At 39.6% G+C, this 144179-nt stretch overlaps 8 protein-coding genes across 16 annotated transcripts in view; 1 reads left to right on the forward strand and 7 right to left on the reverse strand.

Moving 5' to 3' along the window:
- Positions 1–23271: 23271 nt before the first annotated feature.
- On the reverse strand, positions 23272–66802 carry LOC121956816 (myocardin-related transcription factor A-like). Of its 5 annotated transcripts, none has more exons than XM_042505210.1 (22): positions 66626–66802; positions 66400–66430; positions 64950–65011; positions 63492–63663; positions 48378–48443; positions 40351–40406; positions 38992–39067; positions 38707–38868; positions 35126–35292; positions 33970–34086; positions 33471–33539; positions 33147–33331; positions 32809–32995; positions 31551–31803; positions 31235–31389; positions 29332–30309; positions 28940–29137; positions 28328–28441; positions 26812–26937; positions 26590–26673; positions 25496–25544; positions 23272–25395 (listed from the first exon to the last, which is right to left on the reverse strand). In XM_042505210.1, the coding sequence occupies exons 4-22, from the start codon at positions 63628–63630 to the stop codon at positions 24842–24844; spliced, it is 3735 nt and encodes a 1244-aa protein (XP_042361144.1). In that variant the 5' UTR covers positions 63631–63663; positions 64950–65011; positions 66400–66430; positions 66626–66802; the 3' UTR covers positions 23272–24841. The 5 variants fall into 5 exon arrangements, with proteins under 5 accessions (XP_042361144.1, XP_042361143.1, XP_042361142.1 ...); XM_042505209.1 differs by having other exon boundaries at positions 66400–66440; XM_042505208.1 differs by having other exon boundaries at positions 66400–66493.
- A 1268-nt stretch (positions 66803–68070) lies between these two features.
- ccdc97 (coiled-coil domain containing 97) lies at positions 68071–71589 on the forward strand. 2 transcript variants are annotated; one of them, XM_042505681.1, is made up of 7 exons: positions 68071–68469; positions 68560–68736; positions 69608–69767; positions 70103–70191; positions 70299–70491; positions 70612–70735; positions 71312–71589. In XM_042505681.1, exons 1-7 carry the CDS (start codon positions 68338–68340, stop codon positions 71448–71450), a joined length of 1014 nt encoding a protein of 337 aa, XP_042361615.1. In that variant the 5' UTR covers positions 68071–68337; the 3' UTR covers positions 71451–71589. The 2 variants fall into 2 exon arrangements, with proteins under 2 accessions (XP_042361615.1, XP_042361614.1); XM_042505680.1 differs by having other exon boundaries at positions 68071–68736.
- LOC121957156 (DNA ligase 1-like) lies at positions 70619–77862 on the reverse strand. The gene is made up of 12 exons (XM_042505679.1): positions 77190–77862; positions 76309–76371; positions 76046–76179; positions 75896–75949; positions 75758–75806; positions 75381–75596; positions 74927–75018; positions 73273–73324; positions 72658–73008; positions 72475–72559; positions 72198–72394; positions 70619–70703 (listed from the first exon to the last, which is right to left on the reverse strand). The coding sequence occupies exons 1-12, from the start codon at positions 77437–77439 to the stop codon at positions 70681–70683; spliced, it is 1566 nt and encodes a 521-aa protein (XP_042361613.1). The 5' UTR covers positions 77440–77862; the 3' UTR covers positions 70619–70680.
- Positions 77863–78553: 691 nt separating this feature from the next.
- LOC121956789 (GTPase IMAP family member 7-like) lies at positions 78554–82678 on the reverse strand. Of its 3 annotated transcripts, none has more exons than XM_042505173.1 (3): positions 82613–82678; positions 81983–82276; positions 78554–79993 (listed from the first exon to the last, which is right to left on the reverse strand). In XM_042505173.1, exons 2-3 carry the CDS (start codon positions 82053–82055, stop codon positions 78999–79001), a joined length of 1068 nt encoding a protein of 355 aa, XP_042361107.1. In that variant the 5' UTR covers positions 82056–82276; positions 82613–82678; the 3' UTR covers positions 78554–78998. The 3 variants fall into 3 exon arrangements, with proteins under 3 accessions (XP_042361107.1, XP_042361108.1, XP_042361109.1); XM_042505174.1 differs by having other exon boundaries at positions 81983–82171; positions 82613–82671; XM_042505175.1 differs by having other exon boundaries at positions 81983–82168; positions 82613–82669.
- Positions 82679–83520: 842 nt separating this feature from the next.
- Positions 83521–87407, reverse strand: LOC121957105. Its single transcript, XM_042505620.1, has 4 exons — positions 86948–87407; positions 86735–86803; positions 85638–85930; positions 83521–84605 (listed from the first exon to the last, which is right to left on the reverse strand). The coding sequence occupies exons 1-4, from the start codon at positions 87159–87161 to the stop codon at positions 83730–83732; spliced, it is 1452 nt and encodes a 483-aa protein (XP_042361554.1). The 5' UTR covers positions 87162–87407; the 3' UTR covers positions 83521–83729.
- A 409-nt stretch (positions 87408–87816) lies between these two features.
- On the reverse strand, positions 87817–98369 carry sp100.1 (SP110 nuclear antigen, tandem duplicate 1). Its single transcript, XM_042504146.1, is given in 18 exon segments — positions 87817–89022; positions 89346–89441; positions 90510–90653; positions 90801–90875; positions 90969–91086; positions 92318–92451; positions 92571–92639; positions 93237–93376; positions 93486–93614; positions 93731–93826; positions 94089–94128; positions 94241–94285; positions 94446–94579; positions 94760–94857; positions 94859–94877; positions 94976–95215; positions 95874–96048; positions 97799–98369. Coding segments are annotated over 17 exon segments (1896 nt in total). The 5' UTR covers positions 97946–98369; the 3' UTR covers positions 87817–89022; positions 89346–89348.
- A 1075-nt stretch (positions 98370–99444) lies between these two features.
- LOC121956627 (extracellular serine/threonine protein kinase FAM20C-like) lies at positions 99445–128970 on the reverse strand. 2 transcript variants are annotated; one of them, XM_042504943.1, is made up of 14 exons: positions 128903–128970; positions 128585–128707; positions 123921–123990; positions 115383–115450; positions 109003–109518; positions 107036–107214; positions 102594–102672; positions 102333–102425; positions 101983–102098; positions 101677–101857; positions 100360–100469; positions 100079–100160; positions 99845–99904; positions 99445–99727 (listed from the first exon to the last, which is right to left on the reverse strand). In XM_042504943.1, exons 5-14 carry the CDS (start codon positions 109515–109517, stop codon positions 99481–99483), a joined length of 1662 nt encoding a protein of 553 aa, XP_042360877.1. In that variant the 5' UTR covers position 109518; positions 115383–115450; positions 123921–123990; positions 128585–128707; positions 128903–128970; the 3' UTR covers positions 99445–99480. The 2 variants fall into 2 exon arrangements, with proteins under 2 accessions (XP_042360877.1, XP_042360876.1); XM_042504942.1 differs by lacking the exons at positions 115383–115450; positions 123921–123990; positions 128585–128707; positions 128903–128970 and adding an exon at positions 111968–112149.
- A 1558-nt stretch (positions 128971–130528) lies between these two features.
- LOC121956308 (neuronal pentraxin-2-like) overlaps positions 130529–144179 on the reverse strand; it is a gene marked incomplete at its 5' end in the record, with an annotated part of 17461 nt that continues 3810 nt past the window's right edge. The window contains 4 exons of the mRNA XM_042504450.1: positions 130529–135851; positions 137505–137684; positions 140119–140360; positions 140820–141102. Of these exons, the coding sequence (XP_042360384.1) occupies positions 135621–135851; positions 137505–137684; positions 140119–140360; positions 140820–141102 (936 nt within the window). The remainder of the gene's footprint in view (positions 135852–137504; positions 137685–140118; positions 140361–140819; positions 141103–144179) is intronic.

Raw genomic sequence — 144179 nt, forward strand, 5'->3', positions numbered from 1 at the left:
CACACACACACACACACACACAGTGGAAACATTCTTATATATGTATGTATGGGGGGGGGAGGGGCCGCTATAATTTGATTTGCATGGCTGAGTAATTGTGCACTTTGGATAGCTTTACTGAGAAAGCTCAGTTTTGGCAAGCTGACCGCCTTCTCCATCTCCCCCCAGCCAGAAAACAATAGCTCCTCTGCTAAATATAGAACGTCTGCATTTTACCTCGCTCTTCTTTCTCACTCTGTCCCACCTCTCTGTAACACACTCTCTTATCTCTCTAACTTGTTACGCAATTCTCCCTTTTTTTTTCCCTCGCAATGTCTCATCTTTTTGGCCGCGACAGAAAGAGGCGGCTCATGGGACGCCGATGTCGGTTAGTGTGTGAATTCAACACTTTGATCTTTAGTCTTTGGATTGGCGGGAAGGATTGGCACGAAGCGGACACCAGAGGATAAACTCCAAAAGACTCGCCGACTTATCGTCTCACTTATCCATCCTTTTGGCTCATGACATGATATCTACAATACTACTGCGTAGTAGTGCTGGATATCAATCATGCACAACGATTTATAATCACAATTCACTGGTTCCCAATTCTCAAATGTGACATTTGAGTTTCAAATCAAGTTTTTAAAGGAATGTTTCACCCCCCAAATGATTCGAAATTCTTGACAAATTGAATTCACTGGGGGCCATTGCAAAACTAGAATCAGAAAATCACTTTGCAAACTCACACAACTTGTGCAGTATCATCCAAGTCTCATTTATCCGGTCGTATGCACAGTACTTTTTAAACAGGCGGACCTCTGTGATGCAGAACTGAGCAGAAAAACAAAACTCATCTATGCTCTCTTTTAACCCTTTGAAACCGGAGCAAATGGGCTTGATATCTTTCAAAAACATGGGAAGAGGTCAGCAAAAGAAGAAATGACCCAAAAATGAGCAGAAATTAGCTAGAAGCGCAAGCAAACTACTAGAAAATTAGTTCCATAGAAAAAAAAAGGTAAAATAAAGTTTAAAAGATAAACAAACATGGAAGTGACCTGAAAAGTGCTTAAAAATTACAAATATTTTGTGACATAATTTTAGATATGTAAAATTAAGGTAAACTACTTGTTGCCGGCATAAACCATTATTTTATAGTGTCGATACAGTAAATAGTCTAAATTGACAGTCTGTGGGTTTACAGTGTAATTTTGTCTACGAAATGATCCAACATGATTTAAGGTGTTTTACCGCATTTTGGAAAAGCTTTACATGTACTGTTTGGCAATAATTTGGCAATATTTTCACAGTAATTTCACTGTTGCAAATGTTTCTGTAAAATGACAGTAGAGGGAGAGGTTTACAGTGTAATACAGGCTCCAAAAAGCATAAAGATTTGCAGTGTTTTACTGTATTTTTCCAAAAACTGTTGATTGCTGTTAAAATTTTGCCAAATTTTTACAGCAATTTGTTACAGTGTGTGAATTTTCCCAGCTGTTGGGATTATTTGTCCACCATTTACACAAGGTGAGTAACTGATACACAAATGGTCATTTGTGGGGTGAAGCATTCCTTTAAAGATGTTTTTTTAACTAAATGGTTTAAAACAATTGATTGTTTCACCAAAAAATACTTATAAATGAACTACCATCACATATCTTTTTATGCTTAACTCAAAAATTAGCCTCAGCAAGAGCCTTACGGCACGTCGATAGTGTTAGCGTGTTAACATGCTCTGTCCTCTGGTTGTTGTCACACACTGCTGTATAGTCCTGCCGTGCTCCGTTTGCTGTTGCAGAGTCACAATCAGCGCGAGCTCAGCTTGTCGTCATAAGAGCCAATGAGGTCACGCCGATGCTAATAGCCCTGATGAGCTTTCTCGGCGCTCTACACTCGGCCCCACTGCCCCATTATCACACTTCCCCCCTACCACATGCTGCGTCAGCATTTTCTCAGCCTGTGTGCCGCATTGGCATACGCAGGAGAAATGTGTGTGCGTGTCTGTGCACGCATGTGTGTGCAGTTTGTCGATGCGCATCGATTCGGCCGCATGCCATTTGCATTTTGCTTTGTGTCTGTTGTGTGGAAGTGTTAGTCTCAGTGCTGCATGACATGAGACACATGCAGAAATGAAAGGCAGCCAATTAAAAATAGTCTAAGTAGGACAGTCTCTCTCATCACTGGCATGAGCACAAGAATATGCTGATGGGATTTTTTCTTGAATTCCTCTCTGTAACGATTTCGTCTTGTTCCAGTTTAAGGTTTGAAAATAAGATAACGTTAACGAACACCCAATTTAATGTCCCTTTTCTCCACAGACAAGACTACAATCTTTAATTAAAAACCGTATCACAGAAATAATAGTCGGAACATTTATGGGTCCGTTTTTTTTTTTTATGCATTCACTGAGCATCTTCTTTTACAGAGATGAAACGGTGAATTCTGGTCACATGACAGCAGGTCTGTGAAAACTGTAGTTTTATGGATCTAAATGAAGATATTTGTGCTATGACAACAATAATTTAAGTCAATTCTAAAGTTTCTGGTTTTGTTGTATGAAGCACTTTGTGTTACAGTTTTGCTTGTATGAAAATTGCCACAGAAATAAACTCTGATTGCTTGATTGAGTTGTGCACTCATACAGACATTAACCCTTTAAAACTTAAGCAGATTCGTTTGATTTCTTAAAAAAAAAAAAAAGAAACTAGAGGGAAGCCACAATCAACTTAATAATACATGACCCAAACGTTCGCAAGAAAGTTGATAAAAATGTTATAAATAAAAAAATTAAATTAAATTAAACAAGAGAATGACCCATGAAAAGTGTTGAAAATATGTATTCTTAATATATTTTATGTACTTTTTTCTGTGAAACACTTTTATATTTCAAATTATTATAATTCTAAATTAGTTTTCTGGACATTTTTGCCTATTTATGGATTATTTTCTAATAATCCTCTCCTCTTTTTTAAAACTATTTTTTAGAAAACATTTACTGTAATTTTATGCCTTTTTTATTCATGTTTTCAACACCAATTTGCTCAGTTTTGGAAAGGTCAAAGAGCTTGTGAAAGCACAAGAAAACTGATGCCAATCCAGGTTTCAAAGGGTTAAAGGGAGCGTGTGCGTTGTCATCAGACATCAAGGGGGCGTGAAAAAGCGTCTAATCGGAATGAGATCAGCTTGGTAGTAAAAATAGAATTTAATTTACACATTTTAACCAAAAAAACTGAACATCATAAACTCAGTAGAGACATAATTTGATTTGAACAGATTGCACGCGCGTGTGTGAGAAAGTGGAATCACTACTTTCACTTGCTGATGAAACAACTGCTGAAGACAGATGAACTTCTGACCATCTAGAGCCGTTTAAAGTTAAACCTCCGAATTATACGTCTGCATTAAAGAGTCACTCAGCGCAGCAACAACTGTTGAGCGGAAGAAGATTATGCGAGAGGCGGTCTGCGAGGCTGCGGGAGGGCGGGAGGAGGCATCACAGAGATGATGGAAAGGAGGAAAATAAGAAGCGCGGCAAAACACACCCGTCTGTGAATCTCACACACTGTGTGTTTTTGTGTTTTCAACATCATCATCGCATCACTGTTTTACTTCTAAAATAACAGCAACTCTGCCAAAAAGCCAATTAGCAACAGCAAAGAGCTTTAACAACACAGTGTCTTATTAACAGAACAAAAAGAAACACAGTGTGAGCCATGAAACGAGCAGAGACGGCCTCCTGTTTGACAGGCGCCATTAAAATGTGATTTTTGTTGGGAACAAGGGTAGAGAAGGGTGGTCATTTATTTTCCTGTCAGGAGATTTTAAATGCGATTCATGCCGTCGACAGAGCATAACGGAAACTGAGGATATTCAGCCATCTGTCAATAACAACTGCCTCCTGTAAACACCACCTAGCTCTACATTCAACAATGTCTAAATATCAAACAGAGGGAAAAAAGGCAGAAAGATTTTGTCATGGCAATCTGTCTCATGTATTTTCACATTAATCAGAAAGAGATACATTGTGTGTAATGCTTTGGTTTGCTGACGGATCCTGTTTATTCATCCACTTTCATCTCTTTCCCTTGTGGGCAAAAACCTCCCTAATTTATAGCATGACAGCAGCAGTTTTCAGGCCAGTATTTGCAATATTTTGATGCTGTGGCGGTAATCAGGATAACAAGCAGGAGGATAGAGGAGAGGAAAATGCATCTGAGGCGAAACTTCAAACAAGCGAGGCACCGTGGAAGCAGAAAATAGCGTCTTAGAAAATATTTGTTTTTACTGCGACAACGAGCGTCACATCAGCTGATGACAATCCAAGGAGGCGATCAGGAAACAAATAATCTCCTATTATCAGTCATAATGATTCCCGAAACCTCAGGAACGTACTGTATGCAGTCCTGTGGGACACTACGCTCCTCCACAGAAAACAAAACACTGTTGCGTGTTTATTTGCAGCATCACTGCCAGCTCTGCATCCGCTCGCTCCTCTGTAGGTATCTGGTGGGCCTGACACTGCGCTCGCTGGTTAAACAGCATGCTGCCTGGCGCACATCCCCCCTCTGCTGACGCATGTAACGGAAATCGATTGTGTTCAGGCAAACTATACAGACATCCCCACACCAGGGCTGTCCAGTGTCCCTATTGCAGGTAAAGACTGCTCCTATAGAGAAGAGTCTGTGGACACAATACGAGACATCTGTGAAACCATGTGCATCACCGTCCCTGAATTTGGCTCAAGATGACGTCAGAAAAGAGGAAAAGTTAAAAAAAAAGTTTTCGCTTTACTTTCTTGAGCCAAGATTTGGCCTGAAGCAAATGAACATCGCACACAGAGAAATTATATAGCAGTATGAGTTAGTTTTTCTGGTCAGCACATTTTGTCTGAAAGGATAGGGCAGCAGATATTCTATAGTTTTCTTATTTCCAACAAATCCCAAGAAAACACCAAAGCCAACAACGCATTAGTCCAACTCTCATTATTTTCGGACTCCCGCAGTCTGTCTGTGGCACTCAGCAAGTTCACGGTTTTCTACTGAAGACGAAAAGCTACATTGTCTTTTTAAAAGGCTAAATAATTCCCTAAAATGCTGCACAAATAGGAGTAAATAGTGTATTTGTTGGGGACTACTTTCACAGTGCACTAGTGAGTATTTACAGCAGCAGGACAGTATACGAGGGAATAATTGCAACAAACTAAATTAAAGTGTTCTTGTTCACTGTGTTAACCCTTTGAAAGTAGCAGTAGTGGTGGCAGTAATAGTAGCGGCAGTAGTAGTAGTAGTAGTAGTAATAGTAGTAGTGGCAGTAGTAGTAGTAGTGGTGGTAGTAGTGGCAGTAGTAGTAGTAGTGGTGGTAGTGGTGGCAGCAGATGAAGTAGTAGTAGTAGTAGTAGTGGTAGCAGTAGTAGTAGTAGTAGTAGTGGTAGCAGTAGTGGTGGCAGTAATAGTAGTGGCAGTAATAGTAGCGGCAGTAGTAGTAGTAGTAGTAATAGTAGTAGTGGCAGTAGTAGTAGTAGTGGTGGTAGTAGTGGCAGTGGTAGTAGTAGTGGTAGTAGTGGTGGCAGCAGATGGAGTAGTAGTAGTAGTGGTAGCAGTAGTAGTAGTAGTAGTAGTAGTGGTAGCAGTAGAAGTGGTGGCAGTAGAAGTAGTAGTAGTAGTAGAAGTAGTAGTGGTGGCAGTGTAGTAGTAGTAGCAGTAGTAGTAGTAGTAGTAGTGGTGGCTGTAGAAGTAGTAGCAGTAGTAGTAGTGGTAGTAGTAGTAGTATTGGTGGCACGAGTACTAGTAGTAGTAGTGGTAGCAAAAGAAGTAGTAGTGGTGGCAGTAGTAGTAGTAGTAGTAGTAGTAGTAGTAGTAGTGGTGGTGGTAGCAGAAGAAGTAGTAGTGGTGGCAGTAGAAGTAGTAGAAGTAGTAGCAGTAGAAGTAGTAGTAGTAGTAGTAGTTGTTGTAGCAGAAGAAGTAGTAGTAGTAGTTGTAGCAGAAGAAGTAGTAGTAGTAGTAGTAGCAGTAGCAGTAGTAATGTACATTAGTGTGTGTGTGTAGCACACAGATCTAGTTTACTTCTTCACAGGTTTACTTCAGTTTGACTTGATTTGTTGTAATTTCTGATTCTTTGTACTCACCCGTGCTGAAGTTGCTGCTGTTGCTGGTGGTTGCTGCTGGTGGTTGCTGCTTCTGGTTGCTGCTGGTTGCTGCTGCTGGTTGCTGCTGGTTGCTGCTGCTGGTTGCTGCTGCTGCTGGTTGCTGCTGCTGGTTGCTGCTGGTTGCTGCTGGTTGCTGCTGCTGCTGGTTGCTGCTGGTTGCTGCTGCCGCTGCTGCTGGTTGCTGCTGGTTGCTGCTGGTTGCTGCTGCTGGTTGCTGCTGCTGCTGGTTGCTGCTGGTTGCTGCTGGTTGAGGGCCATCTTGTCAGGCCTGAGCAAAAGTTGCACCCTGAGAGAGCAGAGATTTAAAAAACAGGAAGTGTCCTGTCAGAATGTACCAAATGCCATGACATCATGGGGGGATTGAGACTTCAAAGTTAGAGATTTTATTTCTTTAAAGTGTATAATTAAAATATCCATACATATAGAATAATTGTCATGTTTGTTTGTTATTTATCTGTAGTTTGGGAGTTGTGGTACTTTTGGTGTAACCCCCTTTGTTTCAGAAATGGTTTGATCCATCATAATATCCCATTTGTGTTCAGTTTTTTGGATAAGTTTAGTCTCAGTTTTATTCAGTTAATGTTAAGTTTGCACTGCTTAAATTTAGTCACCATTTTTTATGGGTCCAGAACTTTTTGCATATTTTATAAATTTCATTTTTGGGGGTAAATAGCTTAACTTTATTCAAAATTTCACAATAACCTACTTTTTTAAAAATCCACTCGTGGCTCTTCATGTCTGCCAGCTCGGTCCCTCACACACCACAGGTGGATGTTCAATTACTGGAAATTTGGTCCAAGATCAAATGAAATATTATATTATATATAGTTAGTGAACATTTTTTTCTGATACATTCAGTACAAACAGATTAATATTAAGACTCATCAGTAGTGTCAATTAACATTTCCTCATTAGAAAGAGTAATCTGCCTGCCATGACGGGCCCATCAAAACATATTTGCTGTTGCAAATTAGTTGTAAATGTAATTTCCAGGAGACAGTGTTGGAACAGAGGAGGCATTCTCTGCTCATGTTTAGCCACTGAAATTAAAACAAAAAAAAAAATGAAATTAAAGCTGGGGTGGGCAGAAAAAAAAGACAATTTGAAAATACACCCTCCTTCTGCAGATACCCTCACTATCCTAAGCTCCTCCACTCAGACGACCAAAGACATGCACCCCCTTCATACAATTTAGTCTTTCACTGATTTATTTAACCTTAAAAATAAACATGTGCAGCGTGTTGACATCACTGTGGTGGGCAGCATCCCTGAACACTGAAGTCCGCTGCAAAGATGCAATATGTGACGACATGGGATGAGAACGTGTTGCGCGTGCACGTGCATTTTTAGCACAACCTATAGGAATGTCCTCCCTCTGAAATGACCTGTGATTGGCCAAAGTCTCCTGAAACGGCCTAGATTTTCTAAAACCATGAAAAAGTAAAGAGGAGGTGCAGAAGTCTAATTTTCCTGCAGACCAACTGAATTATGATATGCCAAAAGAATATTATGTGATTTTTGAAGGCAAAAATAATTTTTTTAAAAAATCAATAAATCAAAACTCAGTTAAGCACAGGATATCTGTTGCGCACATTGAGCCTTCCCACAATCTTTGGGGCCGTTTAAATGGCAACGGTAAAATATAATAATAAAAATCACATGTACAGATCTGTGTACACTGGGATCCTTCTCACAATGTTATCACATGAACACCGATTTTTTTTTTAAAACACAAAGGAAAGGGCCGTTCTCATCTAAACATGGCCTTTGACTCTCCGTGTCCTTGAATTACATGACCGCATCACTCACTGACCTGATTACTCATTATTGGCATGTCAGCACAGACATGCAAAAACTGACAAAGCACGAAAAGGTCAATCTCTGTGTGTGTACAAGAGGTCTCTGTCCGCAAAGAACAACCTCAAATTTTCCCCCGTCTCTAATTAAATGATTCTCTCTCAACAAAAACTCAATTTCCTGATAAGTGATATCACCACGCTCCCTCTGACACGAACAAGCGCCACGACACGGACCCCGCTGACGCTCCCGCCCTCCTCAAATCAACTGTTCTTTCCCAGCACCGGCAGTACTCCGTCTTATCTCCAACAAAGGGATTTAAATAGGCTACACTGAGCGGGACTTTCTGTTAACATCAGATGCGATCGTCTCCAATTGTGCTAAAAAAAGGAGCGGTGGGAAAAGAAAAGAATCATTTGCGGGATGACAGTTTCACAACTGATGCAGACATTAAAGACGACTTGCAAAACTATCCGAACTGTCATCCGGATGCAGTGTAATGAGAACAAGTGCTTTGGAAATTTGTTGTAGTGTCAACAAAATATTAAGTATCAACTCATGCAAAACCACCCATGGTTTGTGCAGAGGGGAGCTTTGATCCGTGTGTGTGCTTGCGTCTTCAGTCTTTCTTGTAACGAGGGGAAAAGATGCTGCCTTAAGAAGAGTTATGTCATTTGTTTCTCATTTCTGCAACTTGTACCATCTTCTTTTTCCATATTCTTTCGCCTCTTTCTAAAATCCTCACCGTGTATTGTTTTGGAAGTGTTGGAAGGTGTTAGATGTGAACTTGTAAAAAAAAAAAATGTGTTTTTTTTAGAAATAGAAATAGATGCTGGGTGTTGAGAGAGTGAACAAAGGGAAATGAGGGCAGAGGTTGTGAGCTGGAAATATGAGGCAGACAGAGAGAACATGAGGTAAAGAGATGAATAATGACTGAGATATAAATGAAGGTGAATGCACCAGAAATGTTGAAATATGCCAGTGGTGTCTTGGTTCTGCAGGTGTATAATGTGCACTTTTACTCCACATCTGACAGCTACTGACGCATGCAGTGAAATCCAGCTACAAAGGAAGGAGGTTTCAAACACAGACAAACACAAAGAAAATAGGCAGGTAGAATAAAGGGAAAATATATGAAAATGAACAAAAAAAAGAGCGTCAGGTGACTCAGACAGGTATGACAGTCTGAGGACATTTAGTGAATGGAGGGAGATTTAGCTGGGGACAGGGACTCAGGGGCAAAAACAAAAATAAACTGGACCGGGGCACAGCAGGGTCTCTGGGTGCTCCAGCCCAGTCCTGAATCTATGCTAGTCCATAAAGAACAACTGAGTACAAATATTAATAATATATAATATACTATAATTTAGTAAATTTGCCTCCATTAACCCAGTGTGTCAAGGCCCCCCCTGGCTGTCACCTGCAAAATGTCACTGAAAATTAACATTTACCAACGAGGAAGAGTTGCAAAGTAACTTTTTTTAAAAATGGGAATAACGACCAGAGAGACAAACAAAATATATATAAAGCAACACAAACTGACCAAAAAAGACACAAAACAACCCCCAAGAGTGACAAAGGGACTACAAAGTGACACAAAACCACAAAAAGATGCTTTTGTCAAGAGTCCTGAATCTTTAGTAGTCCATAAAGAAATTTAATATAAGTGAATAAAATTTCCTTTGTTATTTCCTACATAATATAACTTTACTTCTTTTTAGGTGGCAGGAGTTAAAATGAGTCATCCTCAACATTTGTTGCGTTATTGTTTCAGAATGATGGAGACAGTTGGTGAACATTTAGAAACAAAAGACTGCAATGATGATTATTTTTCCCCCCTTGGCATCTATCATGTTTTCCCGAATCACATACAGACTTTCAGACATGTATTATCTCAAATGGCTTTAAAAAATGATGTGTATTGCTGCCGGAAACGGGGTAAAAGGTTTTGCTGACCACAGAATTTTTACAATGTCTGCCTCCACCTCTGGAGAAACATTTTCTGACAGCTGTGGTTACTACAACCCACACAGATGTGGATTTGACACAGGGCCTTCACTGAGTAAAAGTTGCATAAAGTCTTTGACGTCTCTGAAGAGAGCTGCATAAAACCGGACTCTCGCTTCAGTCAGCGCCGTTGCAGTTGAAAACTACAAGTTTAACAGAACAAAACAAAAAAAAGAAAATTTGAGTGTGTGGAGTTAAAAAGAAGTGAGCTTACCAGACGTCTGCGGCCAGCTCCTTCATCTCTGCTTGAGGCTGATGGCTCAGGGCTACTTTGACTGCTACTAGCATAACACACCAGAATCTGGTTGACTGGTTGCATTGTGGGTAATGTAGGCACCTTTTACAAGGGAAAAAAATTGAGTGGGATAATAAAAATGAAAAGATCTCTGGTTCTGCTACATCAATTCTGAGGCTTTTTCCTTAAAAACTGTCTTTCCAGTGTTGGAGGAGTGCAATGTCTAAACGCTGTTTTACTGTTTTAAAGGTAAAAGTCAAGAAACACAAGTCTCATTACAGATTTCTCGACAAATTTGAACATGCCTGCAGTCTCAACAAGGTGGACAATGACAGAGATCTCTGAACCTCTACAGCTCTGCAGTCATGCATTTCACTGTAACGCTGCTGTTGTGCATAACTTCATATATTAGTTTACAACATCTAACAGGCGATTACATCAGACACACAGTGTGATACTTTTCGCCTCAAGGTAAAGTCAGAGAGAGCAGAGTTTGTATGAAAGTTCAGAGATGAGAACAAGCAGTGGTGTGCATTGTGTGCCTCTGATTGTTTCAGTCACAGCCTCTAATCTTTGAAAAGCACTTCCTGTACCACAATCCTCTGTGACCCATGTGTGGAAACAGGTTTAGATGTGGAGTCAGGATGAGACGCAGTGAGACAGAAAGAGGAAATTAGGAGGAGGTCTGAAATGTGAATGGGACAAAGAGGAACTGAGAGGGATGAGTGTGTGATCAAGGACAGATACAAAGAAGGTTTGAAGGTAAAGGCTGAAGATAAAGAGCAGAAAGATGAAGACGTGTCTACGTATAGTGATCACAGAGTGTGTCCTCCTGAGATAGTAAAGCAACACACACACAGAAAAAGGAAACAAAAAATATTACAAAAAGACAATCACAGATGGATTGGTAAAAATCCAATTTTTGCATGCTTCTGTATCCATAGCAGCCTCCAGAAGAAAATGTTGGAATTGCAAGTTTCTGCAAACTACGGATACATTTGTAATATTCATACGTATCATATCAGTGTTTCTAAAGTGATGTAATATATGAGCTAAATCTATCATCATGAGGTGAAGGAAACTGTGGATGGTGTGGCGTCCAGGGGGCACACCTGTCAAGCTGTAGAACACCGTTTGAGACCTACAAATAACCATACTGGCTGTTTTTTTATTTAGTCATTGCTGTTTTTTTAGCAGCTTTTTAACCTTTAAATGTGGGTGTTTATGGCAACCTGTCACTGTTTTTTCCACAGGGGTAAGTGCTACGAAAAGCGGTTGTTTTAACATTTCTGCATTTCTAGTCAGGACTGTACCACAAAAGTTTTTTTTTAATTGAGACCTTGCTGCATTTCTATCCAAGAAAGCACCTGTTTTTTGTATTTATTCATCTTTATTTTTTATCAAAACATTGATAAGGATTGAGGACTGTGCCACAGAAAGCAGCTGTTTTTCATCGAGACTAATGCATTTTCTGCCACATGGTGCCACAGAAAGCGACTGCTTTTTACTAAGAAATCGCTGAATTTCCTTTCAGGATAGTGCCACGAAAACAGGTTTTGTACACCAAAACAGGATCTTTTTCCAAGTCATAACCAGTGTATTTTGTGCATTAACCTAACCACATTTCCCCAGCATTGTTGAAACATTGAGAAGGTTTTTGCATATCCACTTGAAAATAACATACAAATGCAATGGTTTGCAAATATCAACTTTTATTCTGATGAGTGGGTTGTATGTAGTGTACTTTCAGCATTTAATACCCACACAACACTACATTTTGTATCAGCTAACACAAACAGACTGGGAGACAAAGGCTAAACAGGCCCCTCAAACTATACTGTATGTGCTTATACAGTCTGCATGGAAAACACGGGAACAGAAACAGCTTTAATAGCAGCAACCACAGTAGTTAAACAACCAGCTGTACTACAGGCAGGACACAAAAGTTTGGCCTGTAGGAGAAAGAAGAGATCAGAGGGAGAATAATAAGATTTAAACTCTACCTTCCATCGGCTGTCACGGGAAATGTGCAGTTGCCGAACAGGAGGTGGATAAGCTCTTAGCCTTGATCTTCACTCCTTGGGAATATCACAAATGCCTCTTAATATGCTTGACTAAGAATACAGGGGGAAATGACTGAGTCATTGATTATGCCGGAGGGTTTTCAGAGAGTGTGGGCAGACTGAGGGTAAAACAGAAACTCTTATCATAATGTGGTTTGGCTTCAGAGAGTGTACTGTGAGGAAGCAGTGAAGATGTTTGCTGTGCAAGAGAGAAATGTGGACAGCAAGATATTAAGATAATAATAATCATAAAAAACAAGTAAGTAATTAAATAAATATAGCACCTTTTAAAACAGAGTTTTTTCAAAGTGCAATGCAGCGTCAGAACACCAAAGAGTCCCAATGAACAAACGCAAGACGAAACTAGAGTATAGTTAGAATAAAATAAAAACAAGAGGACAAATAATGATAAAGATGGAGGACACAAAATGTCAACGTAAAATAATGCAATCATATACACAAACAAAAGCAATAAAAGCAATACAAAAAATAAAAACAAGTCTATAAAAAAGATAGAACGTTAATGTGTTTACATCCACAACACATTGTAGTAATTTGCTGGTATTTTCCACTTTTTCCTCACCTGTCCTCCTCCGGCTTGTTGTAATTTTGGGGGCGCGTTCCACTTAAAAGAAGGCAGGTCAGGTAACACCTGCATGTGAGTCATGCATCTTACAACCTGTCGGCACATGACAAATTGGGTGGAGAGAACATAGTGGCTCTTACAAAGATAAAATGGAAAGAGGAAGCAGGAATAATGCATATCTGCATAATCTAATAAAGTTTGGGGTTACACCAATTTATGACAAACTTTAAATCTAAAACTGCTTCAGGCAAGATTTCTGTTTAAAAATACACTTTTCTTATCATCATGAATCACAAAGCGGAGATCCAATAAAAAGGAACATCCAAAAAATGGTTGCACTGTAGATCTGATGTGCCTGTTTATTAATAATTATCTAATCTTTAGTTTATTGTCAGGAATGCTCCATGGAACAAAATGGGTTCATTTAAATTTCAGAGTGCAAAACTGGCTCTTAAACCAGCCACTAACAGGTTCACTATGTGACAGTGGCTGAATGGTTGCTATATTCGGACTCTCTGTCAGGGCTTTCACAAGCGCAGGTTCAACATTGCACTGAACAAGACCATTATTTCCACTGCAGAGAACGGCTGTGCTCTCCCAGGCACATGACGAGTCATGTAACGTCGAGCACAACACTGATTTTCCCCTCGGCTTTGCGGCCAAAGTTCAACTAAAGTGAGGTGAAAAACAAAAAACAACAACAAAACCTGTATAATGACTGTCTAAAAAGGAAGGAGCATTTGCCAGTTTTACAGCATAGACCTTATCCCAAAGCTCCAAAAGAAGAGTGCATATCATTGCCAAAACATCAGCCACAGAATAGCCAGTCTATGCTGCATGACACTTCCTCTGAGCACACAGCAAGTGTGCAAACCCAGATGGAAGGAAAGAATTGTCCAAATATATTTCAAGAACATTTTTTTTTCAGCGGCGTTATGAATTCTTCCTCTGCAAGTGAGTAAATGTCATTAAGTTTTTCATTCAGAACTGACGTAATCTTCTTAAACTGTAATCATTTCATCAACCTTTTAACTGTCCTCGTGAGTCTTCATACATGTTGAAATTTATGAAAATTAAAAATGGAAATGTCATGACATCAGCATTGATTTTAACCATAAACTGTATATAAAGACAGTATGTAAATGGGCCGACACTTTTATAGTGCTTTTCTCGTCTTTGGACCACTCGAAACACTTTTACACTACTTGTCACATCACCCATTCACACACACTCCTTCAAACACCAGCAGCTGAGGATACCAATGACGGTGCCACCTGCTTCTCTTAGCTTAAACATTCACATGCACTCAAAATTTGAAGTAATTTGGGATTCAGTATCTCACCCAAGGAGACTGGAGGAGCTGGGGATCAAATCAACAAGATTTCAGTTCATGGATAACCTGCTCTACTTCATGAGCCACTGCCACCCCAATAAATGTATATCTTTATATACAGTCATTTCTACTAATAAATTCACCACATCTTCGCTTTACGGTGCAGTCTCTCTCTCCATCTGTGCCGCTGCCTGCATGACTGCATCTTTCTGTACCAAAGAGTAACGCGAAAGTCAAGAGCACTCACTCCGCAGCAAAATCTGGGGACAAAAATGTCCCTAGAAGTACATTGCACAGAAAAAAATGACTGCATGATTTGAAGTTCTTAGCCTGATGATTCAATCCTCCAACTTTCAACGGGCAGCTGTACTATTCACTCTTGCAGATTTGGTCTGAAATTGGACAGCATGAGGCAGTTTCTTCAGCATCCACTGTGCAGTATGAATCATCTACTGTGTCAGCCACAAGTGGAAAACTGAGAAGCCCAATTTTCACTTTGCCAAGCAGGGCCATTGATTATACAATTGCACCAGATGGGAAACAAGAATGTTTGAAATGAAAATTTGATTGGAAAAGACTGGAGAAACATTTGGCTGTGGTTTAGCTTGTTGGCCAAGTTTTCTCAGCTTTTTTGAGGGGACAATGAAAGAATGACCGTAACTTGTTGCACATAGTGTAAGCACACATTACATTAAGAACAAGACAAAGATGTCAGCTGATGAGATTTCTGGAAGTTGAAGTGTACAATGCAGCATTAAAGAGGATGCAAACAAGAAATGTAGTTGTACATCATAACTGCATAGGTAAGTATGAAGCCACTTACTCCACCACCAAAGGACAGAATGACATAAACAAAGGGAGACGGATGCACCGACTAATGAGATCAAACATATAAACCTGACAGAGACCCTGACAAGAAAAACTGCATCACCATAAACAGATGGGAAGGCTGGATGCAGAGCTGTCTGTGTGTGTCTCTGTCTGGCAAAGGTTCAGCAGTTTTGTTGAGCAGAGGGAGAAAGTATGGAAGCTGTCAGGGGCCATATGATGCTGCCTCTGCAGTTTACACATGGAAAGAGAGATTGATGGCAAGGACATAGAGACATCCCAGAGGACGAGAAAACTTATACATATAGGTTTGAAGGTAAATATTAACCTTTTAAAACCTGGATCAACATCAGTTTAAGTGCTGCATTCAAACACCTTTTAAAGGCCTTTCAGACTCTGAAACCTTTGAAAATTGGTTTGATTTCTTTTGAAAACATGGGGGAAGGATGCAATGAGCAACTTGGCAAAAAATTACAGTAGATTAGATTTCACTTTATTGTGAGAAATAATTTTATAGCAATATAGCAATAAATGCTACAAATAATAACAGACATTACAATAAGTGGATGTCATGCAAACTGAAAAAAAAAGTAGTAGAAGGTGACAAGAAAATGACCTGAAATTGGTGAGGGTGGGGGGTTTATTAGATATTAGATAGATTAGATATTATTAGAATAAAAAATGGGCAAAAAACTAAATAAACAACACATATAATTATTATCATTATTTTTTACTTATTTTATTTTCAGCACTTTCTGAGGCCATTTTTCTTTTTTCTTTTACTCCTTTACTTGTCTTTTTAATTGATTATTATCAGGTCATTTTCATGTAACTTTTTACTAATTTCTTGCAAATTTTTTTGGCCACTCCTTGTGAATTTGCTCATTGCCTTCTTCTCAGGCTTTTGAAAGCAATCAACCCAATTTGCTCAGGCTTCATTAAATATACAAGTGATGTATTTTTGTGTGCTTCTTCCTCATACCTGTAGTTTTTGTCAGGTAATGTGTGTCGTGTCGTGTGCAGTAAAGGTCAGTACTGTCTCCACCACTTGGCTGACCTACATTCAAAAGGCCCTTTGTGTGTTTGCATGATGGTGTGCACATTTGCGTGTGTTTTGTGTGTGTGTGATTGTGAGTGGGTGGGTGGCCTGCCACTGTCTCTGTATAATCCCCCTGGTAGCATTTGGTTTCAAGCATAAGTCAGAGAACAGTCAGGGACTCAGTTTGCAATACGCCTGACCTACATCGGCTGCTCGCAGCGTGCTTAAGACGACACATGAAGTCACACTTACTATATCCTCCTGCAGAATGTCTGCTTGCATTGGTGTGTTTGTATGTGTGTGTGTACATGGGATGCTTAAACACACACATACACACACACGCACACACCAAGGCTCAACAGTTTAGTAATGATGGTAGTTTCGCAGAAAATGCTGCTGTCACATTAAGGCAAGGATTAAATTCTCCTTAAGCTTCTCTCACCAGGCTGCCTCTCTCCAGGTGGTTAACAGGAGAGGTATAATCTTCACACACACCACACAGACACACTGAGACACACACACACACACACACACACACAGAGAGAGAATTACAGGAGCTGAAACATAGCAACTCAACATGCAGAAACTGTCTCGTAAAAGTGCAAAAATGGAGGAAAACATATTCTGTACATGAATATAGATACTGTACTCAAACACATCTCCAAGCACACACACACACACACACACACACACACACACACACACACACTTCCCTCATTGTGTGCTATTTGGAGCGATGTGGCAGCAGTAATTAGGGGTGCGACAGCCAGACAGGTAGAGGTGATGATAATGGGCCGCAGCTATTTCTGTTCCCCACTCTCTGCACCTCTCTGTCTTCTCTCTCTTAGTCTCTCCTGCTCACATATTTTCTCACCGTCAAATACTTAACTTCTGTTCCTGCACGCATGCGTACACGCACACATCACACACCTCCTCCCTCTATTCCCTCATTCCCCCTTCACCTCATCTATTCTCTCACTTCTCTCTCACAATTTTCTTTGTTCGCTTTTAATTGACGTGATGTCAGCGTGTCCTGAGGCTTCATTACGTTCTTCAGTCAGTTCCTCTGTGTAGCGGGGGGGTTAACATAGGTTCTGTCCATCAGTGTGTTTGGACATATCTTCCCTGAAGGTGACGTCACAGCCTGACAGGCAGAAAAAAAGCCATTCTCTGTCCTCCAAATAGATGCATTAATATGAAGGACAAAGTAGGTAGCACGAAAAAATCTAGGCCTAAGGCATATGATGTGTAACAAACACAAAATCACAAAAAAAAATGGATAACCAGTTGAAAGACCCATGATGAAGAAACAAGAAGTACCATTGTTTTGGCAAAACCAAAGTCCAAAGTCTGGTTTAAAATGATTTATTTGTAAATGTTGAGTTTCATATTTCATGGAGTTAAACCTGTGTCAGCTGACCTGTGTCAACCTGAGTTGCGTGCCGAAAAACCAAAAACAGGGTCTCAAAAGATGACTTTCTTGTGTATCACTGAAGTTATAGTAAAGCCTGCAGCTATATGTGCCATTCCAACTGATTATGAAACAACCAAGCCTAACTGTAAAATAGGCATCTGAACCTATATTGATACTGTATGGGCGACAGATGCAGAAACATCAGTAGCTACCTGCTGATTATAAAAATGGTTTAGTTTTTATTTCTTTTCCATTACCTCTGCAGTTTTTATTCAGTTTATTGCCTTAATGTAGGCGTCACATTCATGTAACTCCCGTATGTTATGATTGTTTCCATGTGGTTCCATAACTAAAGTGAGACAGGCGGCCAGTGGGTGGAAATCAGGCCCATTTAATAACTGATTCATTAAAAAACAATGAATCAGCTGTTCTTATTTATGACCACAGTGCATTGCTCCTTTTAATATGGCATGTAGCTCTAAATTGTGACGCAAATTATGCCCTGAATTTTCGTTTCATCAGCTTTACATTCACTATACAAGAACATCTTTTGTCTGTGCCTGTGTGTGTCTGAAAGCTTGCTGCCATGTTTTACGTATGTGCACGTGTATCTGACATCCTCTGTCAGCATTTTTATCTGTGCATGCAGCTCGAGCTTAAATCAGCCACTTCTGTGTGTGTTTGCGTGTGTGTGTGTGTGTGTCGGTATGAACATGTCATCACAGCAGGTTTCTACTGGAGCGCCTCAGATTATCCGTCATCTGGAGGGAGACTGCTTTGACCTTGAGGATCTTACCAAGAATACATGTTGGACAGTATGAAAGGAAAATGCTTCAGTAGGCAGATATTCTTCAGCCCTCATGCTAACCACGAATTAATTTCACTCTCATCCACCTTGAGATGTCGTGACATTTGGTCTGAGATAACCTGAGCTTTTAAGGACTGTCATGTATAATCAAGAAAAACAGCAGCATTTTCTGACTTCAGGGGCTTTTAGATCATTCGTTTGGTTGGCTTAGTCATCACCAAATGTGGAAAATATAATTTTCAGGTGGACTTAGTATCTTTGGTCATGGTTTAGAAACAATAGGAATTCTGACTCTTGTCCGTCAGGAGCAAAGAAGGAATTACTGTTGCCATGAGAGGTTGCCACCTGAAACTAAGCGTAAATATGGGTCGTAAAAAACTGCGCGCACAGACAAACTATATGGATGTTATTAAAAGTAGGCCAGTCTGTAGAGGTTGGAGGTCAGGGCTGGTTTCTTTAAACCATTAACTATAATCATTTTCTAACAGTAACCAAGTGCTAATTAGTGTAACCATGGCAATGAAGGTCCCCTAACTTTTATCAAATACACATTTTCACCCAAACTTTTCCCAAGCTATAGCAATCAGTAAATGGTTACATTTTTAAAATGGCAATGTTGCCCCTCAAATCGTTCTCAAGAGAATTGGCCAACAATGCATTTTGCCGTTCAGTGCAAAATTCAATTTATAGACTTTCTCAAGATTTTGATCATATCTCCTTTTTTACGGGATAAGCCAACAAAGATGAGAGGTCGATACAGGAAAAAGAGAAGACTGAACACCTAGTTTCCAATTCCAACAACTGATAAAGACCATGAAGGCCAATATGATCAAGAGCCCCAGAGCAGCTACAACAGACCTTGTGGTGAGATTAGATACAAGTTTAAATATTCATCATGACTACACAAACTCCAAATGTATAATCAGAAAACTAAAAACAATCAGCATTAGTGCATTTTAGAATTATTTTCCTTCCTTAAAAAGTATTTATTCCTTAACCACACGCACAGAGTATGTGCTCGATCCTGAAGATTGAACCGCTTTTCCCCTGCAGGAGTTATGTAAATGCACATGTATGTATTTATGCACACCTGTGTTTAAAAAATAAATACCTGTTTACGTTTTGTGTATATCTGCAGATGCATGTGTTTCTGTGTGTGTGTGTGAGTGTGTGTTAGCAAATACTAACACACTTCCACATCACAAGCAGACCCCCCACTGTGGTGCTCTCATGCATCAAAGTATCTGCAGAGTTACTTCAGGCTGCCCAACGGCTAGACTTCCTCTAAGCCCTGTCCAACATGAGGTGTGTGTGTTAATAAATGTGTGTGTGTGTGTATGTGTGTGTGGACCTCTGGGTAGCCAAAATCTTAGACTTCTGGCTAGCAAATACAAGAATGTTTGTGTTAACGTATTTGTGTATCTCTGCATAACCCAATCTTATAGAAAAGCTGTGACAATACTTGTTTTGAGATGCCCAAGTACAAGTACAAGTACATTAAAAATAAGTAGGTATTTTAAATAACAGTTTTCTCAATATTTTAAAGATGAAGTTATTTTTTTAAATTTCAGGGGTGTAATTCATATATTTCTACAATGTTTGAAAAGTATGGTCTGTAAAATGTATGCACTTTGTGAGGTCCTGAGAAGGTTGCAAATGCAAGAATATATGTGTGGTAATGAATTTGTGGACATCTGAGTGGCCCCAATCTTTGACTTCCACACATGACACGTTATTAATGCTGGAGAAAGTGTAACAAGACTAAGCAGAGCAGGTTCCAATTTCTTTGAATTCAAGTTTTTTTTTTATGCCTCTCATAAATGTCTGCAGAAAAGGAGCCAGCACTTCATTTTTCAGATTTTTGTGCTTCCACCATTTTTAGGAACAACTTGGAGTGCTGAACTCCTATCGTACTTCACTGCTGTGTAGCTTCTGTTGGTAAAACTTGAAGGTGGATGAGAGGAAGTGGGGGAAAAAGTGGGAGCACCAAGGGGTGATAAAGGAACAACAGAGGTGAAGAACAACCAGCATGATCCACATCTACAAATCTGCTTTCCAGGGAAATAAAGCTATTTGGGGCTTTCAAATTCACATAACAATATTCTCAACAGTTGTTGTGCATGATTGTGCAAAAATTTATATTTGGGGGCTTTTTATTTACACTCACGCACACTCTTTTGTTATGGGCTTCAGTGGGAGGCCTGGGATGCCCACTGTGGAATAGATATTAGCCTGGCCTCCTCTGCTCACCTCCATTAGTAGCTAGAAAGTTGTTATCGGCATCATCTGCCTCCCTCACATGCCCACCCATATCCTGGCCTGGCAAGTGTGGTTGTGCTTTTTGTTTTCATATGTGGAAACACAGTTATGGTTTTATTTGTGTGTCTATGTGTCTTCTCTGAGCTGTTTTCCGCCCTCTTTTGACTCCCTTTTCACAACACACAGTTCTGTCATCCTAAGCACATTTTAACCACCGAAGTGTGTGCGCGTCTTTGTGATGGAGGCTCGTGCATGTGCGTATTGTTCTGTAGTGACGGCACGTGCATGAAGACAGCGTTGCATCGCTTGCTCTCACATAAGCTTAGAGTGTTGTGAGCTTGCCTGTTTCTGTGTTTGTGATTTTTGGCGTCTTTAGAGATAAGCTGCGAGGCTTGTGGGTGTGAAGATAAAACATAACTGCACATATGAGCATGCAATTATGTTCAGCGATGTAGTTCAATGCCCTCTAATATCACAGCATGTCACGGAACAAACAAACAATGCCTCATGCACAAATTCATTTGTTCTGGTTCTCGTAAATCATCTCGTGTTGTTGTCTGACGGCTCCAAGATGTAAACGTAAGTGTTTATCAAAACATGTGAAAACTGCATCTGCCAGACAGCCAACCAGTAATGATCGAGAAACATGAGTTCCCTCTAACAGTAAACAACTGCTTCCAATATGAAAACTGTCTAATTTAAGGAAGTTCTGTAACTACAGAGACAAAAACCCAAAATAGCACTATTTAGGTGTGCTGTGGAGTAAAAATGACCAGAAACGATTTCTAAATACCTCTGCTGTTAACATCTGTGTCTGCTGGGTAAGTTTGTACAAAATGCCATTTGTTTCCAGCAGTTACCTTGCATCTGTTTCTTATGCATGCAGAGAAAACAACAGGCAATTTGTTTAGCAGTTGAGTGAGTCACATAGGAATGTGCAGTGAAATAAATTCCTCAACATTTTGGGAAATACTATAATTCCAACCAAGAATTAGATGAGAAGACTGGCACCACTCTTGAAATCAAAAAGCAAACAGCCTGTTTGCTTATCTTAGCATAAAGACTGGAAACAGGTGGAAACAGCTAGCCTAGTCAACAGCAACAAAATAACCCTCTCAGCACCCCTAAAGCTCACTTATTAACCCATTTAATCTCTTATGGCAAATTTGTGCAAAAGTAAAGGGTAAAAATGTCTATTTGCCATTTTGCAATGTGGTTATGTGCCAGTAACATTTTCATAAAGTAAAGTCTTTGCTGGTTTGCTTGTAACTGACTCCTGGATGAAGCTTCATATACCAACCATATATAACTTATTACTGAAATAGTCGGCACTTAATTATCCTTTCTTTTATTAACAAATATTTTGTTTTTAGAAAAAAAAAACCCAAAGCATAATTAAAGCTCAAACAATTTGCCCAAATCGTCCGATGAATATTTGCGAATGCTTTCACAATCATTTACACAAAGCGGCTCAACATGTACAGGAATAATAACAGCAGAAAACAGACTCTTATTATTCAAAGACAGAGTCATGCCAGGCAGTCAAAACCCTTCAATCACATAATGAGTGAGTGAATCAGGCACATGTGATTTTACATGAGTTTGTAGTATTTCACCAAGGTTTGGCTAACGATGCATGACTATTTACTGGATACTCCATTAAAAAATTATTTTTATTATTATTAAATAGTAGTATTACTGGGGCGGCCTCTGGCTCACGTGCCAGAGTGTGCGCCTCATATGCTGAGGCCTTTGCAGCGGCCCAGGTTCGATTGCAGCCTGTGGCCCTTTGCTGCAATTCCCCCTCTCTCTCCCACGTTTCCTGTCATTCTACAGCTGTAGTAGTATAACTAAAAAATGAATAAATCTGTTTTGGTTTGCATTTGTATTAATTAACTGATGAGTTTTGTTACTGTTCTCATTTTTCACATGACTTTCATTGAAAGGCACACTTCAATAAACAGTATCAACAAAGGGAGATTGAAACCTGTGAACCTTTAAGCAGCTAGATTATAAGAGCACAGATGGAAAATCGAGGAGATTCCACTGAACAAACAAAAAAACCTGACGTATGTTGAAGTATTTCTACAGAGACAAATGCATAAAATGAAAAATGATGTCAAAAAGATTGCATGAATGAAAAATGAACTTGTGTTGATGTGTCTGTGTTTGCAGTAAGATTCCAATTTTTTCTCAGGAGATATTTTGGATTTAAAATACCGACGTTTTGTCAGAAATAGTCACAGTACACACAAACCTGTTTTACCAGAGTGTTCCACAGCTAAAAAAACCCTGAAAAAAACCCTATACAAATAAATGCATCTTATTATACATTTCAGTTCCCAAACGGATATCAAATCTCAAAAAGGGAAAGGATAAAAATCCCCATTGGCAAAAGTACTGATGCAGTACAGGAGAGCCAAATATCACCATAAAGAGCGACAAACAAAATATTACAAAAATCCTAATGAAGGAGGCATTCGTAAAGAATCTATAAAGCTGCCGGAGTTTCTCTCTCCTTTCATATTGTGCATTAAAACGAGTTCAAATAGAAAGAGAGTGAAACCACAATAGGGCAGGTTTCAAGACTAAAGTGTTCAAAGCATTGTCGTTCACGTAAGACGCATCAACAAAATCTGTTTACATTCAGAAGATATCATACCAAAGATATTCACCAAAGCTATAAAGCTGCATTTTGTCAAAGAAACAAACATGAAGACACTCGGATTCACATGTTAAGTATTCACAGTGCAATTCTATTTAAAAAAAATGCAAAAATATCAAATATTTCTTTAATATCAAGCCTTTGTCCCAGATAAATTGGACCATTGTACTGCATGCTTCCCCCTGCGCAGTGATACCGTTGCTGGGTGTAGTTTGGTAGAAAGAAAATAGTTCCTACATGAAACTGCTCACAACAAGGTCAGTGGATTATCTTGAGTAATCGGATCATGATTTCTGAAAAAAGACATTGCTGTTGAGTTTTTTTTTAAATGTTGCCATCAAGTCTCATTATACTAGAGAGAAGGCAGGCATCTCTATGACATATCTCTAACACTCTTTTATCTTTTAAAATTATCTGCGATAAGTCATATTAATACACTCTCATACATTCTAACAAAGAAACATCGTGTGCTTTTCTGTCACCGCAGCATCCTGAGTACACAGTCATTAACACTGACTGCTGCGAAGTGCTCAGTATTTTTTTTTAACTGAGGAGAATTCATGATACTTCTTGCAAATCTCTTTCTCAAACATGATAAAACTACAAATTAAAGTGTTGTCAATATATTTGTCCTTACCCACTTATATCCACATTAAGATCTTACTATAGTATATCCAGATCATCTATCAAAAATCTCATGGTGTAAATAATGAGATTAATTGTGAGAGCACCGATAGTCAACCTTACATCATCGTTGAAATATCAATAGATATTTAGCCCACAACATTTTGGTATTAGATTTTCTCATATCAGATATTCAAAAATATTGAGATATATATTGCATATCGAGATATAGCCTAAAAATATCGCAAAATCATTTTCAGCCCATGTCACTCATTAATGGTATCGGTATCACCTTGTCAATGGCATTGGTATCATAACTTTTTAAATGATACAGTTGTACTGTAATGTCCCATAGGATACAAACTCTAGTAAAACTTCCAGTGCTGTAACCTGCACAAGAACCAAAATTATGTCTAAAACATGGACACTGTCACAATGTTTCGAAAAACAGAATCAGAAAAAAACACCTCAAATTACGTCTTTCAAAATATGGCCACGTCAGTGGGCAGCTTGTCTGCAAACATCTCTAGTTCATCCTATAACTATGATGTTACTAGAAAATCATTGTCTTTACCTTAACTTTTGTTATTGATTAGTTGTAGTGGTAAACTATTGATTATCGTTACAACAAAGGGCAACTAAGGAGTTGCAGTCCTAATTAGACAAAGGTCACAGAAAACAATCTACTCCTTCATTGTAACGTGGAGTCAAGAAAAAAATTAAATTAATGTATACGTATGTAAGCAACAAGTTCATGGCTCAGTTAAAATGTCACATCAGCTATCAGGTCCAAATCCACATCAGTCCCTCTAACATGTCATCAAACTGTTGCTGAAGAAGCCAGAACAGATTTAGGAACCTGCCTAATAAGTGTCTGCACAAAGAATCAATACACCAGAGTGTCAATTAAATAAATAAAGGTCAAAGTGCCTGAAGATTCAATACACCAGAGTGTGAGAAGACAGAGAAAGAGTGCTCTAATCAGATACTGAAGCCTCAGCAGTCAATGTTTTTGTACATGTGTGTAACTAGCGAAGTGCAACCGAGTCCTGTGTTCGACTACAAGCAGGAGTCCCAGTGTATCTGCAGGTCAGAACTGTCCAGGAAGTCAGTGGAAAAGACACTAGAGGGTGTTTGGGGGCAGAGTGGGGCCAGTGTGGGGGTTTCCTCTCCACTCGCTCCAACCAGTTCAATACCGTCCAACCAGTCCATACCGTCCAGCCCTTGCTCCCCCTCCGCTGCCATGTCGAAGGTATCCATGGGAGACAAGGGATGGTCCAGGATGCTGGGGGTGCACAGCATTTGACTGTGGAGGTCATCAATTAACGTCAACAGGCCTCCAGGCTCCACCCCCAGGAGAGGCTTACCGGTGGTGCTTTCGAGAAAGTCCTCTAGGCGTCCACTTCCGGCGCTGCTGATGTGTTGTTTCTCCTCTGTCGGGTCGGCCAGAGTCTGAGGCTCAGACTGCATCGACGGGGCCGACTTTGGGGTGTCACACCTGGGTGGGATGGCGGGTGATAGCAACAGCTGGAGTGGGGAGGGAGGAAGAGACGAGTGTGGATTTAGATGGTCCGGAGAAGGGTCTGGTGCTGGTTTGAAGGTGGTGGACATTTCTGAAAAAAAAAACAAAAAAAAACAACAACACAGGATTTAAAAACATTAAATATTACCTTGGGGGCAACAAAGAGAAGAGACAATGTTACTGCCTCTTACCTCCTGTCTGCAAAATGATGTCAATAAAATCATCTTCATGCTCTGTATCCTGAGGGGACACACACACACACACACACACACACACACACACACACAGAGGAAACATATTATCCTCAAAACTGGATGTAAAGTTCACAAAACTATGTGACACAAGCTCTGAAGGTGAAATGTGAAATTTTGTTAAATAACAATATCCAACTGGGATGCGGAGTAACATAGCTTGGCTTAAATGGAGAGTTTACCCAAAAAATAAATGCATATTTTTCTTCTTACCTGTAGTGCTATCTTTCAGTCTAGATTGTTTTGGTGTGAGTTGTCGAGTGTTGGAGATATCAGCCGTCTGTCTTCTCTTCAGTATAATAGAACTAGATGGCACTCGGCTTGTGGTGCTCAAAGCTCTAAAAAAATACATCGAAAACTCAACATTTCTTTACAAAAATCATGACCTGGTCGCTCAAGATAATCCAAAGACCGAGCAATTTCAGCTGTTTCCTTTTTCTGCCAAACGATACCTGCAGACCATATCACCGAGCGGAAGGGAGCTTCTACTGTTCACTTAGCATCACGGAGCTAGATAACGTTACAGCTCAGCCGAGGAGGAAGCAAATATTGTTTACATCTCGCGCTGTCAGCTGTCTCTTGTCCATGAGTAGATGCACACTTCCTTTTGCACATTGACACTGTTGGTAAGTGTAGTTTGATAGAGAGAAAATAGTTCTTCATAAAATTCATAAAAAGGTCTGCGGATTATCTTGGGTAACTGGGTCACTATTTCTGCGAAGCAACATTGTTGTTGAGTTTTACAAATGTATTTTTTAGGCGCTTTGAGCAACACAAGCTGAGTGCCGTCTGGTTCCATTATATTGGAGAAAAGACAGACATCTCTCCAGCTGATATCTCCAACACATGACAACTCACATCAAAATAATACAGATTGATAAACAGCACAGGTCAGAGGAAATATAAATATATATATATATATTTTTAATCTTAGGAGCAACGGCCCCTTTAACATAGGTTATAATATAATATAATTTGGATTAGGAAAATTTCAATCAATTTGCGCACTGACACAGATATGCAGTGTGTCATACTTTGTTATCAGGCGATGAAGCAGCTGTCTTAATGGAAGCTGGAGATAGAGGACTAAACAAGACATCAAGACTCGGACACAACTCCTGGAGGAGAAGAGAATGAAGTGAAAGAGCGAAAAATTATCACAAAAACCTTTAAAAATGATCATTGAAACCATTAAGGTGACTTGTATCATCCAGTCATATTGTAAAGATGATCCGTGTCATCAGGAGATTACTCACAGTTTGAGGTGATGGTGAGGGAGCAGTCTCCTGGTCCTTGAAGAAAGGCTGCAGGCTGGGAGGTGCTGACAAACACTGAGCAACGTCCTGCTGAGGTGTGTCTGTAGATACTTGAGGTCCCTCATTCTGCGGTTTTAAGTCATTAAAAAGAGTGAAAAGATGAGTTCTCCTTACAGAGGAGCTGTTCTCACAGGCAGCAGTGCCAGTTATTTCAGTAACCGTGAATTTCATTATGCGAAAAGAGGGGTGCAAAGATCAGGAAAGACTGCTGATGACAGCAATATGTGCAATCTGCACACAGCGCTCCACCAAATCTTGACACTTTGCAGCACACCTGCACGCCCTGAGAGATACTGCCCATCTCAATTAGAAATATGCGACGGCGTTTTTGTTCGCCCTCTGTTAAACAACATACATCATAGTAATGAAGATGTCGTTAGAGTAATTAGCCGAGCAATAATAATCAGCATCGGGCTGGTGTCAGACACTCTTATCAAAGACTGCTGTCACTGTTTCCAGCAGCATACATCATTAATTTCTGCTGCTATTGGACTCACTGGAGCACTTGTCTCTTACTCTCATGTCTCTCTCTCTTTATGGAGCATTAACAGACTGTTGTGTTATTGCTGCAGTGACTGCAGGGGCTCAGGGGCTTCGGGGCTTGTTTGAAAATGAAAAAGTGTGTATGTAGTATGATAAGGGTCCATGATATGTGTAAAAGAGATGTTTTAAGGCTTCGCATTTGCTGCTGAGTGGCAGAAATGCTCAATATAGAAACTTTCTGTTGAGCTAGATAGAAAAAACAAACTTTTTCTCACTTCTTCTCATGGTTAGATGAGCAGATAGTTTTGGGTTTCAGATACTGATTTATCAGTTACACTACCAACCAAATACAATGTTGGTGAATGTAACTTTGTTTATTGCACTAAAACCATAAAAAAAACCTTGAAACCTGAAAAATTGTCTTGATTTCCTTTAAAAACATTGACGGCAATGAGCAACTTAAGAAATGACCAAAAAATCTGCATGAAAAATTAAAAGAAAATTGCCTAAAAAGAAAATTTAAAAAGTAATATTATTATTATCATTATATAATTTTTATATATTTTATTTCCTTTATCAGGTTTTTAATTAAATTTAATTAATAAAAACAAGCAAGAAAATGACCTGTAAAAAGTCTTAAAAAGCAAACTTTCAGGTAATTTTCTTGTCATCTTTTACATATTTCTTGCACTTTGTAGGACATTTCATGCCAATTTGCTTATTGATTTTTCCATCATGTTTTCTAAAAAAAATCAAACCAATCTGTTCAGGTATTAAAGGTTTAAACGCATGAAGGCGTCTGAAAACAGCACAAGAAAAGTTATGTGGATCCAGGTTTCAAGGGCCAAGAAACAATGTCCTTACTACAGACAATCACTGTGGATGCTCTTCATGAAACTGCTACTATACTTTGCTACAGAAGAAGTTCTTCCAATGCAAACAGTTTTAGCATGGTTAAATGTTTAAAGCTCACCTTTGTCTCTCGTTTCATAAATCCCATGTGCGTGCTCTGTTTGGTTTGATTATCAGCTTTAGGCAGCTGAACAGGTTTGTGGCTCGGGAGCTTGGCCGGAGTCGACTGTAGTCGCTGATGAAAAATGTAAACATTGTTGTTAGTACTGTAAAGTGCTGAATATAATAATAAAAATGGTGCGTTAGCAGAAATTTGCTTTTTTATGAATCATTCTTTGTATTCACACACAACTGTACTTCTGATCCATAATACTGGAATTGGTGATTTGTAGACCATGTACCTCCTATTTGGTCATGGATTAACCTGTGATTATACTTAAACATTATCAGAGGTATGTTCAAAACACACATTCTTATATATGCTAAATTCTTCAAAAATATGGATTTTTTAAACTCTGGGGCAGGCATAAAAAGAAAAAAAAAAAGAGGCAGAATTTGAAAATTAAAACTGTAATGCAGCTCCATCTCTCTGTCTTTAGCCTCTCCAAGCTGACCATTTTTTGCACTTTAATTACAAAATGCTAATACATTTTTATGGTATTTTTGCCCAATAAGGCCAAAATAAAACTGCCTACCCCAGCTTTAAATGTACTGCTGAAAGTGAGTCAGGTACCTGGAGTGTGATTTGACTGGTTGCTTTGTTCCCAGGTGCATCAGTTCTTTGGTTCTCAGTGATGTGATTGGTCAGTGCAATCAAGAAGTGGTTGCCGTTGCAGTCGGAGACCAGAGTTGGTGTGGAGTCGCTCTTGAGATGATCCCGAGGGAAAGAGGGAGCTGAGGCTGACTGCTGGCTGAGGTGTGCTTGAGACACCTGGACAATAACCCATAGTAGGTTTTATAAAAAGAAATTTTGCTTCATATTGCATATCAGCATGTTCAACAATGCAGTTTATCTTGTGATTTAACTAATCCAATGCTGGTCTATCTCTCTCGTTATATTCTCTGTATTATAATAAGAACAAAAGACTGTGTTGTGTGAATGACATAATAAAACTCATTCCTGACCTGTGCTGTCTGCTGCTGCACCTGTTGTTGCTGCAGATGTATCTTGGTCTGAATCTGGATTTGCTGCAGTTGTTTATTCTGCTGTTGCTCCTGTGAAAACGATTTCTGTTGCTTCAGTAGAATCTGTTGCTTCAGCTGCATCTGCTGCTGATGTTGTTTTGACTGTTGGTGCTGCTGTTGTGACTGCAACAGTTGCTGCTGCTGCTGCTGGAGTTGTTTGAGCTGCTGTTTGTGAGATTTCTTCTTCCTCTGCTGAGAAAGGGTCCGCAGGTTCTCTGCCGTCTGACAGTTTTGAATCGTCTGCTGCTGGTTGTGAATGTTGTGCTGCTGTTGGAGCAAAAGTTTCTGTATGGCCTGATGCTGTCTCAGCTGCAGAGCAGTTTGTTGCAGACACACATGTTGTTGTTTTGTCTGTGTGTTCGTCTGCTCCGGTTTCATTTGGACGTGAATCTGCTGCTGTGTCTCCTGAGTTTGGGTCAAAGATTGCGGTAATCTATGATTGTCTAGTAATCGCACTGTTGCCTCACTCGCAACTTCCTCTGCCTCCATGGCTTCCTGTTTGACAGTTACCTTGATAACATCCATCTCACGCGAAATGGATGGTGGAGGAGTCGGGAATGAGACAGGGACGCTGGGCTTATCAGGGGGTTCTTGTTTAACTCTTAGAAGAACCAGCGGCTCTGGCGCTCCTCTGTTCCCGTGCTCCAGCTGCATCCTCAACACGTCCACCAGCCTCTGCTTCTGCCTCAGCATCCGGGTCAGCTCTTCTATCTGCTCGTCTTTCTCCTGCAGCATCCTGTCTTTGTCTACTGGAGCTGATGTTGTAGTGGTTAGTGATGAGACCGGGCAGTGTTTCTGCAGAGAGGCTGGCTGTGAAGAGAATTGACAAGGTGCTGGGGTCGAACACTTCGGCTCCTCTTTAATGTTGGCTGCAAGCTGAGCAGCTGTACGTGGCTGGAGGCTCAGAGGGGATCTCATCTGAACAACAAAATTATAATAGACAAACATACAGTAAGAAACTCTGACAGGAGAAACAATTGTGCAAGATTTTGTGACTATAAAAATCACATCCCTTAGTACATAAAAACAAGACTAATGGGCAAATTAACAAAGGATTGTGCGGCTTTTGCAGCCGCTAAGTGTGCAAAAATAAGACAAAAAGGAGCTGTGTAATTCTTAAAGCACCCATAAAGGGTCAAACGCACCCTTAACTGCACTGCCAACCAATTGGGTCTTGGTGCTCCTGTGCTAAGTAAATAAATTTTATAATGCGCTACATCTGAGACAAAATGAAAAAAAAAGTATACATGAACTTGATTTTAATATTCCTTTTTTTAAAGTGTGTAATTGATGCATAAATATATGTCAGAGGTATCACGGTAAGACTTTCAAGTGGGGCACTGACTGACATTTTTCTTTTGTCCTCATCTTTACCAATAATATGTTGGACTCATGTTAATGTGTATTTTCAGACATAATTCAATTTTGAAAAACAAAACATAACAAATTTAATTTGAATTTAAATTCCCTAGAATCGCAGACCCCCTGTTGAAGACCCAGGGTCTAATTAATTGGCAAAAAAGTCCTCCATTATTAGAAAAAAAATATTTAAATACACTTAATTACAACTTAATTGTGTCTCAGAATGCAATAATTATATTTTTGTAAATTAGTATGTCAAATATTCATTAGTGAAAATGGAGGTACATTTAGTACACACAAATAAGTTTAATTAGGTGGACGTTTGTGTACCTGGAAGTGTTGAATATTTTATGTCCCTACTTTAGCATGAAGATCATTCAACATGCAGAATCAGAAACACTGTTAATTATCCTACTTTAATGTGTTGGATGGGGTTATCTAAGTCAATGGATTACAACAATAACCCAACAAAAATTCTGACCAATTCTCCCAAGGGGTCGCTGTTAAAGCCGGTATCTTCTGGGCTCATGACGCCTGGTGAGCGGTCAGAGGGGGTGAGCGAGACAGCTGGGGTGGAGGCGGTGCCACCATGTGTCATGAGCTGCTGAGGAGTGGTCACGCTGCTACCTGCATCAGCTATACAGAAGTTAAAAAAAGAGTGTTACGAAATTGGTCAGAAAGTACAAGAAAATAAATTATTGACATTGTTTTCTAGCTCTATTTTATTTTTAAACACTTGAATAAACAGTCCTGTGAGGCGAGGTGATTGAGGAAGTGTTCTGTTCTGTTCGACTGACCGGTCAGTGATGACGTCTGACAGCACTGAAACTGTTGCTGTTGTTGTGATGTGTTGTTGGTGGTTGCACCAGATTTGGAGGATCTCCCTGCTCCTTCGGCCCCTGGCCCTGTGGTACCCCCTGCTGTCGGAGAGGAGGAAGTGTCGCTGCCTCCATTCAGCTCCTGGTAGGTCCTCAGCCTCTCAATTAGGTCGTTTTTGGTGCCGGAGACTGGCAAGCTGCGCAGCTTCAACTCGGACTTCAGTTCTACGACCTGACAGAAGACGGAGTAACAGAGAAATTGAGACTGACGGACAAGAGCGAGGAAAAGCAAAGAGATGAGGATAAATACCAGAAGAAAACTGAAATGGATCAAAGGGAAAAAGATGAGGGAAAACAAAAAGACAGAATAATCCATCAATGTCCCTCTCTTTGTCAGCTCGGAGCTGGCAGGCCGCTTTTCTGGGACAGAGTTTTGTTAACAGAGAATCTTTTACATATGCCAGCTTCCATCCACCAGTTACTCCATTGAGTCAGAGCATGTAGACAGCCGAGAGAGCTGTTGCTCTTCACTGCACTGAGAAAATAAGACATAAGATATGGATCATGACCTACTCATGCAGTTTTCTTTTGGATTCAGTGTTTACAAAAGCAACATAAAAAATAGAATATATGTGTGGCTGCAGCTGATGGCAATTTTGCGGATCTGTGAATGCAATGCAGGCAAAACACTTACTTTTTCTCCTCAGCAGCAGTTTGAGGAATTTGAATCGCGAGGTGGATGAATCTGTTGATCCAGGTCTACTCTAAATGGACTGCTAATGACTCTTGAACTAGGCTTGGAAAAATTAAAATATTTCCTACCCTTTGCACCTTCCTGAAATTTCACAGCAGTATATGGTATATGATAAGTGTTCTACTTACTTCATGCTTTTTAGACTAATAAAAACACAATAGAAGCCCACTTATTTTCCTTATTAAACAGAAAAACAATTGTACACCTTTTGAATCCAACTTTTTCTCAGTCACAGAGGACTGACGAGGTTTAATTGAATCGTTAACTCATCATAAAACACTTTATATTCAAACGTCCAGCAATCAGCAGCTCTGGTTTGGTCAAAATAAATCCATAATTCAGATTTAGATGTAAAAAAACATGTTATTCTCCATGGTCTCTCTCTGCCAGCTGGCCACTGGCTGTTTTTCCTTCACCACTAGGTTTCATGGTCTCTTTCAGCTCAGCTGATCTCTGGGATTTGTATTATGTTGTGCAGCTAACCTTCATTTCATCCAGGTTTGGAGGAAGAGACATTGGTTTTGTGCCACCTAAAGGAGCTGAACTCTGACGGTTGTGACCACCCTGGTTGGAGGGAGCTGTTGAAGGAGCAGCGACAAGTTGACCAGGGGAGGAGGTGCTTGTAGAATTGGAGGAGGAAGAAGAAGGTGGCTGCTGATCAGTCTGAGGTCTGTTGGAAAGAACGGGATCAGGATAGTGATCTCTAAAGTCTTGAGATTGTTAAATGTGTCAACACATGCACCCACTAAGTTTTGAATTCTGATTTTCCCAGGTGTTGCTAATCACTAAAAGCTTGACCAAAGACGAAAAAAAAAACATACTTGGGTGGTGCAGGCAGGATGGCGTGGTAGTTATAGTGCTGCTGCTGCTGACTGAGGATCTGGAGCTGCAGGAAGAGCTGCTGCTGCTGGAGGATTTTGGCATAAGATGAGTCCAGATGGGGAGGAGGCTCTTTATCTCCCTTCTGGTCGGGAGGGATGTACTGATGGTATTTTAACTTTTTAATCTAGAAGGCAACACATTAGCAACATAACACATTTTTATTGCTGCTTCTGTGACTCATGTGTTTTCTCTGAGGTTCATATGTGGGTTTAGTTTTAGCATCAGTGTTGTCCACATGTCTAAAAACAGAAGCAGAAATCTACCTTTGGCTTGTTGTCTTTTGGTTTCTTGTGTTTCTGCGCTGAGCGGTCAGAGTTTAGTTTCAGCTGGGGCTGAAAAAAAGACGAGAAATGTTGGTAAGTGCTTACTGCAAACTTTTCAACGACAATAGAAATCAATGCAAGACGAGTATTTAACCTCTTTACCAACTTCTGGGTTTTTTTTTTTTTGCTGCTAAATGCAAGTCGAATCTGCAAGCTCATGTTTTATTTGCTTTGGCTGATGGTTCTAATCCCTTTATCATTCAGACATATTTCCAACTGACCTAGCAGGGCGGGCCTATCACAGTCGTTTATCTAACATAGGGCGTGCTTCATATGATAACCAGCAACTTGACTCTTGGCTCAGGTACATGATTCTTTCTTAATATAAAATTATTGATATGAGCAAATTTAAATCAGAACATCAAGCACAGTTTGCACGTTTTCTTTCACAAATTATGAGACACGTAATGTTTGGCTGACCTTGACAAAGGTCACTTACTTTTATCTGTAAAGTCACCCCTGTCCTCTGGATCGATGAGGCTGCTGTCCCATTGGTCAGCTTGAATGAGGGGGAGGGGCCAGAGATTGGGGGGAAGGGAGGTGCAGGAGGGGAGACCTAGTGGATAAGATGGAAAACATAAGGAACGCTTTGCTGATTTTCAACCAGCTTTGTATCATAACGATGTGGGTAGTTTGTGTAAATGATCTGTGGTGAACTTCATCTTCCATCTAACCAGTGCCTAGATCTCCCTGTTTCCACCTCAGTAAAACTCCTTCCATAGATGCAAAACATGTCATCCAGAAAAGTTTCAGTGGCTCTTGGGCTGTTGCTCAGACTACAGGCTCTACTTCCCCACCTAATTACCCACCACCATCATCACCATCACACAGAGCATGAAAAATGTCTCAAGAGACAGACCCGCCCCTCTCTTTGAACTCTGATAAAACGATAAAACTAGGAAGTATTGATCAGTATTTATTTTAAGGTTCTGTTTGTATTGCGTAGTTATCTTCTAAAATAGTATAAGAAACATATATCAATGCCTTGTTTAGCTGTAATATCGGGAGTTTTGAACTAAGCAGCGCTGACCAAATACAAACAAAGATACTTTAACTACATTGCCTATTTCTCACCTAAAATGTTTACAGAAACATATTTTAGCTTACTGTTTAAATGCAATACAAACGGTTTGCATTACGTCAGCTACCAGCAGGAGCATGTATTGGTCCACTGTGGTGCAGTGCATTCTGGTAGTTGTAGGTTTTCTACCTCTTGAGCAAAAGCAAATGCCACAGTCCTTTTTATGTGTTTTCTCTGTGGCATCAATTTCAGAAGCATCTGCATCTGTCTACTGCAGCCTGGTTTTATGAAAAGGCCATATTTCCAGCAGTGAAATAATTCTTTAAGTGAGCAAAAATGACCACTGATGGTTACATCATTGACTTATTTAGAGCTAGACTAATAAATCAGCCAGGGCAATATATCCCCCCAAAGTAGTCTAGAGAAGATAAATCAAAATTCCTGTGTCAGAGTGTTGATGTGAAAAGAAAGATGCTATATAACAGTTATCTGTTGTAATGTTGTAACTTTGTACTCATCTTTTACAATCTTGCATGTCTGATGCACAACATGCTACTCTCACTGTGTATCGTACTTGTGTTGGTGATGGGATGCTGCTCCCAGCCTGCGTCTCTGGTGGAGAGGGCAGAGGTAACAGGCTCAGAGGAGACTCCTGGCTCATCGGCTGCTCTGGAGACAAACTGTAATTGCTGTCTTCATCACATGACGAGTTATCACCTGAAGGCTTTGGAAACCGTGTCTCTGAAAGGGAGAGGAGAGAGAACAATTTTTATATTTATAGGCACATGAAATGTATAAATGCAACTTGTGTTTTTTCCTATGTGACAAAAAAGCTTTACCACCACCTGCTTGTCTCGCTTGTGTACATTCCTACAATGACAGTGAGCTTTTATCACCCGAAGTCAGGCAAAATTATCAAAAGTGTGTCATCCACGAGTATCAGCAAACACACCATTGCCTGTGGGTGTCAAGGCCTGTAAAATGCTACAAAAAACAAGCTTCCTCTGCGATGTCTGCTGTAAAACCGCCAGTTTATGTGATGCATTGTAACCTAAATGTTTGTCCTCTCTTGTCCACAGCGTGGTAACGAGTCAAGCGTTCTCCCAGTGATAGTTTTCATTCATTAAAGTTCACTGTCAGAGCAGCCACATAAGGTCGGCCACCTCATCCACACTGGTTTTTAAGTGACAGATGGCGTCTCTCTGAGGGATAACGTTAGGCTGAGAATTCTGGCCGATCAGTTGCGCAATTCGTGCTACCAATGCATGAACTGTTTATGGGAGGGCTCCTCCTGTTTATGCCAGCCTTCTGTGCTGCTAATGATATTCTCATTACAAAATGTTTTCCAGGCTACAAATGGACTTAGTTTAATAATACAAAACATAAATCAGGCAAAGTTTGCAAACTAGAATTCACAGCGTACGGTGTACGCCTCCACAAACCAGCAAGGTTGCAGTTGAAGTTGACATGCATATCTGTGAAAATGTGGATGCTTCACACACATCTTTCCCCTGGCAGCACAGAAGATCTATACAAGTCCGTGTGGACGTGTGTACCAAATTTAAAGATATTCCCTCAAGGTGTTTTTGAGATATTACGTTCACGTGAATGAGCAAATCAGTTCATCCTATACTCAAAGGGGATGTTTGGGCCAAATTTGACAAAAATCCCTGAAGGTCTTTTGAGATATGATGATCAGCACGAAAAAGACAGACGAGGCCACAGTGATCTTGACCTCTGACAACCAAATTCTAATCCGTTCATTGCTAAGACTAAAGGGACGTTTGTGCAAAATTTGAGGGAGGAATAAAATAAACCTGCATAAAAACTTAAAGGACACAAAACACACAAAAGGATACATTTTTCCATATCAGTCAGCATCACCATCAGGTCGAAACGACCTTCAGCACAGGAATAGATCCAAGCTGTAGTCCTTTTTGCTCCCTCTGGGATATCAGACTTTTGAGTCATTACAAGGACTTAATGTATAAAGGTAGCTGGTAATATCTGGACCAGGATAGAGGCTTTTCTTTTGCTGGTGGATTTGTGCTATTTAATTACAGGGACTGCTTTGGGCTGCAAGTTATGTAAAATACTCTGCTGGTCATTAATCTAGCATCAGCAGGCAATGATGAAAAGACAACATGGGGTTGATTTAACACCCTCTGATCCAATAATGTGATGACTTCTCTACTGCTGTGCTGGGCCAGCGTGTGTCTGTGCATCGTGCTTTGCATGTTTGTATCTTTGCATGTCAACTCTGTGTAACTCCTGCGTTCCCAGTGCTCCCACAATAAGTGGCAGCAATGCAATTGTGTTTATTGTGTGGCGGGGACAGAGACGGATATTCCACTGACACTGTATGTTATTGAATCTCAGCGTTCTTTCCTCCGCACATCAATCAGGCAGCTGCTGGACCCACTGTCTCTGATCTCATCATCTAACGTCTGACAGCGCTGGACTAAAATAAAAATTAGACAGTACTGCTCTTTTGTTTCGTTTATTTTTGATGCCATAATGAAAAAGGGTGAAATTGGGGTCATTGTATCCGTCACTGTCCCCAAATTGCAACTGATTAAAATCGCATTTATTCATTTGAAGTTCTACTTCTTCACTCAGTATATAATTCAATTACTAAAAGATAATGGGCTTTAATAACAGACACTATGGCCATTTAAAGCTGACAGCAGAGACAGAAGAGTCCTCACTTCCTGTCTCTTTTAAGAAGGGATGCGAGGACATACCATGAATTACTGTATCCTAATTTAAACGGACAGTTCACACCAAAATCAAAAATACATTACGTTTTGTCTCTTACCTGTAGTGCTATTTATCAGTCTAGATTGTTTGGGTGTGAAATGCCGAGTGTTCGAGATTTCGGCCGTAGAAATGTCTGCCCTTTTACAAATATAATGGAAATATATGAGACTCGGCCTGTGGTGCTCTAAATGTCAAAAATGTGTTAGAAAAACTCAACAATAATGTCTCTTTCCAGAAATCATGACCCGGTCACTCAATATAACCCACAGACCTTGTTGTGAGAAGTTTAAAGTAAGAACTATTTTCTTTCTGCCAAACTACACCTGCCAACCGTATCACCACGCAGAAAGAAGTGTGCATCTACTCGTGCACAAGATGCTGGTAACAGCACGAGATGTAAACATTAATGGCGTCCTCCTCAGCTGAGCTGTAACGTAAACTAACAATGGTGCAAGGCGAGCTAGCAATAGATGCAGGGTGGGTGTAGTTTGGTAGAAAGAAAATAGTTCCACATGAAACTGTTCACAACAAGGTCTTACCCAGGTCATAATTTCTGAAGGAGACACCGATGTTGAGCTGTTGAGTTTTTTAAATATGTTTTTTTTATTGTGCTTTGAGCACCACAAGCTGAGTGCCATCTATTTCCATTATATTGGAGAGAAAAATATGTATTTTTGATTTTGGTGTGACTGTCTCTTTAACAATTGTGGCTTTTGAGGCATGAATACTCAGGTGGGAGAATTTGTGTATAACGCAGTTATTATGTACATATTGGATGTAAATGTGTGTTTGTCTCAAGTGTTACATCTGGCATCTGTGTGTGTTTGTTTGTATGTGTGTGCGTGTGTGTGTGTGTGTGGCAAGCACAGCTGAGGCATCTGAGAGGGAGCATCAGTGTGTTTGTGATATCCGGAGGAGGGGCCCAGGAGGGACATCCTGTCAGGAGCTTTAAACTGTGGGTGTGTTGTGATATATTACACTTTTACATTTATATTACACCTGCCTCCTCCACACATATGCTAGGCATATTGTATTTAAAGGTGTATTCAATATTTTGTGGCTCTAGGGGGTAAGGAAACAATAAATCAAGCAAAGAGACGTAGAGCCACGATGACATAAAGGCTTATAAAGTGTAGCTTGATCCTGCCACATTGTTGGTTTTGCTGGCGTTCAGGGTAAGGCTTAGTCAAACATAAATGATTTAACACTTAAATGATTCAACACTTAAATCAAAGATATAGATCCTCCACCAGTCAGAGGTAACTGTGAGGGGAGTCAATTAGTTCAGCTAAAGATGGCAAAAGTCCAAAAAACAGTTTATTTGGGGGAAAAAGAATTGTAGAGACACTGAATTGTCTTGGACGGACTCGATTTGTCATTTCTGGCCCGGCTTACCTATAATGGCCTGCTTAATGCTGGAGTGAACAGGCAGGATATTTTTGTGGATCAGCTCCATGGGCCCCGGCCGGTGGGAGATCTTATCGTTCAAATCATCGGCAAGGCGAGCTCTCTTCAGCTGCAGCTGCTTGGCCTGAAGTGACGGCTCCGCTGACGTCTCTGAAAGTACACAGAAAACAAATGATGGAAAAAAAATAAAATTGCCAGTGTGCCGGGGTCCTCAGACGTTATTTGTCTGACTTACAGAGTCCAGACAGGCCGGACACTTTATGTGGCACTCACCCTCAAGGATGTGCATCCTGATTAGTTCAGAGCGCTCCGGTCGACTCTTGATCTTCCTCTTGAGATAGTCCTCAGTCTGGAGGAGGAGAGAGGAAGAAAATGAGACAATCACTCACTCATGGATTTATACTTTAAACAGTTTTTGTTTATCCATTCATTTCAGCTGTTTTTTAATCATTTATTACATATATTTGAATTGTTCCTTATTTTCAGATCTTCATTTCTACATTACTTTAAGCAAAGAGTCACAACTTTCTGGCTGATCAGTTTATTTTGGCTAACTTTTACTTACGATTCATCTATGACGTTTAGCTAATGAACTATTTTTCTGGTACTTAAGTTTATGTTTATCTATTACATTTACTTCAAACATTTGCTTATTAATTTTACTGAAATATAAACATTTTTCTATTAGCCTACTTTTAGCTAACTATCTTAAACACTTATCCATTATTTTTAGCAACATTTATCTATACTTTTAGCATACGTGTATCCATTGTTTTTGCCAGCAATTTTAAACATGTATCCGTTACCTTCAGCTAATTATTTTTAACATTAATCCAATATTTTTAGCTAACTAGTTTACACAACTATCCATTACATTTAGCTATCTATTGCATTTAGCTTACTATTTAAACATTTATGTATTACTTTTAGCTTATTATGTTTTAACATTTATCCACTATTTTTAGCTTAGTATTTTTAACATGTATCCATTATTTTTAGTTAACTATTTATAATGATTGTCCATTATACTTTGGAGATTAATTTGATACTTTTAGCTTACTATTTCGACCAGGTATCAATTATTTTCCGTTAACTATTTTAAATGATTGTCCATTAATTTTAGCTATGTATTTTAAATATATATTTAATACTTTTAGCTATTTTTTTTAAAACATTTTTTAGTTACTTAACATTTTTTAGTTAAGTATCTAGACTTTTCTGCACTTGCTCATTAGTTTTCAAACACGCTCAATGCGTAGCTTTAAGCGGGTGTACAGCTGACTCAATATGTGGAAATATATTTTCATGCAAATTAGAATTTATATTTTGCTTTTAAATTGAGCTCCTCCACAGTCTTTCCACATACTCCCCTAGAAACTGCAGACAAACCCTGCGGGATACATGTACCCGGGGACTGGGAAATGCTGGCATTGCACCTTATTAAGAATATACATTATCTGTGCAGATGGCCTTATCTCAGCACTTATTTGTCATTTCCAGCCCTTCTGTGTTACATTATTATTTAAGAGTTGCTGTAATGATGTCAGATGTTGCAAAGCACAGAGAGATTAAATGTCGGTTGAAACAAGCCAGGTTTGACTCCAGTGACTGATTCAAGGGTGACATACTCACTCGCGCTCGCTCCAAGCTGCGTCTCTGTTCGTGGAAGGAAGCTGAACTTTTCAGGGCTTAAGGGAAAAGAGAGAGAAAGAGGGAGAGGGAGAGAGAGGGGGGGGTTGACATTAACATGGCAGTGTGTACATTCATGCCACTAAGGGGAAATGGGAAGCAAAATGGCTTTAAATGGCTCTGTGCTTCTACAGTTCAGTTCCAGTTCAGTCTGAATGGGTTTACTGATGATGAAGATTATTGCTCTTACATTGCCAAAGCTTTTCCTTTCGCACATCCTGAACGCCATGTCAGCATAATAAATGCCTGGTCTCACTGTGCAGACTCACATATTTATGCACCATGACAGAACAAAATGCATAATAGCCCGGGCAGCGGTCCCATTAACAGGTAAAGGGAGACATGTAATGGGATGGACTCTGAGGGTTCCAGTTCAACGAACCTCTTTACAGCAGAGGAATTTATGGAGTCTGCTCAGCATTTACAAATGAGTCAAGCAAGACTTGCTGTGGGCCTGTGATTATGCAAAAACCCGAGGATTAGTGGTGCTAGACACCTAAAAGCCTAAAGGGCTGTGATGACACCAAAATGCTGACTTAAATGTAGTGTATCAGTACAGGAATTATGATTTTGCTACTAAAACAAAAATCTAAACCTCACACTATTTAATTATTTCATATTCTGGGGAAGATTAAATACACAGGCAGCTTATTGTGTAGCGATGTACACAAATTGAGCATGATGGAAATTAATGTGAAGGTCACACAAGAAACATGCATTCTGATAAAAAAAGGGAATAATTCAATGCACAACTTAAAGGAGCTGCCAGGAACACATTTCACTGGAAATGTACCTTATATGATGTGTGACAAATAGATGATTGATTGATTGACATGTTAACCACGTTTTGTGGTTGGATTAAACAGCGAACCGCTTAGGTGACAGGCTGCAAGCACTGCTGTCTCTAAGGCATGAATCAAGCTTCCAAGTAACACTCAAACTTGACATCTCAAGGTGTTAGGAAATGCCTTTAGTTGCTACGCATTTGTTCTTTCTTTGAATGCCATCCATGCCTCTGACAGGTCTAATCATTCTTCATAGCAGAGGGGAAACACTGCGGCACAATATAATAGCACTTTTGAAGCCATTGAGCTAAAATTATAAAAGGTGGTGTACGTTGAAACCATTCTTTTGGGATAGGACGTACAATAATCCTTATCCTTACCCTATAATTTAAAAAAGTTAGAACATGTGCATTCAACTCATTTGTTTGTCATATTGCCTATTTATGCATGGCTGATAAAATGATAATCAGAGTTCCAGACGAACAAAGCCAGCTATCTCAGAGCGCCACACAAACACACATGCAGGATGTGCACACTGCTGTGTAGAGTGAAATGTTTTTCATTGTTCTGGCTCTCCGTCTGCATGCTGGAATTGAAATGGAACAGTGACCGAGAGGTTAATGAGGGTGTCTGCATCCATATTGGGTGGGCACTGCAGTGTATGATTTGTTACCTTCTGAATCATAGTTTCACAACTTTAGGACAATAGAGTTGTCTTGTTTGTCCCAAACATACAGACAATGAACCAAGAGGTTTTAAATGGCCAAACAGTCTGATATTTGTCACTGGCCAAGTCAGTCACCAATGGCTGCAGTGCACGCCTGTCCGAGGAAGATACCCAGGGTTTTTACACATTTTTTACAATAAATTGACTTTTCCATGACTTTGAGGCAAATTCTGCATTCTCTGAAACACCCATCAATACTTCTTATTGGTTCTTTTCCATAACTATCAAATAGTTTTATAACATATACTTTATTTAAAAGATTAAACTACATATTTAAATATAACTTAGGAACTGTTCATTATTTATGAGAGGGGGGAGGCTACAAAAAGGGGGTGGCATGTCAAAGAATTTTTTAAGCACTGGAGAGGGACTTATACATTTTATCTTTAAAGGGGCATACATCTTTAAATGGCTGTATTTTGCATTTATTTTACTGCCAATTTTAAAAGAAAACATGCCTTCGAAACCCACAGGCCTGCGAGTTTGGAAGTTTGGAATTTTTAGAGAAAGAATTTTGGCTTTTTTCTTGTTTTTCTTATACTTTTTTTTGTGATTTCAAAAGAAAAAACTTTTCCAAAACTTTCAGGACATATTTAGTTTTACAAAGCTTTTCCAGGCCTGGAAATTTCTATCTGCAAATTCCATGACTTTTCCATTTTTTTCACAACTGTATGAACCCTCGATACCACATGCATGGAAGTAAAAACCCTCAAATGAAAGCGAGAGTTATCACTTTTTCATTTTCTCATCATGGTTTCATTTGAAATCCAATGCGCTGGAGCTAACACAATGGAAAATTTGTCGCTGTCCTAATACTCTGTGACTTTACACACACGAGTGGTGTGACCAGATTAGCGTCCCTGGGGCAAGACTGCTGGTACCTGCTCAAGCCTGAGTTCACGTCGCTGAGCACTGTCACACTGCTGGTACACACTCGCTCTTGCACACCCCCGGGACATCAGCGCTCTCAGACCTCTCACCCATCCACAGGGGGGGTTTGAACCTGCCTGTCAATCAGCTACATGGGAAATGAGAGGTGGGATGGAGGGATGGATGGATGGATGAGCACAAAATGAGGGTTTGAATGCGGGGGCGAATGTGAAAGTGGTAGGAGTAGATTGAGAGAAGACGGCGTATCGGGAAAACTGAATGTAGGGAGACAGGGGAGAGGAGATAAATGGAGGGAGGCAGCTGGAAGAAAAATGGAACAACAGACCCAAGGGCAAATGAAGAGGAGGAAATAGAGAGTGGTGGGATGAGGTCAGAGAGAAAAGACCCTATTATGTGCATGAGTGGCTGCATCATGGTTTCTCGCCGCCCTGCTAAAGCTAACCAGCATTCCTGGTCTTTAAACTTTGAGAACATGGAGGAGCATCGGCTCCTCTGAGGGCGTTTCTGTTTTTATGTTTAGTCTGCTGCTGATCGCTGCTTTGTTTTTTCTTATGTGTTAACCACATGGCTTGTGGTTTAAAGAGGAATGAAACCCCCCAATTTTGGCTTGGGTGCCTCCTTTCTGGGATGTGAAAAAACATCTCAAAAATGGGCAAGGACACCCTAGTCACCCGAATGTACCGCTCCTGTATACTAAACCCCACCACGGAGAGCAGCGCTGGGATTTATGTTGTACTGCTGTGAAAACATTAACACATTTCTCCTTTAAAAAGCTGTATTTATTCAAGTTTCTCACCAAAAACTTATTTTTACAAGATTACATGGAACATATCATGAGAACTTTATCTTTGTTTTTCATGCAGTTGTCATTTTTACTGAATATACCTTGAACGCACCATAATGTAACAAGCAGCAGCACGAGGGCAAACACTGGCTAATGTTTGCTAAATTCCAGCTGCCTGTACCAGAGAGCAGAGCAGTGTGTAAGCAAGGAGCGCTCACTCTGCATTTTAATCTGGGGGCTGAAACGTCTCCAGAGGTACACTGAATGACAACAACGCTCCCGACCTCTGCTCTTCTTATTGCTCTCACCAACAAATATTTGGAAAAGGCCTCAACAGCGCATAAAGTTTTAGCTCAACTAACCCGATAAACACGTGTAGATGAGCACGAACTGAGAGACATTTTTATACATCTGAGAAGTGTATAAATAACGTACTGGGGAGGGTATCACACTTGGGGCTTATTATAGCACTGAGTCAAATGAACACACACTCCACAGCCCCACAGCTTACAGAGGAAAGTTTTCTCTACACAAAGAGGGCGTTTGAATAATTGTTTTTGGGTGTTTGAGGGGTGGATAGAGAGACAGTGATAAAGAGATAGACTACAGAAGGTGAGCACAATGAGAAGGAGAACCAGCACTACGAGAGGCCAAGTGGCTCTTGGTGAAGACTATTGACCCAGAACAAGAGAGGACGGCTTCCTCTGAGCTCCAATCTAATGTTTTATGAAACTGACTGAAGGATTGAGATAAGAGATGAGGGTATTTGGGGAAGAAGGGCAGATTGTAAGCATGTGGACTGTCAATGAGAAGAGAAGCAGAGCAACACAGACGTGATCTGCAGTGTATATTGTGGCTCTTCTAACGGTCCTCTGTCTCCACGTGAGACTCCAGGGACAATAATGATAAAGGTCAGGTGACAAAGGAAGGTAGCTGAAATGTCAGTGGTTAATTGTTCTGCCATGTGCTTACAGTGAAAAGCCATACCTGAACTTAACCATTTCTAAACATGGTCGAGTGGTATTCAAACCTTTGGTCAATGACAACACAACATAGGACAACATTGTCTCGTCCATTGTCGTACCATGTCTCCGCTGCCAGGGAAGCTAATTTGAAAGCAACACTAGCACTAAAACAAAGCTATCCCAGAAAGAAATCTAGTTTGGTTAACTAAAGCTACTTAGAAAAAGTAGATCAAACTACTTTGTAAAAAAAATAAAGAAAACCAGATATGTGGTTGTATGCCTCTGTGCACCAGTCAAGTTGCAAGTTTACAAAATAAAAGTTCCTCCCATGCTGACACTTACTTTGCATGTATTGCAGATTGCCTTCCCTGGTGTTGTTGGAATACGCACACTTTTTCATAAATTATTTTTAGCGGTGCTCATTAAAAACCGATACAAATAATTGAGAAAATGCCGAATATCGGCCCCAATAATCTGTCGACCCCTATTAAAAAGCGTGGGTTTATTAGCTGAGAATAATTGTACAAAACAGTTTGATCCTTGTCCCCACTGGGTTTTTTTTGGTTTTTTTTTACAAAGAAACGTGTGAAGACAGACGAGAGATGTGAAAAACCAACTTTTTTGGTCACACTCGGCCTGTTTACAGCCTGATTGTTTCTCTCTCTTACAGACACTTATATACGCTCACTCGACAGACAATAAGAAACTCAACAGCACAGTTTGTCCCCTCATTTGTAACAATGGTAAATTTAAATTCTTTCCATTTTAAAGCAGCTCTCCATCAGATGAGCCCTGAGCCGTGCTCATTATTATTGCTCTGTCCACAAAGATAACAACTGGTTATTGTATTTTAATGGCTTTCTATAGTAAAGGGGAAATTGTGTGTTTTTTGTGATGCAGAGCAGAATATACTCCTGCAACAGCAAGGTGAATACGTAAAATAGTTTACAAGCAGCTAATTCAAGCACTCACCAGATAAGAGGAAATACTAGCAGAATAGACTCACAGCACAATACACTTCCTGTGTGGCAATGTGTGAGATGGCGATCAAAGGAACCGAGAGACATTTGTACACAGTAGAAACTTGGGGCAGATTAAATGTCAAAGACAGAGGATGAACTTCAATATTTGTCAAAATAAGCTGTACTTGTGTACTTATAAGAGCTGCTGCAAGCTTAAAACGCAATATGATCATTTGCATTGATCTGCTGGACATTTAGGTAATTCTAATATAGAAATGTATGTTCCTGATGTTTTTTAATATCAGAACAAGATGTTCTTGTTCTTCTCAGCGTATTTACTGAAAACAGCTGTTTACTTCAGACAACAGAAACATGCACTGAAAGGATCTGAAAGAGGAGCCAGGAGTATATAAGCTAAAGTATCTAAACATTTTGAGCGTGATGGCGCAAGGGAAAATTTCTCAATCAGATAAAAGGCAGTGAACGGATGTTCATGACAGCAGTTGAAGTTGACATTGATTCACCTTTCAGTGAAGACTGAAACTGCTGTCTGCCAGGAGATGATGGCAAAGTCTTAACCACAACCTAAATCACTTCAGAGAACTGCTGCATAACAAAAAATGAAGCTAAAGCTACAAGACAGATTCTCACAGGCAGTGATTGAATGGAAAAACTTCAGCAATAAACTAAGTTACTTTTATAAAAAGGAACAGATAGTCAGTTGATTGTTTTGTTAGATACACTCAGCTAAAAACTAATGCAGTTTAATAAAAGAGCTCAGAAATAAATCCTACCTTTAGGAAGAATGTTCATTTTTTTGTTCAAACTGTAAATACAGGCGCTGATTAAACTTATTTGTCATATCAGATAATGTTAAATTGTGTTTCATTGTGATGATAGGTGCTTCTAGTATTTAGTCTACTTGCATTAGGCTGGAAATGATGAATTTATGTGTTTTTTCCCCATCTTGCCACATTTGTTCTGTATATTACTTGTGTTATAAGACAGGTACCATTTTTGGGACTTTTTTTTCTTGCTTTTGTTTTTATTCTGGAATAGCCTTTGTTTTTATTGACTGCGTGTTTTATTGTATTCTGTGATACACTTTGTGAATTTTATTGCTGTCAAAGGTCCTATATCAAAAAATGTGTTGTTGTTGTATTCCATGCTTTTCTGCTGCTTTTAATGTTTTGGTGAGACAAAGACAATTTTCCACTCTGGTGGAAAATAAAGTGATATTCTACGTTTATCTAACACCAAACACACACCTAGAAGTAGCTGCAAACTGCTGTCATGGAAGGTCTATGGAAATCTGCAATGGCTGCGTCGAGCTCAGTGAGATGCAGCCATTTGAGTCGGCGGCGAAGTTCAGCCGAACTTAATGTTCATTCATTCATTCATTCATTCATTCATTCATTCATTCATTCAATTTAAACCCTCAGAAAACACACTGACGAAGAACCCTTGTTTTCAGTTGTGCCAAGGTTCATACTGCAAACACAACTTAAAACAAATAGCAATACGAGAAGAATACATAGCCTTATCATTTTAGAAACAGATCAACAATCAACAGACAATTGCCATTAATAAGATTAACAGTTACACCTTGGAATTCTCTCAGCAGTTTGAATGAGGTTAAAGTTTTGTGGGAGTGTATTCAATGAATATAAGGTGCAGTAAGAAAAGGCTGATCAGGGGATAGTTGGAGATAGTTTAAATTGAAATTTAAGGGGCGAGTCCTCGACTCCAATCATATGTTGACCTATGAATAATTTCTTCCTGACAGAAACACATAAACACGCCTCCCGGCTGCAGAAAAATGCAATTATTGTGGTAAGCAGCACTTCCCTGCTGCTTGGTGTGTTTTCAGCGTAATCAACTAGTTTATCAAAGGGAAATGAATCTGTATAATTATTTTGTCACTTTATCATGAAAAATGTTGCTCATTTTTCTTAAACATGATGATTTGATAAGTTTGCTTTGTCATAGTTAACTGGATGCCCTTGGGAGATGGGACTGTTGATTGAATGAAACAAGCTATTTGAATACATCTTCTTGGGCTGTTGGAAATTACAGGCATTTTTAATAACAGATTAATAAGCAAGAAAAATTATCACTGCTGACAACTGAATCTCTAGTCAGTATGTGACAGGTTGGAAAAGCAAACTTTGCATATAATCATACCATCTTTTGACATTAATGTGCTAAACAATTAGGACTGCACATATAGTTTTTTTTAATTGTCATTGCCATAAACACATGGCAAAATACTGCAGTATTGCACTCAGGGATTTTTAAGTTAATAAGTCAATAAAAACTGCACTTTAAAATTAAACTAGAATTCCTTTTGCTTTTGTGTCACTTTATTTTTTTTAAACAAAAAGCAATTTGTTGTATTTTAGCAGAAAGCAGCAGGAAGTACCACTTAAGTATCTGCAATATTCAACTATGTTGTTGCAAACTGCATATTTTCTTCATATCCCTCCCTAAGAACAAACAATACAATAATATTTTTCCATATAGAGTTTAACCCTGTGGCTGCATGATGCAAAAAAATGATCTTAAAATGGAGTAAACTCCTTAAACCACATCCTAATCAGTCATAGTTAAGTTTATCGACAGGCTTGCTTGTACTACTATATTATCACACTGATTAGAAAACACTGAAAACCTTTACATAACCCATAAATAAACAGTTGGGGTTTTCTAGTAACGTACACTAAACGTGATTTTAAAAGTTGCATCAGCAGTTCAATAATCACTTAATAGTTTGAGATAGTGATTAACTAATAGTGCGAATGTAGTCTTTTTCAGCACACGGACCAAACTTTTTTTTAATAATTGTTATCTACTTACGCGGCATGATCCCTTGGTTGACTAACTCTGCTCTGGACCTTCTCTGTTGTAGCTTCAGCTGCAGAACTGAACACAAAGACAGAGACAGACAAACAGTCATTCACTACAGAGTGATCAGAGAGCATCGTCTAACCAACCATATATCATCTCTACTTCACTTCCCGGACACAGAAAACCACAACGGTAGTGACATTACTCACAACTTTGGTGCGAGTAAAGCAAACATGAAGCATTAAATAAGAATGCTTTCTGTGTAGGTTTTTATTAATCCTGTTTGCTGCTGATGATCAAAATTAATTATTTGTGGTCTTCTGCGAGAAGACGTGCAAAGGTTTTCACACACTACAGAGGCAGAGGAAACACAAACATGAACACACATACGCACCAAAACCACCACGCAGACACACCAACAGCTTCCTGTTTCAAGTATTTGATAAAATAGCAGCATACACACTTTGCTGCTGCATGTGTCACATCTCATCACCGCAGAGAAGCGGGGTGTGTAACACAGATAAAGAGGTTTACATACATGTGTTTAATGTACCTTAAAGGTCATAAATGCAATTTTTTACATGTATTAATCATGTTTAATTGTGGATGGGTGAATGGATTGCCTATAACAGCCTGTGCATAGCTTTCTATGTAAAGGACTCGGGACAAATTCTCCAGGAAAATCCGAAGGATATGAAGTTTTGCGTGTTCCTGCGTGTTTTAATTCTCTTCAGCTCCACAACAACTACTGATGTATTAAGAGACCTGGATACAGCATTGGAGGCAGTGCTCAGTGGTATATAAAAAAATGAAGAAACATTGCTTACATTGGCCTAATGTTATTCTAAATATGATTGTATTTATTTTCCAAAATTTTATCAACATGATGCCGATCAGTCTTTTGTACGTCACGTCACTTTTTTGGCTGATGACCAGGTGCTTGCTCACGCTTTGATGGGATTTTGACTGCAGTTCATCTAACGGCCTCAAAGAAAAGTGTCCTGAATAACAAGAATTTTCTAAAAGTTACATACAGAACCTTAAATTTATCCTGACTTTTGATATTTTGTATTATTTCACCTACGCGTGTGATTCATACACCTATTCAGGTGTATGAAGGCTTAGATACCATTAAATGTTAACATTGAACCATCATTAAAATTTGCATATTGGGGCCATGACTTCATGTTCAGACACTCAGATAAGCTATGAAACTTGTTCTGACTCATCACGTTCTGAGCAAACCGCGCAAAAATGATCAGCAAAAAGTTTGAGGGCCGAACTTCCAGAATGAAAATATAAATTGTCAGGAAATGATCTTCTGCAGATCGGCAGCTGCTGGATATCTGGGTCATGAAATCAGCATGAAAGTGTAACAAAATATGGCATCTGGAAACATTTTTGGTTGAGGGCTCTTTTCTCCCCCACACCCTGACTATCTGCAGTTATGATATCAGCTCACACCTCAGCACTGCAGATCTGTGGTTGAGGTATTGCAAAGTCATATGTTGTGGCAACTTACAGCAACAAGAACACATGACCTTGCGTACACTATAAACTATACGATGTTGATATTAAATTACATACCAGGTCCTGATTTCATTAACCTCTTCATAATTCTCTTCCTCCTCTGATGTGAGGAACATACTGTTTTTAAGTCTCGCGTATTGTGCCCACAAACCCTCACTGCTGCGTCATTCAGTTTGATCAGAGCTCATCTGAAAGGACGAATCCATAAAGTCGAAATTTACTGCTGCCCCTTCTGGACTGAAGCCAATCACCCCGATGACATTCAAAGTGTAGCTCAACTTTCCTCAGCACAGCGTTTCTACACCACAAGCTGAGATCCCACACGGGGTCATTTGATCAGCAGTCAGGTTAAAGTCAGAGTGCAGGACTTTTACATTTTACAATGAACGTTCGTTACATTCCAGTCCGAGCGAAACAAGTTCACACAATGCTGATTAATATCGCCAACATGTTTCCTCTTTGTATTTCTCAGTATGTGAGATTTTGATGTCTGTGGTGACTTTCAAGCGCAGGCACACTGAAGTTGATGTTTTATGTCAACCAGCCAAAGCACACAAGAGGGACACAAGATTAATTTATTTATTTTAGGTTAGATTTTTTTACTGTTGTACTGCTTTTTATTTTGCTTTTTTTTATTTTTACAATGTTTCATCTGCATGTGACTTCTTCTGACACTATGCATGTTGACAGTTTGAAATAAATACAGGAAAGGTGGCGAGACCAGCGACGTAATGATGATTAGAATTTAAATTTTCACAGATTAGAGTGGATTGTATTTTACATTTATGTTTACACACTTACATACTGAGCATATTTAATTACTTACTTTTTATAGATCCAAATGTTTTCATTCTGTGCCAATTGTTGCTCTTACTGTATTTCTTTTTATTATTCTTATATACTGGTGTTGATGCTTATTTCTACTTGCTATAATTCTCTCTGCTGGCATCAGAGCGACTAACGAACCGCAATTTCCCCTCTGGGATCAATAAAACATTTCTGATTCTGATGTTGCAGCAGATAGGAGTATGGTAGACACTACGACATCTATAGAAATCCTTAGAAGTGTCCAAAAAAGCAAAGAAACTTGTTGTTCAGAGGAGGGAGTTAAAAAAAAAATAACAAGACTTGAAGAGAGCTCTCATTCAGTGTGTATGTAATTACTCTCTTTGCCAGAGGTGAGAGAAAAAAAGTTTCTCCAGCTTTAAGTTCGTAAAACCAACAAATTAATATTCCATGTGATGTGTGCGGTAATTGCATTTAAAAGAAGGGCCGCAGGCCAGAAAAGGGCCTCATATAGCAAAAAAAAATTTAAAAACTGTTGTAATCATTTTATGAATGAGCACAGGAACTACTCATAGATGTAAATAAATGTAGGTAAAGCCACACCATAACATGTATGGGTAATAAATTGTTCTAAAGCTACACTCTTAAAAGACAACAGATGAAACAAATACAAAAAAACTATTAATAAATTCTTATCATTTTAGGCAGCGATTCCATAATGTGCTGTAAAACCCTTTTTAGCCACTTAGGAGCGCCATGAATATTCATTTGGAGTTGTGTTTCTGGCCACCTGCTGAATCTCCGTCCAATATTCACTCCCCTTTTGGCTCAGTTTCTGTCTCCACCAACTCCCAAGGGAAATATTTGGTTCTGAAGCTGCTAAATGCTACACTATGTTCAGCGGCTAAATTTGTCGACTGTTTGTTGCAGGACATGGTGTGTGGGTTTCAGAGCTTTTTTTTTTTTTTTGTCGTTGAAAGCAGCTGTCTGCTCGGTCAAAAACAATAATGAAAGCGGTCAGAGTGAACCAAAACAGTAAAGTTGCACACTGGAAAACCAAAATAATGAGCTCAATTTAAAGCTCTGCAGTGCTATGGGGAACTGCAGAGGAAGGTTATAATACAGTGGGCTCATCATTTGGGGTGGTGAAAGCAAACTGATTGCCCAGTGAGTCCAAGAATTGAGATTATATTAAACAAATCGCAATAAAAATGCACTGTGCACTGCGTGAAGGACTGACGCTATTATTTTGTACAGAACCTGCCTAAAAACTTAATCCCAAACGTATTCTTTTGAACTTTTTATCTACTTATTGCATCCTTTGGCTCACATCCCTGCTCTTCTCTCCATCACTATACAAAGAGACGTTATTCCTCATATACCAAACATGCTTTTCTTCTTTTCTGCTAGTGTCAGTCAGGTCAACTAACAAAGCTAGCCTCACTAATTTCCCCCTTCATGCACCTAAAATCTCAAACCACAGCTTATCTTTCTCATGCACTTCCTTTCTTTGCTCCTCTTTTTCAGTTATCTAAAGTCCACATAGCTGTTTATGCCCTAAACTCCGCATTGTTGTGTCTAAATGTATGTTTTTTTTACGCAGTAGAAAAGATGTGTGTTTTCTGGCATTCCAGCAGTGCTTGGTAATAATGAGAGCAGGCTCTGTCGCTGTGGCCTTTTGCAGGCAGACTCAGCAGACAGTCGCTCTGTGTGTCCTACAGCAGCCAAAGATAAAAGCATTCTTCTTCCTTTGATTTCTGTGATGAGGATGCGACTGACGCAGAATGGTGCAGTTTCTCCTGTCGGCAGCACGCAAGATTTAACTGGGTCCTACAGGCAAACATGGCCAGACCAACAAAACAAACACTAACACAAATACTCATTACAACAATGCAAAACATGTACACGAGCGCATAATAAACATGCAGAAATAAACATTCAATTTTTAATTCCTCAGTTTATCTGCGTAGTGTGAATATACAGACAATCATAAAACATACCCACGCACACTTTGCACCCAACATACACAACCACACACACACACAAAACACACACAAAACACTTGTTTTCGAGGCAGATGATTTGTGCCAGGAGATGACAGGCAAGTGATGCAATGTGCTGATACAGAATCTATTCTGGGAAAGTGTGCTCATTGCTCAAATGTCACCACATAACAGCAAGTGCACCTTCACTCAACAAGTTTAAAGGAATAGTTCAACCATAAAATGTTCATATATGTATCAAGTAGTCACGTTACGTTGAATTTGTGAAGAAAACTGTTGTTTTTCTAACATGCCTCCACGATGAACGAAAAATCCAAAAACTAAAAACTACAGAATAATTGAAGTCATAAGGGTCCACATTTAACAACAGCAAAACTATATCAAACAATCTGTTAACAAACTCACAAACAACTCATGCAATGTCATCCAAGTCTCATTTATCCAGTCGCATGCTCAGTGCTTTCCAGACAAATCCATTTTTTTTCTAAAACCTTGCTTTTTAAAACTGAACTGAAAATGCGCTACCTGAGACTTCAATACTAAGTCTTTTGAGGTAATTTTGGGGAAGTACTGAGCATAAAACGGGATAAATAGGACTTGGATTATACCTTAGGAGTTTTGTGAGAGCTTGAAACTGATGTGAGTTATAGTTTTGCTGTTGTTAAACATGATTTCCTATAAATCAATAAAACATGATGTCCTTTAATGCAGACAAGAGCAATTTTAATACTCCTACGTGACCATCAGTCTATACAAGCTACAATTAAGAGGAATCTTGGATTGCTTGTGCAAAGGGTAAATAAAATAACGTAAAAAAAAACTTACATACTTACGTACGTAAAAAAGTACGTTAACTCTGAATTTACAAATACAACCGCAAATTAGGCTGAATGCCAATGCTCTGTTGTGATTTGAGAGATTTAAAAGCAACTTCAAACAAGGATTCTCCAAATGATCTGCAGCCGAACTGCAAGCACTTTTCTCAGACTTATTTAGTTTGGCAACTGTCTAATCATGACAAAATATTGCAGACACAACGAACTGCATCTATCATTATTATTTCGCAAATCACTGCTTCGAAACGATTTTAGGCACATTTCTTTTGACAACTGAATTTGTTAAACTCTTCTGACCCGTGTAGATTATATTCATAATATCATTATAAAAAAATCATAATTAAATTCTATATAAGTTCAATTTACTTCCTTAGCGGCCTGTTTCTGTCATCAGCGGGGCACTTCCTGTACTTTGTGCCCTCTGTTTTTATCTCCAACCTGTGGTCCTCCTCTCCGCCCCTATCTCTGTCCTCTCACTCAGTTTTCTATTTGTGTCCATGTTGTAACCGCTTGGAACCCAATCCCTCTGGGCTGGCAGATAAATTAAAAGGAACATTACTGTAAATTGCCAACACACACACATACACACACACACGAGAAGAGATAGTTGAGAAGAGTGGGACAATTTGTAATAATAACTCTGAGCTTAAAATTCTGTCAGTTTTTCTAATTATTCCCAAAAGTGTAATGAAGCCTATGTGTGTCTGTGTGAAAATATGTCCAGCCACAATCCACAGAAAATCACACAGTGCAACATACATCTGTAACAATCAAAATCCTGTTCAGCAAGCACCTGTTTCATTACAAAAATCGAACCAAAACTCTACCAAAACTTCCACTGCTCTAATGGAGTTTCAAGTTTATTGTCAGTTTAAAAAACAATAACAATAAAAAGGAACCTTAAACTGCATTTTTAGGTGTTGACTCAATCCATGACATTACTCTTTAAACTTCTCCAAAAGTCTCGTGGCGTTTGTCCTTTACTAAATCTGTCCAAACTGCTCAACAGGTTGCTGAGTTCATGTGCTCAAGGCAAAGTGCTCCGCGCCAGGGCTGGCTCAGCCTCAACTGTAACCCTGCCACTTGTAGAGTATTTGATCCACTTAACACCTGGGCCCAGAAAATAAACCTGGAAGGCACTCTGAGGGAGGCCCGTACACTTAAAACGGCTAACACAGTTTATAATATGCTGCTTTTTAAATCGACTATAACCTGCAAAAATTGCCTGAGTTCCATTTTGGGTAATTATAGCATTTGTTCTCCAACACAAATCTGATGGCCAGAAAATATGTTGACATCGTATGTTTCTGTAAACCAAGAACATGTTACATTTGCATGTTGTTATGTAGCAGAAATAGTGAGACTGTTTCAACAATGCTGTGGTAAAGACACAAAAACGCGGTAATGGTTAGAACAAGATCATGTTTAACCTTAAAATACCCAGCTGCTGTTGCCACAAAACACCCACATTTAAAGCCTAAAGGTCACTTGAAAAAAAGATAGGTCACTACAAGACACTCACGTTGGGAGCCTAAAAAGCCACTAGAAAAATACAGACAGCTCACTCCACACCACTCACATCTGGACTCTTACAAGACATAAACAGGTCACTACAAAACACTCATATTTCCCCAAAGAACCAGTGTAAAAACACAGGCAGGGTGCTACAAAACAAACATATTTAGAGCCTAAAAGTATCTGAAAAAGCACAGGTGGATTGCTACACCGCATCCATGTTTTGAGCGTTGAAAGCTGATTGAAAAATACTAACGGGGCACTTCAAAACAGACAAATTTGGAGCATAAAAAGCCGCTGGAGAAACACAGCTGGCATACTACAAAACACCCACATTTGGAGCCTAAAAGCCACTTGAAAAGTACAGACTGGGTGCTACAAATGACCCATGTTTGGAGCCTAAAAAGCCGACGATAAAACACAGATGTGTCGCTTTAATAAACCCACGTTTGGAGCCTAAAAAGCACCTGAACAAACACAGACAGGGTGCAACAAAACACCCACGTTTGGTGCTTTAAAGCACCTGGAAAAACACAGACTGGGTGCAACAAATCACCCATGTTTGGAGGATACAATGCAAAACACAGTAAAGTAGAAAAAACAGCAATGACTCAATAAGATAGAGCTGGTTCTGTTGTTGGTCTTGTGCAGCAGTCTGCAGATTGGCAGGCATCTCGTCCAGGTGACACACCATCCACCATCTACTTCCACTTACTGATGATAAAGTCAGCTCATTTACAGCTCATACAGACATACATATGTCATTTTAGAAACGTTGACATGAAACGTATGAAATGTACAAATATAATGTATTTATGGTTTGCAGAAATGTATAATAGCGACATTTCTTCTGGAGACTGGGCTGCCAAAAGTGCAGTCAGAGCATAAACCCAACAAGCTCCATACAGTTGAAAAGCATTGCATGTGTTGCAAGTTAGACCATATAAATCTTGAATGTGCACTAGCAGCATGACCCACAACAGGTATCCCACCTTTTCTTAGGCTCTGACAGGCCCGGCGCTCTAACTCAACCCGTAGGGCTCTCTCAGTCATGTTCCCTCTGAGTGGCGAAGGCCTGAGCGGGGCAGGGTCAATGCGGACACAAGGCAGGTGCTCCAGCATGGCCATCAAACTTAGAAATTACTCAGAACGAGTTTCAGGCTAAAAGAAAAGAAGCAGGAAGTGGGCTACAGCTGAGTCCAGGTGATGGATTTGTCTGAAAGTCTGTACATCCGCAAAAAAAAGAACAACGTAATCCTCTTTGATGGTTGCCAAGTTGCTGGTTACAGTTGTTATGAGTGAAAAGAAAGAATATTCTTCAAAGCAAAGTATAAAAAAAAAAGGGTTGTGCAAAGTTTCTGAGATCAAAGACTATCAAAAGAGATTCCTCCTCCTCATCAGAAAGTCTTTTGCAAAAAAAAAGTCCTTGATTATATTCAGTGAAAACGCTGGCAGTGACCTGTAAAACCTGATGTATCACAGTGTTGAAATAAAAAAAAAGGTGTGTATAAATACAAAGCTACTGTACCACAGCTTTACAAGAGCTTCTGCTGTGTTTGCTGCAGCTACAGGACTGACTGAGATGCATGTTTGTGCTCTGTGTGTGTGCGTGTGTGCGTGTGTGTGTGTGTGTGTGTCAAATGTCGAGGAATCTGTGATCAAGCAGTCTGTCCCAGCTGTTGCTGTACTCAGTCACTCAGCCGCTGACAGACACAAACAGGCGCACACGAGCACGCACACTAATACACATACGTTCAGAGCGGAGCCCTGTTGATTCCTCTCACTTAGCACTTCTGATCTGAGCTCTGTGTGGTGTCGCTGATATGCACCTGTGTGAGTGCCTCTCTGCCGTTAGCCCTCAGGCCTTAAAATTCATTAAACACACAAAACACCATGACACCTGCTGCCAATCTGCATGGATCTTTTCTGTCTACTTGTTTGTTTGACTGTCTTTCTGCCCACTTAAGACTTGTGTGTTTGCCATTTTCTGCTTACTGTGTTCAAGGAAGTCTATTTGGGAACTTCTCTTTTACAGTTTAATACCGAAGAGGACACCGGCAACACCTGAGATTGTCATACCATCTGAAAGGCAGATTACCACAGCCTCAATCTGCAGTTCTACAACAGAAAAAACTGAAGCAAAACACTGAGCTTCATGCTTGCTGCTTTAAAGCCCACTCTTCTCGTAATCTTTATACAGTAAAACATACATATGTAAAGAAAGTCCCATATATGCATGCTCTTTACAGCAGGGTTGACATTACATGACTTTTTTAAAGAAAAAGAATGAATCTCAATGTCTAAAATCCCGGTTTTAAAATATCCCATCTCCATTAACAATAACTTTTGATCAGCCATGGCTTTCTAAAAAGACAATGTAATATTCTGCTAGACGCCGAGAGCCAGAAAGTCAGGAAATGTGAGTGCAAACAGCCCTTCAAGCAAACACCCCCAGTAAAAAAGTAACAGCAAAATGGTTTTCAAAGACAAACATAATGAGATTCAGCATTAAGAGCCTTATCTCTTGTAAATCTTTCTTTGAAGCCAACATTACAGGCCTGCAAATTACTTCTACACAGGATTTGGATTTTACATGGACAAAAAAGAAGAAAATATATAACTGCAAACTCTAACTCTGTAGTTCAGCAGGTCAATAAAGCGTATACCTACATGCCTTTATCTCTCTTTCAGCTTTTCCCCTCCCTGTCTGCCTGTCAGTATAAAACACCTGTTCCCTCCCATCGACAGTTTCATTCATCCCCATTATTAAGGCTCTGTCCCAGGTGACATCAGAGAATATGACATGACATTAAAAGGTGAGTGAGGGCCCTTTCAAGGTGAAAAACCGAAGCGCTCCCTTCTCATCTGTCGCTTAGCATCACAATGAACCAATGCCGCTTGTCATGTTCGCATTATGTAGATGAAACAAATTAGGCGTCGGCGGCGGTGCTTCAAAAACAAAGAAATGATTGCAGGCATAAAGGACTGTTAAGTGATCCGATGATGCGTATTTGTGTGCACATGTTAAATATGCAGGATGAAGTGTCTGCGGGTGCATTTTTGTATCAGAGCGTGTTAATATGCGAGATGTGGAGTCCCCAGGCGAAGAACTCCTCAGTCTGACAAGAGAGGGGAAAACGAATCAGGACTCTGATCCGCCATTACTTCAGATAAGGCCCCAACCAAAACGCCGGCAGGGATAATCCCGCTTTGCTGGGTGTGTTTGCGTGCATGTGTGTAAGTGTGTGTTCTCAGAAAGAGTGTATCTACATGTATGTGTTCAAATCTGACTAACATGTAATTTATGTAAAGGTAAAAAAGTGTCTAAAGATGTGTTCGCACACTTTTGTTTGTGTCTTACTCAGTTCAGTCTCCATAAATCGTGTGCTCCTATCAGTCATAAATGCTGAGATAAAAGCCAACAAATTGCTCAGGGCTCTGAGTGGACTGTAAATCTCTGTCTCTCTCTATCGTTCTCTCCCACACACAGAGCTCGATGCTGCTCTGTCAGTGGAGAAAGATTTTAATCGCTGTTTATTAATATACTGAAAACGATCTCAAAGCAGCGGTTTGGAGAGGTAGGGTTACTGAGGTCGTTTGAAGGTGAGGGGAGTAGTTCCTCTAAGTACTTGAATATCTCTGCTATATAGCAGAAGTTTTCAAGCTGTGGAGGAAGAAGGAGGAGACGTCTTAAGATGTGAGCTAAAGATGCTTTATGACAAAAAGGGGCCAGGCACTTCCTGAATGCTACACATTCAGAGAGACATGAACAGAATTGACTGTGCAGAAAGCAATAACATGCTTTCACATACAGTTGACAGGCGTTTGTATTAAATGCTCAAGAATACCACAACAACTACATCGCAGATTTATGAATTTCTGCAAACTTTGGTATGCAAACTTTAACCTCTTTAACCTCTTTAACCTCTCTGTAACTGGTTTCCGTTTTTATTTGTACAAAATTGCCTTTTAATTCTCAATTAATTACTGCATAAACAAAAAATAAGAAGCAGCGTTGTTTAATTAGACTGTACATCTCATTGTAAAGAAAGTAGTAGGCCTAAGTATTATAGTCTTTCGAAGGATTTTGTGATCACAAAAATGTAACAAAAATTCAGCCAATCCCTGTGAATTCTGCACGACCTTGCGATTTTGTCCAATCATAGCAACTTTACTGCTAATATAACTATTTAAAACGGGTAACGTGTGTAAAATATCATCATACCCGATGGTTATTTACTGGTTTAACAACATTTGAGACATTTTTCCATCAGTGTGAGATTAACGTCATGTCAGATGTTAACGGCTGCTGCAGGGCTTCTGCACAACGGCAAAATAAGAGTAGTGATTAGATTACTTTCGTTGTGTTAGCTTGTGGTAATCGTAAAGCACAAATTCTAGTCTGGACCAAAGAGGTGGCTGATTAACAAACCGACACTGGCTTTTCTAGAGGGCATGCTTGATAAAAAAAATCCTGTTTAAGATGTCTACAAAGCAATCGACCATGTTCCTTTTGATCAATGAACGGTGTAAAAAACAGATCCTTATGAACAAACATTTAAATTCAGACGTGTTTTCTGCTTGACCCTCGCTCTGACCTCTTCACCCTGCAGAAATCCTACCTATGTGTTCATCAGTGTCTCACTGACATCTCTGGGGAAGGTCGACCATGGATCTATTCAATCTATTCTGCCGTTATGTCACCGAGAGGAAATGATGAGACGAGGGGTCAGAGGTCATTGCCAAAAGTAGATGCTGCACACAAATGTGTCAGAGTGTGTATTCATTAAAAACCTGACTCAGTACTTCAGAGAGATCCCCAACAGCCCCCTGCTCTGTAAAACAGGAAATTAAAGCAGCGCTCTGAGGCTGCAGTGCGCTGAGGAATAGTTATACAGGCTTCAAGACATTACGCTAATGCTTAACGGAAGCTGGATCCAGTTTGTTATATATTTGTTATATTTAGAGCATGGACTTAATAACTGGTTATTTTGGAGAAGCAGTTTTAAAGATTAATTAATTCTTTTTTAGGTTTTCAAAAAAAAATGCTCACGAATAGCTGCATAAGTTTTTAATAAAAAAAAGAAAGAATTCAAATTATTCCTTGTACATTTTAATTTCTGATAACCAAACTATGGCTATAACTGTCATTTTAATATTTTCCGCTGTTATCTAAGGCTACATGTCAGCCTCATCTTCAGTTTCGTGGCCTTTGCTCCTCCTAAAACAAGACAAAGCTGTAAACAAGTGTCAAATTAACTCCGACTCAACGCCTCCTCACCCGGTGCTGTTGTCATGCATGTTACTGTCATACATTCTCCAATAATGAGACTTATGACTTCCACTGAAAGACTATTTTTCATCTAAGAAAGTTCTTTGTAAATCTTAAAAAGTACAAGTTTATAACTGTATAGAAAGTGTATTTTTTCTAATTAGCTGCTGACTCAATGATATCCATTTTCCAACCTGCTCTATTCCCAATGCTCTACTTTATATGAGTCTGTCTTTCTTTCAAACTGGCCATTAAGGAATAATTCCCTTTAAAATGAAAATGTAGTTGTTAACTATTGATCCACGTCAGTCAAACTGAAGTCTGTGTGAAAACTAAAAGCAGGATGAGTTAGGTTAATCTAACTTTTCCTGCAAACTATGAAAAATAACGGGACCCTACTTTGACAGCTCCAAAAGATTCATGAAATGTCCGTATGGGTGACAGCATAGGTCCATAGTTGTTTTCCATCTTTTCTTCCACACTGAATAGTCATTATAATATATTTTTTACACATTATAGTAATTGCATTGAGGTGTATTATTATGGTCCATTTCTTGAATTTATTTGGTCAGGCACAAAGAGACCTTGAGGTCAGAGGTCTAGGGATGGTCAGGCCTGGGAGTCCAGTGTGAAGAATACTGGAGCCAGGTTAAGAATAACATGGAATGAGGCTCCCTCCAAAAAAGGATATATTTGTGGGGTCTTGTGATTGATTACAGCAGGTGAAGAGTTGTTTTACTGAAGAATGTATTGATGTCTGAACCTATATAAGAGACTTGCATGAGCTGTAAGACAGAGAGATTCGTATTGGTCCTGAATCCTCTCACAGGCAGACCATGGTGCCTGGTGGATGCTGAACTTCGTTGTAATAAACTTATTCTTATGCAACCAAGTCGGTGTCAGCGGAGGTTTCTACATCATCTACACATCACTGCTATTTAATAAACAACAGTATATTTAAAAATATGTTACAAAAAAAATAAACATAAAATAAATACATTTTTCAGCACTTTTTAGGACTTTTTTTCTTATTTTCAGGTAATTTTCTTACCTGAAAATAAGAACTGTAACTCATTTCTGGGTCATTTCATGTTAAGTAGCTCATTTTCCTCTCCCCGTGTGTTTGAAAAAAATCAAAACAATTTGCTAAGGTTTCAGAGGGTTAAAATGACAGTATTTGTTAATGGAGTCTGTCTTTGAAGAGAGCATATCTTTTACCATGAGGACAGTTTCCCGTCAAAAAGTTTGTTTGGGAAATACTGAGCATTCGAATGGATAACAAAGACTTGGATTATATTGCACAAGTTGTGTTAGGAGATTGTAAACAGATGTTTTGATATAGTTTTAACGTGGACTCCTTTGACTTAAATTCATTAAGAACTTTCTCAGTTTTGGGATTTTTCATTCACTGTGGAGGCATTTGAGAAAAACAAAGCTTTCTTTAGAAATTTAACATAAGTATTTGATATACAAATGGTCATTTGGGGATTGAGGTATTCCTTAAAGTTTCACCTTCCCTCCTTCAGCTCACCTATAAACCCTTCTTTTGACCTTATACTCTATTTTGTTCCTCCTGAGTTCTCCTGACCCCACAGTTTCCCTGTTTCCTCAGCCAATAAAGTTTGTTCACTTCAAATCACCCCACACCACCGTGCAACCAACCCTCCTCTGATATTACATCTCTCTTTGCTCTTAACCTCTGTACTCACTCCAACTGGTTTAAATAGCAGGACCAGCTGGCCTCATCGCTATATCCAGAGCCTCTTTATCTGTGCACACTGGGTTTAGGGTTGCACACACCTTTCACACAAACACACTACCACATGCACAAGAGTTATTCAGGGTTGATTAACAGGATTTGTAAAGGACTAAAATCTTACTTGAGCCCATCATATTGTATTCTGTTCTCAATCTATGGAATCGCATTTATTCGGCTTTACAAAAATACTGGATGTAATACTTGTATTGGCCAGAAGGCGGGGACATGCACCACTTTAAAATAGAGGCAACCCTGTCTGACTGGTGCGCCCACATGTTTCCGATCACTGCATCAGCTGTTTACTTACTGCAGCATATATATTCACATCGCAGAACTGAAACACAAAAGCAAAATAACGATACACGTGCTGCGACTTTCTAAAGAAAAGAGAAGAAAAGACAGAGGAACATTTTCCTTGTGGATAAAACTTTGTCCATTCACTGGAAAATAATTTACACCTAACAGGATGATAGCAATTAATTGGTTAATGATCAATTAATGGGTGGTTAAAAAATGAATGTGAAATCTAATCAATAGCATATAGTTTGCGCCCCATCTGTTTCTACAAACCAGGACCAGGATGACCACCAGCTACTGTATGTAATATACTGACTATACATAAGTATCTCATACAGCCCCAGTTCAAAAATCCCAAATTATCCCTTTAAGCAAGTCAAGCAAAAGCTACAAGTCAGTGCAAAAAAAACAAGGATTTATACATATGTGAATAAATTCATGCATGTGCATCCTTGAGGACATAAGAAAAAAACAAAGTGGACCCACACTGAAACATTTATCCATCGAGTTACTCGAAAAACGGGTGTACTTTTTTACCAGCTACAAACAGGCTTTAGTCCTTACATCTAAATCCAGTTTTAAAATAAAGACTGTCCTCCGCAGCCTGCTTGAGAGGACAGAAAAAGTATCTTCCACTCTAATGAGTGCATATTTATACTTGCTCACCCACGTCTTATTGTTTAGCTCAAGTTTAAGGTCAACTTTAGTGTTTAGGCCTCTTTTTAAGAAGTGCACTTCACTGAGATACAAATGTAAACAATGTTTTTCTCTAGTTTGAGAGTCTGTGTCTGTGTGTGTGTGTTTAAGTAAGCCCACTCCTGTGTGTGTACATTTGGAAGACAGCACTTGCTGTTTATAATGAGGTAATGGGACGGGAGACCTAGTATGTCTGAAATGTAAACTCTAGCAGCAGCGAGCAGCTCCACACATACTGGAAAAACCCCCTGCACACAAACACCCTTTCTCTCTTTGATTCTTTGTATCTTTAAACAGTTAAACACACAAAACAGCCCCTAGTTGTGTTCAATAGACAAATGTAAAAAAAATGGGATCAATGAGTTTTGGAAACTTTTACCAACATGTCTTTGCATGAGCTTCAGTTTGAGTGTAAAAGCTGTCACTTACCTTCCTTCCTCTTTCTGACAGGCGGCAGGGTGGGGGCGGGCTGAAGGGACAACTCTTGCAGCTCATTGGCCACAGCTTCACTCTGAGGGCTGCGGATGAGGGCACCTGCATCTGGTCTCTCCCCAAACTTGGTCTCCATGGTTACCAGGGATCCAGAGTGAGGCAGACAGACCTAGGAAGTGAAGAAGCACATAGACACACACTTGGGATGGTGTAAACAAAGTCTCAGACCAAGTTTCAGAGCCGCATGTACCACAAACACCTAAAAATACTGTGCTGCCTCACAGCATAAAGCCTCTTTTAATTTATATATTCTGTCTGTATCTCTCCCTCCATGCTCCCCTGTTTTACACCCGTCACACACGCCACCGTCTCTCTTTCCCTCCAACTCTCTCTCTGTAAATGACTCATTTCTGGTTATATGAGCCTGTAGTTAACAGTGAAGACATAACAGAGGTAACAGACACCCAGCATTGACAATGGGTTGGCCACTCACGTTGTTATGGCAACTCACCATAAACTGGGAGAGCTGCTGAACAGCAGGGCCAATGAGCTGCTGTGTTAAAAAAAAAAAAAAAAAAACACTCTCTGTGGCAACACATTACATAATCAGCCTCTGGCCACTCAGCGAGGAAAGGTAACCCGGATGACCAAATACACGCACGCACACACACACACACACACACAGAAAATGTCTAAGAGGCCATGTATAACATTTTAACTATGGTTGTGCTGCAGCCGATATTTTAAGGTCAGATTCTTTTTACATTGAACGATACCTTTGCAGTTTTACGAAATATGGCCTTTTCGATTTGCCTGGAATACCGCCTCATTTTTTTTATATTCGCAGTTTCAATTTGCACAATTTGAAGGTTAATGGAAACCCGCCTTGTGCCATCAAAGCGGTGCAGCTGTTACTTTCAGCCCACCAAAAGCAGCTCTGCAAATCATTTGAAACCCTTACTCAAAGTAATATAAACAATGCCACAGCCTGACACATGGGTTTGATTTCATGGCAGATGACCTTGTTGACACAGACAGAGACTCATCACAAAGACTTGCCCGTCACGCTCCGAGATGCATCTACTGTAATGAGAGACTAAGCAGTAAGACAGAAGTGACAGCGGCTTAATTTTAGCTCCAGAATACACCCAGTGTGTTTGTGCTGGAATGTAAACAACGAATTGAGCGCAGGCTATTCAAACAGTTGCATTTATGTCAACTCAGACTTGACCTGGTTTTCCACAGTATCACGAATAGTAAAGCAGGTGCTCAAAAAGCAGAGGAACGGCCTCACAAGTTAACTGCATGTGTAAATTACTCTTGAGATGAGTATAGTGGAAATCCATCATGATTTAGGCGAGTTAAAATTCATAATTATTGTCTGAGCAGCCGCCTTTTGCGGATTATCAATGGAAAAATGAAGACTGACAAGTAGAAAGCAGCAGATAAACATACCTGCTCTTTGTTTCCTGTTAAAGCAGCACCTGCAGGTTTCCTTCTCACTGGATCCACTTATACTGAAAACAAAGTGAGAGGAAAAAAAACGGAATATATGACAAATGAAAAAGGAACTGTTGTTCAATTTATGTATAGCGTACAATGCAGGCACATAAAATGTAACATGTCAGTGGCGATGAAGATGATTAATCAACTGTATGTTCAAAGGTTTAACCTGATGTACTGCAACAATAATTCGGCTTACAGGGAGAGTCCATCCACCTGGACCACGACAAGGGGCCCGGAGGAAAGAAAACGTCACTCTAACCTCTTTAGTTTCTGAAAGCTCACCTCCGAAGTGCAGAGCAGCAGCCTATCAGGAGGAAAACGTTAAAGAAGCTCTACACCAGGACAGAGGCAGAGACAATCTGAGAACAAGTCGCTGTGGAAACAGGTGGAGTATTTAAAAACTAGAGTTACCACCTCATGGATGTATGCCGCTGCAAAGTTTACATCCGTGCCTATCCAGACTCATCAGTAGCCATGACAATGGACCTTTCCTCAGATATAAATGTTGCTGCAAAGAAGCTACATATACTGAAACATGGAAGCTTCAGACACATCTCCATCCAGGCAGCACAGAAGATCTGTACAATCAGATTCAGCCAACTTTATCAAACACAGTCAGCGGCAGCATTTAAACATCACCAAGTCAATGGCAACAGATTAACTGCTGGACAACCTGAGCAAGCACAGCAAGCATGTATGTCACTGCTTATGGGCCTAAAGTCATAAAGTGAAGTGCAGAAAAGTGGAATTCATCACTATAGTACAGCATATGTGTGTGTGTGTGTGTGTGTGTGTGTGTGTGTGTGTGTGTGTGTTTGAAAACCTCCTGAACTGTGAAAGGAATATTAAATGGTGGGTTTCAGCTGGTACAACACACAGACACTTTAATCACCACCAGTCAATAAGCTAATTTCTTTCTTTCTTCTTGCACTACCATATACATTTGCACTACTATAACTTTGCCTTGTCTATTTTTTAATGTGTCATTGTTTGTATTGTACAGTTTTTATTTATCTCTTTTTAAATATATATATATTTATGTCTACTCTCTGTCACAGAGAGTTGAGAGTAACACAATTTCAATCCTCTGTTTGTCTTGTACATACTGCAGAATTGACAATAAAGCTGACTTTGACTTTGACTTTGGTTGCAATTTGCAATCCTCATTGCTAGATACTGATAAATCCCCCTAAATCCTGCACATTGTATCTTTAAACTGCACTTTTGCTACTAAACGAAATAATAAATGTCCTCCATATGGGACACAGTGTTGTTAAATAGTGACCTTTTGAATGAATTAAGCCTGATGCAAGTATTTGGGAAACCCTGGGTATCAGTTAAATCAACGCAGCTGCAGCTGTCAACATGAGTTTGAGTCTGCTCTGTTGTAGAGACGTACCTTGGTATTATCTTTGTCCCCGGTGTCCATGCTGCTGTCAGCTCAAATGGAGACAAACAAAAGACGAGCAGAGTGTTTGGGTTGTCCGGACAGGCTGACAAGTTCGTGCGATACACATTGTGAAATCAACCAGGATGACAAAAACATAATTCCCTGCTCAAACTTTCAAAATACAAGTCTTACTGTTACCATATTAGGAAAGAAATGTTTCAAAAATATCGCTTACAAGAGTTTCGAGAGGAAAACCGTCCAACCTCCGGTGTTTTTGTGTCTCTGTGTGAAACGCAGCATCTTTGAGACTTCCTGGAGGACACTAAACCGAGCGCGAGCCGCGACAAAGTCCCCTAAACGAGGGTCCAGACCGACCACACAACCTGTCTTATTTGTTTGTCTCATTAAGACCTACTTGATGATATAAAAGAAGTGGACACACAAATATAAAGTGTCCATTTTATGTCTGTGGGAGTGGCACCTCTCTGCTGCCGCGCGCCTCTTGGCTCGAGAGTGAAAGGTTCACGTCACACGCACCTGTCCTGACAAACATTCACCTTTATGACATTTAGTTTGTAACTTAGCAAAGATATTTAGCACTGTTGCTTGCAGATTTTGGAAAGACCTATCCCGGTATATTCTCGAAAACACTGACTTTTTTTTTTTACAATAATATATTTTGTAATAAATTAATAATAATAAAGAGTTCTTGTGTAATTTTAAATTGTTTTAAGCCTGATTGTCCCCTCATATCGTGCATATCATGGTACACACACGTTGCTACTGAGAAATTCAATGGGATATGTCAAACCACGTTGTTTCCTCATATTCTAAATACTTCAGCAGTGGCAGTAAAGTGTGGGTTTATAAAGCCTGTTATTAATAATGTCTTGTAATACTTTATAATAGTAGGCCTGATAATTAATCTAAGGGACTGTACTTTATTTATTTGAATGAAAATGGGTTCTATGGTATCAGTGAGTCTCCCCTTGCCCATTTTATGCTAGTGCCATGCAATTTTTGATCAAATAAAATAAAAATGATATAGGACTGCTTGCAGTCTAATAATGAAATTAATAGTTTTTCCTTGTCAACATGAACTTCAAAACTGTATTAAAATGCAAAAAAAAAAAGAAAAAAGAAAATGTGTTCAAAAAATGTGATCAATTGTCACTTACTTGTTTTACTTGTTGTTTGACAGCACTATTTTGTGTATTTTGGTAATATTTCTCTCAAACCTACCTAGGTGACTGGATTAAAATGATGCATAACTGTCCCTCCTCCTTTAATAAAAGTATTTTAAAGTTTCTGGCTATGATAAATGCTGTAATAAAAAAACAGCACGTAATTTCCTCCCATTTAAATAAAAAAGATTTGAAGTGCCTCCCCTTTTGCAACATCCTTTCCTCTCATACAAATAAGGGGCAGCCCCTTATAAAATATGAATATATCATAAAATAGGCCTACTGGTGTGTATTTGGAACTTAAAATCTAGGTCCTAAAATCATGTATACTTAGAATCAAAATGGCATGTGTTAATTTAAAAAAATAAAATAAAATAAAATAATAGTTTAGTCCAATTCTTCTCGTGGTCACACACCTGCCACCAGAGGGCGACAAAATCAGCAGCACAGGCTGACCGTGGGGGAACCAATATTCCGGTAACAAGAGAGGGGACCAATAACTGTGACGGACCAACATGGTAGCATAACATAGCTAATGCTAAACAACTGAAAAGAATAGTAGTTATTAGCCTGTACTGAGTACTTTTTTTCATGTGGACATGTTAACACCAAATCAAGAAAACCTTTCGGTGTGTCTGACAACATATTCAATTACGTTGCATCAACGTTAATGTCATTTTTTTCTGACAACGGACTTAAACATAAGCTAGCTGACCTGTTAGCTTCCCTGGAAACACGTTGGTGATCCAGTTAAAGGTTAATAATGTGGGGTGAAATCGATCCTCCGGTTAAAAAACAACCCAGTTCGTGTGAGAGTGAACCCAGGAGTGAAACACCAGAAGAACCGGAGAAACAGTCCCAGAAATGTGGCTCTAACAGTCCCGCAGACACCCAGGTGAGACCACCTGCTGTTAGCTTTGTTTTCAAGCGTGTATTTCAAATGTCTGCTCACCGCTTCATGATCGTGTGTCTGTTTATCACGCAGCACGCGAGCCAGGCTGAGTCCACGTGTGTAAATGGCATGATAGATGTCATAGCTAAGAGTGGGAGCCTGGTGAAGAGCCAGCAGAAAGGGGAGGCTGAGCTGACCCTGGAGGAGCGCAGAGAGGAGCTGCTTCATCAGTACAGGAGCAGACCGCTGGTGTTCCTGGAGAGGTACCATGTACGTGTGCACAGCTCGGTGTGTGTGCGAGCTCTGGAAAAATGGGTGTTTTTATAAAGTCTGGCAGTGCATCAAAACAATCAAAGTACAATGATTAATTTTTTAAGAAATAAAAAATCCAGCTGTGGGTACTTTTGTACTCTGCAGCAGGCATGTAGCACCAAGTTTACCCATTTATTTATTGATTATTTATTCATTTTAGTCTGCTTTACTGTTTTATTAGATGTCTGTAAGTGCTATTTCGTTGGCAACAAGGCTTGTTTCAGTTCCTTGAAGACATTTCACCTCTCATCCAAGAAGCTTCTTCAGTTCTTGGATGAGACACAAAATTTCTTAAAGGGACTGAGACAAGTCCAGCTACCAGTGAAATAGCATCAGTGAAGACCATGACCTGGGTGACTGACTGCCCGTCCTCTTTTGATATGATGCCTATTTTACGCACCAATTATTATTATTATTGTTTTTTACAAATTCAGTTTGCTTTCTTTGTTTATTTTCACTAAAAATGTTTGCACCTTTAAGGGGTGACAAGGACCACAGAGAGATTCCACATTTTTTTATACAAAAGTTAGTCCTTTAAAACACCTTTCCAGCCAATTATCCACCCTGCGAGTCACAAACTGCTGCTGAGAAAAAAACCCAAACAACTCACGGAGAGCTCTGCCTGTGCTTAATTGAAATTTTAAAAAAAAATGTTGTCATCCTCCCTAATGTGCAGGTGGAAAGAGCTATAGTGGCCATTACTTGGTTACAGTATATTATCAATATTTTTATCAAACAGGCAAAGGTATTTAAAATACTGACCACACAGTTTACGTGCACACCTGTTCTCCTAATATCTTCTTGCTGTTTTTCTCTGTCCTGTTTCTAGCCCTGCTTAAAGCCCCACAACCTGCCAGCCTTTGACCACGTCAGCTCAGATCCACGAGCTGTTCACTACAGCAAAGTGATACAGAGGCGAGCAGCAGGATGCACCAACAGGACGAGGGTTCGAAACCAGCGATACGCTGCACTCAGGGCCTTACAGAGGGGTAGGGCTTTTTTTTCAACTAAAACAAAGAATATATCGATTCATACCATTTAACATGGACAAGAATGATTGTTGTCCTTCAGTAAGAACCTGTTAAACTCATTTACCGTAGCTGTGTTTAAATGGCTGTAAATCATTCTTAAATGGTGCAGCCAATCAAAACGACTCTAGATAACACGTATACTTTTTGTTTAAAGGGATAGTTCATACAAATATACATTATAATGTAACATGTTTACATCATGTGTAACATTAACTGTGCGTTAAAAAAAAAATTCTGTGCTCTTCTTTCCACATCGTCATTACTCTTCTTTGTCCCACCTCCTCCTCTCATAGAGGGTGAGTATTTCAGTGAGGAACAGATGCGGATGAGGGAGCCGCTGCTGTATGAACAATATATTGGCCAGTACCTGACTGATGAGGAGGTGAGAGCATGATGCCAGTGCTGTCGAAGTTTCATCTTAAAGTTTAGAGTTAAGTTTTGGCGGCATTTTTTAAAAAAAACCTCCGTTCTGAATGACTCATGTTTCAGGTGCTGGAGCGCTCACATGAGGCCATGCTGGACAATGCAGAGGGGGGACCAGGGGCACAAGCGGGAGGCACAGGAGGGCTCGCCCACCTCCTTCTCAACACCTACCAGGAGCGTCTCATCCAGAACCGCCTGCAGGAGCAGCAGGAGAGAGAGGAGGGAGCACGGGAGGAGGAGGAGGATGATGAAGATGACGGTGAGAGAAGCTAGTGAAGAGACAAAGAAACTGTCATTGTTCGTCTGTCTCTATTTTCCTCTGACTGCTTCCTTCTCTGTTCTGTCCGTCATCACGTCTCTCTCCTTGTTCCGACTGTAGATAACACTGTCCAGCAGAGGGAGTGGGAGCCCACCCCCGAGGAGAAGGCTCTGCTGAGGGAGGAGTTCATCAGTCAGATGCACCAGCACTTCCTAGATGGCAAAGACAAGGATTTCAATTATAGGTCAGCCAGCGCGAATATAATGACTGTTTAAGCAAATATGACAGAAGTTATTTTCACAACAGTTACCAACTGTAGCTTTCATTGGCATTTATACAACGTAAAGGCTGCATTTGTGTTACAGAGACACCGAACAGAGTTTTGCTGCAAATATTAATTCCTACTGGGTCCTCAACAGGATAATTGGGGCTTTAAAATATGACAGAAAATAGAATTTATTCCACATTTTATGAGAATAATTTCTGAGTGAGGAGGATATTTGAAAATTGCTGTTACAATAAACATGGTTTTATTGTTGAAGTAAACACATTTTAATGGCTTTTAAACACATGATGTCTGAAGTTGTGGACTCGCTTGCATTGGTCAATTTTTCTGCTTTGCAAACACAATCTGTAAGATTGAACAAATATTATACTAAAGTTAAATATTATATTTGTCCTGATAAACCAAACACTGAAGTGATAATATAGCAGCCAACCAATATTGAATCAGTGATATTGTTATCTCTAGAAAAAGTTACAGTGTTTTTGTGTTGCGTTCAAAGTGCGCAGCTTAAGTGTTTGTCTGTGTCCATTACAGCGAGGTGGACGAGAATCCAGACTACGACAACTTGGACATAGTCAGCAGAGATGCGGAGGAGAAGTACTTTGATGAAGATGATGAAGAGGAGGAGGAAGAGATGGAGAATAATGAAGAGGAGGAAAAGATGACAGAATAGTGGCAGTAGTAGTAAAGAGTGTTAAACAGTCACTGTTTTGACTGAACTGTAAATACTAATGTACAAAATGAGCTTCTGTGTTCCTAAGTGTAACACATGAATGCAGCAAAGCTGGAAATAAATATTGTTTTTGATTCTTTTTGCAAATCTATTAATCTTGTTTACACCCTGCACAAACCAAACTTCTTCAATCCACAAAAGTGAACATAAGCCGAAGAACAAAGACTATTATTACCTTATTACTGAGTCTGGTAAAACATCAATGAATGAATGAATACACATGAACACTTATTTAAAATAAGCCTACATATAACCTATATGTTAATCCTAATAAACAAATACACAAGTCACTTAAATATCACAAACTCAAAAAGAAGTACACCTTTATTACTATCCCTATGATACACATATATATGATTTTATGTAAACTTTTTTACATACAACCCGCTACAAAAGACACTTAACACCCAAAGAATAGACTTTAGATAACTTGCCAACCCTTCAAACAAGTTTATATAATTTTTAAACAGTACTTGGTCACAAAAATCATTTCAGTGTGGTAGTTTTTGCTTTATATTCAGAGATGAATGCAAATCTCAGCGGGCATGAACAACTCGGTACAACACTTACCGCCATATTGTTTCCATCTTTGTACTGCATGAACAGCCTTGTTTTATAAAAAGACCATCATTCCTGCAGTGAAATGCTTCTTTCATAATAATGCGATGTGCATGAATTTAGGCTTACCATGCAGGCTTGATCCGCTGGAACTATTTTTATTTTTTTTAAGTTTCTCTATTTTCAGACTGTAGTATTCATCTTGCAACTTCAAGACTTTCAGTTGCATTTTTATTTTCTCTCTCTTCAGCTGATCCAGGTCCATTGTATCCAGATTAGAGTAAGTGGAGACTGGACCCTGAGCGCTGTCGGAGTCCTGTGGGACCCTGTGGAAATAAAAAAAATATTCCACGTCCTTGTAAATAAATGAAGCATCTTTGCTTTTCCAAATAGCATTAGACCTTACCTTGTCTCTGGTGCCATCACTTGTAAATGTGCAGCATCGTGATCGGAGGTCATGGCATCTGTGTTGCCATACTCAGCCAGCTCACCTGTACGGTTAGTAGAAAATATCAAATATTCAAATTTGCATGTTTGGTCCTGCACAATAAAATGAAACTACTTCTTTTGTGGTTTCCCATCAACTTACTCATTCCCTCTATAGTTTCTTCTTTAAAAACTCCCTGAATGGACAATGTGTCTGTGACAGCAGAGGAGGTATTGAGGTCAGCAGTGTGAATGCTGTTTAATCTAAAGTTTTCAGTTTTATCCAGGATTTCAGGTTTGATGTCTGGGGTCGTGGCCACTGGTGAAGATGGAGGTGTTTCAGTTTTAATTTCTCTCTGTCCATATTCTTTTCTTTCATTATTTTGTGTAGACTCCTCTCCGTTTTCTTCCTTGACGCCTCTGAAAATGGATGGCTCTGACATCTGGTCATCATCCTTTGACGAATGGCTGTACTCACTTTGTGTGTCCTCATCCAATGGTTTACACCAACTGTCTGCTCACAAATAAAACTGAAGTTACATAACAGAATCAGATGAGTTCAATAACACTGTGGAATTAGGTTTTTTCTACTTTGGTCTATCAAAATATTAAAATGGAGCACATAGTGACACATTTCTAGATTAAAATGGCATCAATAAGCAGTGCATGATGAGAGAACAATATGTAGTAGCAGCATCAACCCACAACTGAATCCAACTGATTTAATCACTGTTATGTTTGCGTAAGTAGGACAATTATTACATTAATATTTACAAACCTTCTTGTGGATGCTCCATGCTGTCGGACTTACAATCTCTTGTGGCCTGAAACTAGAGCACGTACAGAATCATCACAGCACTATTCAGTGGTGCGAAATAATATCATCACCAGAGGAGCTCAGTATAAAGAGTGTGAGGTTCTTCAAAGCTGCTGACACTGTTTTATGAGTTAAAGGAATAGTTCACCCAAAAACACTATAAACTGTATAAAATACTCACCTTCCAAGGCAAAAAATCAATCAATTAATAGCCCCGGCTATTATTTGCTTAAACCACTAACCTCAACAGGCTTAAATCTGGGAGAGGCATCTTTATGAGACTGTTGCTCAGCAAAGATGGAAATACAATCAAATTGTTTCATTAAACCTCTTTTTTGTGTCTCTCTTGTTTACTCAGACGGTTTTCTTCTTTGGTGTTCTTGTGATCAGAAAAATGAACTGAATGACTGAATAGCAGAGAATCTTACCGAGCTAACCATGTGTGGTGCAGGTTTATACTGACAAAAGTGTAAACATTTGTTTGCATTATCCAAGCAGATAATTAACATTATCTCCAGCAGGCAGCCAACAACCAGGTTTTATACATCTAAAGAACCTCTATAAAAACGAACTGCATGATGACTGGCCCTCTAATTGAGACAGGACTTTTTTTTGTCAAAATGTGTAGCCACACAGGGCTAGTAAAAGGGTAAAAGGGAGTGGGCGTCTAACTGGGACTTGGTTTATATTTGAAGTTTCACAGCAGGTCACTGTGGTGCTTTAGGATTAATGTTAAAGGGACAGTTCCCCCAAAATCAAATTACATATCTTGTTTTGGTTTGAGTTGCTGAGTGTTGGAGATATCTAACATAGAGATGTCTGCTTTCTGTCCAACATAATGGAACTACAAAGCGCCAAAAAATATGTTTGAAAAACTCAACAGCAATGTCTCTGCAGAAATCATGGCCCAGTTACTCAAGATAATTTACTGAGACCTTGTTGTTAACTGTTTCATGTAGGAACTATTTTCTTTCTACTGAACTACACCTACCAACCGGATCACAACGCAGAAGATCTAGATTGATACATAGCAGAACAGTTTTTTTTTTTAATTTTGTGATGAACTGTCCCTTTAACATCAGCATGCTGCTAACATGCCCATAATGTTACGACATGCATGTTTAACAAGTATAATATTTCCAAAGTTTACCACTTAAGTGTAGCCTGGTAGCATGCTAACATTTGCTAAACGCTTGTGGGAATGTTATTGTTAATGTTAATGTTTTCATTCGTTTTGAAAGTATTTAGACTTAATTCCAAGTTTTGGACAAAGTGAAATTTTGACTTGATAATGGCGCAGCTGAAAAGTTAAGGCATTACCAAAGTTTTTCCTGGGAGGGGGAGTTAGTGTTAGTTTCATGGAAATCCATCCAAAAACACACATTTCACACATTTCAACCTCACAGTGGCGCTACAGGAAAAGTCGGGGATCACCAAAGTCACTATGAATCATCCACTGAGGACCATGAATGACCATCATCAGACCTACAGTGCCATCCCCAGAGCCATGCTGTTAGCGTTGCTAAAACCGTCTGAAGTGCTTTGAGACATATTACAGCGGATGATGCACACACAAAAAGAGGCAAAACAGCTCCACAGTTTCTCTCCATCTTACCTCTGGAAGCCTTTTGATGGCAACTCTAACTTTCTTCTTTGCTATCGCACTTACTATGTCAGATGCTGAAATGATCATTTTGGCCTCCCTCTCTGAAAGCAGAAGAGTGATATTCATACATCAACAGATCAATGCTTAGCAGCATAACACGCTGACATATAAGTCAGAGTCCAACATGTGACGCTACTGGGCCCCAAAAGTTTTTTTCCCCATAAACTTACGTTGTGAAAAAGATGTCTGTGTGTGGATAGTTAAAAGTGCTATAATGTTAGCAACGGGAATTGCTGAAGTTTCTTCAAAGCTTCTTCATTTCCTGAACTAAAGAAGCTCCCCTACCCCCCTTTAGCATAAAAATGTAACCCATCTTCTCTAATGTGTAAAATGTGTAAGAAAGAAAACTCTGATTTTACTCTACCAGGACTTTAAGTTCAATGATTCCTGTTGGAAACATCACCTTTAGAAGCAGGCATATCCTCATCTTCCTTTTCTCCCATTTCTTCTTCCTTTTCATTCCAGTTGTCATCCCCTGAGTCTTCAAAATCTCCATTTTCAGCCCCAACTCTTTCTTCTTCTCCCTCCTGTGTCTCTGGTGCCAATTTTCCACTGCTTGAGAGCCATTCTTCTTCAACATCATCTTCCTCAGTTTCATCTGCGGACTGTAATTCTAACTCTGTGACAGAGATATTACAATAAATAACTGTTAATTACTACCTGGTTGGTGTAAACATTGAATAAATATATATTGAATATTGAATAACCTGGCATTCCTTTGCTTATTGGTTTAATCCAAATTTCTTTTTTAAGTTAGAGTACAAGAAAATGGAGACAAACCTTCAGAGGTGCTCTCTGATTTGCAAATAGGTGATGAGCTTTTCCTTTTCTGGGTAGAAAAAAAAAAAATAAAACTCATCATTACTGTCAAAGTTGCATGTATTTGTATCACATTGTGGTGATGTAAAGTTCAGTTACCTTTATAGTCGCAGTTTCTCTCCTTTTATAATTGTTGATGGTTAGGGCTCCTTGCTGTGATAATAATGAGAAGTATGTTTGGTTTTAGTGTTTGTTCAGATTTTCTTGAATAAAGAAAAGTACACTGCATAAAGGAGGAACATTTCTTACCTCAATCCAAAACTGTAGAGGCTTTTTTTTATAGTAAATACTTGTTTTCCATTTTTTACTGGAGGCTTTCCCCCCGAAGATCTCAAAGGCGCGTAAACCAAACCAGCCGCTGTCAGACTTGATACATGCCTTATCTAAACATAGCGTACCATAAGGCAACACAAAATTAGAAACAAAAAGGGAAAAACACACAAGAAAAGCAAATAATAATAGTAGTAGATAAATAATAATAGTAAATTGAATAAATATTGGTTTCCACTTACCACTGGCCAGCTTTTCTACATGTAAGATGCCTTTTTTGCTTCCACAGGTTACAGGCCACAGTCCTAGATTTTGCATAAATTGACATTTAAGGGGGATTGTAGTATTTTTTAACCTGGGGCCTATGTTTACAAGTTTGGGATGTGTGAATGGTTCCTACTAACCACGGGTTTAGTAAACAGCTGAGGTGGGAGCTGCGACGATCTTCAACAGTTTTAACGTAATCCTGTGGCGCGAGTGCATGTGGCAAAGTTGCATTTATCAAAAGTGCTTGTTTTTCTCATTGACATGCTCATATTGTTATAATAAGATTTGGAGTTGATAGTGACTGAGAGTAACCTCGGTGTTGACCCAGAAACAGCCTCAGTCAAGTTGAAATCTCGCAGTGAGATCTCACAGTGAAATCTCGCATTGCTGCGTTGTATAAGGATGCCGACAGATGTCGCTATGCGAGAGTTGAAGAGCAGAGTTCAGTGTGTTTGATTACAGAAAGTGTATTTTAAATGGTTATCAGCAAGATTATCAGCGTCCACTTCTGCATGACTCAAAGCAAGTCAGCAAGGCTGGGACACACATCTTACCAGCATGCATTGCTCGTCGATCAAAGGTGATCAGCTCTGCACAGAACTGGCAAACGAGCCTACTCACACATCCAAACATGTAAACATATGGCCCGGGGTGAAAAATACCAGAATTTCACTTTAACGGCTTAAGACTCTTAAGGCGTTAAAGCACAGTTGACCTCCATTGTTAGCGGGGAAGATGTCATAGACAACACAGATTTTGGTAAAATGCTCTTATTTTTAAATCCTCATTGTGGAATTTTTGTCCAAAACACAGAAACATATTTTAAAGAAAGATAAATGGATGGCTCAAGACTCACCATTTTCTTGTGCTTTGTGGTTGTGGGTGGATGTGCCTGGCTGCTCATTGTCTTCCTGGTCTTCCTCCTCTTCGTCTTCCTTCTCCTCATATGCACCGTCCTCCTCCTCCTCCTCCTCCTCCTCATCATCATCATAAACATCTTGGATATAACTGACTCTCTGCTTTTTCCTTAGGCTACTTCTCCTATCCAAATCTTCTTCTTCTTCTTCTTCACAAGAGAGTCTTGAACGACACCTTTTCCACTTCATTCAGACTTCTTTCAAAATAAAAATCAAACAGCAGCAACAAAAAAAGTTGATTTTTGTTCTTCTTTTGAATCTTTTTCCCCATTTAAAAAAATCAGGTAATGTACTTGTCACCTGTTACTAATTTTGTGAGACATTTATCACCAAGTTGCTCATTGCCCCTCACATCCTACAAAAAGATAAAAGCTCATTTTGAAGAAACCACATTTTATTTATAGCCTACTGTTTATTTTATTTTTTTTTCGTTTAATTCAGTTTTCCTGTTGCGCGCGCTTCTCCAACTTCTCCAAATAGTTCACACGCCGCCCACGAATAACACGGGTTTTACGGCGGACACACCTAATGACTGCAGACACTCGGTTCTGATGACTCGTTTCCTGCACAAAAAAAAAAAAAAAAAAAAAAAAAAAACGCGAGGGGAGGCGGAAATGTGCTGCCGCGAATTTTCGACTTCACTATGACACAATCGTGACTCCGAGAGGTTCACCAGCTGCCTTTAAAGTGTGTTTCACTGAGCTGAAGTGACAAAGCTGAACAGGTCACATTTAAACCTGTGTGACGTTTTCCCGTCAAGCTGTAGGCTGCGTGACACGTGAGGAGATGGTGACGTTGCTTTCTGACCAAAGCACATTTTATTGTGTAGCAAACATTTTCACTTCAATGTTACATCTGGAAACATTGAAAGAGATCAACATTTGATATACTGAGTCATAATTCTATACATTTTTAGATGATACAGTATCTGATGCACAAACGTACTGAATTAACTGGCTCACAGCAAAACAGAGACAACAAACACACAACAATGTCCTTTTATTATATTAATGTGCCATTGTTTCACAAAACTGCAGTAAATGAAAGCAGAAAAAAACAACTTTACACTTGGTTAAAATCTCCAGAATTGCAAAACCTTGCGTCTTACCTCCACTGACCTTCAGTTGACGAAATTAAACTGAAACTATGAGCAGTAGTACTACACACTTCCTCAAAATCACTGCCTCACAGGGTGAAGTGCAGTTGACGCTGAAGGTCCACCCAGCAGTGAATGCTGTTAAACTTGCCACAGGAGGGCATCACATCCATTTACTGACACATTGCACAAAAAATAACATCAGAATAACTGTTTGAGTAATTCATTTAATTTTTAATTTCAAGACTTGCTGATGACAAAACACTGGATACAACTTGACACATTATTTATCTAACAAGATACGTTTTTATAATTGTGTTATGTGAGAGCAGATTCAATATTCTGTTACAAAGGAGTGAGAAAGCTATAAAATTTAGAAAATATTCTCTTCTGTTTCTTCTGCACCTGCTGACAGGTTAACTTGACCAGCAGACTTTGCTACAAGATGATTGGCTGTTGAAACAGGTGACATGCCTTTTGTTCCAAAAGCAGCTGCTGGTGAGTTTACAGGCTGGATCACAGCTGATACCGTCGGGTGACTTGAGTCGAGCAGAGTTGACACCGCCGCAACTTTTCTGTCTAATGTTCTGAATAAATTTTATCTTGTCAAAAATCTAACCCTTAACAAAAATTTCACTATCTCACATCACACTTATTGAATTTTCTTAGAAAGCCAGGGTGTTTTTCCTGACATGGACAGCCGAAGAATGGACTCCTTGAAAAAAATCAAAAGGGATATCAGAGCTCCAGCGAGAAGCATCACACTTGGCAAGTTAAGAGCCAAACCCACCACTACTACTCCTACCAGGAAGGAGATAAATTTCCAAATGTAGGAATTCATGCAGATGTAATTCTCTGCAGCTTGTCTTGCTTTGTCCTCCTCTTTCCTCCACAGCTCCTTCTTCTTAGTCTCCAACTCTTGCCCCTTGAAGACATTCGGCAGATTTGCCTCTCTGTCACAGATCTCTTTATTTCTCTCCGCCAGGATGCTCTCCTGTCTTTCCCTAATCTTCCTCTCCTCTCTGGGATACAGGGCCGTTTTGTAATGTTGCCCTCCATTCAGGGACACCAGGGTCTGGATCTTTGCCACGAAGCTCGTCACCTGGTCCTGGTCGTGCTGGTTCTTGTTGTTGAAGACATGGAAGCCGCCGGTGCACTTGCGGATGAAGTTGCGGAGGTTGACCTCACTCTTGGTGATCACATCGTTGATGGTTTTTCCCTCCAAACGATCCCCGTGGGTGAACAGTACGATGGTGTAGTCCCACACATTTGCGCCAAACATTGATTCGATCAGTGTGTTGGTATCTTGGTCTTCTTTGGTCATCCTTCCTATGGGGACGACTAACACAAAGACATGAGGTCCTTGTTCCTGGAGATGGACACGCTTCAGAATATCTCGCACAATTACCTCCTTGTTGCGGTCTGTCTCAAAAAAGCCGGGTGTGTCAATCACAGCGACAGGCACATCCTTCGTTTTCCCACTCACAGAGACAGGGACATCCTTAACTGTCCCACACTCCTTCTCACAGTGTTTAGTGACTCTTTCCAGCTTCATGTCTGATTTAAAAACCTGTTTCCCGAGGATGGTGTTCCCACTCGAGCTCTTGCCTACCCCACTCTTCCCAAGGAGCATGATCCTCACAGGCTCTGTGGATTCAACAAATAGGAAACATTTTACCACACAACTTAACACAATTTAATGCTGTTCGTACCTTGACCACTGTTGTTCTCATTTCTCGTATTTGCTTGGATTTTCTATTTTTGATTTTGAATGCTGTAGTCTGACCCATACTGGATTTCTGAGGATTATACGAGAGGTGTGGACTTGAGTCACGGGACTTGGACTCAAGTCACAAATTTGCTGATTTTAGACTCGATTTAGCCGTTCCAAAATGACTCATAACTTAACTTGATCTTCAACACCAATGACTCGTGATTTCACTTTAAGTTAAGCCTTCTGACTTGAAAATACTTGATAGCTTCCCCCAAGCCTACAGATTAAAAAGTATGTTATTCAGAAGTGCAAGAATCACTTAATTTCCTCCATCTGCTAACATTAACACTCGTCATTCCCTGTGAGGCGACTTAATTCCCCAGATAATCCACTAAGTTTGAACCCGTACCATCCTTATCAGTACTTCTGTCAGGCATTTCCAGCAGGATTCTTTCACATTAGCTCAAAGAGAGATAACTGGTTCAACTATTTAAGTTCCTGTAAAATTAAAACCAAATCAATGTCCTTGAGTATTAAGAAATAACAGTGTAATGAGGAGTAAGTATGAAAAGCAAAGGGTATAAATCAGTTAAGTCCAAAAAAATTTCCATGTGCAATTGGTGTATATAGTGTTTGTACATATTTTATTTTTTTCTAGACTGTGAGTTGTTGGCACCTTGTAACTTTATGTTACTATTTTGCATGTTTTCTTATTTAATTGGCACCTTGTTTTTTTGATATTCAGTATTATTATTTTTTTTTTTTAATATTTGTAACTATTTTTTACTAAACCAGCTACCAAACCAGCTACCAGCATAAGCTGTTTTTTTCCAGCAGACAGTTTTACATTTCACACATGTGAGTACTATCTGTATTTTGTTTAAAAATAAATCATTAACCTGTTTTACATAATATTACTTTCACAGTCATGTAAGCCTATTTAATGCCAACTACTGCTATAGCTTAGCTTCGTGGCTGCTTGGCTCACTGAGGAGCGAGTTAGATCACACGAGGAGTCAAGTTTCATCCAAACCTATCAACCCAGCTCAATGCAGCATACCACTGTGTATGTAGAATGATTCTGCTCTATTTTTAACTAGCTGCTCTACTTTTCACATGCTGATCTGTTTTTTAGACATAAATCTTATGCATTAAGTTATTGCTTGTTTTATTTGTTTTGTATTCTGTTACTCTTTTGTAGGCCTATGCTGAATCTGAATGACTAGTTTCGTACTTTTCATGTGAACACGTGTACTGAATCATAATAAACAAAACAAGAACTTAGTGTTAATCACAGCCAGAAAGATATATATTGTTTGTTGCTCCTTTCCTTTAAAACAAGCTAAAAAATAGACATATAAACATTTAAAAAATCTTTAATAAACTTTTTGTAGAATTCTAAATAAAATGATTTTAACATGGGTCAATGTTGACCCACTTACAAGGTGCCAATGTCCCTCGTGTGTATCTAAGGGTTTAAAGCAATAAATGCAAGCTCACTGTGACTGCAAAATAACAGTTTCCATTTTGATCATGTTTTTTAAAGAATGAACATTATTCTGTCAGATGTTATCATACACAAAGAAAAGCAGGATGGTGAGCACTAATAAAATGCCAAAACCTTCTTTGCTGCAAAGTGAAACTATAACAGACTAAACTAGGACACAATGTTACAGGAAATGTTGTGGCCCCCCCCCCCACCCACCTTGTATCAATATGCCTTTGTTTGCTTATCATACAGGAAGTAGTCAGCTGAAAAGTTGAACATGTGACGGAAAACTCTAGTAATAAGTCACAAACTGTTGGGCTATTCCATTAAAACTAAATAAAAATCTTTTTAAATCAAGTTCAGCTTATGTTGACACATTTGTCAAAACCAAAGAGAATATCTGAAAGAATTAAGAAATCATTTTCACACTTACCTTCTGCAACATTCCTCTGCTCTGCACCAGCATATATGTCCTGTTTGTTTTCCAGGATTTCTATTTCTTCCATGTCTGTTTAATGTCAGTTTACAGCACTTTCTGGACAGTGAGGCTGTTTCTGTGGAGTTTGGCTGCTCTTACAAAGTTTCTTTGTTCAGTTCTGTCAGCTCTCCAGTTTCCTCCCTGCTGATGCGGAGTGAAACAAAAAGTGAAAGCATGCAGAGCACGCCTGTGGGCAGGACACTGGCTGACACCGACTCCACCGTGTCAAGAGTTTATAGGTTTAAGGGTCTGAAAACAAATGTTCAAGGAAAGGACTGCCAAAATCAAAGTCTGGCATAATGAGCAGTAAAACTTTGATACAGTGATTACTTAAAGTAGAGATACAGTGCATTCATGATGAAAATGCATTAGTAAGTTGATGGAAACCAAATTAAATCCATATGCTGTATACTTCATATGCAAATCTGACCACAGAACAGCTTTGGTTAAGGGTCAGATAATAAAAGAGAACAACAGGAAACTATTTAAGTTTCATGTGTTTGCACAAGTTTGTGAGTAAACTTGCACTGACTGAGAAATTAGTTGATGAAAAGTGCCATCTAGTGGGCAAAGTATTTTACTTACCGGTGATTTGAAGAAGAGTTGCACGAAAAACCTCCGAGGGATCCAGAGTAAGTTCAGTATCTAAGAGTTGACAGAACCACAGCTTTTGCCTGAAATGACAACTTAACACTCTTTAAAGTGAATCCTCAAACAGTTTTCACATGGCTATATGTTCATTGGTTCAGCTACAGCTAATATGAGGCTTAAAAGTCAGTGTTACACAAATAAAGTTTTAAACTCTGTAACGTTTTGGTACAAACGTCCCTCTCTTTGTTTCCCCAACAGTGATTTCTTGCTGAGCTGCAGGGAAACAGCAATAAGAAGAGGGAATTTGCACTAAAATGACAAATGTAAGAAAATACCAGCTTGATTTTTCAAAAACAGGCTGCTTCAGACTCATACTATTTACCTTTGAAATCTGGATTGACATCAGTTTTCTTGTGCTGCATTTAAGCATTTAAACCTTTAAAGCCTTAGTGAATTGGTGTGATTTCTTTCGAAAACATGTAAAGAAGGCAAAAGCAACTTGGCAAGAAAATAGTAAAAGGTGACAAGTTAAAATAGACCCTTAATTCATCGAGTTAGATGTGAAAATATGCTGGCTTTATACACACTAAAATTACTGTTTATTTAAGGGTAGTGCAACTGCAATAAACTGCAATTTCAGGGGTGTTTCTGGGGTTTTTTTGGAAAAAAAAGGGTCCTACTCTTTAGCAAAAAGATATATCTCTGTATGGATAATCTGGGCCTGTCTGTGGCAAAAACATGCTCTTTCAGTAGATGCAAATTGACTGTGGTAACGTGCTCAGAGTGGTTACATTGCAGCCTGTTGCAGCTGCAGCCCTCTCACCCAATACTGAACCAATTTCAAAAATTGTTGTTCCCATTAGTCGCTTAAACACAAAAATTTGGCAAAATAGAGTCCAGGTTGAAAATGGCTTTCACTTTAATGTAGAATCGTGAGAAGCTCGTATGATTTTATAAAATTTTATTTACATTAAATTCGGGAGAGTGAAACCCTTTTCAGTAGCACTATGGAGCTCTGGCTGTGTCACTACATTGCAGAAGTGTTAATAGGTTTTCATACGCGTGATCTCAGGATTACGGAGCTCCCGTTTTTCCAGTCTTTCCCCATCCTTCACTTCCGATCAGCCAGTCTCTGCAGGAGGGCAATGACTGTGTCCTGTTTGGAGGAGAGCAGCTCCAGCGCTGTGGCTATCCTGCCGAGGGACTCTGCCATCCGCACCTCCCTCCTCTCGCGCCTCTTCTCTCTGGCCTCCACCCTGCGGCGAGCCACTCGATCCAGGTAGGCCTGCTCCTCCTGTCGCTTCACAATCTCCTGGAGCAACGTGGTGCTGCTTTGCTCCTCGTTTCCTTTCTGTCCCTCGGTTCCCGGCACGGTTGTTGCGGATAATGAGGTGGAGACAGAGGAAGTGAGACAGGAGGAAGTATGGGGGAAAGACGAGGAGAGGCTGATGAGATTCTGACTGTTGCTAAGAGGTGCATTGCTGAGGCGGAAGGGTATGACGCCTGACGGGAATGATGGAGCTTTACGGCCTACGTAGCGAGATGTGCTGAGGTCTGCGTTGCTAATCGAGCCAAGGGAAGGGGACGTAGAAGCTGTCTCTGTAAAACAAGGCGAGGTGATAAAAGATGGAGATGGCACAATGGTGGCTGGATGAATACTGGTCGGAACAATGTCACTGTTGAGGACGATCAGGGGTTTGAGCTCTGGAGCATTTGTTGGGCTGATGGTGGCTGCGGTCACTGAGGTAATGGCAGCAGCGCTAGTGATGATTTGAGTGCTGATGGCTCCCTGACTCACTGAGTCCACGCCGCCGGTCGAAGCAAAGTCCCCATTCGGTCGTATCATGGTGGTGGGCTGTGCAACATGCGGTTTTGCAGCAATCTTTGCCAAAGGACCGGGCAACGTGGAAGCGGTGTTGCCGCCTTTGGTTCTTTTGTTGTTGACGATCTGCGTGCCAACAGTGTCACAAAGTGTGGCGTCCATCAGCTAGAGAAAAGACAAATAGATGTAGTGTGAAAAAATGCAAAGATATTTGTGATCAGATCAGGTCATCGGGTTTTGACTTTGAAAAATAAACTCCACCCTCCACGCTCCTTAAATGTAGAGGCTATCGTTTTTACAATAGGAGCATGTGTACACCGCTAAGCTATGAATGCACAATTACTTTGTTTGGAGGGCGGGGTTTAGCAAACACTCAATAACAGGTCAACCCAATCGCCAGAATAAATGTTGGCATTGTACGTTTGTGCAGACCATAGAATGGTAGCATTTGTACACTATTGTGTTACTGAGATGTTGAAACTTTTATGTTTCAGCAAGGTGTGGTTATGTGTAAGTGTAACACCTCTTGCTTGAAGTTAGGAAAAAATCATGTTTTTACCTAAAATATCCGGTGTCTGTGGCACAATTGCTGTAAGAAATGTTGCCAATGTCTCGCTAAAAAACACCTGGTTTTAGTGGCAGATTCATGTCTGGGAAATTTGAATATGTCTTTTGATGATTTTGGTGGTAGAGTTGCAACTGGAAATGTCACCAATTTCTCAATAAAAACCACTTTTGGTGGCAAAATCATGGCTGGAAATGTTACAGGTGTCTCGCTAAAACACATCTGGTTTTGGTGGCAGAATCATGGCTGGAAAAGACGCATGTCTCACGAAAGAAAATCCCATCCACCAGAAATGTTGCCAGTGTCTTGCTTAAAAAATACCCTGTTTCGGTGTTTTGGTGGCACAATTGCACAATTGACAACTGTCTCTAAAACACAACCAGTTTGTCGGTCTCAAAACTGTAGTCTGCAGCTTTGCAGCCGTCTCAGCTAGGCCTCAAACCATCCACCATCCCCTAAAACTCAAAGTCAGCTCACACACGTCTCTTTAGATAAGTTGATAGTTGTAGTACTTCTGAAACATACAGATGTGACATAACCGAGGTTTGCAGAAACATAAAATGCGAACATTTTCCTCTGGCGACTGGGCTAATGAGGTAAAAGATGCCTGGCAAAGCACCCATCAGACTTACATCGAAGAACTCCCAGGATGTTTTAGCGTGTCCCGTCTCCCGGCTGCGGTCTTTAACCCTCTTATATGTGACAATGAGGTTGTTCCACTTGCGGCGGATCTTTTCGACAGGAAGAACGTGCCCCTTGGAGGCCATCTCCTCCTGGACGCTCTGAAAGAGCTGGGAGCGCTCCCGAGTCTCATAGAGGCCCCAGCGGCGCCCGACCGCTTCAATCAGACACAAAACGGCTTTGGAGGAGAAATCCGAGCCGGAGGGAAGCATCTTCTCAGAAGGAGCAGGTGGCATCGCCGAAGCTGAAAAAGGACAAAGGTGACTGTGATTTGTGGGGTCGCTTCATATGAAAATGGTGTGAAGTAGATATGATGAAATGTATTTGAGGGCTCTTTTCTTTACCAGCTGACTATAAATTATATTAAAGGTTGCTAAGTTTTCAACCTGAAATACAATTTTCCTCTATTTGTATCTAAATGAATTCTGGGAACAACACATTCTGAAACTGGTCCAGTATTGAGTGAGAGCGCTGCAGCCAGTGTTTGTTTCGTCTGACAACATCTCTTAAAATCATCCTTTCTCAAGCCTTTTTTGGCTTATGAGCATTTGCACCTCCAGAAATTTTGTGACATCTCGAAGATTTTCAGACATTTCTATACTTTTTTGGATGTTTCAGGGAGTTTCTGACATTTCTAGGATTTTTGGGCATTTTTCACATTTTAGGACATTTTCAGGATTTTAGGACATTAGGGGCTTAGCTGGGTCCTCTGTAGATGGGTACAGGGGATTCTCTACTGGCACTTTTTTGGATAAACAAGCTCTATTTTGATGTTGTTTTATGCACTTGGGCATCAAATGTATACTAAAAGTACAAAAAAAATTCCCAGCACACTTGATCTTTTTGTTAGAAAATGGTTGTGGGGGCATCTGGCACCCTGTCAGGGCCCACATTTGGCCTGAGGGCCGTAAGTTGAAAATCACTGCGTTAGGCTCTTGTTCAGGTGTGTGCATGCCCTACAGTGTGTGTGTTTTATGTGATGACACAACTTCACACTGACAACATTCATAATGGTAAAAGTATGATCCTCTCACACTGATGCACTCACCTGGAGCTATCTTCAGGTAAGTTTTTCCATCCCCTGATGTGGTGAAGAAGCGGTCAGTACTCACAGGATCTATTGGTGAGACAAATAAAAGGCACATTTTGGTCATCATTAGAAAATGGTACATACTAATCTGAATTTTTGATGGAAAACATGTCAAAATTATTTTGCACAATGAAGAATAAAGATTATAAATCAGAATATGTGTGCACTCACACAGCAGTACAGGAGTAGTTGTCGTGTCAGCCAGCTCCTCTGCAGTCTGATCCCCTCCTCCTCCTCCTCCTCTCCCTCTGCATGCGGTATCTCCGCAGGGCGCAGGCGACTCCTGACTGCCCAAAACCAGCGCAGATGTGCTCTCATCGACCGCTTCAGTTTTCACGTGCATTACCGCGACGTCGCTGCAGCCCTCTTGCAGATTTCCCTCCATGGCTGAAACAAAAACATGAGCCTAATGGAGGAGAGCGGGTCCGGTGTGTCTGCGCAGGCGTTGAATTGAGAGAAAGTTTGGAGCTCGCGAATCTCAGTCGGTGATGAGTTGAGCCTCGGTATGTGCTGCTAACGTCATGACTCCCGCGCGCCGGGTTAGTTATGCGCGTGATGGACACACGTCACCGACCCCTGTATGTTTTTTTTTAGCGTCAGAGAAATAAATGGCTGCGCTGTCCACCTCCGAGCCGACGGATGCGCAGAGCGACTGCGCAGCTATCGGCTCAGATTTGCTGCTGGCAACTGTGTCAGTGACGTCAGCTGACCGCACACGTTAACAATAAAGCTTCAGCACGAGATGATCAGGATTCAACTTTCATCATGTGAGTGCTTTTCTAAAAGCAGACCTAATCTTTACATTAAATAGGAAATATATTCCCATCACTGTGTTTCTTTCTTATCTCATAAACATGGGCAGATCATATATAACGGGCCCCTGGGCACAGATATGCAAAGGGCCCCACAGCCTCTCTTATCTTGGATCAAGACACACTGGTGTGTGGGTTTTGCCTTTTTTTCATCTCTTTGAAGCCCTTATCAGGGTTGTTAAACAATTAATTTTTAAAATCACGATTACAATTTCAATATTTAATCAGGATTAATTACATTCTTTTATTTTACAATTCCATTATTTTGTATTTCAAAACAGTGAAATCCATATTGACAAAGCAATTTTTACCAGATTGTCTAGATTAGGAATCAAATGACAGCAAATTTGCTTACTTAAAACTTGAAGGGAGATGTTTATCAATATAAGGTAAATCATTTAAGATGTATACAAATATTTTATTTTAAAAACAAACATCCACCAACAAATCAGAGAGAACGAGAGACAGAAAGAGTGCAACAAGTCCACAAAGTGCAAATGATTCGTACGTTAAATACTGTACCTGATGGATAATTTGCACGATGAACACTTTGGACAAATATGCAGTCAAATAATGACTTTTACATAATACATTTTAAAACCCTCCTCACATGTGGGGCAATATTAGAGAAAACATGTCAATAAAATATGTAAGGAGCAACATACATAAAATTATTTTTACTCAACTTTTTAAAATACAATTTTGAAATTCTTGCCTCCATTGTACAAACGTCTGTATTTAATAAAAACACTAAAACATTAAAAATGGTAGTCACATCATTAAAGAAAAAAGTTAACTAGTTTGTAAGGCACTGTACTGCATCTTTTATGGATTAACAAATTACATAATGGGAATACTATATCATTTTAATGAATTGCGGTAATATTATACTGTATTGTTATATGGTGAGAATCATCCCAAAATGATCTGAGGCGAAGGGGAAGTAACTGATTAAAACTTAAATATTAAATATTACGTGTAAAAAAAAAAAAAATAAATAAAAAATCAGAATGATTGAGGGAAGAGCTAAAAATTGTATTTTACAAATACAACTAACAGCAGTAGTAAAATTCATTACAATTAAGTGGTTAAAACCTGAGCCCCTAACATAAAACATATAGACTGAGAGGGTGTGGAGAAAAAAGGACATAACCAATAAAACAAAAGGAAAAAACTGCAGGAAAGATTCTTTACATGAGTGTATGAGCTGTTGAAACAGAAATAAAAACTATGTTTAAAAAAAGAATCATAAAATCTGAATGGATGCCTCCACAATGACAAAATTCCCCTTTTGGTTATTGTCACCGACGAGTTTTACAAACTCGTTATCGTTGGAGCTTGCCTCCGATAGTGGCTGAAGGCTGTGCGGTCTCCACCAGTGATGCTGGGACGTACGTCCCTGAGGGGAGCTTAAACGGAGAGAGGAGGGTCGTGCTGAATCGAGAGAAAATGAGCTTTAGATAAGTAGGATCCAACAGGTCCCTTCTAGTGTGTGACTGTTTCCAAGTGTATTGTACTTCATTATTAACATGTGTTTACATTCATTTTTGGGCTAGATCGCAACAACGGGGACAGCTCCCGCCAGCTCCCGCCAGCTCTGTACAACGAAAGCCAAAACGAATGAAAGTCCTTCGAAAATAGCAAAATAGCCATTTCCTATTCAAATTAAAAGTTTCAAATTTAAAGTCTTCTAGCGTTTTTATACACTAGCGTTTTTTATACTGTCTTTTCCCAGTAGAAAACTGAACACTGTTTACCAGTCAACAGTCATCAGTGATGTTGAACACGCTCTTAAATTTCCCATCAAATAACTCCTGCAGTTCGTTACCCTGGGCAAGGAATTCAGCATTATCCTGCAAGAGAAAACAACAGTCCTTGTCACGATAATAGGTACCAAAAAATGAGTATTGACTGCTGATGTAAACATCTTCATACTTAATGAATGAAAAATCTTAACCCTGCATGTCATCTTGAGGTTTTTAAAGGGATAGTTCAATTTTTTTGGTGTAGGGTTGTATGAGGTTCCCATCCATAGTCAGTGTATCACCTACTTTAGATATCAGTCTGCACGCGTCGAGTTTGGAGAAGCAGGCTGGAGTTCGACACAGAAGCCAAGTTATATACTGCTGTGGATGGGGGCCAGCAACAAAATGTATTTTAGCCACCTTAAAAAAGTCAATGTTATTTCAAGTGTACACTATATTTAGGACATTTTCACAGCTTTATTTTGCCTTCAGACAGCGATTTCCAACGGGAAACTGAAGCTGTTATATCGCTTTCTTCAAAGCCAGAGTTCATTGAGAAAAATAGTGATTTAACATCGCTGAACACGGGAGCTGCTGGTCTACCGCTGCCTTGAAAAGTTTTTTTTGTGTGTTATTGTGTTACTTTGGCTTTTAAAAGGGTGAGTTTTGATTCACCAAAGTCGCACAATACCACAAACTAACTAACTGATCCAGGCATTAATAGACCAGCAGCTCCTGCGTTCGGCAAGCTAAAAATTACTGGTTTTCTCAATCGAGTCTAGTGGCTTTAACAAAACGGGGAATTATAACTGTTAATGATTTCCCCTTTAGAAACGGCTGTCTGCGGCTACGTTAAGCGGTGAAAATACTCACCATATTGTGTACACTTACACTTTTTTTATTCATTCATTGATTGTCCGTAACCGCTTGTCCTCGCAAGGGACGCGGGGGGGCTGTAGCCAATATCAGCTGTCATCGGGCGGAAGGCGGGCTACACCCTGGACAGGTCGCCAGACTATCGTAGGGGGGACCTTTTTTCAGGTGGCTAAAATACATTTTAACTGCAGGCCCGCTGAATGACATGTACTGAAGGTAATACACTGACTATGGATAAGTACCTTGTACAACCCCACTTTAAAAAATCCAAACCATCCCTTTAATGACACTGTTGCTTACTCGGTTATATGATGCACAGTTGGTGAAAATGAGCTGGACGTCGGACACAAACTCTCCAACCGTCCTGTAGCGTTGCGACTGGAGTTTGTCTGCTATATTACCCAGCCACATGGGAGTCTTGATCACAGTGGAGTAGTCTGTCAACTGTGAATGCCAAGCAGAAACGAATGAAGATGAAGATCGTGTGATTCCTCCAGCTGCCAGATTACTGAGTGCACTTTATTTGTATTATCTTTCACAAATAGGACGACAGTAAGCAGATTCATGGGAATAGCAAAGACAGACACTCACATAGAGACATGGGTTTGTCGCAAACGTTTGTTCCTCATCAGCACCGCACAGATACAGGAGGAGGTACTGGCATTGCTGTTGGTGTAAGAAAAGAGGGATGAGAGACGGCGGTGTGGCAGAGAGACAGGCATTACGATGTGAAGCGAGAGACTCAGATGGCGTGCTCACCATCATGCACTGAGATATTTGGCGAGACATGGTGACTTCTCTTTTCTGCTGATCCAAGTAAAGCCACGCTTGAGTGGTTCTGTATACACAGAACGTACACATCCACGGTCTGTCGTCCCTGCTCCCACACACACACAAACAAAATATATATGCATATATACATACATTATATAACATCCAACATTCATCAGTCCTGAACAGAAACTAGCCTCTTCTTTCGTTTCACTTTGACCAAGTGAATCCAACTGACACCGGACTGGTGCAACATGATAAGTGAGTGGGTGATGTATCGTATACATACATGTGCTCAAATATCATTTTATGTGCGATGTGGCAGGTTACCAGATCGTCATATTGAGATATTCCTTGCTCATTTTAGTGATTTATTTATGCATTAAAAGCTGTGTTTACATGCAGAAGACTCACTCTCCCTCCGACAGACAAACACAGACAACCCAAACGGATCAGCCACGGCCACCAGTTCAACGTCAATCATTGAGTTCACGTCAAATCAAAATGGACGATGATCCAGGAGGCAGTCTATCAAATGAAGGTGGTTCAGTTTCAGGAGGACAGATGTGGAACAGACTCCTATCATCTGCAAATATGCCACAAAACAGCTGCGACTACATGTAGCAACACCACAAATCTGTTCAAGCACTTAAACTTCACCCAGTGCAGAACACTGCATTTAGGCTGCAGCCTCCACTTCAAAGAAACAAAACCCTCTTGTTGTTTTTTGGTAAATTTATATACTGGGGATTACAGTCAGAGCCTGTAAGAACTGACTGATTAAAAGGGACCTTGCAGTGAAAGTGGCAGGAAGTTTCACACTCATTTATTCACTCTGTCAAAAATAATTAAAAATAGATAAGCATATAAAGCAAAATGAATATATATTGAATAAGGTACAAGGTAGATTTATTCATCATTTTAAAAAATGAAATTAAAATTTGTCCTTAAATCCTGCTACATCTTAAGGAGTTAAATTAAAAATATAATAATAATAATGATAATAATAATAATAATAATAATAATAATAAACAAAAACAAGATAAATAAATAAACCCCAACCAACCCAACACAGAAAAATCTAAGAAAAAACACAACGAAGCGAATATTTAGTCAGGGGTGCGTTTTTAATTTAATTAAAGTAGAGTACGCGACATCCATTACAGTGTCACTACAAAGACAGATATTGGCTGATAAATCTCTTCCAGTCTCAAATAAATAGTTAAGGCAAACAAAACAAAAAAACATGACAAACAAAAAAACTGATACCACATAAAAGAAAAACAAAATTAATTTTTTTAAAGCCTTGGTTGTCTCCTATTTTGATCAAAACTCACTGCAAAATGTCGTCTCCCACATGAGGCAGGTGACATCTCTGGTGGAAGGAGCGAGGGCAGTGATCACACTCCACCAACTCTTCTTCTAGTGCAGTTTTACAGATGAAACACTCGTCATCATTTTTCTGATTTTCCTGCCGAGACAGACATGACAGCAACTCTGTTTACACACAGCAAAATTACATGTTGCATCTGCGAATAAAAGACTACTTGTTTGTCAAAAAAACTAGGTTCAAGCAACAAAAAAACTTACCAGGTCTTCACCATCTGGTTTGCACAGATCGCATTTACACAGCAGGGAGTGGATCTTCAAGGTCTTCGCCTGAAAAAGACAAATCAACAGCGTCTTCCTCGTTGTTTCATACTGTAGTTTAAGTCTTTTATGCTTGACAGATCCTGGGGTTCTCTCATTACGTCCCTCGCTACAGTTATATTCTTTAAAGCTGATATACAACTTTGTTGAACTGCATAACTTAAATCATGTGTTTCTAAATCAAATGCTAATATTTCTTTGCTCTGTTAGCCAAATAACCTTATTTATTGTAAATCTCTTCTGTCAACCAGTTCAGGCTAACTTGAGTCCAAGATGGCGAGATTTCCTTCTAGTTTACTGTCAAAAGCCAAGCTAAAGAAGTTTCCGTTCTACTTCACCTTCAACATGTTACTTCTAAGATTTAAATTATTTTTCCACATGCACGCTTGGCAACACTTGTGCACTGTAGTGCTAACAAAAATCGATTTGGGAGCACCAAAAACACAGCGTGTGAATGGCCCCTTAACCTCATTTGCTGTTATCACTGGGGTCAAATCGACCTGGACTGAAAACTCAAAGCATACAACTTTCTCTCTCTGATATTACATCACAGAAATGCACAAAGATGCACAGTTCATAATAGCACAGCACCCTGATGGTGGCTACCTCGATGAGGACGCTGAGGGGTTCCCCATCGCACGTGATGTCTTTCCTCCAGGAGGCGTCTGTCTGACATGACGCCTCCCTCAAGAACTCATCCGGGGTCATCCAGCTGGTCTCAGTACGAATACTCTTCCCACGAGTCCCTGGTGGTGGATGCAAGTTTAGAGGAGACTGGAGGGGCACGTCAACACAATAACCAGGTTTTAAGGACTTGCATATTTTTCTTTTTTGTGCATAGTGAGATAAAGTTACCTGATGCAAATCGTACTTGGTGTAAAGTCCCAGTTACAGCTCCACATGTAACTTTAAACACCCTCCCTCTGCGGTCATGCCTGGCGTCTGGCTGCTGCTCAGTCTGTTCCTCCGCCTCGTCTTCTTCATCTGTAATGGACAAATGAAAGTATGACTAACATGAGGACAGGATACATATCTCAAGTCATTCTATTACTGGCAGAAATGTGTTTTAACCCTAAATATCACTTTGAAGAGACCTGCACCTGTGTCATTTGTAGAACTGTCTTTGCTGCTTGATGAAACCTGGTCGTCCTCATCCGGATCGCACTCCTCATCTTCATCTTCTTCTCCCTCAGACACTAAAAAAGCCGGGAGGTGATTAGCCATTTTTCCGTTGCTTAAATATATATTTTCTTCTACATTAGCAATTAAGACTCTGCCTATTTTTGCCTAAATATGGAATTTTAAAGCCCCCAAATTCAAAGACACCAACTGAGCTAAAACAAGATTAGATGAATAAATCTTCTACTAGTTTGCAGGAATGAAGCACTGTCTGACTCCATATATACTCCTGTAGCTTTTTACAAGTGTTTTTCAGTGATTTGCACTTGAACAACAAACCTGTGTTTAAATGACCAGATGGGAACAGTGACTTCTTGGCCTATCATGAAGAAAAAAAAAAGTTCGGATCACGATCATTAAAAACAAGAAGAAGACTCGCCACAAAGTCAGAACTGATTGATTTATGCATTTCCACCACTTTTTGTTCTTACCTTTTTACACCCTCCTTTGTAATTCACTGCTGTCAAATGACCTTCCTGCAGTGAAATTCAAAACTTTGAATGACTTTAATTAATTTGTGGTCTGGAAAACGTGATTTTGAAATTCCATGACTTCTGCAAGTTCTGCATAATGCCTCTGGCCCGGTGAGGCATAGAAACAGGAAATAATAACCACCAATGTTGAAGAAAAACAAACCTGTATGAGTTTTCCCAGCGGGGTGTCCTTACATCGAATGCTAAACTTCCAGTTCTTGTAGCTCTCCTTCCCTGCAAACTTCTGAAATTCACCGGGAGTAAACCACTGTCTCTTCACTGCGATGCACTTCTCCCCTGAAACATACAGACAGTTGGGAATCTGTTAATATCAGCTGTTAATCATCTGCTGCAATGACCAATATATTTCACTGTCCTGTCAGACTTTCAAAAGCATCCTAATTCACTTTTTTTCAGTGTTTTGTTATCATTTTTAGAGAGGGAAAATTTAACTCACAATCATTCAGATTTACTCACCTTTAGCTAGTTTCTGTCTGTCCAGTGTCCCCTCCTGCTGTCCACAGGTCACAGGCAGATGGCGCTTATAGAGTGGCCAGTTCCAAATGTCGTTCTCTCCCCTTCTTCAGAGGAGAGGCTGCAAAATAAAATAAAAAAATATTTTGACTTTGTTCTTTTTGAGACATAGAGAAACATGATTTACTTTTCTAGCGTAAAGCGTAATTCAGGGCTTACAGAAGCAGATTTTCTTGGACTTTTTCCTCGGAGTCATCTGTGACGATGGACCAGCCTGCTCCTCCTCCTCCTCCTCCTCCTCCTCACACACGCTCCCATTTCTTAGTTTTCTCTTCTTTTTCACTGAGTTTGCTCGCTTCTTCCCTCCCCCCTCATCCTTTGAAAGCTTCTTCCTTTTCTCTTCATCTGTCTCTTCTGATTCATCCCTCTCGGGCTGTTGCACGTAAAACTGGAAAGACCCTGCAATTTAAATTAATGTCCAGAGATACAGTAAATATCAAGTACGCATTATGGACATATGATGAGAACAAATCTTGATTTCTAATCTAATTAATTTGCAACCTTCTTTATCATCGTCATGCCCCTCTGCCGGAGCTGCCAGTGTTAATGTTTAGGTTGATTTTTTTCAAATTTTTTGTCTGCCTTCATTCTAGGATAAAGCTAGCTGCGGTACTTTCAGCCATCTACCTTTATCTTTTTATTATCAGTGGTAATGCATTCAGTTTTTCCATTACTTTCAAATTAATCAATCAATAATTTTACAACTGTTTAAACATATTTGCTCACTGACTCTCAAAACAAATAAATCAACATCAGTTCTCTCTCAGTTCTCACTTCAGTTATTTATATTTTGGAAAAATGTGTCTTGTGGACTGAAAAAGCAACTGATTTTATTGTTCTAGTGGGCTAATAAAAGTTAAATTTGTATTTGCAATATTAATTATTTCTACAATTTAATCTTTAATAATAAAAAAAATCAAAACCTGGAGCCCATGTATTGATACAATACTGTCGCATATCGCGATACTCTGCTACATCCGTTATTTTTCCTCCCTCACCTCATGTGAGCTGAATCACAATCACTGACACGCTAACGACAATAAAAAGGCAGTCTGACCGTCCATGAGGGTGTTACGCAGCATTCGCAGAGTGGGGTACTCGCTCATGATGTGCTCCTTGAAGACGCAATCCCAGAAGTCTGTGATGCGATGCGACTGTTTGCTCTCCACCCAGTTCAGTATGTCATAAAGACCTTTCTTTGTGTTGTTTTTACTCTTCATGCGACTCACTTTCTGCACACACACAAAAGAGTATGGAGAAAACAAAGGCTTAATGATTCTGCAGTAGCCAAACACTTAAAAAAGTATTTTCATGCATCAGCACCAAGACCCAGGATGGCTGTAATGAAGAAATGACTGTAGCAGCACATTTTCTTCAAGAACAGAGGAAGTAAGAATAATTTGATCAGCTTCCTTTTTATGAGTCCCTTCTTGCTGCTGATGTGTTTGAAGAAGTCTTTTTGTCAAGGCACCCAGTGGCTCAGTTTGCAGGGCGGGCGCCCCATGTACGGAGGCTGCAGCGGCTGCAGGTTCGGTTCCAGCCTCGGCTCTTTGCTGCACGTCATCCCCACTCTCTCTCCCGCCTTTGAAGCTATTGCCACATAGACAGCACTTTTTTTTTAAAAAATTGTTGTTGTTTTAGTGAGTGGGCCAGGGTGTTGTTCTTAATTATGTTTTAATGTTTCATTGAGCTGTTTTAAAGATGAATTTCTGTTACTCAAGACAGACAATAACGGATCAATCAATCAATCAATCAATCAATCTCTATCTATCCTGTCTCAAATAAAGGCAAAAGCCAAAAAAAAAATAAAAAAACCCAAAACATATATATATGTATATATATATGTATATGTATAGATTCCGTGCTATTCATTCACTTTTTGATAATTTGGACCGTGTTCATGCATATGACATACATTTTGGTAAGATTTTGCATTTTGTTTAATCTTGAGTTTTCCAGCTCAGCTCCTACAATAAGTCTAAAATACACTGTGCAAACAAAGTTGTTACATTCATGCCGTTAAGTGCAAAAAATGTGCCATTCAAACTGCAATTTTTGATCCCGCAGCCACAAAAGCATAAAAAAATACATTGTATTATTTCTGAGTGTCATTCTGGGCTTTTGCCTTGGAAATTGTTATTCTTTACAATATTTCATACCTTACCATTCACCATATTTGGCACATGGAGAAAATACATGCTATTTGCTCTAGGTGCACTGTCACAATGTTGCTGCAAATCATTGAAATATCTTTTAAATATTGATACTTTTAAACATAAACTAAAAACCTATCTTTTAAAGTCTGGTTTTTATGTGGTGTCTTACTATCAAAATGTTATGTTTTTACTTATTCTACTTTTTTGGTCCATTTCATATGTTCTTGTTTTTGTTTCTTAAAATCAAACTGTAAAGCACTTTGAATTGCATTTGATTCGTTTGAAAGGTGCTATATAAATACAGTTTGATTGACTGATTGATATCCCCGGCTGTGATAATTAAAAAAAATCTAATCTGAATGTAGTACATTGAAAATAGTTCATTTTTATGTGTTGTTATTTCCATCTAAAAACATAGTGGCATCATAACAAAAACCTGGCATTTAAAGGGTTAACATTCTGAAAATGTATGAATATTTGATATTTATGATTAGGACTTAAAAATGAATTAAATAAAAGTGGTAAATAATCTGAATGTGTAATATTTTAAAGCTATTTCAAAGCTTGGTTTTGAAAAGTGCATTTTGTGTGTATAATATTAAAGCCCTACGCGTTAAAATAAAATAAAATAACAACCACAACAACAAACTAGGAAAAATACCGCGCTGAGTCAAAAAGTCCAGGGCCATTATTCATCCTCAGTGCGCCTTGAGTTTCATACACTGTATGAAACCTGCTGTCCCGCGCCAGGCAGCCGCGCCATTCAGTCACTCGACCCCGTATAATGACATGTGCAAGTGCGCAACGTTTCACTTCAGTAAGTTACCTGGTATCTGTCCTCTGGCACCAGGTCGTGATCCCTGAGCTGGCTGAGAAAGGTGTGCGGGTTCTCTATGCAGGACATTTGTGTTTTGTGTAGGCGGAAAAACCGAAGGAGATCCTTATTGTCCATCCAAAACGTCGGTTCCGCCATGGTCAGCGCACTCACTTCTCCTCACGGAGGCTGCCTCCGCTGCACTGATTCGCTCTGCACAAAATTTCAGTTCGAGATTTGTGCAATGAAGCAGAAAATGACCAAAAAGTCCCCTGCACCGTGGCAGACATCTAAATTAAAAGCGGGCGGAAGTTATTCCATGTCCGGTCGGGGTGGTTCGTGCAGCAACACAGCCCACAAACGCTTTCTCAGGTCCTCCTTTTGGTGACGTTTCGAAAGTGAAAGAGTTCACAGTTTTCTCCAGTCGGTGAGTTCTGCTCGGTGTCTGCAGGGGGCATCATCATCCAGCACACCGTGTGTGAACCGTCTTTCATCAGCGCGCGAATCAACATGTTTTTATTGATTTGTTGTGGCTGTTGTTGTCTCACACTATGTGCGACTGGACTTCATTAATTATTTATGAGGCCCCCACGGGTGGACTTAGAGACAGGGGGCCCCTCGGCACAGATATGTAAAGGGCCTCACCACCTCTCCCACACAGGAGCAAGATAAATAGACGTTGTTATGGTTTTCCATCTATTTGTAGGCTGCTTGTTATGCATCTTTTTGTGGTTTTGTGTCTCCTTTTGGTTATTTTGTGTCACATTGAAGTAATTTTGTGTCACTTTTTAGTTTTTTTTAATGCTATATTGTGTTTTTTTTGTGGTAAGTTTGTGTCTCCTTGTGATTGATTTGTTTCTTTTTGTAGTCATTGGGCTAATTTTATGTCTCTTTCTGGTCATTTTGTGTCATCTTGCAGTTTTGTTTCTCTTTGAGGTCATTTTGTGCCTTTTTGTGGACATTTGTGTCTCCTTTTGTTTGTTTTGTCTTCTTTTTGTAGAAGTTTGGGTTTCCTTAGGGTAATTTTGTGTCTCTTTTAGGTATTTTTTTTATCATACTCTGTGTCTTTGTATTCATTTCATGTCTCCTTGTGATTGCTTTGTGTCTTTAAGTGGTCATTTGGGCTCTTTTAATTTATTTTAAGTCCCTTGAGGTAATTTTATGTTTCTTAGTGGTGATTTTGAGTCCCCTTGTGGTTTTGTTTCTCTTTGGGGTAATGTCGTGCCTTTTTATTCATTTTGTGTGTCACCTTGGCTGTTTTTTTGAGTCTCTTTACTGGTTGGTGGGTGTTAATTTGACATTTTGCAAGTGTCTTGTGTAGCTTTAGATTTCGGGGGAAGGTGCAGGCGTGCATTCTGATGAGTTTGAGCTTGTTCATTTGTGTTCAGGCTGCTGTGTAGTGAGATTAGCCTCCTGCACCCAAAAATTCAATCTATCATTGCTAACACAGCTTCCATAATTTTTGACAAGGAGCATCACTGAGATGCTGATTGGCATTGGACCAATATTTTCTCAACCTTTGTGTCTGCCGAAATATGAAAAGTAAAATGTAGTGGAATTTTTGACATGGCAGATTTTCATGGGACTACGATTATAGACGACTCGCACAATTATTACATAATACCGGAGGTCCGACTGGAATGATTTCCTCAAAGATATGAAACAAATATATAATTTATTGTTTTTCTCTTCTGTCAGTCAGGTTGTTGATCGTGTCCATCCAAGTCGTTGTAAATGACATCTTTGTGCTGATCCTGACAGGTCTGCACCACCTGTAGGACGGTTGCAAGACGCCGGTCCAGAGCAGAAAGGTGTGGTTCAGAGAGGAGGGGGGCCACGGCTGCCAGAGGGTCCTGGGACAGCGACTCCCGCATGACATCACTCAGACGGAAACCAGGGAGGGACAAGAGACGCAAGCGGAGAAGAGTGGAGCGACGGATCCTACAAATGTGGGTGGAGAGGATCAAAAGCGATAGTGAGACATACAGAGGCCAGAATTTGGGTTTCCTCATCCATCCTTCATTTTGAAGTGAGCTAGTCTGTGTGCTAGTTTTTTACCTGCAACACTGTTTTAAAGGAACTAGAATAGACGGCTCATCCCGAGAGTGACGCCCAAACCTGGAAAACATTATCAGCAACCATTCAGTCTTGAAAAAGTATGAATAAAAAGTTACTTTACCTGATTGGTTGTCAGATATGAGTTGTTGCAATACAGTGTTGCTGCCACTGTAATAAAACATTATGAACTGCCTGAGCTGAAATGAGTCAGCAGCTGGCGTCCATGGTACTCACGCCCGTCCGTTGTCCAGATGAAGCAGAAAAGTCTCATTTCCGAATTTCTCAAACACCTCATAGTGATGTCTGTCCATGTTGCCTTTGAATTATAAACATTCATATTAATTGAGAATGTGAAAAACATTTTTGTGCACACAAAGTTAATAACAGTGGTGAAAATCAACAATAAAATCCTGAGTGAATTAAGATGGGAGACAATGCTCTCAAAGGGCTCCTGTAACCCACGTCATGTTAAAACTGACCAAATACTGTGGTGAGTTTAAAATTTAGAGACTGACTCATGAGGAAGTCCAGTATAGTCATGTCAATGAGATCCACCAGTCTGGTGCCGTGGTTGTAAGGAGGCGTCTGTTTCACTGTGTCACAGTAGGCTGGGTCCTTCTCCCACCTGGGAACAACAGTGTAGTTCATTGTTTATTTAACTGAAGTGAGTTTGGGGCTGTTTCTGGTTAAACAAAAACATATATCTTTGTAGGTATCCTTTCCATAACGTTGTCAGACTCTTAGTACAACAATCTGAGCCCGTCAGTGGCAAAAACAAACATTTTAATGGACATAAACTGACAGTGCAAACGGGTACATAGCAGACAGTTTTCCGACTGCAGCCCTCTCACTCAATCCTGGACAGATAGTTTACAGTTGATTAGGGGGAAGATACTGAGTATATATTGAGCAAATATACACTATGAGTCACTGTCTTTTGGATCAACTGTCAGTAAGGTGCAAATTCAAATAAGTTGGTAACAAAGCCACAGCCTGATATAAGCAGACAGATGATCAGATTATGAGAAAATGGCACCCAGATGTGACATAATAACAGTACCATCTGTCGCCAAATCAATCAAATCCTGCACATTAGTGTCATCACCATGGACAGCTCCTGTGACCCAACCTGGGGGTCCCAGGATCAGTACCTCGGACAGCGATTATGAAATGCTTGCGCTGAACCGGAAAGCAGGAGAACTGTGAAGACTGTGGGCTGATCTGTTGGCAGTCATTGGTATTCAGTCTTAATATGATGTTTTTTTTGTTTTGTTTTGTTTTTTGTTTTAGCTCATTAACACAGCTCGTTCTCTATTCTCTGTTATGGCCTCCAGACACATAGCATTAACCTGAGCTCAGGGGAAACACTTTTTACATCAGTGCATATGTTCCTCCAAAGTGTCTCACGGCACAGAAAAAAAGTTCTGACAAGCTTATTGTTTAGAATAATTACACTAACAATGAGTTTTATGAAATGACTTCTACATCGATTACAGTGACATTAACACATCTGTGTTTAGCCACATTTAATGTTGTGTTGCAGTTCTTCATTCACACCACCAGAGGGCAATAAAGACTCATGATTCTAGAGCCTCATTTCACCAGCAAGAGGTAAAAACATTACAATTAATTACATTTAAAACATATATAGGTGTCTCCAAATATTCTTCCCACCACCAAGTGTCTAAGTGTAGGTGATAAAAGGAAGATGGTGATTATTGGAGGGCTGCTTTCGGTTCAATTTTATCATCATTAATACTCTGTAAACTTGGGTAATGACACAACCTTTAATATTTATACCTTTAAACAAAAATATCAGTCAGTTTACTCACTGTGCTTGCTTAGTGCGGCTGTAAGAGCGTCTCCATGGTGACCTCCAGGACCTGCGGGGTGCTAGGGTGAGGTCAGGTAACATGGCAGCCAGGGAAACCTCCAGCGCATGTGGGCGACCACACAGTGGGTGCTCGGTTGAACAGTAGTACTCACACTGTCCATGGAAACACACGTTGCCCACTAAAGTGAGAGAGACGACAGCTTTGGTTCAGAGGTCTGGCAGTTTGTTGGTATTGATGCAACTAAGTAGTGCAGGTGAGTGCATGCATGCACACATACTGACCTAAATGCATGTGCACACATACCAGGGGAAGTGAAGAAGGTCCTGGACAGCCTGTGGTCAGTGGTGATCTCTCTGATCTCTGAGGTGACATTGATGAGTCGACCGACCACTGGAGGGATCCGGTTAAAGCCCAACAATCTGGAAGGAAACACACAAAAGATAAAGAGCATCAGCAAGAATAAAGAGCAATGTACGAAAGTAAAACAATTATTCTTTGAAATATACACTTCACTCCTATTCCAATACACAAGCTGCACAGTAGCTTCATAAATAAGTCATTCCAGTGTTGGACCAGTGTCCCGGTGGTTACAGAACGGTCTGTCCACCCAGCAGGACACCTGCTGCCTGCTGACAGTGTAGAACCCTTTGTACCTGTCAAGGTGAAATGCAGCGATCTCTGCATTGTGTCTTTCAAAGTCCGAGAAGTAGAAGAGGTTTTCATCTGTCTCTGCGTCTCTGGATTGTCTGTGCAACAAAAACAAATTAAATTTTGCTCTGCTTCGCTGCATTGTTTTATGAAAAATGTGACCACAAGTTGTGATATAGCAGTCACCACAGCTGAACTGGAGCAACACAAACACTGTCAGTCATTTATGTTTTTAGTCGGTCAGCATTAGTTCAGTGGAGTCTTACTTCATGGGTTTCAGCAGAGCCTGTCCGTAGTTTGGGAACGATAAGAGCAGCTTCAGCTGGGTACCTCCTGTCTTCTGAACTGAGAGATATAAATTAAGTGAATATGGAGTGCACATGAATACTGCAGTTGTCACACACTTGCATGTAAGATGGAAAAACTGGGATTTAGCCAAAAACATGTTTTGTGAGGTCACAGTGACCATGACCACCAAAATCTGTTCATCGTTGAGTCCAAGTGAATGTTTGCGCCGAATTTGAATACCCTAAAGGTGTTGTTGAGATATTGTTTTTACAAGAGTGGGATGAACATGATGTCACAGTGACCTTGACCTTTGGACTCTGGACAAAAATCCTAGCAGTTTATACTTGAGCGCAGGTGGCGTTTGTGCCAAATTTGAGGTAATTCCCTCAAGGTGTTCTTGAGATAACGCGTTCATGAGACTGGGATGGACAGAAGGCATTATGTGGGTACATATTTAATGCACTCTGATTCACATGTTTCTCCACATTTGGGCCCATTACACAGTTAAACCAGCAACTGCTCCCAGACCCTCTATTTAGTACATTTCTGCAATAAGATCTAGAAAAAATACTTATGAAATTGATTTAAACGGTTTTGTGCAGCGCTTTTAGCAGTTTTATGTCTCCATAATACATTATTCATATCTTCCATCTGCTAAGAATCTGTCATCCATGCTTTTATTACATCTAGCTGAGACTACTGTAACGTGCTGCATTCCTGTCACACTACAACCTCTCAAAACTCTGCAGCAAGACTACTCACAAAATACAACACAAGAGTCCACATAACACCTATTTCAGGACCTCTACATTGTTGTCCTGTACGTTTTAGAATTGATTTAAACTTTTAATGACTACTTTTAAAGCAGATTTAGGCTTGGTGCCCTGATTATCACTTACTATCTAAGCTCTCATAAGCTTGATTGCAGCCTGAGATCCTTCGGCAGAGGTATTTTTGTAATTCCAAGGTCAAGGCTAAAAACCAGAGTCTTTGGTTTCAAGGCCCCATGACTCCCTGGATAGATCTGCCAGAAGAGATCAGGCAGACTAGCTCAGCGTCTGCTTTGAAATCTCTTTTTAAAACATACCTTTTTCAGAAATACTTTCTCTTAAATCAGTTCTTCTTTTATTTGACTTTACTTGTTTTTATTGTGTTTTAGTAATTCATATCTCACTTTTCATTATTACTGTATCAATTCTACTTGTATTTATTGCATATCTGATCATTTATTTTGCTTTTAAATCTTTCTGCAGCACTTTGTAATCTGTATTTGAAAAGTGCAATAGAAATAAAGTTATTGTTATCATGCATTATTACAAAATCCCTAAGAGGCAAAGTGATCTCTTTTCTCCCAAAGTAAAGGATGTTATCTCTTACATAGGTTATAATAGCTCTTATGTAGGAGAAAATATCTTCCTTAGAAGATAACATTATTGGAGAAAATATCTCTGACATAAGACATTATACAGTACAAGGTAATATCTATTATGTAGGAATAAAATTATCTTATTTAGGGGATAATATTATTGGAGATAATATCATAGAAGATAATATCACATATGTAGGAGAAATCATCTTTTTCTTAGGAGATAGCATCTTAGGCACTAAAAAAGCCTACGTAGGTTAAAATATGTCAAATATAGGAGATACTATCCTTGGAGAAAATATCTCTTACTTAGGAAATAGTATCATAGGAGAAATATCACCTACAAAGAAGAAAATACCTTTTACAAAGGAGATGATATTGCAGAGATAATATCTCCTACATTGGAGAAAACATCTCTTACTTAGGAGATAATATCACCTACATATGAGAAAATACTTCTTACTGGACAATATCATCGGAGATAACGAATCTCTTATGCAGAACATAAAACTGCAAACAAAAAACAGCTCCTTGCCTCTCAGGGCTTCCATACATTATTCATGTAAAAACTTAAAAACTGTCATCTTGAACATCTCCTCGGTGAATGTTTGGTTGAAGTTTTACCCCGGCAACACTTAAACAAGAAACTCTTTGTGTCATTAGCAAGTTTTAAAATAATTTCAACTCATTTTTAGCAACACTGAGATCAGTTAATTGGACACTGAGGCACTTTTGGAGTCTTTCGCCCCAAAAAAGCATGAGCCACCTCATCCCGACTTCACATAACGGGGCAGTTTGAATAAGTCAAATCAAAGCATGTGCTCTGTCGAGAGAACAGAGAAAGAGGCTGGGTTTGTTGCCAAGCTTGTAGGACCACATCTAATAAATAATTCAAAAGCAATAAATCCTGAGATATAAATCAAATCCTCCCATATTTATTTAACACCTGTTTGTAATTCTGATTAAAGGAGAATGAATCTAAAACTCAAATGTTTAAAGATAAAAACACTTTGGTGAGTGTTAAACACGAAAGAAAAGAGACGAGACAGTCAAAACAAATCAGCCTGTAGCTGAGATTAGTGCTTAATCTGCACCGTATAACATCTCAAATCTCTATGCATTATTCATTGTGCGGCATGCTGAAGACGGGGACAGCATGTCTGAGATGAGTAAACACAAAATGAGCATGTGTTGATGCAAGGGAAGTTGCGAGTTGCATGCCCGTGTGTGTGTGCATGTGTGTGTGTGGGAGTTGAGATAATGCAAGTCTGTAAAGGGATTATTTTAATGACCCTGCAACAAAAAATCATGTCCAGATTTACAAGTATCTGTTTTTTAAAAAAACATCAATCGCCTTTTCTTAACAATGAATTTGTATTATATGTATGAGGGGGTATTGGTGTTTTACATTGTATAAAATGATGATGCAGTCCAGTGAAATATACTGCTTAAACAGGAGAAAACAGTCTCATAAACTCATTAAAAAATTTACATTACAAGCTTCATAAATACATTTTGAGATTTTGGATTGTAATTTATTGTATGAGTGCTGATGTTATTGTGTCCACCGTCAAGTAAATATAATACACATAATTCAAATTGCACACACACAATGAATGTATGGCCTCCAATACATGCCTCCCCTATGTTTGTTTCCCTAATTTATTTAACGCTTTAAAACGTGAGCAAATTGATTTCTTTCAAAAACACAGAAGGAAGTAAAAAGTGACATGGAAATTATCAGAAATTTGGGGAAAAAAACAAACAAACAAACAACATATAAAATATATAAATATATTTGTTAATAATAATTACAACAATAACAATTCTACGTATAATTTTCTAGATACTTTCCCCTATTTTTAAAATTATTTTTCTAATAACTTCTCCCTCTCTTTTTTCAAAAAGTAACTCTAAATCACCTTTTCCTAATTTCTTGCAATTTGTGGGATATCTCTGAGTTGCCCTCTGTGCCTTTTTCTCTGTGTTTTCAAAAGAAATCAAACCACTTTGCTCAACTTTCAAAGGTTTAAAAGCAAGCGAAAGGCATCTGATTGAAGCACAAGGAAGCACATTCTATGTTTCAAAGGGTTAAACTTTCACTTTGTGACCAAAAGGATTTGTGGGTCATCAAACAGAGTGCCGAGCCCTCCTGTGTTTTCCCTTTGATTTTTATTCTGTTTAAATGTGCCTCAAAAGTATTTTCCCTTACCACCGAGAGCCTAAGTCATGTGTACCCTGAGGATCTGTCATCTTTGTGTGAATGTGTTTCTAAAAATGTAATCTTCGCTGTTCGAAATATGAACTTTAGCACAGTTTACTGTATCCACTGAGTGAAAACTTTGCTCTGCGTTGCCTCTGGCTCGCTCACAGACGAGCTTGTTTGTGTAAAGAGATTAGAGTTAAAATGAGAAAGCAGCCTGGTTTTCACTGTGTAATTGTGTCAAGAGGAATCGGGATGATCATACTGAAATTAAACCCCAGCACTACGAGGGTGAGTCAGGGTAAAGATGAGGTCACTTTCTACATTTAGTTTTGGTGTATTGAGCAACGCTGAGCACTGAAGTGGTGTGCTGTTTTATCTTGGTGGCCTTGAACCCAATTTATCAACCACTGGGACACAAATGAAAAAAAAAAGCAGGAGTTCATCTGATTTAATTGTTATGCAGATTAAAATCTAGTAAACTAGACCCCAATAACTGGCTCCTCAGGCTGCCTTGTTTCAGTTATCACCACATCCTGCATATGGTGCTGAATACAGATCCAGGACTTTAATATATCAGTGACTAAATTGAGTGCCTTTTCATGAGTGGGTTGTGCACAGTTTTGGCAGAACATGGCTAATATTTAAAAGATCATGTCTCTAGTATGTGCCAGCTAGAGGCAAATGTGTTTTGGTACGTAATTTTAGAAATAGAAAGATTAAATGGACAATAACTAAACCACTGTTAATCCTTCACCTTCTTCAGCCTCCTTTGTTTCTGTGGCTTTCCCTGGCCCTGATTTTTTTTTCTGGCCTCCGACCTGTCGGCCCCACCCCGCTCATTTGCTCACCAGCACCGAGGACACGTTGCGTTGCCAGATAGTGAGTCAGCTGAGCCAGGTTGGGATCCTTCCTGTTGTACAGCTCCCAGCGAGAGATGCCCAGGTGGAACCGTAGCCAGGGAGGGTGGGTCTCCACATCGCTCGTCCAGCTCACTTTGTCGTAGCCTTCCTCCTCACTGGCACTCTGCCTTCAGGAGAGGAAGAGGAGGTGATAAACAGGCAGCACTGGCCAATGAGCGATACCCCAGCTAGCAGGGAACGTTCCCACAACATTGTCTAACGTTGCCATCTAGTTGCAATAATGTTTTTAAGAAAACATTTAATCTAATGTTCAGAGAATGTTTAAAAGATGATAATCATTTTAAAAATCGTCCCTATAAGTTTAAAAGCTAAAATGTAATATTATAACTGTTGTTTTGGTGATGTTGAGAGGTGACACATCATAGTTCTTTTTACAAAACGTTCCCACAATGTTACATGAGAACAAAGGAAGAACATTTGTTATTGAGGCCTGAGATTATAGACCTTTTTTAAATGAAAATTTAATGTGATGTGATCTCTTAACAATAAAGAAACCTTTTATGGTGTTTACGCAAACTTTCAAGAGAACTTTCTAGGAATTAAAATAAAACTTGCAGCTGAAAACATTACTAAAACATTGGCTGCACTGTACCATACCCAGGATGTTTTTAGAACCAAAAATTGCGAGCTGGGACAGTTTAGCTGAAGTTTGTTTGTGTCAGGTTGACTCTGAGATATAAAACAAGCTGTAGGGGTAAAATATGTAAGGACAAATTCAGTCCCATACAAAGTAATAAAAGAAACACATTCTGCACTTTGAAATTTAGAATTAATTTTGCAAAGAAACAAAAAGCCTAAAGCTTAAGAGATGAAAAATATATCCGTATCACCCAGAGTTATTTTTCTGGAACATTTTTAATGAAACTGTGGGACAACAGTAATTGTACCATAAAGTAAAGCCAGACTTTATGCAGCCGTGCCAGACGCTCTCTAAGTCTATATTTAGACACAGTGTTAAGCTAAAGTCTAACACCAGTTTGCAAACATGTTCACAATGACAACGCTGACATGCTTAAGTTTAGCAACTTTACAGTGTTTACCATCTTAGTTTATTATAATAGCATACTAACATTTCTATAAAAGAATGTAACAAATTGGTGTTTTTGTGCATTGTCATTTATTGTTAGAATGCTAAAACTTTTCGGTACATTTTTAGTATATTGTGTTAGTCTGCTAATATTTTAATAATATTGTCTTAGGTTTATTATGTTATCTTGCTAACACATTCTAATTAGCACATAACACAAAGTATTTGCTGGCTTTGTTTATGATTATAAGTTAACATTTTCTAATAAGCACATAGCACAAAGTAGGCTGTTTACTATCTTGGTTTATTATGTTAGTGTGCTAATAAGCACAAAACACAAAGTTTTTTTTCTGAATTAGAGGTAGTTTATTGTATTAGATTGATCACATTTTCAAGTATAGTTGAGTTTTTTAGTTTTAATTAGCAGATAATAAAAGGTGTTGTCTACTTTCTTAGTTTGTGTTAGTTTGCTCACATTTCCTAATAAACACTCAACACATTGTTTATTGGCTTAGTTTGTTGTGTAAGTGTGCTAATATTTTTGAATTAGCACATAGTTTTACATAAATTAATGTTTATTAACTTAGTTTATTGTGTTAGCACACAAACACTTTCTAATTAACACATAACAGAATGTAGTTTATTTTTTTAGTTTAATGTGCAATCAAGCAATAAGAATATAATTTGTTTTGCAGGTGAATATTGGACAAATTAAAAGTTTGGACTCAGGTTCACCAAAGATGAATGTTTGCACCAAATTTCATGGTAATCCAATAGCTGCCTGTTAACCAAGACCTCATGGTGGTGCTAGACAGAAAGTCAGAGGATACTGTGAATGTCTGCAGGCTACAGAATCAGTTTCTCTTACCACTGACTGTCACTATCGATGACGTCTTCCCTCTCCTCTCCCTCACTTCCAGTATCCTTTCCATTTTTCTTTACCCTCAGCAGCCAGTCATCATCTTGCAGCTCTGGATGTGGCACGTTGTACAGTGGGTGCTCGAACAGCGCCTCCAGCTTAGAAGGACCCTTGACCTTCAGTTTTTCAGCTCCAATCAGTTTCTTTTTCCTCTTAGCGGCATCACTGACTGAGTCTTTCCCTTTATTGGTGTTGGCATTCAGTTTGTGACGCTCTTCATTCTGGAGGATTGTTGGCAATTTATGTGAGGAGGAGACATCTGACGAAGAGGAGGAGTGGGAGATGGACTGACGGTGCTGAGTATTTGTTCTTGGAATGGAGGAAGAGGAGGAGGTGGGAAGGACACAGGGTGTCTGGAGGACAGAGAGACAAAAAATTGCCAGAAGGAGGTTGAGGGCGAGGGACAGACACGCCAGGCCCAGACAGACTGAGCGAGTGGATCGACCCAGGTTCAGCCTTATCATGCTGGAGGAAAGAGAGGCAACACCAGAGAGACAGACAGAGACATTTAAAATCCAAACAGACCATGGAGTCCTGCCAACCCCTCAAACGTGATCATGATGTAACATTTTCTGAACATTGCATTCCACTTTTTCACAGATAAAGGAGTGGACAAAGTAAGAAAAACAACAGATGAATGAGAAGTACTACTTTGAAGTAAATGAATTGCTCACAAAGGCAGCTGTATCAAGCTAAATGCCAGTGCCAATGGGCACCCTGATTCAATTGCTGCCCCCCCACCCCACCCCCGCTGCCTTTTAGCAAAAATAATTGGAGGCTTTCAATACTACCTTGAAAAGGCACGCTCATTTTTGAAGCTAGTGTGAAGGTAGTAGTTTTGTGTCAAACCAGATAACCTAAGGCATCCACTGGTTCCAATGAGATCAACATAGCTTGTTGAGAAAGGGGCTAAATAATTCTCCACATTTTGGCTTTTTTTTGGCCAATTTCAAACGGGTCTCTTGAACTACTTTTTGACAGGGTTCCCCAGTCTATGCACATCAGATAATTTGTGACATTAACTATAAAATAAGAAACCAAACCATCAGTATACAATTCCTTAAGCCTCATACTGACAGTGTTTTCAACTAGCCTTTATAATGTATATTTCAACAGCATAATCAAATACACAAAAATCAGTTTAGTACAACTTTTGGATTTGGTTTGCCACCAAAGATATTTAGTAGCCCCATTTGGAAAGTTGTGATTTTGACCTGCTGCTGGTAATGCTACTAAAAAGTTAGTGGAACACTAAATTCATTAGTCATGGGTTTTTATCATCTGGGAACCATGCACCAAATGCCACTGCAATCATATTTGTTGAGAAATTTTACTTCATAAATGTGAATGTGATGGTGGCACTAGATGAAAAGTTAGAAGAACACAGTGAAAATCATTTTCCAGAGATGCTAGATGAAAATTTAGAGGATCAAGAAGGTCACTAAGATCCATCCTCTGGGACCATAAATGTCTGTAAAATCACGTCAATCCATCCTATAGTTGTTGAGATGTTTTTTTCCCAAAACCACAAATGTGAGTGTAGTGGTGGGACTACATGAAATGTTAGAGAATTACCAAAGTCAGCAAGATTCATCCTCTGGGGACCATGAATGTCTATTAAAAAATCATGTCAATCACCCCAATGGTTGCCAAGACATTTCACACAAAACCACAAGTGTGAATGAAGTTGTGGCACTATGGTATATGAAAAGTGAGAGGATCACCCAATAAGTAAGATTCATCTTTTGGGGACCATGAATATCAGTAAAAATCATGTCACTCTCCTCAGTAGCTGGTGAGATATCTCACTCAAAACCACAAATGTGAACCCAATGAGTGGCACTAGATGGAAAGTTAGAGGGTCAAGAAAGTCAGTAAGATTCATCCTCAAGGGACCATAAACATCTGCACAAAACTCATGTCAATCCATCAAATACATGAAATATTTCACTCTGGACCAAAGTGGCGAACAACCACCCAAAATAAGACTGCAACTTTAAATTAAAATAGGATTCACAATACTATAGGATACACGTTCACAACCTGCATGACACAGTCTTAATGAACAAAATGGCACGTTATGAACCAATTGTCTTTGTAGGAAAAAATGGAAAGCATAAAAAATGGATCAGTATAGGGCATGGTACTGTGAAATTGCATATGGAATGGAAAAAACAGATACTCAGTCTGATCCAAATGGTGCATCAAACCATCACCAGCTGTTGTCAGCGCTTACACATTTTTAGCATGGCAGTCACGTTAGTCGGGTCATTAATTCACTAAATGTCAGCATGGTTGTCGAACAGTTATATACACTAGCCCTGTTGACAAAACCCAATGGAGCAGATGCAAACATAGCTCCCATAGTACCACAATTACATCCCACTTTTAAAGAAATTCTGCAGCATTTAAACACCTGTTTCAGCCTCTTCAGTTTAAACATAACAGAGACATTATGGACATTTAGGAATACAAGTGTTAAACACATTTCTGCATCTTCTATTCCTCAGCAAACTGGAGGCTCTTTCTACAAAAATTATACAATAAAAAAACACTGAATTCCCAGCTGCAGCTATTCTGAGGGCAAACAGTTGCCCTTCACTTTATCATCTTTACTTTATTATTATTCTCTGCCAAACTCTCCCTGCTCTGTTCCTAAGGCAAACTCATGCACATAAGCAAACATTTGGAAGAATAAACACTCCACTGATTAATTTACGCTGTCAGACAGACAGACGAATGGACAGAAAGACAGGCAATCACACATACACTCGCACTGCACTAATCTGTCAGATAACCCTTTACATCAAATCCTCAAAGAAAGAAAAGCTCACTAAGAAAATCAATACATTATTGAACAACTCACTGCTCCCAAATTCCCTGTGTGGACCATCAGGCTGGAGGAATTACTTACATCTCTTCCCCTTCAAGACCTTTTTTCTTCTCTCTCTATCTATTCCGCTCCTCTTCCTCTGTTAATGAGGTAGATATTCAGAATTCGGTGACATTTCTACCCTCTTTTTGTCCTGTTCTTTCCAGAGAGGGTAGTTTGTTTGTTATCATACGGTCACCGCAGTCCAAACGAGGACAAAGACCGGCATGTTGTGGTGACCTGTGTCTGCGTGACCTGCAGTAAAGAGAAAGGGAATCACACCATACTGCCAAATGATCTTTTAGTCCGTCAGGATCAATACAGAGAGCGTGATAATACACAGCAGTGCTGTACAGAGGGCAGACTCAATATCTGTGACTCATAATAATAATAATCCTCACACAGCAGGGTCAATGGAACAGCCCTGAAAAAACACAAAAAAACAGCTAACATTCATCTGGTAATTTCTCTTTCATTTTCCTTTCTCTAAAGCAACAGCCTGTTTGTTTTCTTATTGAGAATTATATGAAATTTGATACCACTCTAAAGGCCGTATGGTAAATATGAAGCTACAGTTAGCAATTGGTTAGCTTTGCTTAGCACTGAGATTGGGACAGCTACGCAGACTCTTACAAGGAAGATTTATGAGTCATTTTTTATTCATAGTTTTAAAAATTCAACCCCATTTGAATGCAGTGAGATGCCTTTTAAATGGGGTCTTGTTTACTGTATACATGAGTCCACATGAACATCCCGATGTTGTGGTTTTCAGGACCTTAGAAAAGGAAATTTTCTGAGCGCTCCGAGCTCACAATTTCATGTTAAGGACTTCCCGTGTTGTCTACATGATCTCATGAGTTTCATTTGAATGCAGAGTGTGTCCAAAGTTTGGTATTGTTTTAGACTTACTGTGAAGCTGCTGTTCAAGAAATACTGTAGCTGTACACATCAGCACAAATGGTTTCCCAACATAACCTCCGATAAAATCCATTAACTATTGTGTTTACATGTACACATAAAATGTAGAACTGTTAAGCCACGGGTGGTCCACATATTAGGTTATTCATATTTTATCACACGTTGTCTGGCCTCCCTAGAGTTTTTCCTCTCATTCTTATGTTTATGATTTCAGCCTCTGGTTTTGACTTTTGAAAGGACACTTTGTGACTCATTTTTTTATTATGCACAATGGATAGCTTTAATATTCTTTAATACTTTAATATAATACTTTAATACTGAAAATGTAGGTGGTGTCAAAAACAGTGACCTGGGTCTTCTGTTATAAACTGTTAAATATTGGCGGCACATTAAGAGAAACTTGCAGAGTGATGAATTCATATTCTAAAGGAGCCCGGATTAAATCAAATATTCATCTCTTTAACACAGTCTCTCTTTTTGACTTTCTTTGAACCTGTCCCCTGTTCGTGTCGCCCTCGCCCCTTTAATCATAAACCATCCATTACATTTCCATATCTGCCATTACATCTCCTGCTCTGACTTTAAATCTTTCTGTCTGACTTTCAGTACTCTCTGTCCTCTGAGGGTTGAAAAATTGTTCTCTGCCATACTGCTGCTAATTAGCAGACTATATGTTTCTGTTAATGAGCTAAGTTTGCTCTGAGAGAGAATGCATTATGTATGTTGCAGCAGGTCCCAGTAGATCAGACTGTTGTTTTTCAGACCTGGGGCAACATGCAGCCTCTGAGAGTGTTTCATTACATGTAAACAACTGTTAAATGTCACAAATGAGATTACAATCGAGAGAGAGAGAGAGGGGGGAAATGGATCACTTGTTGGATAAATATTACATGTTTGAGTAAATTAGGAAAATCTAAATGCATAAAAACACCAACTTTTCTAAATTATTCATCATGTTGGAGAAGGACTCACTAAAAACACTATTTCAACTGGAGGCCTTACGTTTCGCATCACACAGTGTCATGTGCGGTCTTGTTGGCTTGTATTTGGTAGTCACTTTCTGGATACACTAACAAAACTGTAATGTAAAAAGCATTTTATCAATCAAATGTTTCCTTTAACCCCAAGATTAAATCTACAGGAAATGTCAAGCCCATGGATGGATTATAAGACAATGGGCCCCTGGGCGCAGATATGCAAAGGGTCCCACCATCTCTCCTACACAGGAGCAAGACACATAATCTTAGTGGTGTTTTGGGTCTCTTTAAGATAATTTTGTCTTTTTCTGGTCATATTTTGTCTCTTTGTGGTCTTTTTGAATCTTCTCCTGGTTGGTGTTTATTTTGCAAGTGACGGTCAGGGGACCCCCTGGAGCTGACCTAGTTCAGTAATGCTCGCGCCTAATAACGTCAAACAGATGATTTTTTTTTTGTTTTTGTGAGCATTAACAAGGATACTCTTAGATTATTTTTCCCTTGTACTGCTGGAATGTCTGCAATCACGACCAGACTTCTCTGCAGATTTTTAAATGATTTTTACCAGGCACTGCTGCATCCAGCAAACCCATATCCATCTGGGGGAAATACCAAGTGTTTGGGGTGTTCTGTGATGGTGATGCCTCTACAGTTTTAAATTGTAAAAATGTAACTGGGACGATGCTTTATGGGTGTTTAGGGGAGTCATTAATCTCAGGATGTGCCATAGTGGTGTCACGATTCAATACATTTTCAGGACAGAGAATTTAAGGAAAGCCTTTGTATATTCTTGGATCACTTTCCAAGTTTGGAGTTAAGTTTTGCAAATTGTGTACTACATATTGTATATTATTACTTGTACTTGTACAACAAGACTAAGAGTCTACAGCAGCACTTGTAGCTATGCGAAACTGTACTCAGACACTGTGGTGTTTTGAGTTAAATGCTGTGGTGTAGCAAGAAAAGAATAAAAGCCTAACTGTAATAACAAAGCAGTGACTTTTAAGGACAAGGCCGACGGTATTTCAAATTTCTGTTATTGTCAAGAATTCCCATGAAAACACTAAAACTAATAAATGCTTTGAGCTCTAGCTGTAAAATTGGCATGCCAAATTGGCCTTCTCCTCCTCCTCTGCAGGTTCGATTCATGTTCGTTTACATTTTGCTCTTACCACTACAGCGGCGTAGACGGATGACGGCGATGATGACGTTTTGTTATGCGTATTGATGTTGATGGACGTAGGTTATCTCCTGTGATTCAGTAGGTGATGTCATCGTACAGTCTGCATACATCAAACTTGATGTCATACCCAAATTTATTAGATCCATGTTGCACAGTGTAGCTTTACTTAACTTATAAGATTGCTAAACTCTCACACTCTGCAGGAGGCTTAAAAAGACCTTGACTAAGTGTACGGCTTCAAAATTTGGAAAATAAATGGAGTGGGCTGAAATTCTGACAGGTGATGTCTGAATGGCGGAAAAACTGTCACATAGGGCATGATGAGAGGTCATCAATCCATACAGTATCATGAGCTGTAGTGTAGTGTTATGCAATGTGATACCTTATGAATCGCCATCTTTGTACATTTCTCTTCCTCCGGAGGGAGATTCGAGGTCACCCCTGGTTCAGCTGCTTAACATCATAAAGAAAACTTAATCAGGACACAATCCTACATCTGCTACATCTGATCTTATTACAGCAAGTCAGAGAAATCAAACACAGTATCATATTTGAAATGTGTGCTACTTTCAGTTTTTCTACAGCCTCTGTCCCATCTTTACTGCCTTTCTCCCTTTCCACACACACACATAAAACACACATTCAAACAACGAAAACATCCTTCAAAAGCTTTGAAGCCCCGTTTCCCTCACAGCAGTCGCTGCTTAATGTAGGTTGCTTGGAAACAACCCAGAATTTTGGGACCTAATTGGAGCGTGCATGTGCTTTATCCAGCAGGCAGGCAGGCGGACGGCGGGTCTGTTGTGCAAACTCAGGATAATAAGACAAAGTGAATTTAAGATCACATCTGGCACATTAGACGCGAACGAGCGGCGGAGGGCCTATCGGATCATGTGGAGGGGTGACTGATGAAAGCCTCAGAGGCCTGATGTGTGTGTTTAGACAGAGATTGTGTGTGGCTCAGAGTCCTTTTCTGGATAAAATTTGTCTCCACGAGTTTGTGTGTTTATTCTGGGATGTAAAAACTGCTTAAATGGCCTTATGAGGACTCAAGGGTGCAGGAGTTGGTTTTTTTTTTGTGTGTGTGTGCGTGTGTGTGAGCGAGAGCGGAATACAAAGAGAACGAAGTGTTTAATCATGTGTCGGCTGATGTTTGAAGTGCCGGAGGCGCTGTATCTCTCTGTGGTTTTCTTTCTCTTTGTGTTTAACCTACAGTATGTGTCTGCAGGTGTCTGTGCGTGTGCATGTGTGTGTGTGTATGTGTGTGTGATGCAAAAGGAGCGTTTCATCATGTGTTGCCTTGTGTTTGATGTGATAGAGGAGCTCCTTGGTCTTTTCACTCATCCTCCTACTCCCTCTCTTCCTTTCTCACTCTGTCACAGCTTATCCCTCCATTCCTTTCTTTCACCTGCCTTCACTTCCTCGCTCGGTTTCCGCCTACTCCCTCTCTTTCCTCCCCCACAACCTCTCTCTCCTTCTCTCCCTCCCTCTCCCTCGCAGAGGCCTGGAGTCTTTGAAAGCATTGACTCCTGTGGCTCTGGCTGCTGCTACACTCCCAGTATGGATGGGCATGAATATTTCATCTGGGGAAAGGGAGGGCGGGATTGAAAGAAGTGGGAGACGAAAGAGCGAGAATGAGGGGGAGAGACAGAAGTGATGGAGCAAAACAGGTGAGCGATAAATAAAGACAAAGAGCAACAAATGCAAACCGAGAAAGAGAAGGAAATGAGAAAAACAGGAGGAGAGAGAGATGGAGGGGAGGTGAGATAGATGTTGGCGGAGGGTGAGACCACGAGCAGAGAACTCGCGTGGAATACCAACTACAGCAACAATGTGTTCAGTTTATATAGAGAGACACATTTCCTCCTGTGAAGCATAACTCACAAAACACACATGCAAGGGGAAGATCATAAAGCCTCTGCACCCTCCGAGTATCCCCAGCAGAGTGATTCTAATCATTCTTGTCGTCTACATCTCTTCTCTCCCTCCATCTTTCATAACCTCTTGTGCATCTCTCGCTCTCTCGTCGTCCATTTCAAGGTGACAGCTTGTGGGATAATCTAATCCTGCGTCTGCACACATGGGACAGTCTGTCATTGGCTGTGGAAAAGTGTGTGGATCTTTTATGTATACGTGCATGTTACTGTGTAGGAAAAAAAGAAGAGCAAAAGAAGAAAAAAATTTAAAAAAATAGGATAGAAAGGAAGAATGAAACAGAGCACAACCTCAGGATGCCTTGAGGCTAAGACATATAACGAACACATGAATTATGTAAAGACTATTCATTTATTACTGATGAGGCTCTGTGAGAATCAAAGCTGTAAATGTAATATATTTGGGGAGACAACCTCTACAAAACTCAAATATGCTACAAATTTTGAAAGAAATGCTACAAATGTCAAAAAGTTAAAAAAAAAAAAAGTAATAATCGCAATATACTGTATATCACTATTGTGACTTAAGTATTTAGATAATATTGTATTGGGAAAGCATTGTGATAATATTGTATTGTGACTAAAGCATCATGATAAAAGTACCCTGATAATATTGTATTGTGACTATTTTGTGAGATTGTTTCATGACTAAAGTATTGAGATAATATTTTATCATAAAAGTATTAGGATAATGCCTAAAGAAAATGAGTGATTTTCTTTTTTGTTTTGGGTGGGGGCAAATAATGTTCCCTCACAATGTTGACTCAATGGCTACGGCCTTGGTACCACAATGTATACAAGATACTTCTTATGTACATGTGTACATGTACCAAGGTGCGTACAGTGTGTGATTTCAGATGCAGTACAGTAATGTTAACGACTGTGGCTGTTTAATGAGACATAAGCAGCGCTCCACACAAATATATAATTCATATGAATTGGTCCCTGGTATGAACATGTTAATGTTGGGACTTATTCGAATGCTGATGCAAAGTGAAACAAGTGGATGTTCAACAGTTACAGAGAACTGCATTGGTTATATAACAAGCGAACTGAAAAGCTATGCTGAAAAAACGTGTTTATCTTTTATTGTGTGTTGGGTCTGCCAACTCTGACACTGATCAGTACATATAAATATATATATACATACATATATACTGGGCTTATGCAGGTACAGATTTTTACATAACTGTGCATCATTTTTATATTGTAACTTGGTCGGTTCATGAAAGAGGAGCCTGAGATAGATTGTTTGGCACCGTCAACATGGGTAAACCAGGAAAATATTTAGAGGCCCCTAAAAAATGTTTTGGGAAAATGGGCCCTGATGGCAACTCACTATTAACCCCCTTTGCCTTAACTAAAAGGTACTCTACAGTTTACTGCTGCTTCCCACCTTCTGGGACCCCTTTTCACCACCATATGACCTTTATGGGCTTCTTTGCCTGGGGCCCCCCAGAGTCTAGGATAGCCAATATAAATTCATATCAATATGTCCTCTGTAAGGGCATGTTAGAGTTGTAAATGTTACAAAGTGCAAGAAGTGGATGTCAAGCTTTTGTTTGCATTGTTTGCACTATTGTTTATTGTGTGTAGTAACCGTCTCAGGTACATAAGCATTACAGTGTGCATTTTACTTGTACAATCGTGCATGTGACAAATAAACCTGAAACTTAAAGCTTGAACTTGACAGAATTTTTAAATTTTTAAATTTTACTGCCAGCAGCAGAAAGTGGATGCTAAGAACAAATTTGTTCATTTGGCCAACAAGCTAGCTGTTGTGCTAAAATAACATCTGTAACCTTGTTACCAGCGTATCTTTATCACGTAAGAGACAAAACAAAGAGTATAATGAACAGGGTGAACTCTCCATCAAAAGTGTATCAAGGCCTACTCCTTTGCTACACAACACAAAAAACAACAGGCAGTTCATCAGGGGTTTCCATTAAGGCCAAATCCTGACTACATGACACCAACAAACAGGAGCCTTTGGACCAAAAACAAAAAGACAAAAGAGCTGGAATATCGCTCTTCCAAGATAACAAAACTCGTTTAAAGTACCCCAAATTTGCATTTAAACAAGCAGGGAGAGTCTGCAATTTTGTCCAAAGCCACAAATGTCAACATACAAGCTAACAATCCCCCAGTGTCACAGGAAGTAGCAACAATACAAACAAAACAAGGCCAAATAACCACAAAACCAAGACTTTCATCCTACCCAAATGGTTAGTTTGATCCTCCAAAATGTCACAAACTGGGTAAAACATGGCTGGACAAAGGTTGACATAACTAAAAGAGAAATTTGTTTAAAGATAAAATAAATGTAACAAAACCAGGACAGAGGAGACGGCTGACTGATTTCCAGTCCTGCAGTCAGAGCAGGTGAGCTCAAGCTTCCTGATGACTTGACTCCGCCCATCAGGCTCCTGGAGGGAGGGGCCTGCTCAGAGAGGGTCGACACACATTATTCCTCGACCCAATATAAGGCAGAGTCAGGAGGTTTTTCCAGATCCCAATCTACTAATTTCTTACAATTAACTGAACATTTCTTGTGAAGTAACTGATTGCTTTTTTTTTCCCTCACACGAACGAAATCAAGCCAATTTGCTCAGGATTCAAAGGGTTAAACCTTGAAATTACCAAATAAAAAATAAAAAAAATTTTAAAAAAGAAAGTGGAAAAACTGTGTGTCTCTGTGTGACTTAATTTTAAATATGTAATTATGATAATTATAAGTATGATTTTTCCTACGTTTATTTTCTTTTTTTCCCTGTAGACATTTTCCCTAGTTTTTTAAAAAAATAATTTTCTGAATCTGCTAATTTCTTGCAGTTCACAGAATATTTCTTACTAAGTTTTTAATTGCTTTTTTCCCCCATGTTTTTGAAATTAACCAGGATAAAAGGTTTTAAATAATCGTGAGAGGCATCTGAATGCGGCACAGGAAAAGAGATGCTGATCCAGGTTTGAAACAGTTAAAGTGCAAGAAGTATGAAACAATCAAAAAGAGTCATCACCAGTGTGCAACAGTGAGTCCCAGCGTCACTACAATCATACTGTCATGCTGCTGAAGGCTCTCCCCCTCTGAGGCGTACATATTGCTTCATCCTAAACCACCTGAGGCTCTGTTTATAAGCCGTGATGACCTCTGACCTCTCCCACAGCTCTGTGGATATGATCTAAGTGCCACCTCTGCAGCTCAGCTGAGACACAAGCCACCAGGACCGACACGTTGCTGTGTGTCCACTCAGACATAAAGTGACAGAATACAATAAAACTAAACAGATGAAGCACATATAACAAGTTTAGTGGAACTAATCTAATACTGCAGATTTAGTCAAGCATGACAAAGTTAACATGTGAGCTGAGACACGGCGGCACATGAACAACATTAAAGCGCCTGCAAAGATAAAACTGCACAGACAAAGGGACAAAGGTGCATTTGAATTTAGTTTTTGATTGCACAACTTGGTGCTGCTTGGTATATATTATATTAACCTTGAACACTGAACTCCCAATGGTAGCTAAAATAATTCAATTATTATTACAATTGTGATTTTTTAATGTAGTAGATATCAAACCACTATTACAGAGTGCTTTATTTCCCTTAAAAAATAAAATACCATCTATTTGATGGCAGCTTCGAGCAGACTTAATGCAAAATAATGTGGAAAGAGAGAAAAATAAAATGTAGTAGGAGTGAATCAGAGAGCTGCGCTGGTGTCGTGCAGCTAAGACCCGCTCGTGATTCTTAATTGATGAGTTTTATTTAGTGATTGTGTGGGGATTTTGGAGGATTCATTACTCACAAAGTCCCACTGAAGACGTGGGCTGTGGGTTTTTTTCTTGACTGGAATTTTTAAATACTGCAAATGAGAAAGCTGCCAGGACACATGGGGAGAGAGAGAGAGAGTCATTTTTAATTCTCTCCAGATCAGGTTGTCAGCAAAAATCCAAGACTGCAAATTGCTTGTGTGCCTGCGTGCATACACCCGTGTTTGTGTACATCTTTCCACCCGGCAGAAAATTGATTTCCAGCAGATGGCATGGAAAGCCCTCAGAGGACAAGAGTGTGTGTGCTCGCACAGAAAATATTTGGAGGACAAAACACGGAGACAGATGCATTTTTAAACAGGCCTGTTCAGACACACACATGCACCTTGAAATGCAGGAAGATTAGAGGGCACCTGAGCGCACAAATACATTTATATTTAACTGAGGTAATAAAACAGACTCTGCTGTTCCTTGTTAGCTGCTGCGTGTTCTCCACTGATCACAGTGAACAGGTTGATGGCAGTCTACTGCAAACACGCACATATTTAATGTTTTAATGATGCTGCACTTACAAAGAGAAGCTCAACACAAACACATGTGGTTTGCTGTTACTAGCTTCCTTTTGGTTCCTCTGTTTTCTTTATATTTCTGGATTTCTCACCTTTCATCACTCCTCTCATCTTCTCACATTCTTTTGTCTTCACACCACCATTTTATTATTTAATTCTCTACATTTTTGTGGTTTGTGCACTCTGCAGAACCGGGAAGATAGTGTCTCCAATCATGGGTGGATTATAAGAGAATAGGGCCCCGGGCACAGATATGAGGGGGGCCCCCCATGCAGATTTATGGTTGTTTAGCCTGTATTTGTTGTTGTTTTGTATCAACCTGCAGTTATTACGCATCTCTCTGTGGTTTTCTATCTATTTGTGGTCAGTTTGTAGGTGCTTTTTGTCTCTTTGTAGTCATTTTGTGTCATTTGTGATTGTTTTTCCCCTCTTTGTAGTCTTTGCAAATTAAATTGTGTATCTTTGAAGTTGTTTTGTGCCTCTTTGTAGTCATTTTGAGTCTCTTTGTGGCCATTTTGTGTCTTCTTCTTGTTGTTTTGTCCCTTTTTGTAGTCTTTTTTAACTCTCTTTGCAGCTGTTTTGCATCACTTTGTAGTTGTTGTGTGTCTCTTTGTGGTCATTTTTTGTATTCCTCTCTGACTTTTCCCCCCTTTTAACAGTCGCTTGAATCTCTGTGTGTCTTTGTAGCATTTTAGCATCTGTTGGCAGTTATTTTGTGTCTATTTGTAGTCATATAAGTCTCTTTGCAGTTATTTTTCTCTCTGTATTAATTTTGTGTCTCTATGTGATTGTTTTACCTCTTTTTGCAGTCATTGTGAATGTCTTTGTGTCTCTTTGGAGCTGTTTTGCATCTCTTTGTAGTCACTTTGAGTCTTTTTTAGTTCGGTACTTGTCTCTTCAAGTTCAAAAAGGCCATACAAGTAAACATTTAAAAAGTACAATGCACATGAAACATTCGCGATGCGTTTTATATAATGAATGAAGGCACAAAGTGGGTTGTCACAGACAGGCACGACCAAGAGCCAAGCACGCTGCGTTTGCACACACTTGCACACGCGCACACACACACACAAGCCTGCCAAAGCCCCCTCCAAACACAGTCACATGCTTAAAAAATTATCATGCATCTCCTCACTCCAGCACATCGCAACTGGATGAAGTGAAAGACAAAAAGCTTGAGAAGGAGGATGCTGTAATTAGACACAGAGAAAAAGTAAATGAGGGAGATTGGGAGGAAAATGTCAGGAGGAGATTAGTGATGATATTAACCAATCATGTTATCTGCTTATTTAACATATAAAGCACATTAGCACGAGAGGAAATAGAGCTTTAAGCCGTGCAAACCATAAGATGGAGCTGTAGATGTATGTAGGCTGCCACTATGCAAAATCTGTATCAGTAAGAATATGTCCTTACCTATTTAAAATGTGTACAGTATATAGTTGGAATAGAATATTTAATAAATTATAGATAAACATCATTGTTTGGTCTTTTTGGCTTTTGTTGCAACCAAATGTGAAAATCCTCATAACAAACAACAGTATGTTTTTTCTGCATGTGTATAGCACCTATATGTTGCTTTTATTAATTAATGTCCCTGCAACCATAGTCAGTGGGGACTGTACACCTAAGTCAGTTTCAATGACAAAATAACATTAATAACAAAATAAAAATGCATGGATTCAGATAAATTTAAGCAGCAGTGATGACACTAAAATCACGAATAATTACACAAAAAATATAATGTGGTAATATTTGAGATTTCTATTAGCAACAGAAAATTGACAAAATATCCAATAAAACAAATACGTGACATCAATCTTTTTCCGGAGTCCACAAAAAATACTGCCTGAGAAAACATGACTAACACAAACACCACATCAAGTGAGTCAAGACTGCTGGATTATTTTTTTTTTGCCAAAAAATAGCATCAAAACCGAATGGAGACAAACAGTCGCATAACAGAAAAACAAGAATCTGGGAAGTTCTCTGTTTCAACTAATGTAGGATGAAATAAACTACCTGTTTATTCGCCACCAAATAAGCCATTTGGGGTAAGACTCTACAGCAGCGTGGGCGTATACATTTCTAACATAAGTGGCCTCCGGGGAAGCAGAAACCCCTGACGTTGGCAGTGTTACAGCCATGCTTTGCACATGGAGTTATACAAGGACACCTACCTGTACTTGAAAAAGTATTGCATTAAACCAGGGAGGAAAAGCAAGGGAGGGAGGAATATGAGATGCAAAGTGGGTGACAAAGACGGGGGAAGAGCAAAGTGTGTTCCTGTCCAGATGGAGCCTCTGTGGGGATTTTTGGACTGTGTGTGTGTGTGTGTGTGTGTGTGTATGAAGAGTAATGATTCTGGTCCAGCGCCATGTGGAGGCTGAGTAGGTGGATTACCTACTCTGGTTCAAAAGGGAAAGTGATGAGTAGGTGGATTTAAGGATTCTGACAGAGAGTGGTTATCATGATGACCGCAAAATGTCAGAATGCCTGTTTGGAGTAAAAAATTCAAACCCCCAAAATATTAAAGATACAACTTTGCAGATTTTCATGAAATTCTGACACAGGTCTTGATACCCTTTATGGCCCACAGTTTTTCAACAATGCACATTTAAAGTGTTTACATTATGTATTTACCTGTTTATGTAGTAGTTTTCATTCTTAGTGGCACGGTCCGCCATTACTGCGCAGAAATCAAAGTATATACCTAAAAACAAAAAGAAAAGGAATGATGAATGTAATTCAGGGTTGATTTTCATGCTTGTTGCTACCAACAGTAACCATGGATGTCACCAAATCAACAATAGCTGTAATGTTGAGGATTACCAACTTTAAAGGATAATTTAATATCCCCTGAAAGTCTTCAGCCTATACGCTTTATATGAGGATGGATGATGTGTCTCCAATTACCTGTACAACAATTAAGCTAAAATATCCCAGATTTGGTCACTGACATCTTGCATTGGTGATGTTATTCGAAGCAGCAGAGTGTGCGGCTGTGGTGGAGTTCCCCCATACATCCGTCCAACCAATGATTGCAAGCACACCAACCGGCTCACACAGCTGTCAGTTATGATGTCAAATCCCCTTTTTATAGCATCAAATAATTATCACGAAAATGAATACTTGAACACACAGCAGCGGGATAAGAACTACCTAAAATGACAGAAATCGTTCTGAGAACTTTTTTTTTTTTGGCATGTACTTCAAGTTTTTAGTTTTGCCCATGTCACATCTGCAAACATGGAGGGCACAGGGTTTATGACCTACACTGAAGCCAGCCATCAGGGGGTGATCGAGATGATTTGGCTTCTTTTTTGGGGAGCTGTCATATCATCCATCTTTATAAACTGTCTATGGTTAAACCCTGACAAATTGTAGCAAAAAGTTTATTTGAAAGGAAATGGTGGTTGTGTCATTTAAGAACACAACCTTTTATAGTAATACGGTGGGTTAAATTTGGTTCAGTTGAATTCAATCTAAAGGATTTTTTGGCATTGGAAATATACCTTTACAAAGCAAAAGCATGTGGTTGATACCTTTGACACCACCACAAAACAAGAGAAAATGTACCTTCAAGCCTGTTGCACACCATTTCACACTGTTTCAAGGAATCATGTTGTTCAACCCCAAAAGTATAGCAAAACGGTGAAAACTGTTTCAAGATTGCACGTACCACAGGTGGTGGTGACATTACTGTGTGTTGTATAAAATTCACAATAACTGTAGCTCTTGTAGTATGAAGCAAATCTTGCACATGTAAAGGAGCTTCCTGGTTGCAGTTTCCACAGTAAAATCTTATTAAAAGATATCACACCATGAAAGAAAATATTACTTAATTTCCACTGGGACCATTTAATCAATATTTACAAGGGCTGCAAAACCCCGGCAGAGCAACACTTCATTTTGTGATCAGCAGAGACTTCCTGGGGATTTGACATAGAGATAAGAAGCAGCTGAATATCTGGTTGAGCTTTGAAAACCCAATGAGTTTCATTTTTAGTTTTGAAAAAGGAAAAACGCCCCCCATAATCCAGAGAAGACCCACCGCATTTGGTTTCTAATCACTGAAGGAAGCAACAGTCAATAGCTTCTTTCACACATGCAGTCTGTCCCTGAAATGTGCCCTGCATGGGGTCGTGTTTGAATGGGTGCAGAGACTTATATTCAGGGAAATCTGTACCTCCAATTAATATGTTCCTTTGGCTGTATTGTGAATGGAAGCAGAAAAATTGCAGGGACAAGCTCATAAAAAGTTACGTCAATCTGAAGAAAGACGCTTTCATGTGGAGCAAGAAAAGCAATCACAAGACTGCTGATGACATATGAATCAGCAATGTGTTCACAGTTTTACTAGATGACCAAAAAAACATCACGTCTTGCAAACTTATTAAAACTTAAAACTTAAATTAAATTAAACTTATTAGCTTTTCGTGGCACTATCCTAGCAGGAAACACACTGATGTTTGGTAAAAAAAAACACTGACTGCAGCTGGGATTTAAAATAACTGCCACTCTGACCATCCTGCTAGGATGATTTAAAAGGGAAAGGCCGTTTAACTGGCATGTTATTTCAATGAGTAGGTCCTATGTTAAGCAAGCGAAAGACGTTTTTGGTCAATGGAGTCTGTTGGCTTTGACAAGAGCATAGATGAGGAACTAAAGCCGTTAACGCCCTCCCCATCAAAATGGGATGTCTTACGTCAACATAAACATAAAGTGATGAAAATACTCTCACTATAGATACACTTAAACAAATATAATTTTTTTTAGGTGGGACTTTTTTAGGTGGCAAAAATACATTTTTCTGCTGCCCCCATCCACAGCCACTTCAAAAACTCCAAACTGTCCCTTTAAGTCACTGACGAGTGATGAGTCAGCAAATATCACAACAGTAGTTACAGATACTGCGCAGCAATATCTGCAATCCCTAATTAGCGTGAGTCAATCCATTTAACCGTTCAAGAGGATAAGACACGACTGAGCGCCATTTGTTCACGCGATCCTCTCTTTTACTAATAGAATTACAACTCAAGTCCATCACCGGCTTTGCTGCTCGTGCCAGAGAGACACACTCAGCTGGCTGGTGTCACACAATTTAGAGCTAAACCGAGACAAAGACCTGTTAACCTCGTTACCGTGCGGGTGCAGCCTGCTGTGTGTGAGAAACTGCATACTGTGACTGTTAGAGCAGAACATTAACCCCTTCCACACTGACATTTTACCGTCATGCTTCTATTGGGTTGAATAGGAAAGTCAAAGATTTCTTGTGTATTCATTTATGTATTCAGTGTAATCTATAAACATGTGATGGATCTACTAGTGAGCCTGTGGATGCTGAGGAGTTTAAAACATGCTGTTCCAACACAAAAAGCATTCAAGTATCATGTCTGTAAACCATCTTGCAGTTTGGTATCTGCACCTTGTTATGCAATATGCAACAGGCTTAAAGGCTTTTTTTTGTTTTTGCTACATGTCTCACACCTGCTACGGCGCTGTAGCTTTAACAAAACTGCCTGTCACAGTCAGTTTCTATCTGCTTTTGGCAGCCTGTCGAGTGTTAATTTCTTTCTCTGCGCTCCCAACATTTCTCAGAGGCAGCAAACGGCACGAAGACGTGGGAGGAGACACAAATTCAACGTGTGATTCTTACACATTAAATCCCGGTTTCATTTTGTTCTTTTTTAGCACCTTAAACAAAAGGTATCACACTCTGTCTTTGTTTTTCTCACTGAACAGCGGCAGTCTGCAGCACTGTGTGAGGAGAACATAATGCACAGGGCGCTCAGATAGGACTAGATGTACTGTCAGCTGGGATTTAACCCCTGACCTTCCAGTTCCAGTATAACCTCTCTGACCACCAGGCTGACAACCTTCAGCACATATCATCCACAGACGCAGGATGATATTCCATGTTGGATTACCAATCCCTATCTAATCCATAATGTTCCATCTAGGAATGGACAGATTGTAATCCCATGTAATCCATGAAATGGATGGACCAACAAACAGAGAGTTTGCCTCTTCCTAAATGAACTCTCAGGCCATCATACTGCACAAACTACTGATGTTCATGCTAAGAGATGAAACAGTCCATTAGTCCACAGTTTATTATGTCACTGCTGTTGCTGTTCTGGTTGGGTTTAGCGTCTGTGACACTGGGGTAACATGTCTAACAAGCCGCAGGTCATGTTCAACAAAATCAGTTGTTTTTGGTGACCTGTTGCTGTTCCTCCACTGGAGCCAGTGCCACGGAAAGCAGAGCAGCTCACATGATTAGCGAGTAAAAAAAATGACCATTTTGTCAATGGAGTCTGATGGCTTTGACAAGAGCATAAGTGGAGAACTGAAGCCGTTAACACTCGACATGGAAACGGGCTAACTGACAGTAAGCTAAAATTAGTACTCTAAATACTCTCAATATAGCGTACACTTAAACTGATATAAATATTTTTTGTAGGACTTTTTGAGGCGGCTTAAATATGTTTTGTTGATGCCCCTGTCCACAGTAGTGCATTGCTTATCTTTTGTGTCGGTACTTCTGTCTGCTTCTCCAAAACTGAGCGTGTTGACTCACATCTACTGTGCGTATGTAATCCACTAACTATGGATATTCAAATCCGCTTCAGAAAATCTGAACTCTCTCTTTAATGGCTCGTCAAATCATCACAGGCCCACAAGAAAATCAAGACCAAAAGATATGATGTTGCATGACTTTTGTCTTGAGGGGAAATAGCAGAGATAAATGGAATGTTTTTAAAAAACCTCTCATACCATAGTTATTCCAATTTTTCCTCCACAATTTCTCATCACATCTGTAAAAAATGACAGTTTCATGACAGCAACCTTGAAAAGTAAGGGCCCAAGGATGTGACTGCGTCTCTTTTTGTCAGCAGACGTGTTTTGGAGGTGTCTTGGCTGAAGAAATGGGACATCAGGAACGCAGGGATTGAGTAAAGAGCAGGCGACAGTCGACAAGAGCGGAGGAGGATGGGGGATCTTTGTAGAAATGCCACTGAGAGGAGGAGGGGGGGAGTGAGAGGATGAGAGGAGGGTGAGAACAGAAGATGACAGAGGCAGGGAGAAAGAAGGCAGAGTGAGAATTGAATGTGACTATTTTAATATACACAAAATGGAGACAGAGATTACCCAGCAGGGATGGACATAATGAGATAGACAGATGAAATGTGATCAATTAAAATAATATCACACAGATTATAGTTCAGAGTTTGAGTGGGGAAATTGTGAACATGAAGCAGACTGGCAGGTGAATTTATCAGGCAAGTTGCAGAAACACTTACTTGAGCTTGTGGGAAAAGCGTGGACTCCAGAGAGGGGCAGGCAGGGCTCGAGGTCAAGGAGGAAGCAGAGTTGGCGTCAGGCAGTCAGACAACAGAGCAGACCAATCCAGTAGGAGCAGGCAGCTGGATCAACGAGAACAGGTGGGGAATCAATGTACCATCAGACCATTAACACCAACAGCACTCATACGGAGAAGTTACGCTCAGCGGGAGGCTCTGAAGATGGCAGGAAGAATGGCGATCTCTCTCGATGGAGCGGACGCAGTATAACACCGCACAGCCACAGGGAGATGAGAACCAGGAAGTGCACAGGCTTACCAGGGCAAGTTTACCAGGGCAGAGATGAGAAGAGGTGGTCAGAGGCGAGGCGAGGCGAGGCGAGTCGAAACTAGGAAACCAGTCCAAGGGTGAGTGCTGGAAGGTCAGGCATGGAATTGAAGACAATTTGGCAAAGAGTGAGTGGAGTGAGGCTGCTTAAATCCTGGCTTTATTGGAGATGAAGAGCAGCTGGGAGCACCAGGTGGAGATGATGAGGCTGATGAGGGGTGGAGAGAGAAGTGGGGCAAGTAAGTGGACAAAATCCAACAGCAGCAGGAGCGAGGCAGAGCAGCCTGTGACAGTGGTTAGCTTTCAATAAAAGTACTTTAATTTAAAGCAAAACTATGAGGTTCATAGTTTTGCTTTAAATAAGTACTTTTGTTACCAAAGTACTGTCACATACGTCATGTCAAATATGTCACTAGCGTAGTATGCTTACGCATACAAGCATACTGTGCTGCGGTATTAAAAGAAGTGACATTGACTTTGGGACACAAATGCTAGTCTCCTGGGTAAAATGTCGGCTTAAACCAGCAAAACACTACAACATACAGCTGAAGTAAAGACGGATCAGTACTGAACGACATGGTGGTATAAACAGTGATGCATTTCACATACTGATATTTTTCAACTTTAAACAAACAAGATATGTTAATCAGTTATTTTTAAAGGGGCTTAAAGGTGTAACTTCATTACCTGGACAGCTGTATCCCCTTTTCCAGTCTTTATGCTAAGCTAAGCTTACTGCATATTGGTTTAAAATCAATTTCAATCGTCTTGAATTAATAGAAAACAAAGAAAAAAATGCAGACTATAGAAAATGAATCTATCTTGACAGGCATTAAGAATAAATCAAGTCAATAGGTACGTTTCCATCCATCTTTTTTCATTCATTGTCAGTTTGCACATAAGAAACCTGAGTGGAAATGCAACCCCCCCCCCAAAAAAAACAAAAAACATTTTAAAATATTACAAAATGTTTTTATATTTGCAGGAGGAGGAGAAGTTGGTGCATCAATAAAAGGTAAAGGTGACTAATTAAAGACGTTACATAAGCCACTACGAGCTCTTTGTTGCACAGCTCCATGTGTTTTCTTTGCACTGTAGTTTGCCGTCTACTTAACACTTTCACTGAGTGTGATGTCCACTAAAACACGTGTTATGGAAATACAACCTTTTTTTTCTTTTTCACAACTCGATGAGTAGCTCTGAGACACAACAGATGACTCACAGAGTCTCCCAAATCCTCAATTTACTCTTGACTCATATCCACACCTGCTGCACCCCAGGGACAAGGCTCTGGGCTTTTCTCCTTGAACTATTGCTTTTAATTTACTCGGGAAGGAGAATGAAACAAAGACGTATACTTTATTTTAATTCCAGTCACTGAAGACTTAAATATTTTTCTTGTGGAGTCTGGAGAGCACTTTTAGTGTGGGAGGGTTCGCTCTCACAGCAGGTTTTGCTACAGCTACACTTGAATTACAAGAGTGTGTGAGTGTGTCCTTGAATGAAAGAATCTTGTGTCAATTCTCTGCACCTCGTCTCTTAAGCTAATAAAGACAGAAACGAATCACATTTTTTACATCTGAAAATTATGACTTTAATAAAGATTTGAGGTTTGTACACGGCACATTATGCAGAACAATACAACACCGTACAAGACGTCGGACATACAGTATTTATACAAACAACAACATGAAAACAGACAGATACCAATGCATACAGTGAAAAAAAATCTGAATTTTCATGTAAGAAAACATTGCCAATAGAGTTAAAAAGCTTTCAGTTCCAACAGAATAATGCCACACCACTATCAAAAAGCCCAAAAAAAGCTCTGACACGAGCTGAACAGACACCAGGCATAATATTATTAATAACACTGCAGACTGAGAGGCATCTTCAAGACACTATTAGGCACAGCAAGATGGTTTTGACCCGATTCAGCATCAGTGCTGCGGTATGGCACAGAAGTCCTGTGTTTTTGAATGTTTTATCAAACCTCTTAAATCTTAAAAATCCACCTGGGAATTCACATACTGACGCTCAATTAGTTCAAGATTATCTCGCAGTGTTAATTTCCCACCAGGATAATAAATCAGATGATTTGTTTACATGGGCACAAACACCCCGTCAGGCACTTTCCACTAAGGATTACTTTTGATGCAAGGGAGAGCTGGTGTTTTTTAGAAATTAGAAACGGTGAAATGGACAATCTGTATTAAGGATCACGTCTCACACAACAGTGGACAGCAATCATCAAAGAGATTAGATTTTCAGAAACATACCGAATGCTCTGAGGCATATAACAAACAAACGGTACAACTCATGCATGGAATGTAGGAAGGTTGGAAGAGCTGGAGGTTGTTAATTCATCAAACCACATTGTTGAGTGGTTGCATGTATAAAATTGCAAAGAGGAAACAGTCAGTATCTAAGAATGTTAAAATGACTGTGAGTATGTTATGTTAATTTGAAAATAACATATGCATGTTTGAAGGTTGAATTTAAAGAGCATAAAAGGCTTGTTTGAGATGAGCCTCGAAAGCAGATGAGAGTAGTTCATCGCAGCCGGGGGGGGGGCGACCAAAAAGCGAGCTGGAACAGCTCAGACGTGGTTTGATTCGACTTGCAAAGAAGAAAGTAACTGCAAGTGGATGCATTACTGTATGGAGATAGATGTGATTAACATCGTCAGTGGCAGTATCAAAATAAAAGTATGATAGCATTTGCTGTCTGATTACTTCACTTTATAAATCACTTATACTGTGCAAAATGTATTTGACATTATTAGTTTTACAGGTACACTGTATAATATTTAGGGGGATTTTTTTCACTGAAAAAATTTCAAAACTTTTTCATGACCTTTCAAGGACCCATATTTTTTTTTTTTCAAACATAATAGATTCTTAAACTTTATTCTTTCTTAAACGGCTAATTTTAAAGTAACAAAAACACAATTCTTATTTTTTAGCGATTATACGCTAAAGAAAACACTTCTATTAAATTTCTGCCAATTTACCCTCCCAAATCCCACACACTAGGCCTTCAAATAAGGATACAGAAGACAAAAAAAAAGAAAGTACAGAGATAGAATAAATAAAAGCATAAGAATAAAACTAAAAGCAAGATTTTGGCTACGACCTGACTGCAGGCAAATCAGGTTTGTTTCTCAAATCAGATGTTTAAGACAGATTATGTCTACACCTTTATTTGCAAGTGATCAGATCAGATTTGTGTCTCATGACATCACCAACATATGTGCATGGGTTGCCATGGTTGCGACATTAGCATTAGTAAGTATGTAGCGACGTTGATGACGTGGTTTTCCGTGTTGTAGAATGAGAAATAGAGGTCCGTCATTCGCCTGCCGAACACCTGTGCTGTTGTTCTCCATGTTGTCCGCTGTAACACTCTCCTCGTGGCAGCGGCGATTCTGCTTTGCACTTCCATCTCTTTGGATTTGACGTTGTCATTGTGCATGGCTTTCAAAGAATCTCCAAAATCTGATTTGATTAGCGAGACCGTCTGGACTGAGAGGCATCTGTAGGAATGTGAATCGAATCACATTTCAAACCACCTCCAAATCGGATACGATATGCAAAAACTGCATTTCAGGTGGTTTTTGCGGTCCTGACTTTCTAAAATGAATTTGGATACAATCCTGATCCATGCCAAAAAATGGGGTAAACTAGGTAAAAACTCCCAAAGAGCCCTCAGCTCGTCATTTATCTTCAAGCATTTTGCTTCTGCAGCTTCTGGAGAGAAACAGCGGTGCCTCGCTCTCAAAGCTGCATGCGTTTTCATCCCGCAAGATTTCCACGTCTCACACTGGTCGAGCCTCCAGAGCAAGTCTGACAAAATGACTAACCACGATGCAATACACTCAGCAAGACGGGGTTCGAAATAGCGCAGAATGTGTTGGTCTGGTTCATCTCAAACAAGCCTGAAGTGTGCGACAAGATTAAGTCAAAAGATTAAATCAAATTTCCTTGATCAGAGCAAATACTTTGACATTGACTGACCCTGAAGTTTGCACAGAGTGACATAAATGGGGCAAAGAGTTGTCCTAAAAAAGTGTGAAATGCCCAAAGATGAGTAACATTCTGGTGGTGGTGGTGATTTCCTTAGGGAGTAAGACTTTTTCTTTTTTGTTCAGTAACTTATTTAGAGACCATCAGGCCTTAGAGGACAAACACAAAGGCAGACACCCACCAGCCGTGGAAGCAGGAGAGACTGTCCTTTTTTTGTGAAACTTTTGAGCTGCACAGTGCAGTGGCAAGACTTTACAGGTATATGAACACATCATGCAGAGGTGAAAACAATGTAGCATCACTCCTTAAAAGTGCCCGATTTATCTGTTTTTTCCCCTGTCCTCCCTGTTTCCTTTCTCTTTCATCATCTACCCCTTGCTGCCATCTACTTAACATTCCCACCACTTTCTTCAACACTTTTCATCACCTTACCTTGACTTCCAACTCTAAAGCTGTCGCAGCCCTTAATTAACTCCACTCCAACCCGGCTGCACTCATGGAGGGATTTCAGCTGGCTTTACACAACTTCTGGCAGCCATAGTGGAGGTCAACGGCTCTTCGGCTACAGCAGAGGGACACACTGAATTTCTCGCAGCTCGGCGGTCTCAACAAAATAAATGCAGTGGTCGTTTCTGCACAGTTTTATCTTTGATCAAAGGAAAGTTCAACATTTTGGGAAATACATTGCTTTCTTGTTTGGTAAGAAAATTGATATACAACCCGATCACAAGCAGCCGGCTAACTGAGCTTAAGCATTAAAACTGGTAACGGGGAAGACTCTAGCTTAGCTTTGACCTAAGGTAACACATTTCACCTACCAGCGTCTCTAAAATTCACAAGCATTTGACAAGCAATATCTTCTTTGCACAGTCTGCAAAAGTAATTTCTACACTTAATTTTGTACAGATTAAACAAAATTCAAGATACTGTGTGTTAATTAGTGAGCTTTGGAGGAGCTGGTAGACAAAATTTGTTGAATTGTATGTATTGTAGTGTTGTCACAATCAGTGTTGTGGAGTATCTAGTTACAGTAATTGAATTACAAAATAAATGTAATCAGTAAATATGTAATCAATTATTGTTAGGTCACTAATCAAATGTCACTTGATTGCAAAGGGATGACATGAAAAAAAATCAGTAAAAAGATGATTTGTTAAAGAAAACATCAATTCTATGGCGTTACATCTTTTCATCAAAGCGCAACATTCATGCACTTTTGTTTTTAATTTTTTTCAACTGTTTAAAACATTTGTAGAAAAAACGTTAAATGTAATTTAAATGTAAATTGTGCCACTATCACTGCAGGAAATGTAAGTTGCATTACTTTGATGAAGCAATTAAAATCACAAAACTTATTACATTTTTAACAGGGCAAATAGTAATCTGTAACTTATTGCATTTCGAAGGTAACCATTTCAACACTGGTCACGATACCATCATTTCTGATTTTAATAGAATAACTAAAAAAATATTGATATTCAATATTATTTTTGCTAGGCGTAACATGGTGAAAAATTTACATCGAGGCAGAATGACGAATAAACATTAACAATAACGAGTGAGAAAGCGCCACAGAAAATGACGCTATGATACTAGTATAACTGATACTGTGGAAATGAGTACTGAATCTGTTAAAAATATTCAGATATATGTAACAATAAATTATATTTTTGACAACACTACTTTGGAAAAAGCTAGGCTAGCTGTTTCCCCATTTTTAGTCTGATGCTAAGCTAAAATAGCAGCTAACGGTAGCGTCATATTTACTAAAAGTGAACTAAAGAGAACGAGAGTATTTCCCAAAATGTTTAAAAGTCCTTTAGAGGACAGATAATAACATTTTGCTAACTAGCTGATGATACTAGTTTTTGGTAAGCAAACCATCATTGTGTCTTTACTTGTATGTTTTCTCACTAATCAATCGCTGGCAGAAGGTTTTTATTGTTATTTTAATTTTCACATATTAGTTGCTTTCATTAATTAGGCAGCCAGCTAGCTAGTTTGCTAAAAAAAAAAAAGCACAGAAGAGCTAGGACTATAGACTAAATAATTTAGCTTTGCCTGAATCTGGAGATAAATCTACTTTATTACACCAAAAAGACAATAAGCTGCATCAAAGTGAGGCTTGTCGTAGTGTGTGCATTTTTTCTATGGCCAGGAGGCGTGTTCATGTGTCTAAGGAGAAAGAAATTCTTTGTAACTAAGGTCAAAATGTCAGATAGGCTGTGATGGCCATTCATTTTATCTCCAACTTTTAGTTTGGCTGCACTTTGTTTCAGAATCAGATGGCTGCAGCTAGAAGCGGCTGCCACAACTTTCCATAGACATTGCATGGCCACTATTTGGTGTATTTTCAGTGTCAGTATATATATATAATTACTGATCAGTAACTTACATAATGTGATTTGTGCTCATACCGCATTTGTATTGATGAGAAGTCTCATCTTATATTGCACAATTGTTCTGTGGACCTCCATGATGGCGTCGGAAGTTGTTGCTAGAAGTGTGAAGTAACTGCAAAGCCGCGACTTACATCATATATTTATACACCATAAATTTCCATTTTTTTACATACCTATCAGTCCACATTGAGTTGTTTAGAAAATCCTATAGCAGAATCCTACCTTCATGAAAGGGCTACAACTTTATCCCTCCCTGCGCCCTTCTTTCACTTCCCCCATCGGTCATTGAGAATTCCTGTTGTGTTTACTACAAGGCTCCCCCGGGTCCTTGGTCGCTCCACCGTAAACCTCAACTCCGTTCTCGGTCCAGGGGGCCACGCTGCCCTGGTTTACTTTGCCGCAGCGGGCCAAGCTGGCCACCTGGTTGGAGGACAGGACCCGGTCCCAGAGACCCACCTGGGACAGCTCTCCCACCAGGGCCTGGGATGAGTCAAAACCTCCACCCAGAGAATCCTGGAGAGGAAGACGAGTGAAGTGAGATGGATTAAAGAGAGAAAAACACTTCAAGGTTACTTTTTTAAGTGTTCCAAACCATCATCTATCATTATTATATCTGCCTTTAAAAATCCACGATTGGTCGACCTCTAATACACACTCATGCTCAGCTTGTTTTCCTGCCGTGGGCGAGACTGTGGACTCGCTTTTGGGAAGATGAAGATGTGATAAAAAATGACCAGTATAAATGCAGGATACTGAGCAGACGCCATCTGGGAGGCCTTCTTTGGCTGTGAATGAGGGTCCCCTAGGCTGTTAACCCTGTGGCTTATTACCATTATGCACATACACCTTATCCGAAAAACACCACAACACAGCACACCTCTTCAACACATTCGCCAGCAGCATGCTCCAAACTAAATTGAATTTGTAGATTTACCGTGTCTCACTTTCACCAAGGCTCTCCGAATGTTTCATGCTTTTATTTACTACTTTTATTTACAACTCCCGGAGAAGTCGGTAAGTGAGTAGAGCCACAGCTGCAGTGGGTAGTAAACTCTTATTTGCTTGCAGCGCTGTAATCAGCAGTCTGAAGGGCACACAAAATTAGATTTCTTTTGAAGTAGTTCCCTCTAAACTTCATTCATTCAGTCTTTACCGGTCTGCTGTGCACCTTACATGTTATCGACTGGTTGTTGTTGTTGTTGAATGGATGGATGTGTGACGCTACGTTTGTTATATGCATGTCTTGGCTGTACATGAATCACCTGCTTTTTTGTCTCCAATGTCTAGATCCACTCCAGGCAGCAGGAGAGGATCAATTCATCTGGATTCTTCTCATGCACCGTTTCTGCTATATAGCTCCTTGTCCTTTTATCCAGTGATCCATGATACATGCATGCAACCAACACGTGTTGAATTTAGCATCTTGCACATTAATAAGGCACTTTATGCCATGCAGTTTTCATTGCTACTCTTCTCTGTGTTCTTTTTTTATTTTTATTTTTTCTTGATGTTTCGATTGATTTTACCTGCTAAGGGACTTCAGATACAGATCAGCAGTCCTGCTAACTCCAGCATATTTACTAGGGCTTGACAGATTATCGGCCTAGCCAATTATCGAAGCCAATATTTATCACTTTGCCAATTATCTGTATCAGAATTTTACTTTAATGATCGCCGATAAAATGAATTAATGAAAAAGTGTGCATATTACACTCAACCAAGGCAGTCTGCGATAAATGCAAAGAAAGTATCAAAATGGGAGGAACTTTTACTTTGTAAAACCTCAGTGAGCTATTGTTATTAATTCATATGTATTAAAATTTACATTGAACATTAAGAAAAAAAGTTTCTGAGAACTTGCCATATATGATGTTGAAAGTTTCAGTTTTTAGTAAGCATTTACTAAAGACATTTAAACAGTTTTGTGTAGGAGTTTGTTATATTCCAAATGCCAAAAGAAATATTTTCATTTTATTGTAAATGCATATTAGTTCCAAATATCGGTCTCATTAAGTACTAATAATCCGTATTGGCCCTGAAAAACCAATATCGGTCGACCCCAAATATTAACATTTGTATTTTACACTGATGTTCAGCATTATGCTGTGTCCTTTTTAAATAAGCGTTAAATTAAATTAAATTTAACCCCCTTATTCCCGCACTCACCTGCTCCTGCCCCAGTATGAGCATTCCCCCGGGTCTGATGTGATGTCCGGCTGCCAGCGCGTGACCCTCGCCCCTCAGTTTTCCCCCCTGGTAGGCCTGCCAGACTCCCCCCTTCTGGCTCCAGCTCACACAGATGTGCTGCCAGCTGCCTCTGGAGAGGTTTAGAGGCAACTGCGCCACCTAGGAATGGGACAGAAAAAAGAGCAGCTCGTATAAAGGAGGTGTTTCTACACCACACACTTGAAGGTCAACAGACTGTAGCTCTACAGCAGCTCGACATCCCTCAGACATCTTATTTCTCTTTTGCTCCTGCAGCTGGCTTATAAAGTATTCCCTCAGTCCCAAAGACATGGTGCTTCCTCCAAGGACACAGAACTTTTCCTCCAGGCATCTATTACCATAATGACTTCATTGAATTATACCTAAAGCCACTGCACTGCACTCCACCACCCTGCAGTGCTGTCAAGGTGCTACATTAGTTTGCAATTTAAACACATGAATGAGGCTCTTTAGCTTGTCTGCGAAATTGGCTCTTTCACATGATGTCTTCTACTTATTTGTATGCTAATACAGCGCAATATGTCTTCTATAATGCACATTAAAATTCTAATCAAGACAAGACATACAACTGGTAGCATTTGAAAAGGTGGCTGAGCCTCGAAGAAAGCAGAAGTGAAACTCCAGGGCGACCACGGTGATAGTAAATGACTGAAACAAAAAAATATTCACACTAGTTGCTGTCAACTCCCTTACGTTATATCTATACATCATTAATACTATTAAAGGAAAGTTCTGAACAGTTAACCCTCTGTGTTTGAGATACAACAGTTTTCATCATAGCCTTGGTTTTATTTATAAAACATTTCTAAATTTGAAGAAATTTTCTGTAGTTGAACAACACAATCCCCAGAGAAATACTGGCATTGCACATTTCTGAAAACCACAGATTTGTTACATATGTGCATTATGCTATTGTTCCTTAGAGGATGTACATTAAAAATGAATGCTTCAACTTAATGTTTCAATTGATTGTTTCAACAATCCTGTGGTTAATGTGTGGCTAGGTTTAGGCACAAAGTCACTTGGTTAAGGTTTTGGTGGCACATTCCCCACTGGTGCAGCAGTGATGCCTGGCTAACCTCCTTTTTATGGCACTATCCCAAAAGGAAATGTAGGGATGTCTGGAAAAAACAACTGCTTTCTGTGGCATTATCCCGACAGAAAACGCAGCAATTCCTCGGGAAAAAAACCCTAACTGCTTTTCATGTAACTGTCTCAGCAGGAAATGCAGCAATTACTCAGTAAAAAAAACAACTGCTTTTTTGTGGCAACATCCCAGCAGGAAATGCAGCAATGTTGTGGTGAAAAACAGCCACTATTCTAGCATCATCCTGGCCGAATGTCTCTGTAAAACACATCCACATATTGTGCCACTATCACTGCAGGAAATGCAGCTACTGAGCGCTACTAAAACACCCACGTCTGGTGCATAAAAAGCTGCTGGAAAGCAACAACTCGCTAAATCACAGCCATTTTGTTGGTTGGTCTCTGAAAAGTAGTCTGCAGCTTGAGAGGCATCTCATTTAGGCATCGCCTCCACATCCCAATGACAAACGCAGCTCATATACTGCGCCCCTTTAGAAACGTTGATATGATATGGAGCTGCACTTGTATAGCCCTTCTCTTGTCTTCTACATGTCGCATTCATCCACTCACACACACATTCACACACTGGTGGTCAGGGCCATCGTATAAGGTGCCACCTGCTACTCACTTACCAATCACACACACACACTCACACACCGATGGCGCAGCATCGGGAGCAATTATGGTTTAGTATCTTTCCCAAGGACACTATGACATGTCGACTGGAGGAGCCGAGGATTTAACTGCCAATCTTCCAATTAGTGGATGACCCGCCGTGGACGGCCTGCTCTACCTCTGAGCCACAGCCACTGTCTGCAAATGTAATGTATTCAAGGTTTTCAGAAATGTACAATGCCAACATTTTTTTCTCTGGTGACTGAGCTGCACTGTTACACATCATTAATACCTGCACAAACATTTTGATACAGATTGGGAAATCACATTTGATTACTAAAATATATATTTATATAGAAATAATAGTAACACGTACATTTTGAAGCACAAGCAAAAGTAATATATAGCACTGAATAACTGGCCTAAACAAAGTCCCGTGGAAAAAACTGAAGGGATAGAAACACTCACTTATAATGTATGATGGTTTCTTTCTTGTGAAATTTGCCTACAGTTTTTCTTTTTTTAGGGCACTTTTTTAGGGGATCTGTTATGGACATGAATGACTAAGCCCTCCGACAAGAAATGCAAAGTTAATAACAGCGACTTCATGCAGGAGCTCTGGCTTAGGGGCCCCTGAGCCCTTGAGCCCGTTTGGTAAAACACCAATACATGCACTCATTATGATGGACTCTGCAGACTCTCGAAAGTTTGTGTTTACTCAATACTACATGCTAAGAATTTAATCAATAACTTGATGACTTGATGACTCACACCATGACACAAAATCGATCACACACAAGACGTGCTCAGTTCAGTGCAGATCTACAGTAGATGCTGTTGACAGATGCGGTACCTTGTCATTGACGAGCAGCTCAGCAGGGGTATGCAGGCCCTGCAGCAGCACCACTTCGTTGGGTTGTTCTGGAACAGCATAAGACAGAGGCGTCCCGATTCCTCCCTCTGCGGGCCGCAGCCACAGGCAGATGGTGAAAGCCCGCAGCGCAGGGATGGTGTGCTTCACAACAGCGTACATGTAGTTTGTCCGAGTTGGGAAGGACAGCCTGTAGCCTTCTGGGAAAGAATGCCCTGAGACACCTGGGATGGCAGACAGCGAGCACGACAAAAAAGAAGTCATCAGAAATGCAATTAAGTCATCTATCTGGCTGGAGGATCAAAAAGATTTCCTGCTTTTTTCATTTACTGTATCTGCACTTTCTTCACATCAAAACATCTGATCAGTTTTTGAAAGCAGGGCATGAATTTCATAGTCTTTCTGATCTTTTTTTTTTTTTTTTTTTTTTTTTTTACAGAAGTTAAACATAATTTATTCATCATAAAGAAACCCCATGGCTTGATTTGATTAAGAATAAAACAAAAATGAAACATCTGAGGTAACTTTTATGCCAGATTATTTCTTATCACCAGTGGCTTGAGTCATCATGAAGGCGATTCATCTCTGTCACTTTTCATTTCTTTATTATTTTGTTTACCTCTTCATTATATTTTCATTTACACCGTTATTTCTTTCTCTTCCTCCTCTCTGTTAACTCCTACCTGCTTCCAGTCCTGAGATTCGGTGGTGTAGTTTATTGATGCCGCGGTCAATCTCCTGCCTGTGCTTCTCCGTCTCTCGCCTCAGGGTTTTTCTCTCTTTCTCCAGCAGCTCCACCTTCTTCTCCAGCTCCCCCTCCAAGTCCTCCATCCTCCAGGGCCTCTCGGCACCAGCTCTGTGCCCGGGATCGGACAGCCTGTTTGGGCCGCCAGACATCCCGCCTTCCTCTGGCGCTCCTGAGGTGCCGCTGTCCGTCTGGTTGTGAGGAAACGGGCCAATGTCTGACTGCAGAGGAGGGAGACAGTGGATGGAAACTAGTTCACAGTGTGGGTTTCACAGTCAAATACTGTAAAGCACTCTCTGACCCCGCTGTGATGTTTAAACATAAAGTTCTGCTCATATTGTGTATTTACTACTACTATAGCAGCGATTCTCAACGTGATGTCAGCTGCATGCCTGTGCAAGGAAAAGTTATTACGCCCAATTAATAATTGAGTTTGCTGAGACATCACATCATGCCTGGAGGCACAACGAGGGGCTGATTTAATAAGGTTTCACTACGCTGAAGTTAATGTAATGTTTTCTCCTGAAAAGCCAGGCTCAATCTATGTGAGTTTTAAAATCCTCACCAAATTTTGAAATCGGGCTTCATCATGAGAAAAAAAACATCAGATGTTCTTGTTTATAATATCAAACATGCACACTAGAGCTGGGCGATATGGCTTTTAAATAATATCACAATATTTTTAGGCTATATCGCGATACACGATATAAGCGACTATATATATTTGAAATATCCTCTAAACTAATAAATATACAATATTTTTAAATGAAGAACAGTGACAATTAAGGTAACTACTGTCATAAAATAAAGTTACATAAGATATAATGTGCCAGTTAGTGGACTTTAGAGGTGCTAATAGGTGGACTTAGTAACTGCTGGACAGAGCCAGGCTAGCCATTTCTGCCTGTTTCTAGTCTTTACACTAAGCTAACTGGGTGCCTGCTGTAGCGGCATAGTTACTGGCCAGATACAAGAGTGGTATCAATCTTCTCATCTACTCAGCAAGAAAGTGAACAAGCATATTTCTAAAAATGTCCTTTTTTTTAATTGTATCTCAGAGCTTCCCACAGTTTAGCTCCTACACGGAGCATAAGTATGATTTTGCAACACTGCTTAGTTTTGATTCTGTATTCTGGGTTTTATTTTTTCATGTTTTCATATTGCTCTGGAATCTCTGGTGTGACTAAAGCAGGGCGTGCACTTTAAAGCTCCTGTCGCGACAAACAATTTCACAGAGAAGACAACAAAACTATCCGATTCCAAGTGTCTCCCAGTTTTTGCGTATGAGCAGATCTTCTTTAAGCTTAGCCATCTCATGTCTGCAGGGATTTCTTCTCAATTAAGTATAGCTCAACAAAATAATTGCAAGTCAGAAAAGGCTGCCAAGAGAATCAACTATTTCAGTCAACACCAAATTGCTCGGCTCCGCTGCATAATGGTTCACTGAAATAAACACCCGAACCACCAGGGAGGGAATGTGGGAAACACAGACGCTGCAAGACTCCACAAACCAGCCCGGTGTATCTGCCAGGCATATTGTTTGACAGTGTGCAGCAGAAACACATAGACACCATTAGGGAATTAATACAAAAAAAGGTATGCACATACGGTAAAGAACAATACATAAAACCCATACAGTGTGCACAGAGCTTACCTATATTGTATAAGACAATACAGATAACTTAAGGCCATGTTTGGGTATCAATTTTCACCCCCCAATGATACATAATCGCTGGAATTTCAAATCTAATCTTCAGTTTATCCTATTTAACCCTTTGAAAGCTGAGCAAATTGGCTTGATTTCTTTTGAAAAAATAGGAGGAAGGACCAATGAACCAAAAAATTGCAAGAAAATAGTAAAAAGTACAAGAAAATTACCTGAAAATTAATGATAAAAATAACTAACTAAATAAATAAATGAAATAACAAAAACAGAAATAAAAAAAACACAAGGAAATGGCCTGGAATAAGTGCTTAAACATTATAATAATGCCGTCACTCATTTTTAAATATGTAATTATGATAATTATTAAGATGGTTTTTCCACAGTTTTTTTTCTTTTTTTCACTAGCTTTTTAAAAATAATTTTCTAAATTTACTATTTTCTTGCAATTCACGGATTACTTCTTATCAAGTTGCTCATTGCCTTTTTCTCAACGTTTTTGAAAGAAATTACACATATTAGGGTTCAAAAGTTTAAATATTTATGAAAAAGTGAATGAAAGCAGCATAAGAAAAGTGATACTGCTCCAGGTTTCAAAAGGTAAACATGTATGTTTTCCAGTGGAGTGATCAGTCCATAGCAACACTGTAATTTTGGTATATTCTTACATTTTGCAGTAAAATCAACAACCAAATTGTCATTATCTTTAGCACATTTGCAGTAATAGTTGATGTCTTTTAGGACCGAACCCTTCATGCACCTTGCTCTGCACTTGCACACTATAATGCATTTGCTTCTTGAGTCTTGGCATTATAGGTGATCTGCTCTTAAATGTATTTGACAGTTCTGGTATCGAGCCCGGGGTTACGCTTCAAGGCAGCAGGTATTTACATGTGCAGATGTCAAACATTTCTAGGGAATAAAAATTGCAATATTCTGGGTACAAAATAAATCTAGATATGCAGAAGTGTGGAGCAGGCATCATGTCTATTCTCGAGACATGAAATACAGTTCTGCACACCTACATATACCTCACACTAACCTGACAGCCAAACTGAATGCGTCTTACATCTATGCAGAAATATCTCAACAACTATTATATAGATTGCAGTGAAATTACATTAGATATGCAAACCAGTGACTCAAAGAGGGTGATGCATCTTAATGACTAGATGATCCACTGACTCTACAGTAACCAAGAGGTTAATATCAGTGGTTCAGGCTTGGCTTTTAAACAATTACTGGATGGTATGAAATTTTGTAAACACATTTTTGTTGCTCACAGGATGAATCACAATAGCTTTTGTGATGCCTTAAAGGAACACTTCACCCACAAACCATTTGTAAATCAATTAGTCACGCTGTGCCACCTTGAATTAATAAAAAAAACTTTGTTCTTCTTGTATGCCTGCGGTGAACAAAGTATCCAAAAATGGCAAATATCCTAGATTAATTGAAGCAAACAGGGACCCCATTTAACAACAGCAGAACTATATCAAAACAGCTATTTCTAAACTTTCACACAACTCTGGTAACATATTTAAAGTCTCAAATTCTTTGATTGATGACCTAAAAATGAATGATGCTCCCATCAGCATCAGTCTTAAGTTAAGTGTTAATGAGCCATGATGCATG

This window comes from Plectropomus leopardus, chromosome 17, assembly GCF_008729295.1.
Source record: "Plectropomus leopardus isolate mb chromosome 17, YSFRI_Pleo_2.0, whole genome shotgun sequence".
NCBI lineage: Eukaryota > Metazoa > Chordata > Actinopteri > Perciformes > Serranidae > Plectropomus > Plectropomus leopardus.

Excerpts from the sequence above, each read along its gene's own strand:
- LOC121956816 (XM_042505210.1), bottom strand. The coding sequence starts at position 63,630 with ATGGAGACCAAGTTTGGGGAGAGACCAGATGCAGGTGCCCTCATCCGC. Across the intron at positions 33,540-33,969 it reads GGGTGACTTTACAGATAAAA|CCCCAGCTGAAACTAAACTC; the intron begins GTAAGTGACCTT and ends TCTTTTTTTCAG. Across the intron at positions 26,674-26,811 it reads CCTCACCATCACCTCAAACT|GAGTTGTGTCCGAGTCTTGA; the intron begins GTGAGTAATCTC and ends CTTCTCCTCCAG.
- ccdc97 (XM_042505680.1), top strand. The coding sequence starts at position 68,338 with ATGTGGGGTGAAATCGATCCTCCGGTTAAAAAACAACCCAGTTCGTGT. Across the intron at positions 70,192-70,298 it reads AGTACCTGACTGATGAGGAG|GTGCTGGAGCGCTCACATGA; the intron begins GTGAGAGCATGA and ends CTCATGTTTCAG. Across the intron at positions 70,492-70,611 it reads GGAGGATGATGAAGATGACG|ATAACACTGTCCAGCAGAGG; the intron begins GTGAGAGAAGCT and ends TTCCGACTGTAG.
- LOC121957156 (XM_042505679.1), bottom strand. The coding sequence starts at position 77,439 with ATGAAGTGGAAAAGGTGTCGTTCAAGACTCTCTTGTGAAGAAGAAGAA. Across the intron at positions 75,019-75,380 it reads GGATATGCCTGCTTCTAAAG|AGAGGGAGGCCAAAATGATC; the intron begins GTGATGTTTCCA and ends TTCTGCTTTCAG. Across the intron at positions 73,325-74,926 it reads CCATCAAAAGGCTTCCAGAG|TTTCAGGCCACAAGAGATTG; the intron begins GTAAGATGGAGA and ends TACGTGCTCTAG.
- LOC121956789 (XM_042505173.1), bottom strand. The coding sequence starts at position 82,055 with ATGGAAGAAATAGAAATCCTGGAAAACAAACAGGACATATATGCTGGT. Across the intron at positions 79,994-81,982 it reads GCAGAGGAATGTTGCAGAAG|AGCCTGTGAGGATCATGCTC; the intron begins GTAAGTGTGAAA and ends TTGAATCCACAG.
- LOC121957105 (XM_042505620.1), bottom strand. The coding sequence starts at position 87,161 with ATGGAGGGAAATCTGCAAGAGGGCTGCAGCGACGTCGCGGTAATGCAC. Across the intron at positions 86,804-86,947 it reads AACTACTCCTGTACTGCTGT|ATCCTGTGAGTACTGACCGC; the intron begins GTGAGTGCACAC and ends TCTCACCAATAG. Across the intron at positions 85,931-86,734 it reads TTACCTGAAGATAGCTCCAG|CTTCGGCGATGCCACCTGCT; the intron begins GTGAGTGCATCA and ends GTCCTTTTTCAG.
- LOC121956627 (XM_042504943.1), bottom strand. The coding sequence starts at position 109,517 with ATGATAAGGCTGAACCTGGGTCGATCCACTCGCTCAGTCTGTCTGGGC. Across the intron at positions 100,470-101,676 it reads AGCCGCACTAAGCAAGCACA|GTGGGAGAAGGACCCAGCCT; the intron begins GTGAGTAAACTG and ends TGTTGTTCCCAG. Across the intron at positions 99,728-99,844 it reads CCTTTAAAACAGTGTTGCAG|GATCCGTCGCTCCACTCTTC; the intron begins GTAAAAAACTAG and ends CCACATTTGTAG.